Source organism: Sarcophilus harrisii, chromosome 2 (genome assembly GCF_902635505.1).
Source record: "Sarcophilus harrisii chromosome 2, mSarHar1.11, whole genome shotgun sequence".
NCBI classification, from domain to species: domain Eukaryota; kingdom Metazoa; phylum Chordata; class Mammalia; order Dasyuromorphia; family Dasyuridae; genus Sarcophilus; species Sarcophilus harrisii.
In genome coordinates, this window is record NC_045427.1 from 250,602,402 (window position 1) to 250,746,580 (window position 144,179).

Consider the following 144,179-nt stretch of genomic DNA (forward strand, 5'->3'; position numbering starts at 1 on the left):
TTTTGATTTTATTTGTACTATCACTCATATTTCTCCCTTAACACTCCCCTCCCTCAATTCATTGGTTATGTTATTAGAGTTGAAATATTCCTTGTTCTATGTCCAGTGACATGTTTTTGGATGGATATTTACAAATTGAATGACTATGGATAAATCATTTGGCCATTTTGAACCATTTTTATCATCTGCAAAATGGACATATATCTATGCCCACATAGTATCAGAATACTGAGTCAAATGAGATAATGTATGTAAAATGATTTGTAAATCTTAAAGTACTATACAAAATTTTGGCTTTATTTTTAATTGCATTGGAACAATAATTTAATATTATTTCTTAACTTCCTCATTTAAAAATAACAATAACACTTGGCAAACAGCCTTTTGAAGTTGTCATGTGAGTCAAATAAGGCAATATAATTAATATGCTTTTAAAACCTTAAACATTATGTAAAGTTGAATGTTATTATTGCATAAATATAAGTTCATTAATGGTATCATCAATAATAGCACCAATAGTATAAATAATAACAAAATAATAATTATTAAAGATATATTTTCCAAGCATTCTGATAGGGGTCACGAGAAAATGCAAAGCCATCTAAGATATATTCTTCCACTCAGATTCACAGTACTATTGGATTAAAAACATATGAAGTGATCATGAACAGCACAAATTCTTTATAACCATTCCTAACTTAGCAATGGGTTATACTTTGGAAGTCCTGAATTCCCCTTGAATGGCATTTTTAATTTTTTTAACTTTTATACCAGCAATGCCGGCCAGCCCACAAAATAGCATATGCTGCTAAAATCCAATATCATCACTAATATTTCTATTGAAAATATGCTTGGAATTCCTATGATCTCAGAGACAACTAAATCTAGGCCTGCTATACTAAGTTCTAAGATTCCTACTCCCTTATCTTATCTTATTAGTCAGGATTTGAGAGTGGGATCTCTTTCAATAAATAGTATAGTCTACATGAATTGGGGAAAAGGGCAAATAATGTGTCCCAGTAGGGTCATTTTATAGGAAAAAGAAAGTTGTACTCATGTACATCCAGTGATGATGTATCTTTCTCTATAGTAGATCAAAGTAAGATTTATTTGTATTTCAGAGGAAATCAGATTGTGCCTACTTTGACCATTACATTGCATGAGGAGAAATAGGACTCTCTCCTGTGAGACATAATGAGATAGAACTTTGGCTGGATTCCTGGCAAATAAATAGATCAGCTTTTGAAAGGGGTTAAAATCCCTGTTTGAGATTGAGGTTAAGAGTGGGAGAAGTGACCATAGATGGCAGTATTTTTCCTATCCTGTGAAGTTCGGTTTTATTTGGATGCTATGCTACATCTTGGATTGGGCCTGTCATGTATGAAAAAATTTAGATAGACTAGGAGTGACAGTGGAAGCAGAAAGATAGAAAGGAGACTGTGGAAGGAATCCCAAATATTACAGGTTTACATTTGAATGCTACATCTATGTGGAGTGTATGTATGTTAATAGTTACCAGAATGTCAAAAATATCAAATGAACAGTAAAGACTAAACGTTATGGGATTTCAGAGCAGAGATAGATTACCAAGGTCTGGGTTGGTTTAGGAAAAAAATTAAAATATTTCATGGAAATGATATTCACTTTAGTATATTCAAGAGAGTCAGTGAGGTAAAAGTGATACGAATGAATTATGGCTATTATCTTGTGACTTTAGTCACTGGAAACAACATCTCAACTTCCTCTTCAGTCACTTTTCAAGGTTCTGTACAAGATTTCCCATTACAATCACATTTATCTGGTATTTTCTTCTTTACAAGTTTTTCCTCATCTCAACTCTGTGAGATAGCCAGTATTTATTATATTATTTATACAATAAAATATGACATATAATAAAGTAAATCTTACATTATTAAATATAATATTCATTTTCCAGATGAGGAAACAAAGGCTCATGTAAAAACTTGAAATATCAGAACTGTGAATAAAAACTATGCTTCTTGATCTCAATCAATCATCAAATGTTTATTAAGTGCTTCCTATATGGCAAATAGTATGGTAAATTTTAGGGGTACATACAGGAAAAAGAAACAGTTCTTCATTTCAAGGAGCTTATAGTGTACCCAAGGAGCTTATAACGAAGAAACATATACACAGTAGAAACAAGATGGATTGATGATGGAGTGAGAAGTTGGGGAGGCAAGTCCCAAATAAATAGGGAATGATAGCTTAGTCTTAAAGGAAATTAGGGTTTCTTTGAAATGAAGACAAAGTTAGAATGAACTCCAGGCTTGGGGGATATTCAGGGGAAAGTCATTAAGAGAGGAGGTGAAGTGCCATGTATGGAAAATAGAAATGCAGTTTGTATATAGAATGTAAAAGGGATAAAATATACAGTAAGTCTGTAAGGGAAGTTGTGAAGGGCTTTAAATGCTTGGGGTAGTTTTTTTTGTACTAGAGGTAATAGAATTTATTTATTATTATAAAATAGAATTGATTATAAATTAATTATAAATTATTATAATCGAATTTATTTATTATTATAGGAGAGATAATGAGACTTGTGCTTTAAGAAAACCACTTTGGCATTTGAGTGAAAGATGGATTGGAGTGGGGAAATACTTAAGGTGAGGATGCTATTTAGAAAGTCATCACAATAGTCCAAACAAGAGATGTATTGACAGAGGATGATGACTGTGTGAATCAAGATAAGAGATCTGATAAAAGGGATGTTGTGACACAGAAATGATAGGAGTTGTATGAGTGGCAAAGGGGGAATTGAGAATGACAATGAAGTTGTGAGTTTGAGTATCAGATTAAAAAATACCAGAGTACTCTCAACAGAAATTAACAAATTTAAAGGGGAAATTTAGGGTAGATTGTTAATGAGTTATATTTTGAATGTGTTGAATTTTTGATATCTTCGTAACATAGTTTGAAATGTCCAGAGACCACTGAAAATGCAGAGTATAAAATATAAAATCCAATGTTAAGGATCTTAAATTTTTCACAAACTGTCCCCATCTATCTTTTCTAGCTTTCTCTCCTTCATCCTTGTCCCACATAACTCCCAAAACATATACATTATTCCATTATACTACTCTGGGAAATCCAGACAATCAGGATTGTTTCTGGTTGTTTGGGGATTTAGGACAACATATAGGGCTTTTCAGATCCCATTACTTACAAGGTTACTTTTTCGTTTTAAAGGCAGCTCTAACACAGGCTTCTACAATAAACCCTAGGAATTTGGTGGGCTGATAGACAATCTGGAGCAGTCAGCTGGTACAGTGGATACAATGTCAGGCCTAGAATCAGAAAGACTCATTTTTCTGACTTCAAGTCCTGCCTCAGTTACGTACTGACTGTGTGACACTGGGCAAGTAATTAAATCCTATTTGTCTCAGTTTTCTCATCTGTAAGAAGAACTTGAGAAGAAAATGGCAGACCATTCCAGTATTTTTGCCAATAATACCCTACACAGGGTTCATGACTGAAATGATTGAACATCAAGAAACAGAAAAATGGATCTTAGGGCTCTTGGAACAAAAGAAATATCAGAGGGAGGAATAAAAAGAGATAGAGAAAAAATATTGTAAATGGATGAGGTAGTGAGGGAATATTGATATAGTAAATAGAAACTGGTTTTGCAACCAAGAATACTGGGTTAGCCCTAGCAGTTTTTTTTATTCTTAATACCCCCATGAAGTAAAACATAATAAAAGGAATTTTCTCAACAGGAGTTCCCTACCCTGATAAAATTATATAAATGAGCTATGTTCTCCTTGTGCCCTTCCATGTAAATAATATTAAATGCTTAGAAAACAGGCTGATGTGTGTGTATGTGTCGTACTCACCAAGTTGTAATCTTTGCTGATTTGGATACTGTTCTTGTTAAATGGTTTGCCCACTATTCAACCACTGAGTCAGTTGTCCCTAAGAAGTACCAAGTCTTTCAGTTCCTTAGAACTTCAGTCCTTAATAGTTTTATTAGGTCTTTCTCAGAGGCTTATCTCCATCATCTCTTTGATCAAAAAGGGACCATTTCTTCAACTTGGAGGAATCTATGATGTATAAATAAGCAAAACTTATAGGATATTAGTCTCTTAAGTTGCTCACTCCTTCCTCCTAATTCTCATAAGCCTGTTCATTTTGCTCTATAAGATTAGTCTCTTTGGGAATCATCAAAGCATAAATCGTCATTTATATTTTTTCCACTTCCATAGTGAGACAGATACAGAAAGAAAAGATGAAACTAGGATCCACACTTTGACATGCTCTGAGATTCTTATGTATTCTGAGGACATTCCTTACAAATGGAAAAAGCATGTCTCCTGATTCCCAGGGGTATGGATTAAGAAACTCATTGAATATAAGAGCATATGATGTCCTGGGCAACCAGGAGTTTGAGACTTGAATGACAGGAAATGAAGAAATCATCTGGGATCACTGGAGTGTTTGCCCCAGTACTAAAAGTTACAATGTATATCTAGAAATATCATGGAAAAAACTTGATTTACATCACTTCGTCTAAAAGTTAGAGAATGTAAATCATATTCAATTATTTACTTTCTTCAGGAGTCAACTAACTTTTGGGACACAGTCTTGAATGATTAGTATAAATAGTCACACACTTCTCAGGATTAAAAAAGTTCTTTGAAAAAAATAGCTCATAATTCTTAATAAAGCTGATAGGAAAAGCCCTACCAGGAATTTTATATCTAGGGCAAGTATCACAAATAGCATGCAAATTATATCTTTATTAGTGGGAGGTGATATGTGCATAATGCTATCCTATTTTGAAGAGAGATAAAATCTGGGACATCAAATAAGAGGCAGATGATTTAGAAAACTACCACAGAGTGATGGGGAGGAAAAATCTGGTGATGGGGGCAGAGAGAAGATCTTATTTATCCTCTATTTATACTTTTCTAATTTAATTAATTATTCTTGCTGATAATAGCAAGAATATTCTTGCTAGGTTCTATTGTTCTTTATCATTTGGATGGGCTATAAATGCTCTTAGCACCCATAAAAATTGGCAAAAATCCAGCAACTATATCCTTGAAACAGATAATAGGTATTATGCAGGTAGAATGCCCATATAATTTAGGAAAAGCTATGACTCTTCCTGTTTTTTCATTCATATTCATTTCCTTTATTATAGTATTAATCCAAGTTTTGGACTCTCTATTATGATTTCACGGTAATTTGAATGACATAATATATAAAACAGTGGGTCTCAAGCCAAGAGCTTCTGGGTTCAAATCCTGTTTCAGACCTATACTAACAGTCAAACTTTGGTTAAGACATATCCTTCTTTATGAACAGGTTTTTTCATATATAAAATGGTGGGATTGAGCTTAATGGCTTTCAAGGTTCCTTTTAGTTCTAAATCTTTAATCATTCCTTTTAATGACTTCTTATGTAGCTTTGAGAAAGTCCTTTCCCCATTTCATGATTCAGTCATTGAGAATGATATCTAAGTATATCGAAATAAAATCATAGCTTTTATTTTTATTTAGAAAAATATCAGAAGCATTAATGAAAAAAATACAAAGGAGAGTGGCTAAGCAGTAGCAGACCTAAACTCTGTTATAAAGTAACAGTCATCAAAAACATATGGTACTAGATAAGAAATAAAGTGGTGATGTGCAAAAATGTTTGTGGCAGCCCTTTTTTGTGGCAAGAAATTGGAAACTGAGTAGATGCTCAATAGTTGGAGAATAAGTTATGGTATATAAATGTTATAGAATAATATTGTTCTATCAGAAATGACCACCAGGATGATTTCAGAGAGGCCTGGAGAGACATACATAAAATGATGCTAAGTGAAACGAGCAGAACCCAGAGATCATTATACACAGCAACAACAATACTCTTCAATGAACAATTCTAATGGACATGGCTCTCTTCAGTAATGAGGTGATTCAAACCAGTTCCAATTGTTTAGTGATGAGGAGAGCCATTTACATCCAGTGAAAGAACTGAGGATGGACACAACTTAGCATTTTCACTTCTTTGCTTGAATTTTATTTTTTCTCATTTTTTTCTTTTTTGATCTGATTCTTCTTGTGCAGCAAGATAATTGTATAAATATGTATGTTTATATTGGATTTGCATATGTTTTTATCATGTTTAACATATGCTGGATTACTTGCTATCTAGGAGAGGGGATGAGGGGAAAGGGGGAAATTGGAGCAAAAGATTTTTCAAGGGTCAATGGTGAAAAATTATCCTTGCATATGATTTGAAAATAAAAAGCTTCAATAAAAAAGAAATAGAAGGGCAACCAGGTGGCGCAGTGGATAGAGCACGAGCCCTGAAGTGAGAAAGACCTGAGTTCAAATCTGATCTCAGACACTTAACACTTCCTAGCTGTGTGATCCTGGGCAAGTATTTAACCCCAATTGCCTCAGCAAAAAGCAAAAAAAAGTGTGATGGATCAATGTAATAGATTAGATACACACAACAATAATCAAGGCCTATAGAAATCTCATATTTGGTAATCCCCAAAACTCCAACTTCTCTAATAAGAACTCACTATTTCATAAAAGTTGCTAGGAAACTGGAAAATGATATGCCAGAAACTCAGCATAGACCTCACACACCTCTGCCAAAATAAGATAAAAATGAGTACAAGTTTTGAGCTTAAAAAGTAATATCTAAGCAAATTAGGATAATTATGAGGAAAATGAATAAAGATAAAAATACCTATCAGTTCTGGGGGGAAGGGAGGACTTTATTTCAAAAGAAGAACTGAAATGCAAAATAGACAACTTTGAATACATTAAATTTAAAAGATTTTGCACAAAACCCCCAACACGGCCAATTAGAAGTAAACCACAAAGAGGGGAAAGTTTTTTCTTTTTCTTTTCTTTAATAGCCAGTGCTTATGATAATGGTGTCATTTCTAAATATATAAAACATTGTGTGAAATTTATAAAAATACAAGTCATACTCCAATTGACAAATGGTCAAAAGATTTGAACAGAAAAATTTTCAGTTGAAGAAATTAAAGCCACCTGAAAGTAAAGTCATATAAAAATGCATTAATTAAATCTAGTGTTTGACAAACCCAAAGACCCCAGCTTTGGGGATAAGAATTCACTATTTGACAAAAACTGCTGGGAAAATTGGAAACTAGTATGGCAGAAACTAGGCATTAACCCATACATAACACCATAAACCAAGATAAAGAAATGGGTTCATGATCTAGACATAAAGAATGATATTATAAACAAATACGAAGAAAATAGGATAGTTTACCTCTCAGATCTGTGGAGGAGGAAGGAATCTGTGACCAAATCAAAACTAGTGCTCATTATTGAACACCAAATAGACAATTTTGATTATATTAAGTTAAAAAGTTTTTGTACAAACAAAACCAATGCAGACACGATTAAAAGGGAAGCAATAAACTGGGAAAACATTTTTACATTCAAAGTTTCTGATAAAGGCCTCATTTCTAAAATATATAGAGAATTGACTCAAATTTATGAGAGCTCAATCCTTTATCAGATCCCTTGGTTATAAAAAATGTTTTCCTAGCTTATTGCTTCCCTTCTAATCTGTTTGCATTAGTTTTGTTTGTACAAACAATTTTTAACTTAATATAATCAAAATTATCTATTTTGTGATCAATAATAATCTCTAGTTCTTCTTTGGTCACAAATTCCTTCCTCCTCCACAGGTCTGAGAGGTAAACTATCCTATGTTCTTTTTATTTGTTTATAATATCATTCTTTATGTCTAGATCATGAACCCATTTTGACCTTATCTTGGTATATGGTGTTATGTATGGGTTAATGCCTAGTTTCTGTCATACTAGTTTCCAATTTTCCCAACAGTTTTTGTCAAATAGTAAATTCTTATCCCAAAAGCTGGGGCCTTTGCATTTGTCAAATACTAGATTGTTATAGTCATTAGCTATTCTGTGAACCTAACTTATTCCACTGATCAATTTCTCTATTTCTTAGCCAGTACCAAATGGTTTTGATGATTGCTGCTTTATAAGATAATTTTAGATCTGCTACAACTATGTCATCTTCATTTGCTTTTCTTTTAATTAATTCCCTTGAAATTCTTGACTTTTTGTTCTTCCAGATGAATTTTGTTGTTATTTTTTTAGGTCAGTAAAATAGTTTCTTGGGAGTTTGATTGAGATAGCAATAAATAAATAGATTAGTCTAGATAATATTGTCATATTTATCATATTTGTTATACCTATCCAAGAGCATTTAATATTTTCACACTTGTTGAGATCTGACTTTATTTGTGTGGAAAGTGTTTTGTAGTTTTGCTCATATAGTTCATGATTTTCCCTTGGCAGATAGATTCCCAATATTTTATACTATTGATAATTATTTCAAATGAAATTTCTCTTTGTATTTCTTGCTGTTAGATTTTGTTAGTGTTGTATAAAAATGCTGAGATGTATGTGGATTTATTTTGTATCTTGCAACTTTGCTAAAGTTGTGGATCATCTCTAATAGTTTTTTAGTTGATTCTCTAGAGTGATCTAAATATATTGTCATATCATCTGCAAAGAGTCATAATTTGGTTTCCTCATTACCTACTCCAATTGCTTTAATCTCTTTTTCTTTTCTTCTTGCCAAAGCTAGTATTTCTTATACAATATTGAACAATAATGGTGATAGTAGTCAACCTTATTTCACCCTTTATCTTATTGGGATTTATCCCCATTTCATATGATGCTTGCTGATGGTTTTTAAAGAGATGCTACTGATTAATTTAAAGAAAAGTCTGTTTATTTCTATACTCTGTATTGTTTTTAATAGGACTGGATGTTGGATTTTATCAAATGCTTTTTCTGCTTCTATTGAGATAATCATATGCTTTTTGTTAATTTGATTATTGATATAGTTCATTATGCTAACAGTTTTCCTAATATTGAACCAGCCCTGCCTTCTTGGTATAAATCCTACTTGGTCATGCTATATTATTTTGGGGATGACTCTGTAATTTCTTTGCTAATATTTTGTTTAAGCTTTTTCTTATTCATTAGAGGGAATGAATAAGAATATTTATTTTCTTTCTCTGTTTTCTTTCTATAATTTTCTTTCTCTGTTTTCATCCTACCTGGTTTAGGTATCAGTATCATGTCTGTGTTATAAAAGGAATTTGGTGGGAGTCATTTTCCCCCTATTTTTTCAAATTGTTTATACAGTATTGGAGCTAATTGTTCTATAAATGTTTGGTAGAATTCACATGTAAATCCATCTGGCCCTGGATACTTTTTCTTAGGGAGTTGATTAATAGCTTGTTCTATTTGGTTTTCTAAAATGAGACTATTTAAGTAATTTACTTCTTCTCTTAATCTGGGCAATATATATTTTTGTAGGTATTCTGCCATTTCATTTAGGTTATCGAATTTATTGGCATAAAGTTGGGCTAAGTAACTCATAATTATTGCTCTAATTTCCTCTTCATTGGTGAAAAGTTCTTCCTTTTCATTTTTTGAGACTAACAATTTGATTTTTCTTTTTCCTTTTTCTAATCAAATTGACTAAAGAATTTATCTATTTTGTTGGTTTGTTTATAAAACCAACTCTTAGTTTTATTTATTTATTCAATAGTTTTTTTTTTACTTTCAATTTTATTAATCTTTCCTTTTATTTTTAGAATTTCAAGTTTGGCATTTCATTGGAGGTTATTTATTTGTTCTTTTTCTGGCTTTTTAGTTGCAAGTCCAATTCATTTATCTTTTCTTTCTCTATTTTAAGAAAGGAAGCATCTAGAGATAAATTTTCCTCTTATTACTGCTTTGGCTGCATAGTACAAATTTTGGTATGTTGTCTCATTATTGTATTGTCTTGTGTCTATGATTTGTTGTTTCACCTATTCGTTCTTTAGAATGAGATTATTTAGGTTCCAATTACTTTTTGTTCTATTTTCCCCTGGCCTTTTATTGAATACATTTTTTAAAAATACTATTTCTTATTATTGATTCTGTACATAATCATTCTTATTCAGGTATAATCTCCACTGAGAGAGTTCTTTTACAAACATCCAAAGAAGACAACATCATGACTACAGGAGAAGAAAACATTGAAAAAATCCTATATGAAGTGGTGAGATTTGAAGATCACAATTGAGATGTATTCCTTTTATCTTTTTTCTCTATTTTATTGTTCCTTTGGTCATATTAAAACTTAAAAATATATAATCCTATTTTATAAATGAAAAATATTTAAATGCATGGAAGTTAAATGAATCTTAAATTAGCTAGTTAATGTGAGGGAGACAATACAAGATCCATATTTATATATTATGAGTTCAGTTTTATCCACTTCCTGCTCTACCAATGCTGGGATAATTTTTGTCCCCTTGCTTATGGAGCCGATGTGAGGATTTTACAAGAAAACTTTCTGAATCATGAAAAAAGAGAAATGAGAGGCATCATCCAACACTTGCCCAAGCTCTTTACCATCCAGATCACATCTATGATGGTAGTAGATTTTATCCTGAATAATACTTTATTGTCAATAGTCTCTTTAATAATCTGAGACCCTCAGAATTTCACAATTAATAAAGAGGTTTCTTTAGGAACATTACCAATGTTGATTAATATTTCACTATGAGACTTGTCGTTTAACCAAGCTATCCTCTACCCCTCTGTTTTATTTGGATTTTTTTATGTAAACTAAATGAAATGCAAAGATGTGAATATTTATTTGGATGCAAAATATTTCCAAGATCTGTGATTTCCACATTATAGTTACTTCTTCTATTAACACAAAACTTTTCCATACCTTGGTAGAGATTCTTAATGATTTTCAGAGTCTGGAAAAAATTATGCTCTCCATGTTCTTGCTGTTTCTCTTTGAAATTGTATTCAATAAGACTTTGAGGCTTAGTATCTTCATTCATACCTTAATTTTATTCATATCAGTTCTCTGTTCAAAATTCTTTAATGATTGATTCCCTATTTACTACTAAATACAAATCAGAGATAATACTTATTTTTCAGGTGACTCACAATCCAATGTTATTCTACCTTTCCATTTAAAAAAATCCTTTCATATAATCCTATCTCATTGGACTATTAAACATTGTCAAAATAGATCCTTTGTTTTCCTGATTCCTTCACTTTGCTTTAGCTTTTCTCTATGCTTGAATGCTCTTTTTCTTATTTATAGAATTCCTACCAGTTTTATTTGAGCAGGGAGTAGAGACCATTTGATGAATGAAGAGGGAAATTTTTGCTTCATATTTCTGTAGCCTGAGTGTTAAATTATACTTTTTTGGGGGCAGTATTATTCATGGGTACAATATCTGACATAGCAGTAACATGTGCAGATGATATTATATTCTTTTTTTCCTCTGATTTAGCTCATGCATTTTACATGAGAAAATCTGGAGTTTTTCCTGAGAGGGGTCAGTCATGGCCACAACCACACAGCTATGATTCATAAACTTTCCCTCAGCCCTCTAGAAGTAACTCTAATGCATGCATGCGTGTGTGTGTGTGTGTGTGTGTGTGTGTATGTGTGTGTGTGTGTGTTATAATGTAACACTGTGATACAATCCTACTACTCACGTACTTCCTGAGTCTTCACCATTGTGTTCACATTTATACAAAACAAATCATTAAAATAACAATAATTCTAAAATATAAAGTTTATGAAATTATGCAAAATAGTTATAAAATTTACTCAATAGAAGGCAAAAGCAGGAATAATCAAATACTACAATTACTTAATAATAAAGAAGCAGAAATAATCAAAATATCATAGTCTACTATAAACTTGATTCATACTCTCCCACAAATTCATGCAGTGTCCATGGCAAAGCATGGGTACATACCATTAGAAACTAAGGAGAGAGGTATGTGAGTAGGGAAACTCATGTGACCAGAGCTACCAATAACTCTGACTATAAGCCCTAATATTCATCATTTTAGGAATAATCTGCAAAGAATAAAACTACTATCTAGCTAGATACTTCCCTTCTGGTAATTATCAAAGAGTTTCTTCTCAATTGATTTGATTAATTTTTCTTACTTAAATCTTTTTCTTCCACTTACTGCAATCTTTTCATATATACAAAAGAATTTTATAGTTAAAACCTTATTAAAATTAGACCAGTTAAAATTGTAATTGATTATCATCAGAAACAATGACTTCTTAATAATTGAAGATATTAAATTGAAAGATAAATTACTATTTATTGAATATATTTCTGTTCAGTCAAATGACTTTGGAGAGCTCTTTAAATTTTGATAGTATAACTTCTCTTTGATTGCTAAAAGATGTTTATTTATGTGTATGCTTTATATGTCTTTAGTCTATAAATTCCATAGTAGTTAGGGCTATATTGTAGCTATACTTTGTATCTCTTCCAAGGAATAGTACATTGCTATTGACTTCACTGTTTACTTAATAGATTTTTGTTTGACTGAAGTGAAATTGAAAAGAGAAGATAAAATGCAATATGGCAGGAAGAAATAATTAAAATAGAAGGAATGATATGATCATAATAATGAGGAATGAATCATTTATTAAAAATAATTGGATAAATGACATTGTTCCAAGAACTTTTAATACTTAACCTATCAAGAATCCATTATTTTAAAGCTGATACTCTCTCCCTTAGCCTTCACTATATAAGCTTTTTCTTTTATGGCAAATAATTTATGCTGTTCTAGCTCACTCTTTCCTTTTCTCCCAATACATTCTTCTCTTATCCCTTAATTTAATTTTTTTAGATATTATCCCTTCATATTCAACTCACATCTGTGCCTTCTGTTTATATATCCTTCTTCTAACTGCCATAGTAATGAGACAGTTCTGAGTTGCAAGTATCATTCTCCCATTTAGGAATATAAAACAGATAAGCCTTATTAAGTCCCTTGTGATATCCCTTTCATGATTATTACCTCATGCTTTTCCTGAGCCCTATATTTGAAAATCAAAATTTCTATTCAGCTCTGCTTCTTTGTTCACACATGCTTGAAAGTCCTCTATTTCATTGAATATCCACCTTTTCCCCTGAGGATTGTACTGAATTTTGTTGGGTAGATGATTTTTGGTTGTTATCCTAGTTCCATTGCTCTCAGGAATATCATACTCAAAGCCTTTATAATTCATAACATTCTGAGGGATATTCAAACTCAGCTTCCAGAGGCATATTTATCTTCAAAGTCATTTGAAGAAATACTCAGAACATCATTTTTAAAAAGGTCATAGAAAAAATGTGCAAGACCAGGCATTTAATATTAGCTGTTTTTATGTTTACTAGTTCTTTTATTCTTGTCAAGTTTCTGAGGCTCAGATTCTTAACTTATAAAATAGGATGAATAATACTTCTTTACCTAGTTCATAGAGTTGTTATTGGTAGGAATAAAGAGAGGAGGAGGAATATGTTCTGCAAACTTTAATGTGTTAAATGAATGTGAAATGTTATTTCCTCCTACTTTCCTCCTCTCCTCTGCACCCCCCCAAAAAATTCTCTTAGGATGCTGTGTTAAAAGGGGTTTTACAGAAATTATTATAATAGAATTTTGTTAATTGAAGAGTACTTTCAATGGTCCCAATATACTCGACATTACTAAAGTTTATTTCATTGTCTTCATTTTTCTTTGTGATACTATATTCCTGTGAACCCAAAATCAATATAATCTCCAAAGGAAAGCAAATTGCAAGTGACTCCATGGACATGGCAAGACATTTGGTGGCAGAAGAGAGTTAATTGCCAGTGATTACTTGGAGGAAAAGTAATAAAATAATTAGAGGTCACATATATTTAGCAAAGGATAATGATAACTGACATTTATTAATTGATTTGAGTTTTATAAAGTATATGTGTATACTCTATTTGAGTTTCACATTAGCCCTGTGAAGGAGGTAATCTGGTATAATTAACTTCATTTTATAGATGAGGAAACTAAGACTCACAGAGATAAAATGATTTTTTCTATTGCACATAATTAGTAAGTGTCAGAGGTACATGTTAAAGCTGATCTCCCTGGCTCTAGGCTTAGCACTTACTCTAAAACTCCATGACTGATAGTCATATATTAGAAGAAACTGATTACACTGGTTCTGTTTGTCTGCTAAGCTACCATGCAGCAAATATTTTGAGAAGTAGAGGGAGACTTCAGAATGTTGGACAGCTCATTTACTGAGGGGCTTATGAAATGACTAGGATTGAGAATTGCATGGAAAGAGAACATGTAGAGAATGGAGTGCAGATTGTATGGAGTGTTGATTGTATGTATTGTATGGATGTATGGAGGAGTACAGATAATGAATAGATTATAGACTATACAATCACAATTAATGATGTTACATATAAGTTAATTGATAAGCTATTTATTTTGCTGAGGGAAGGCACTCTTATCATAAGGCAGCTAGGTGGCATCATAGGTAGAGTTGTAGATTTTGTATTAGGAAGACCTGAGATCAATTCCAGAGATTTACTAGCTAAGTCATTTTACTTTTACCTCCTCAGTTTACTCCTCTGTAATGTGCAAACTATAATAACATCCACTTCTTATGATTATTGTGTGTATAGAATGAGATATTTTATTTTATTTTATTTTTTTATTTAATAGCCTTTTATTTACAGGATATATGCATGGGTAACTTTACAGCATTAACAATTGCCAAACCTCTTGTTCCAATTTTTCACCTCTTACCCCCCCACTCCCTCCCCCAGATGGCAGGATGACCAGTAGATGTTAAGTACATTAAAATATAAATTAGATATACAATAAGTATACATGACCAAAACGTTGTTTTGCTGTACAAAAAGAATCAGACTCTGAAATATTGTACAATTAGCTTGTGAAGGAAATAAAAAATGCAGGTGGGCATAAATATAGGGATTGGGAATTCAATGTAATGGTTTTTAGTCATCTCCCAGAGTTCTTTCTCTGGGAATAGCTGGTTCAGTTCATTACTGCTCCACTGGAAATGATTTGGTTGATCTCGTTGCTGAGGATGGCCAGGTCCATCAGAACTGGTCATCATCTAGTATTGTTGTTGAAGTATATAATGATCTCCTGGTCCTGCTCATTTCACTCAGCATCAGTTCGTGTAAGTCTCTCCAGGCCTTTCTGAAATCATCCTGTTGGTCATTTCTTACAGAACAGTAATATTCCATAATATTCATATACCACAATTTATTCAGCCATTCTCCAACTGATGGACATCCATGGAATGAGATATTTTAAAAGCATATTATTATGTAAAATCTTTTTTCTTTATTATTTCTTCTAAGAGCATGGAATTTGCAACTGAATGGCACATGAAAGATTATCTAGTTCAGTCCCTTCTTCTTTTGTATGAGTAAAATCCCAGAGAAATAAGATGACTTGACTAGGTTTCAGAATTTGATCTCCAGTCCTGATCTTGTGAATTCTGGAGATCTTTTCATTATAATGTGCTCTCTGATCCCTACCAGTAGTGCCTAACTGTGAATTATTATACTACAGCAACCTTTCTAGAAATATTTGTATTTTTCAAAGAGAACTTTCAAGGTAAGAATTATCTCCCAAAAAATAAAACTCTGATTTTAGAATATTTTATTTTATAACATTTGGATTGGGGTAAAATTTTATTTGCAGACACTATTGAACATATCCCAAGTCAATTAACATGGGTGATTTCCATCTCTGCTTGCCATTTGGATTATTTTGGTTTCTAAAATTCCCTATATTGAGGAGTTCGATTGGACTTCATATATATATATATATATATATATGTTTCTGTATGTATGTATATTCATATAGCTGGACTGTTTTTCTGTGGCTCTTTGTGAGAAGTAGTCTTGTGTAGTGAAGAACTGATTTCCAAGTCCCATTGTATATATTTACTAGCGGTTAGACACTGGATAATCAGTCAACTTTCTTTCTTTCCTTTTTTTTATGATTCTGTTTCTTCATTTGGGACACAAAGCTAAAGAAGAGATTGTACTCTGAGCTCCTTTCTAACTCTTACTTTATGATCCCATGACGAACAATAGTGTGTCAACTTTTTCAACTCTCTGTTCTTCCAGAGAGTTTTGTGAATAAAAGAGAATCACATATATTCAACATTAAAAAAAAACATAACCTTAGGTCACAGACACTTAGGACACAGACACAGTTTCAATATGAGGATATATCTTTTAAGAACTATTTTTTCATGTTTTTTCACAAAAAATACATTTTTTCTCTTTCACTCTTTGATTAAAGTGAGTTTGATGTATTTTGATTGATGCTTTGTATTATGCTTTGGAGCTATATTCTTCATTTGTACTGTATGTATCATTTTAGTTTGATTCAATTAATTCTTTTCTATCCAATTGAATTTATGTGTATTGAGCACCTGCTATGTTTTAGACACTGGGTTGGGTATGGGGATACAAAGATAAAACTGTAACAGTTCCTATATTCAGAGTTTCAATTCTGCAATTAATATTGTGTAGATGTACAATGTACAAGTTGATTTCACTTTTAGTAAAATTTTCTATGAAGTTGTTGAGTCAGTACACTTGTTAATAAATAATGATACAATGATGAAACAATTTTGAAACAAGAAGGAAGGGTAGTACAAGGAAAAGATGCTTGGATTTGGAATCAGGAGGTGTTAAGGGACAGATCAATTCTCCCAGAGCCTCCAGAGCTGTGGATCAGGAGTTGCAGGGCAGCCTTTGTTGACACAGATATTGCTGGCTGGGAATGAGATAAATTGGAGGCAGAGGGAAGAGGAGAGAGGTCAGGCAATGCAATGGCCTCTCAGGCAGAGAAGTGAGGGAACAGCAACTGCCTCTCAGTCTCCTTGTATCATCCTCTCACATGAAGAACGAGGAGATTCAGTCTGCAGGTCTGGGTTGGAGCTCCACCAGCCACCGTCAGGTGGCTCCCGTGTATTCCAACAGCTCCTGTGTATTCCAACAATGAGGGCTTGTATTTGAATCCCATCTCAGTCACTTTTAGCTGCCTGATACCTGGAAGGTCACTTAGCCTCTCTGTTACTCAGTTTTCTCAGCTGTAAAAAGTAAGGAGTTGGACACAAAGACCTATAATGCATTTTCCAGTTGTAAATTCATGGTTCAGTGAAAAACATTATGTTAGTGATTTAGTCATCCTTTCAAGTCTTCAGAAGAGGTTGAGTATCAAAGAGGTTGAGTAAGATGAGGTAAGATCGCTCTATCTTCACTTTTCCATTCCTATTTGTCAGTGAGTAAGACATTTCATATTTCTTTGAAGAACTCAGAAGTTATGGATGATTTTCCTGATTCTAATTCTGCTAAGATGTATAGATTATGTGATATGAAATTACAAATAGGAGCAAAGCCAGGAAAGGTAAGATCCTTCCAAGATTAATGAAGTTTAGTAATAAAATTCAAATTTTTAGATACACATGCACAACAGTGTTAAGCATTAGGGATAGCAACATAAAAAATAGACTACATCCTTAATGATCTTGAATTATGATAGTGGGGATAAGATGTACATATAAATAAATATAAGATATATTATGATAAAATTACAAGAGAGTTCTAGGCAAAATGTTATTGGAACTTTGAGGAAGAGAATATTTCTTTATTTGGGGGCATCATGTAAGGTCTTTTAGAGGAAGCACCTAATCCCAGAGGAAAGGCAAGGATATTAGGAGGAAGAAATATATAGGAAATGTTATTATAGGCATGAGTTGGAGTGGTTGAAACATACAGAGTGGAAATTGGCATAAGGAGATTGTGGGACTAGATTGGAACCAAATTGCAGAAAAATTTAAAAGGCAAGCTTTTTTTAGAGGTAATTTCCTAAACCAATAAAAGTGTAACTCTTGTCCCAGAAATAGCTTATATTTTAGACTGAAGGAAATGGGAAGCCACTGAGTCCTTTTGATCAGAGAAGTAACATTATGATTCCTAAGTATTAGAAATAAGAAAAGGCAGAAGAATTGGAGTGATGATTCAAGAGAACCAGATAGGAATCAATTACAATAGTACAGTAATGATGTAGTAATGAATAATGAAAACGCAGTGAAAATTGTAGTGACATAAGTGTAGACATGGACAGATGTGAAAAATTTTGTAAACTTGTAACCTTGTAGAATAAACATGGTCTGAGGTAAAAAAGAGTAAAAGGAGATGAAAGTTTTGAGTCAGAGTGCTGTGATGATGGATGCACCATCAATACAATTACAGAATTTCCAAAGAGTTTTTTTTTTTTTGGAGAAAGAAGGATAAGTTCAGTTCTGAATAATTGAATTTGAGGTACTATTGAGATATCCAGGCAAAATTGTAGTTGGAGGGGTGGGATTGGAGCCAGGAGATATCCTGGATATTCTTGATATTTTACTCAGGAAGAGATTCAAAATTTATATGGTTCTCTAAGGGCTTTCCTCCCTTAAGAATTTAATTCTTATTATCCAGAAATTTTCTCAGGGCATCCTTCACCTCCTTATTCCTAAGGCTGTAGATCAAAGGGTTTAAGAATGGGGTTACCACAGAATAAAAAAGGGTCACAGTCTTCTGGGTTCCAGCTTCATGGCCTGATGTTGGTTTCACATACATCACCATCACAGAGCCATAGAATAGTGATACCACAGCCAAATGGGACCCACAGGTGGAGAAGGCTTTATACCTACCAGCTGCTGAAGGAACTTTAAATACAGCTCTCAGGACCAGAGCATACGTTCCCATGATGTAGATGAAGGGTACAAACAGGAGCAAAGAACTCAAAATAGAACAGGTAAACTCTATCAAAGATGCCCTGGTGCAGGTTAGAGCTAGCAGTGGGCCTGGGTCACATAAAAAATGGTCAATGACCTTGGAGCCACAGAAAGACAATTGGGAGATGAGGATAATGGGAATCAGGAACCAGAGGAAGCCAAACAACCAACAGTTGACCACCAGGCAGGTGCAGAGATGTCCTGTCATGATGGTAGGATAATGCAGAGGTCGGCAGATGGCCAGATACCGATCAAATGCCATAATGGCCAGAAAAAAGCATTCTGTAGTACCTAAAGAGAAGAAGAAATAGAACTGGAGGAAGCATCCAGAGAAGGAAATGGTCTTGGTCTTAGAGAGAAAGTTGACCAACATATTGGGGACAGTAGAAGTGACATACCAGATTTCCAGGAAAGAAAAGTTGGCCAAGAGGATGTACATGGGGCTGTGAAGACGTTGGTCCCAGTGCACAGCACATATGATAGAACCATTTCCTATAAGGGTCAGGATGTAGATGATGAGGAACAGTACAAAGAGGAAGATCTGAATCTCTCTGCTACAGGGGAATCCAAGGAGGATGAAACCAGCAGTATTATTGAAGCTGTTGGTGTTGGTGATATTCATTTTCCTGGATATGATTTAAAAAAATAGGGATGATTGAGTGAAGAAATGATCAACAATGGAATCTTTAAAAGTCTATATAACAAATTTACATACAACAAGCATTTATTAATCAGTCACTGAGTTTTTAGGGGTTGGGAAAAAATAAAAGTTCATTAACACAAGGTTCCTGTCCTTATGATTTTTTTTAGTGGAACTGCGATTTTCATTGGTGTATGAAAGTTTTTCTACTAGTTCAGACTGGAATTTGGTATGCAAATATGTTAGATAGTTGCCTGGGTAAAAGTGGAATTCGAAGAGAGATCTTCCTGACTCCCAGAAAGAAGGAGTTAAGCTCTGAGACCACCTAATCACAGCATTTATAATGAAAGCATTAAACTGGAAATCAAAAGCTCTGGGTTTTCAATTCCAGCTCTGTTATTTACTGGCTGTATATTCTTATACTTACACTTCTTAAGGATTCAGTTTCCTCATCAGTAAAATGATAGTATTTTATTAAGCAATCTCTGAGGTCTCTCTGAAGTTTTCTAATTTGCATTTCAATCTATTGTTAATAGACAATTAACAGTTAATTCTTAACTATTAATAATTAATAACAATTAATAGACAATAAGCCTATTGTTAATGGGAAAGTTAATTTAATTCTCAATTCTTTCTAATTTATGAAGACAACCTCCATAATAGCATTTATACACAATTGTATAAAGTTACATTTGGGATAACCTGTTAAATTTTTTTTAATATTCGGACTTTGTCTTATTTCTCAACCAATACATTATAAAGCTTTGAGGATGTAGATTGGATACATGCCTTTTTCTTTTCCATCTCTCCCTCAGTAGTTTCTACAAGAGATTCACAAATGATGCTCTGGGCAGGGACATACAAAATTTTGGAATTTTTAAAGTTAGCCTGCAGTGATCTACCATTTTTCTTCTCAGGTTCTACATGGTGATATGTATGTTGATACCTTTTTAGAATTTGTCATCTCTTCAGAGAAAGCCCATCTTCCACTTGTGTTGGAGAGGCTCTAGGTTTTATTGTAAAAAAAAAACAACATTTGATCTGTGGTCAGAGATGTTTGGATGGATTCCTAGATTGACTTTTGTGAATAATCTGTGTGACTTTCAATTGCTTGAGCTTTAGATTTCTTGCCTTAAGGAAATGAGGAAATTGGACTAGATGAACTCAAATCCCCTTTCCAGCTTTGAGTTCTGAGACCTTATAATCATGCTTCTGTTTCTTCCATTAAAAGAGAATACTGTGGAAGTATATGATAGAAATTTCCTCAAAGATAGTAATTGCTTGTGAAAAAGGGATCTCTAAAATTTTCTTTCTCTCTCTCTCTCTTAATCTACATTTGTAAATATATCTAATCTATAATTATAACTATATCTATATTTCTCATTTATAACCATATCTATATGACATGTATACATATATTTACTTCTTTACATATCTTTGTATCTTTCTTTCATATCTCTATCATCTCCATCTCTATCAGTCTATCATCTCTCTCTTTCTCACTTTCTTCCTTCTTCTTTCTCTTTCACTCTTTCCCTTTCCCTTCCTGTCTGTCTCTATGTCTCTCATTTCATTAGTACTGGAAACTTCTAATTTAGAAACCCTTTCTACTATTCCTGATCTGCAACACTAATTTGTAGTTTCAGAGAATTGTCTGGTGCATAGAAAAATTAAATGAATTGCTCATGGCCATACAGCTTGAATATATGAGAGGCAGTACTGAAATATATATGTAAAGTTTTATATTTTTTAAAGATATGTAAGATCCATAATTTCATTTTAACCCTTTAAATTGTCTTCTGAAAAATTCCATTTCTGTGTAATTCTTATTGTTTGAAGATATGACTCAGATGGTTCCCAGAAAACATGAGGAGGAAAGAAAAATACATTTACTGCCATGCCTGTGAAATTATCACAGGGCAATGACATTTAACCAGAGTACATATATTACAAAAATAGTCTAAAATAGCTTCAATGTCACATGCAAATTTATTATTATTATTTATTATCAGACGTCTAGGGTATAATATCTGGCTTATCTAGTTACTATTTGTTTAATCTTGATTAAAGCACTTAATTTCTTTGATTTTAGTAGAATTTGGCCTTTACAATTAAAAGATCTTTACAATTTTAAATTGATCATTTATTCAATTGTAATAATAATAATGGCTAACATTTAAACATGCTTGAAAGTTTGGAAAACACTTTATATATACTATCTAATTTTCCACTCATAATTATGTCCATCTTCATTTTACACAAAAAAAGAAACTGAAACTGAGAAAGATTAAAGATTTTTCCAGAATCACATAGCTAGTGAGCATCTGAGAGAAGATTCAAGCCCAAGTCTCCTTGATTCCAATTCTAACACTTTAATGATTTCTCAGCTCCTCAGAGAATCACTAACCTATCAACTTGACCTAAATTTAATGTTAGTGTCCTGGAAACAATTTGTTTAAGTATTAGTTTTACATAAGACAATGCTTCAGAAGTGGAGACTCAAGTAGAATCCTTCTTAAGTTATGTCTATACATACAAATAACCCAGACTGAATAAATTTAATAAACAAAAATTTTAATAAAAACTGATTCAATTGAGTCTGCTGTCACATCGTAGGTAAATTTATTGTTGAATTTGAAATCAGGAAAAGTTGGGTTCAAATCCTGACACTAATACTAGTTTTATGACTGTGGGTAAATCCCTTAACCTTTATGAATCTCAGTTTTCTCAATTGTATGCAAATATCTATTCTTTCAGCAACACATTAAGTTAAATCTAAAGCCATTTATCACTTATTGAAGAGTTTTAGGAAGTTGTGGTAAATAGATTGCTCCTCAGCAAGATTTGAACTCAGGCCTTCCTGAATTTAAGTCTAGTTCTCTGTTCTCTGTGACACACTGCTTCTATATTTCTCATTTGCAAAATGGAGATAGTATAAGGCATAGTATCTCTACCACAGGATCATTGTGAGACACATATGAAAAAAGCAAATAAAGGCCTTTTTCAAATTTTAATGTATTATATAAATATCAGCTATTACGGTTAGTGTGAGAACCAGTTCCTTGTTCACCATCTACCTTACTTGACTAAAGTGTCCTTTTTCAAGTTTGCCATTCTGTTAGCAAAATCTGAGCAAACTCCTCTTCTGGGTCATCAGCCTTATATCCAACTTGGGAGAGGGTGATAGGAAGGAAAAGTAACTGAGTGAACCTCAAGATGCAGGACCCAGAAATTTGTGGAAAGACTGTTTCATTGCAGATAGTCAGATGAAAACTGCTAATTGATTGGGTATATTTATGGTAGGGGTTGAAGGAACTGGTTCTATCATCAGTAGAACATTCATGGAACTCACACACACACACACACACACACACACACACACACACACAGATACAGACACATTGATACCCTGAATTTGCCTGATTCAAGCAGTCATTTCAGATAAGAAGCACTGTATCATGGTCCTTTATTCATTTGGCATGGACAGCTCTACAGTGGGTTTCAGGATATAGTTAAAATTCATTTCCCATTTCATGAATTCTATGTCCAAACTCCTTAAAAATAATGATTGTATCTTCCATTGTGATAAATGAAAATGCCCCCTGGAGGAAATAATTGCCATATACTCACATGGCAAGTTAGCAGACATAGAGGGAGTCTCAGACCTAGTCTGAAATCTTTTTATTTATGCAATTGTATTTGCTATGAGAGCTATATCACCTTCTTTGCTGGGTAACAACAGAGACATCTCAAGTCAAGAACTCCTTTTTCTTCTTTTCTCCTGAGGGCTTCAAATTTCATCAATGGAGTTCTTCAAGTAAAGGAAGGATGAACTCTTGTGGGGATGGTTAGAGAGGATTCATTGTTCAAAGAGGAGGTAGCAGTTGGTTAACTCAGAAATCCCTCATTGAGATCTATTGATCTGTTTTTTTCCTGAGTGAAAAACTTATGTTTAATCTAACTACATTACAGAAAGGAAGAGGCCATGGGGTTAGTGTGATGCTCCAGTGTTTGCTAGAGAAGTAAGGGGTTATAAATATTACCTGCTTTGTACTAAGTCCCTGATCTCTACTCTTTGAGGGATCAATTAGTTATCTGAAGAAGGAGAATAGTCCCTAGGGACAATTTTATTGCCATTTTTTGTTCCTCTTGAGAGCTTATCCCCCTTGAGTCATCACTGAAATTTCAAGCAGCAACTTTGGTTTCTTCTTACATTTTCTAATCTATAACATTTGGGAAACTATCCCAATTCTTTCTTTTTGACTTTTTTCAAGATGATGTGGATATCAGTCTGTAAGGGAGAATGGGCACACAGAAAAATATGAGTGTGGAGAATCATTTTCTCAGAATAAAATAGTTCTGAAATTGTAAAATCCATTAAACTCTATCTATTTCAGCATCTGTTTCTAGAAATTACTTCTATAATGAAGAAAACTCGTTTAGCTACTGACTTTCTCTAATTGTCTTTTTAAAAAATTTGTTCTCTACTCAGCTAGACTTGCTCATGATCACAACTTGATTCATTACAGAGTCAAGTTATTATTTTGTAAGAAAAGTCTATTATAGAACTCAAGCCAGCATCAGATGTTGGGGGCAACTGATGAAGCAGGAGCAGCTTCTAGAGCTCTCAGACCAAAGATGATAAGGAAATAAAAAAACTGGTCAGAAGGACATCCCAGGGGTCTCTTTGCTGGCACTGGATATAGTTGTATTGCCTATATGCAGATATGGGTCACAGTCTTGGATCACAATCCTAGGCAAAGAACACTAGTATAACAGAGCATGTGGCTGCAGGGGACCAGGGAGTCTGGTCATAGTTTAAAGATAAAAAATAGTGCTTATGGTCAGTAACAGGCTATAGCACAGGCCAAGAGAGTAGTAAACACACCTCTCCTTCCATCATACCACTTGGAAAAACCAAAAACTTACAGATCCCTAATATTTATTTTAAATATATCAGCAAAAAATATTAATTTTGTTGTAGTGTCCCCTACACCCAGGAAGAGAGCTCAATTTTAACATAAAGTTAAAAGCCAAAAAATAGGCTAGAAAAGTGGGCAAACTACAGAAAAATAATGTGATGACAAAAAGTTACTATGGTGACAAGGAAGATCAGAATAACACCTCAGAAGACCACAAAGTCAAAATTGGTACATCAAATGCCTCAAGAAAAATGTGAATTGGTCTCAGTTACAAAAAGAATGCCCAGAAAAACTCAAAAAGAATTTTCAAAATCAAATAAGAGAAGTAGAGAAAAAATTGCAAAAAAAATGAGAGTGATGAAGAAAACAGAAAAAGAGTTAATAATTTGATAGACAAAAAATATTGAATTAAACAGCCCTTTAAGAAACAGAATAAGCCAAATGGTAAAAAAAAGGCACAAAAATCCCTTAAAGGGAATAACTCTTTATAAAGCAGAATTGACCATATGAAAAAAAATTTACAAAAAGTTACTGAAGAAAAGAAGTACTTAAAAAATCTAATTGACCAAATCAAAAGGAGGTACAAAAGTTTACTGCAAAAAATAATTTTTTAAAAATAAGAATTGGACAAGTGGAAGCTAATGACTCCACAAGACATCAAGAAACAATATTAAGAGAATGAAAAAAATAGAAGAAAATGTGAAATATCTTGTAGAAAAGGCAATTGACAAGGAAAATAGATCTGAGAGATAATTTAAAAATTATTAGACTACTTGAAAGTCACGATAAAAAATGAGTCTAGACATCATATTTCAAGATATTATGAAGGAAAACCACTTTGATATTTTAGAACTTAAGGTTAAAATAGAATTTAGTAGTTTTAAATATCTATTTTTTAAAAATCTCATATACTGACATTATTTACACATTTCTAGGCTTTTCATTTCTTTAATTTTTCTTTTTAATTTGTGGAGTAAAACAAGCATTTCCATAACAAAATACAATTAAAAAACACAATTGTGAAGGCAGAGCCAAGATGATGGAGAGGACACGTGTCATTCTAAGCTTCCCTTCTACCCTCACTACTAATTATCAAATTCAGCCTCAGAAATAGTGCTTGATTGGTAAAATTCACGAATATTGGGAGTACAACAAATTACCAGATGAAGATAATCTGGAAGATTGCTAGAAAAGGTTTGTCCTGATTGGCAGGAGGAGTCCAGCACAGCAGGGAGGCAGAACATGGAGGCTAGCACACTGAGCAGACAGGGGTCAGGGTGGTCTCCACAGGTAGAGAATTTGCAGGGAGGACTCTACCACAGGTTGGCCACTCTGCTTTGGTTGCAAAGCAGTAGATCAGCAGAGAAGTTACACAAATGCCAAAAGTAGAGTGTACTCCAAAAAAGGCCAGAATTTAATAGGACCTTGCCATACCTACCCAGCACTGGAAGTGACTCAGCAGGAACCACAGCACAGCTGTGCAGCCGCATTTTGCAGCACGGGGCTTTTGCCCAGGGCAGCCACACTTCTACACAGCAGAAGGGCTTTGCCCGGGGAAGCCACAATTTTGCATTGGAGGGGGGGAGTCTTCCCAGGGCAGTGGAACTTCCATGACATGGTAGTGCTTCCCAGAGCACTTCCACTGAGGGGCTCTTCACAGCTTGGCAGCTTGTTTGCAAAAAACAAAAAAAAATACTGTCCATCTATCTATCCCTGTTCTGTAGAGGAAGCTGGTAACCTCCTTGCACTGAAAGCAGACCTTAAGGACTTTTAAAAAAATGAGTAAAAAAGCCAAGTGAATTCTAACTATTGATAGCTTCTATACAGAAAGAGATTAGGTTTTCAACTCTGAGGAGTCTAATAGCAGACAATCTCCAAACAAAACCCCAGAGGGGGAATGTAACCTGGTCCCATTACATAAGGCTCTCCTAAAAGAAATTATAAAATATCTTAAAAAGAGAGTTCAAAGAAAAATGGGGAAAGGAAAGAGAAGCTCCACAAGGCAGTACAGAAAAGGCATATAACTCACTAAAATAAAAATTTGATAAAGTGGAAAAAGAAAACAACTTCCTGATATGTGAATTGGAAAAGATAAAGAACTCCAAGGGAAATAGAATTTGTGAATTGGAAAAGATAAAGAACTCCCAGGAAAGGAGGATTTGTGAATTGGAAAAAGAAAATAACTCAGTAAAAAAAAATTGTGAAATGGAAAAAAAAAATTCCATAGAGCAAAACAACTCATTTAAAAACTCAATTGGACATATACAAAAAGAAGTTAAAAAAAGTTAATGAAGGAAATAACTCATTAAAAATCAGAACTGAACAAATAGAAATGAATGATTCATTGAGACATCAATAATCAGTCAAGCAAAACCAAAAAAATGAAAAAATAGAAAAAATGTTAAATATCTATTTCAAGAAACAACAGACCTAGAAAATAGATCTAGGAGAGACAATCTGAGGATTATTGGACTTCCTGAAAATTATGATAAAAAAAAGAGCCTTGACACTATTTTACAGGAAATCATCAAAGAGAACTGCCCAGATGTAATAGAATCAGAAGATAAACTAGGCATTGAAAGAATTCATTGAACACTTTCTGAAAGAGACCCTAAAATGAAAACTCCAAGTAATATTGTGGCTAAATTTCAGAACTATAAGACTAAGGAAAAAATATTACAAGCAGCCAGAAAAAAACAATTCAAATACTGAGGAGCCACAATAAGGATTACTTAGGATCTAGCTGCTTCCACATTAAAGGATCAAAGGGCCTGGAATCTGATATTCTGAAAGGCAAAGAACTTGGAATGCAGCCAGAAATAAACTACCCAGCTAAGCTGAGCATTTTCTTCCAGGGAAGAAGATGGACATTTAATGAACCAGGTGAATTCCATTTGTTTCCAATGAAAAAACCAGAGCTAAACAAAAAAATTGGCCTCCAACTATAGGACTCAAGAGAAGAAGAAAAAGGTAAAAAGAATTCTTGAGAACTATATGTCTGTTATGGGCATACATAAAGAATGCATATATAGTTTGATTTTACTGATATAATATAAAAAGGGAAATAGAAGTGGAAAGGGGATAGTATCAGAAAAAGGGAAAAGTGGAGATAAAAAGAGGGAAATTATATCCCATGAAGAGGCAAAGGAAACCTATCATATCTGGGGGAATTTAGGGAGGGGGAGGAATACTGTATGAATCTTACTCTCATCAGATTTGGCTCAAAGAGAAAATAATAGACATATTTGGTTTACAGAGAAACTTCTCTCACCACATTAAAAAGTGTGAGAGAAAAAGGGAAAAGGAAAAGAATAATAAGGGAAAGGTATAAAAAAGGGGAAGGGACTCAAAGGAAGTGGGAGGGATTCTAAAGAAGGAGAGGTGCATGAGGCAAGTGGTGCCCATAAGTATTAATACTTGGGAGAGGGGTAATGGGGAAAAGAAAAAAAACATAATCTGGGAATAATAAAATGGAGGGAAATACAGAATTAGTAGTTTTAACTGTAAATGTGAATGGGATGAACTCTCCTATAAAGCGAAGTCTGGATAGCAAATTGGATCAAAAGCCAGAATCCTACAATATGCTGTTTACAGGAATCACATTTAAAGCAGGGTAATACATACAGAGTAAAGGTAAAAGACTGGAGCAGAATTCATTATGCTTTAGGTAAAGTCAAAAAAGCAGGGGTAGCCATCCTGATCTCAGATCAAGCAAAAGCAAAAATTGATATAATTAAAAGAGATAAGGAAGGAAACAATATATATCTTGCTAAAGGGTAGGATAGACAATGAAGCAATATCAATACTAAATATATATGCACCAAGTGGTAAAGCAACTAACTTCCTAAAGGAGAAATTAAGAGAGTTGCAAGAAGAAATAGACAGCAAAACTATAATAGTGGGAGATCTCAACTTTGCACTCTCAGAATTAGATAAATCAAACCATAAAACAAATAAGAAAGATGTTAAAGAGGTAAATAGAATATTAGAAAAGTTAGGTATGATAGATCTTTGGAGAAAACTGAATGGAGACAGAAAGGAGTACACTTTCTTCTCAGCAATTCATGGAACCTATACAAAAATTGACCATATATTAAGACATAAAGACCTCAAAATTAAATGCAGAAAGGTAGAAATAGTAAATGCATTCTTTTCAGATCACAATGCAATAAAAACTGCATTCAACAAAAAGCTAGGAGTAGATAGACCAAAAAGTACTTGGAAACTAAATAATCTCATCCTAAAGAATGAATGGGTGAAACAGCAAATCATAGACACAATTAATAATTTCACCCAAGAAAATCACAACAATGAGACAACATACCAAAATTTGTGGGATACAGAAAAAGTGGTAATAATGGGAAATTTATATCTTTAGAGGCTTACTTGAATAAAATAAAGAGATCAATGAATTAGGCTTGCAACTTAAAAAGGTAGAAAAGTAGCAAATTAAAAACCTCCAATCAAATACTAAACTTGAAATTCTAAAATTAAAAGGAGAAATTAATAATATTAAAAGTAAAAAAAAACTATTGAATTAAGAAATAAAACTAAGAGTTGGTTTTATGAAAAAAACAACAACAAAATAGATAAACCTTTTGTAAATCTGATTAGGAAAAGAAAAGAGGAAAATCAAATTGTTAGTCTTAAAAATGAAAAGGGAGAACTTTCCACCAGTGAAGAGGAAATTAGAGCAATAATTAGGAGTTACTTTGCCCAATTTTATGTCAATAAATTTGATAACCTAATTGAAATGGATGACTACCTTCAAAAATATAGGCTGCCCAGATTAACAGAGGAGGAAGTAAATTGCTTAAATAGTCCCATTTCAGAAAAAGAAATAGAACAAGCTATAAATCAACTCCCTAAGAAAAATCCCCAGGACCCAATGGATTTACATGTGAATTCTACCAACATTTAAAGAACAATTAACTCCAATGTTATATAGACTATTTGAAAACATAGGGAATGAAGGACTCCTACCACATTCCTTTTATAACACAGACATGGTACTGATAACTAAACCAGGTAGGTTGAAAACAAAGAAAGAAAATTATAGACCAATCTTTCTAATGAATATTGATGCTAAAATCTTAAAAAACATTAGCAAAAAGACTACAGAAAATTGTCCCCAGGATAATACACCATGACCAAGTAGGATTTATAGCAGGAATGCAGGGCTGGTTCAATATTAGGAAAACTATTAGTATAATTGACCATATCAATAACCAAATTAACAAAAACCATATGATCATCTCAATAAATGCAGAAAAAGCATTTGATAAAATCCAACATCCATTCCTATTAAAAACACGTGAGAGTATAGGAATACATAGATTTTTCCTTAAAATAATCAGTAGCATCTATAGTAAGCGGCATATGTAATGGGGATAAACTGGAACCATTCCCAATAAGATCAGGAGTGAAAATTCCCACCATCATCATTAATATTCAATATTGTATTAGAAACGCTAGCTTTGGCAATAAGAATTGAGAAAGAGATTAAAGGAATTAGAGTAGGCAATAAAGAAACCAAATTATCACTCTTTGCTGATGATATGATGGTATACTTAGGGAACCCCAGAAATTCTACTAAAGCTATTAGAAATAATCCACACCTTTAGCAAAGTTGCAGGATACAAAATAAACCCACATAAGTCATCAGCATTCTTATATATCACTAATGAAATCCAACAGTTAGAATTACAAAGAGAAATTCCATTTAAAGTAACTACTGATAGTATAAAATATTTGGGAATCTTTCTGCCAAGGGAAAATCAGGAACTGTATGAGCAAAACTACAAAACACTTTCTACACAAATAAAGTCAGATCTAACCAATTGGGAAAATATTAAATGCTCTTGGATAGGTCAAGCAAATATAATAAAGATTACAATACTTCCTAAATTAATCTATTTAGCACTATACTAGACTCCCAAAAAACTATTTTAATGACCTAGAAAAAATAACAACAAACATATGGAAAAACAAAAGGTCAAGAATTTCAAGGGAACTAATGAAAAAAAATCAAATGAAGGTGGCCTAACTGTCCCAGATCTAAAATTATATTATAAAGTAGCTGTTACTAAAACCATTTGGTATTAGCTAAGAAATAGACTAGTTGAACAGTGGAATATGTTAGGTTCAAAGAACAAAATAGTCAATAATTTTAAATTTCAACATGGACAAATTGTTTATGTTTTTATTTATTTATTTTTGTTGAGGCAATTGGGGTTAAATGACAGGGTCACACAGCTAGGAAGTGTTAAGTGTCTGAGACCTGATTTGAACTCAGGTCCTTCTGACTTCAGGGCTAGTGCTCTATCCACTGACCTACCTAACTAAGACCTCATTTCTTAAATATATAGAGAATCAATTCAAATTATAAGAATTCAAACCATTCTCCAATTGATTAATGGTCAAAGGATATGAACAATTTTCAGATGAAGTTTAAACTATTTTTTGTCACATGTAAGGGTGCTCCAAATCACTATTGATCAGAGAAATGCAAATTAAGACAACTCTGAGAGACCACTACACATCTGTAAGAGTGACTAAGATGACAGGAAAAGATAATGATGAATGTTGGAGGAGATGTGAGAAAACTTAGACACTGATACATTGTGGGTGGAACTGTGAATGGATACAACCATTCTGGAGTGCAATTTGGAACTATGTTCAAAAAGTTATCAAACTGTGCATACCCTTTGACCCAGCAATGTTTCTACTGGGCCTATATCCCAAAGAGATCTTAAAGGAGGGAAAGGGACCCACATATGCAAAAATGTTTGTAGCAGCCCTTTTTGTAGTGGCTAGAAACTAGAAATTGACTGGATACCCATCAGTTGGAGAAAGGCTGAATAAATTATGATATATGACTGTTATGAAGTATTATTGCTTTGTAAGAAATGACCAACAGGATGATTTCAGAGAGGCTTGGAAAGACCTACATGAACTAATGCTAAGTGAAATGAGCAGAACCAGGAGATCATTATGCACAGCAACAAAAAGACTATGATGATCAATTCTAATGGACATGACTCTCTTCAACAATGAGATGATGCAAACCAGTTCCAATTGTTCAGTGATGAAGAAAGCCATCTATACCCAGAAAGAGGACTGGGGGAACTGAATGTGGACCACAGCATAGCATTTTCATGCTTTCTGTTGATGTTTGCTTGTATTTTGTTTTACTTCTCAGGTTTTTTTTTCTCTAGATCCAATTTTTCTTGTGCAGCAAAATAACTGTATAATTATGTATACATATATTGGATTTAACATATATTTTAACATATTTAATATGTATTGCACTACCTGCCAGCTAGGGGAGGGGGTGGGGGGAAGGAGGGAAAAATTTGGAACAGAAAGTTTTGCAAGGTTCAATGTTGAAAAATTACCCATGGATGTGTTTTGTAAATAAAAAGTTTTAATAAAAAAAGAAAGCAATTAATAGCTTGCACTACACATGCTTTAAATGATTTGCCACATAATTATGAAGCCCCAAGTCAACTTCCTCTTTGTTCTTTCTATAGTAATAAAAAAAATTTGGTAACTTTTCTAAAGTATATGGAATCATCAACTGTTGCATTAGGGTCCTTTAATAAATTACATGACAAATTTAAGCAAGCTCTCTATATTATTCTGAAGACTCACATCACAATCAAATCCTTAATTTGGCGGGAACCTGGAAGTCCTTGTTTAAATATGAAAAAAATCTAGTTTAGACTTAGGCAAATGTCCATCTACGTGATACAATACTCACAAAGTCATAAAATTTAAAGCTGGCAGGAACCTTGGTGAACACGATTGAACTTTATTATCTAATAGATAAAGAATCTGAAGTACTGAAAAATTAATGTATAAATTTATGGTCTGATAGGTGTAGTCAGTGACAGAGCTAAGGCTTGAACCTAGGGCCCCTGAATCCAAATTAAGTGTTTTTATGTGGTGGTGAAAAAATGAAATAATTAAGGAAACAAAGATTCAAACTTTTGAATATATGAATTTATTAAGCAATGCATGCCAATTACATAACAAATTGAGATCAGATATTTCAGCTTTGGCACTGAACCCTGAATACAGGGGAGATCAATTTTTATGCATTAAAAACCATTAATCATTTAGGACAAAATAATTAAAAGAAATAATAAAAAAGATAAAAAAATGAAGCAAATGAGGTAATCTGGTCTATAATTGAAGGAAAGATTAGGGATTTTCCAACTTCAGTGGGATAAAGCAAATGAGTACAATTCTCTGAATTCAAAAAAAGTGTGTCCCATTCTCTCCAAGAAGAGTATGGAGCCAGTTTTCAGAAAAAAAAAGTATATGGGTTTCTTGAGATGTATAATTGTGAGAAAATTCTATACATCAAACTTTGGATCTGATTGGATTTCTGGTCACATAACTTAGGTCCTTAGTGAAAAGTCCCTAAACAGCAAGTTAGATATAGTTCAGCTTCTCAGTCATACAGGGCTAGGTTCAAACAATACAATTAAGTTTTCTCACAATTACAACAATTGAATAAAGTTTTCTCAGAAGACAAAAATTTGAATAGAGCAATTATTGAATAGTAAGAGAACTGAGCTAAATTGAGTCACAAGGTAGAAGGAAGAAAAGAAGGAAGGAAGGAAAGAAGGAAGAGAAGGAGGGGAAAAAACCCACACAAATAAAGAAAAAAAGGAATGAAGGAGCAGAGGGAGGAAGAGATAGAAAGATGGAGAGAAGAAAAACAAAAAATAAGAATGACTCATTGATCTATTTGCCTTCTAATCTCATAAATATTGTTTGCTATATTTATAACAGCTAAATTTATGTTGCTTTAAATTTGCAAGTCATTTTACATTTGTTATTTCATTTGATTTTCACAAAAACCCCATGGGTTAACATGGTAGTATGGGACAAAGCTAAGGAGAATTTAATGCTCCATACTCCTTAAAGTAATAGATTGAAGATTTGGGGAAATGTGGAAATGTTGCTGAGATAAAAATTTAGAAGAAATGTAAAGAAAAATTGACTAACCATGATAGTTATGATTATCTTGGGAGACAGTGGATCTCAGGAACCATTAAAGCAAAGGATAGCTGGCCACTTTAAAGGTTAATTAGAGAGAATTTTTTTTCAGGTGCTTTCAAACTCTGTAATTTTGTGATATTCAGTAAATCCCAGTCTTGGCCACAGAGGTTTATAGCCTCAATTCACCATATTATTGTTGGGCTAATTCTATTGGGATGATGGTTATGTCTGCTTACCTGGCATGATCACTGCTCAGTTTTAAATTCTCAGATGTGCATAATAATTAGAAAGAAGAAGAGATATATAACCACCATAGAAGTGAGATTTTATGCCTCTCCTTTGCCCAGGAACAAGTAGTAAAAGCAAATACTTTCAGAGCTGTTATTCTGCCCAAATATATATGGGAAGATAGATTGTTAATAAGAAAAGTAAATAAAATTACTTCTTTTTTCCATTAGCATGGGCAGTGTACAAAAGAAACAAAGCAATTGTAAAAAATAAATAATTACTTTAATAACAATTGCAGAAGCAAAATGTGCTTGGCACAATTCAGAAGAAATATACTGATGATCAAGTTTCCAGAATCACTGACTGGGTTGTCTATTAGTCATCTCACTATATGGAATTGTACTATTGCAGCAATTGTCATCCTATATGAAATCCTAAGAAATTTTTTTCTAACAAGTATGGTGACTCAAATATTTGTATTGATATTATAATGAATAACACACATGAACAAGGTTGACTCTTTTTGTCATACTGTACAAATAAAAACACTGGGAACAGTAACAATTACACACTTCTCCATCACTCATTCCACAATGTTGTTGTTGTTGTTTTTTTTTTTTTTTTTGGGCAAAAAAAAAACATGCTTGGTCCTCTGATGGTAGGTTTTACTCTATTCTACTAATCATATTTGTGGGCAGAAAACTGAGTCAAGTATAAAATCAACTTAACAAATTTAGAGTAGAAACAGATTGAAACTTTATTCTCCCTTACTTTTCCTTTTTCAAAGCACATGAAAATCTATGAGTGGGACTCAATATTATTTTAATATTCATTTTCTCTCTCCATGTTACAGTTCCTTCTGGAACTATTCTTTATTCTCCACTTGAAGAGCAAATACCTTCCACATTTCCAATTGTGCAAAAGGGAGGAACTTGGTAATTTATCATAATCAATATATTCTATTTTAGATTAAGTTCTTATTAGTCAAGATCATATCATCATAATTAATCCTCATTATCAGATGAAATGAGGAACAAATTTCATCCAACTTATTTTCACATTTTAGGGACAATAATAAAGAAAACAAACTAATTCAGTAGCTAAGTTCTATGATTTTCTAGGGAATGTGTCTCAGGAAGCTTCTCTGTCATGGTGGTCATCTAATATTTCCAGGAATTGAGATACCGACTCTGTAATTTCCTCATGGCAGACTTAACATCTTCATTCCTAAAGGAATAGATAATGGGATTCAAGAGAGGAGTACAAACAGTATAAAAGACAGAAAGAAATTTATCTAAAGAGAGTCTGCTAAATGGCCAGATATAGAAGTAGATGCATGGCCCAAAGAAAAGAATTACAACTGTGATATGAGCTGTTAAGGTGGAGAGGGCCTTGGAGGAACCACTTGAGGAACGGCTCCGGACAGTGACTAATATAACAGTATAAGAAATAATCAAGGCCAGAAAACAGCTTAGAGAGATCAGGCCACTGTTGATTAGTGTCATAATCTCCATTTCATAAGTATCCATGCAGGCTAATTCAATTACCATGGGAAGGTCACAAAAAAAACTGTCTACCTCATTAGGCCCACAAAATGGTAGGTCTACTGTAAAGGCCAAATGGCTCACAGAATGAAGAATCCCCACAGTCCAAGATAAAGCCACAAAAATTATGCAGAGTCTCCGATTCATAATAGTACTATAGTGGAGAGGTTTACAGATGGCTATAAATCTATCATAGGCCATTGCTACCAATAAAATCATCTCACTTCCAACAAAACTATGAAGAAGGAAGATCTGGGCCATGCAGCCCTCAAAGGAGATAGTCTTGTGCTCAACAAGAAAGTCAGCAATCATCTTGGGTGTGGCAAAACTGGACTGACAGATGTCAATGAAAGAAAGATTGCTAAGCAGGAAGTACATGGGAGAGTTCAAATGGGAATCAGAGGCAATGGTGAGGATGATGATAATGTTGCCCAGTACAGATGCCACATAGACTATGGTGAAGATCACAAAGAAAAAAAACTGAACTTCCCGAGAATTAGAGAGGCCCAGTAGTACAAATTCAGACACCATGGACTGATTTCCTCCAGCCATTTATTCAGTCTATAAGTTGTGACCACCTAAAGGGAAGAAAATCAGAAAAGAAAGAATTAACTGACTGTGTAATGATTTCCATTACAAACAACCTGATTCTTTTATACAGGTAAATAGTTACTTTGCAATTTTATGCATTTATAATAAAACTATTTGTAATAATAAATAAGCATTTTGAGCTTTCTATTACATATAGAGGACAATACTCTATTATATTCTATAATACCCTAATAGACACTCTGCATGCTCCAGTATACACAATATAATAGTAGATGATTATTTCCTTTATTTTACTCTTCCCAATCCTAAGTGCACTCTAGTAGACATATTAAAGTGGAATTGAAATATATACATTAGAAAGATAAATCATATGGGATATATATATATATATATATGACAAATGAATGGTAGATAAATTAAAAATCTAAAAGAACTCATTTTAGGGTACAATGGTAAAAATGCTTCACAGAAGAAATAAAACTTGACCTGGCTGTAGAACAATAAAGAGGTTTGAATAGGCAGTAAAGAAGGATTAAGCATTTCAGAAATAGGAAATTATATGAATGAGGGTAAAAACAAGGAACTGTGGAAAAGTATGTTTAGTAGACCAGTCTGATTAGAATAGAAAGGGTCAATCCAGGGAGTACTAAGAGTAAGATTTAGAGGATTGGAGTCATATTGTGAAAGGTTTTGAAATCCAGTCTGAATAAATGAAGTTTTATTCACTTGGAACATGGATTATTGTGAGGAGAGCAATTTTTAGGACAATTAGTTAACACAATAGCTTTTAAAAATAATCCTTTACCTCTTATAATGATCATTTCAATATAACTTTAAAAAATCCTGCTAGGGGGTTGATAGCAAGTATTTTCAGGAATGAATGAATAAATAATTAAAAAGCATTTATTAAGCATCAAGTATATTCCAGGAGTGGTGCTAGGCACTAAGGTACTAGGCAATGCAGATGGAATAGTATCTGCCCTGAAAGACCTTAAGAAAACAAAGAATAACTGATTTAGCCTAAGCTACTCACAAAGTAAATGTCTAAGCCATAACACAAGCCTAAATCTTCAAATTCTAAATGTAGGGGAGTACCATACTACCATAGACAAGGTGGAACAAAGGAGAAAGAGACTATATGCTGGGGAGATAGTCTAACTTTTCTAAAATGGGTTTCTTTTTCATTTTATTCATGAGGATTAAGCAAAATTCACCCTAGTATCCTCCTTGACAAGTTGACTTTAGCATACACTTATAGCCATTCCCTTTTCCCCACATTCTCTTTTGATTTCAGAAACACTAACTTTTTCTACCTTCCTCCAATGTCTGTAAAAGCATTCTTGTTCTTCGTCTCATTTGCTGACTTGCTCTCTTCCTGATTCTTTAACACCAGTGTTCACTAAAATTCTTTTTTGATCCTTTTTCTCATCTCTCTTTCTCTTTTCAGTTTAATTAAATTCTTAGCTTTAATTATTATCTTTAAACCAGAATTCCACATCTATATGTTAGACCTTGAACTTTACTTTAAGAAACTGTCATCTCACACTGCCCATATGAGAGCTTTACTTGCAAGTCCCATCAGCACCTCAAATGACATATCCTAAAGTGAACTTAATATTTTCCTCCGCCTAAGATTTTTCTTCTTTCTGATTTCATTATTTCTGTCCCTATCACTTATTTTGATTTATTCCTTTCTTTTCATTTCTCATATCCAATAAATAATCCATTTCTATCAATTTTACCTCCATACTATTTCTTGTATCTTATCATCTGTATTTCTACTTATTTCATTAAGCATAGTTCTTCATTAACAACTAGTTCCATCATTGTTATAGCTTCTAGACAGCAATTTTTGCCTCCACTTTATCACCCTCCAAACCTTCATATCACTGCCAGAATAATTTCCTATAGATCTCATTATATCATCCCTCTGCTTGATATTTTCAGTAGCTCCCTATTATTTTTCAAGTAAAGTTCAAGGTCTTTTGTCCATCAATCAAGACCTTTTCACAATCTGACATTACTATTCAGCTTTGTCATATAATTCTCCCTTGCACACTATATCCTCCAGTCCAAAAGACTACTTGTGGAATCCCAAACAAATCCATGCTTTTCCACCTTTATGCATTTTCTTATATTGTTCTTTGTGACTGAAACATCTTCCCTCTTTTTCATCACCTGTTGAATTTCCACCCAAGCTTTAAATCCAAATTTAAATGCCTGTTTTCCCAAATCACCCTTTCCATAAAAGCCTTCTATTTTGACCTCCCCTGGCACTTTTAAAATATCTCTCTAATGAACCTATCATGCATTCTTATTTAAATAGTTTTTAAAAATTTTCTAAATACATACAAAGATAGTTTTCAACATTGACCTTTGCAAAACTTTGTATTGAATATGTTTCTCCTTTCTTCTCTCCCTCCCATCCCCTGGATAACATGAAATATGATAGAGGTTAGACCTGTGCAATTATTCTGAACATCAATATATGTTTTGTTAAATACTTTTTATTTATATGACTTTATAAAAAATCAGCCTATTCTCTCCCAATTACAACACACATTTTAGAGACCAGAAAACTAAAGTCATCATTTAACTTCATATTGAAAAAATCTGGGTGTATAAAATCCTATCTAGTAACTTCCTTATCCATGAAGATATCTTGACAAGGAAGCTCCTAAACTCTAAAGAAAACCAAGAAATACTTCATGATTCTTAAAAAGTATATGCTCCTATCACAAAACTACATGTCTGTTGTAAGAAAGATATTTTGAAAGAGATGAAAGTAATCATCACTTAATTCCTAATATTAAATGGGTTCTCCAAGGTCCCATAGCCAATTAATGACCAAGTTGGGATTTAAACCCAGGCATTCTGATTCCCTGAGCAGGACTCTTTCAGCTATCCATGCTCCCCCACTCATCAATTTTCATCTGTTTTCTCACTTTATTTTTCTCTTTCTCACATCCTTTCTCTATAAACATGCCTAGAGCATGTACCCATATTGAAATATTAATATAAATTAAAACCCAGTTAAAGACAGCCCTTTTCAGGCATATACATGTTAAATTTGAAAGTGCTGAGATGAAATATAACACTAATATTCAGAGATTCCTGTCTAACATCAGTATGGTGGTTGACAATATTTTATCACTGTGAAGGGAAAATGCTGATTTAAAAAAAAAAAGGTGTCCTGGGTCCAGTCATTTAAGTGAGTTTCTATTTCTGATCTTCAAGATGAGGGGAATGGAAGAGATGACCTAAAGTCACTTTTAGTTCTAAATTAATGATGCCATAAAATCTGTTAAATATAATGAGAGTTTAATGAGATAATAGTGATACCACTCCAAAAGATGGAGTTCAGACCTTTGGGAGTCAGATCAAATTCTATTCACTGAATTCTGAAGTTAATCTAGGAGAGTATTTCATCTCCAAAGGCAAAGTACTAGCAATGATGAGAAGGAAGAAATCCCTAGAATGAAAGATTTTTGTTTTAATTTTTGAAAGAAATATGAAAGATTTAACTTTGGAAATCATGAAACAAGTGGAATTTCTTATATCATGTTTGTACCAATATCAGAGCAACAATGAGAAGGAAAGGGGGGGGCGAATTTGAAACAAGAATAAAAGGAAAGAGAAATGGAAGAAAAGGATAGGGACAATAAAAGGGAGTTGTTACAGGAAAGTGAAATTGTTGATAGCATTAGTGCATGATCTTTTATATACCTCAGCTTTAATAGCTCTAGTATCTCCCATACTAGAAATTTTGAATGTCTTCTAGCTTCCATTTTCCTTTTTGCAGCAAATTTCTGTTTACTTTACACTAATATGCTGAAGAGTTTCACAAATGACTGTCAACTACTAATGGTGGGCAATCAGCCCAGTAGATCTGACTGTACTGATGTGATTCTAACAGAGCATTGTTGATGAGCAAATTGTCTGATTTTGAGTCAGAAAAACCTGAGTTTAGATTCTGCCACTGACACATATTTACAATGTGACAATAACTAAGTCTTTGAGCCTTAGTTGCTTCAACTATAAAGTAAGGTAAGAAGTATGGGCTATTTAACTTACAAGATTTCGGATGTACAAAGAAAATAATGTATATTAAATAATTTTAAAAATTATTTTAATTACCATAGTAGTTATATGCTAATGATTACATATAAGAGGCTTTGCCACTGATTTTTTTGCAATTATCCTGAAGTTATTTAACCTTTCTATTAATTTCCTTATCTTAAATAAGAAAAATTCAGTGATGGTTATTTCCATTGCTTTCACAACATTTTTCTAAGAAAAAGAATATTGTTGTATGATAGTAGTATATAAATATTGAAAAACTCATGTAGGGCACCTTGATTTTCTTTAAAATGAAATAGTTTCCTAGACATCATAGCTTATTATTTTTTAGAACACTTTAGGGATAAGGAAATTAAAATACTCAGAGTCTTTCAATCTGAAGTGAATTGTTGCTTCACTGTGATATTGAGACTAAATCTAACCTAAAAGAAGTGAAGATCGCAGTGTGGTCCAGTAGAATATATATTGGAGGTGGAGTCAAAGGATTTGACTTTGACTTCTTTTGACCTATGTGACCTAGGGTAAGTAACAATCTCATTGTTCCTCCATGTAAAATGGGCTTTAAGGTAACTTTTCAGCTTGACTTTCCAACTCCCATTGGATTCTCCAATTGAGTTGTATTCATAAAGGGATGGGGAAACTTATTATATAAGAATTTTTTCCTTGACTTGAATTACAATTATCCTTTGATGTTGGGATGGTTAAAAAATAGAAACTTCACCTTCTTCAGCAATAATAGCTTTACATTTCCATAGTGCTTATTAATTTACAAAGAACTTTACATGCATAACGTGATGCTTTTCATTCTCACAATAATCTGGGAAGGAAGCACAAGCATTATTCTAATGTTTATTCTCCAGCACTTGGCACAGTGCCTAGCACACAGTAAGTACCTAATAAAAATTTACTGGTTTTATGATAATTTTTTATAAATAAGGTTTACAGAGAAGAAGCAACTTGTCTAAATATCAGAGCAAAAATTCAATGCAAAATACTCAAGCCTTTTGTTCTGCTCATCACACAATTCTTCCTCACCTAAGCCAGTCTTTGCATTTGCACAGTGTCCCCTCTAAAATTCCAGATGTCTAGTCATTAATGAAATTCTGAAATAAAAATCCAGGCAATGGAATGGGAGGAAAGAAGCAAAATGGCTTTAATTCTCTTTCCCTTTGGTCTCAGTATACCAGCATGTTTTGCTTTTTTTCTTACCAAGGATATCATGATTTATTCAAAGAGGGAGAATAGGGCCACAGGAAAAGGAAAGTGTCATTAATGGTGTCAAGGAGACAGAGAACCCCTACCAGCACTCTTCAAACGGAACTCAAATCTCAAGCCTCATGACTACCAAATTGCCCCTTAAGAGAAAGGAGTTCAGGGTTTGAAGACTATTGGCACATTCTTAAATCAGGCACATAAACAGACATAGAATTCTAACATATGTACTTACGTTTTCAAAAATCTTGCCTTTCAGTCCTTTGGTTTTGCTTTCTTTCTGAACGATGTCTTTTAATTTGATTCTAAATATCTGTGTTTAATATAAGTATTTCCACACTGGAAATTATGCAATATTCTATTGGTTTAAGCATTTTAAAATCTATTTCCTATAGTTCATTCTCCTATACTATAAGCCCCTTGGGAGTAAGAATTTCAGTTACTGAAGTAGCAACACACTACACTCTATCAAGTAACTACACAATTTTTATACTATGGACATATATAGCCTCCTCCTTTGGAGAATCATCCTGCAGTGGGAATTATTAAATTATGCAAAGTAACTTTCTAGGGGACAAAAAAGGTAAGGGTTATTTTTGTCAGTTAGTGTTAGCACTATGTTGGAAATAAAGAAAAAAATTAAAGTCAGAATAATTATTATTATTCTGCTAACTCCTGACTTACTTTCTTCCAGATAAATAATTACAGAATCACACACACACACACACACACACACACACACACACACACACACAATATTGCTCTTTGGGGGGGGGTGTCAAAATATCTCTAAACCAAAAAATGAAGAATGAATATTTCCATTTAAAAAACACGTCCACTGATCAATTGAAAAATATAAGGATAAAAATAATAGTACTTTATAATTTGTCAAATGCTTTCCTTAAAAAAATTTGTGAGTTAAGTAGAATTATCCTCATTTAACAGATGAGGAAACTAAGGCTCAGAAACATCAACTGATTTTTCCAGGATTTATAATTCTAATCTAGTTCCCTTGATTCCTAGCCCAGAATTCTTTCTACTATATCGCAACATTTCTATAGAAAAAGATGAAAGCCCTGTAACAATATAGTGCTATTTTCTAAGCAGATGTTAATAGTTTTCTGTTTAAAGGTAACTTTATCCTTCTAGATCCAATTTTTAGCAAGGACAAAAAGGACAACACAAATATGAGAAGAATAAAATATCAACCCATTTTTACTATTCTGTTTATTAATCAAGACCTCTGGGGTACAATTTTCCAACCAACTATGAATATAATAAGATATATATGAATCAGATTACATTTCTATATTTTCATCTTTATTTTTGATTAATCACTTGAAGAGAAGTAATGAAAGGACAAAGATGGGCATTACAAACAATGGACAGGCATGGATGGGTTGCAATCTGCATCTTTGGAGGGGAGATATACACTAATGAAACCAGTGGAGTATTTTATCACAATATGGTTTTGTCACCATTCCCCATTCTAATTACATTCTTCTTAATGTATTCCAGTTTATAAATTGTTGTTCACTTGTTCAGTTACATCAAATTACTTGTGACATCATGGACCGTATATATTATCCATGAGTTTTACTTGGTAAAATTTTTGGAATGATTTCCCATTTTCTTCTCTAGTAGATTAAGGCAAAAATGGGTAAGTGACTTATCCAGGATCATACAGCTACTAGATGTCTGAAATCACATTTGAACTCAGGTCTTTCTGAATCCAAATCCAGTACTCTATCCACTATATAATAAAAAAGAAAAATGATAGAAATGCATTATATTTGCAAAACACCACTTTTTATAAAGCTTTTTTTCTCATGTAAATACATATAGTATTTTGCTTAATCATCATGAGTTTTGAAAGGTAACATGAAAATTTTTTGTATCTGTTACAAATGAGAAAACTGAGGCTCAAGGGAAATCCAATTACTTGATTGTTAACATAGGTTATCAGACGTTGAATTCAAATCCAGATCTCTCTGAATCCAGGTTTAGTAATTGTTTTTAATTACCCAACAATAAGTCCATGGGAGATATAAATAATCAATGTATAGCCAGGCCAACAGACCATCATTTTCTTTGTATACTCCCTCGAACAGGGGAAAAAATAAATTTACTTCTAACAGCTAACATTGGAGCAGCTAGGTGTCACAGTGGCACAAGTCCTTCATTGGGTTTGAAGTCAGAAGGACCTAAATTCAAATCCAGACTCAGACACTTGACACATACTAGCTGTATGACCCTGGACAAGTCACTTAATCCCAATTATCTTGCCAATAATAATAATAATAACAGCTAACATTTGTACAATTTTTTTTGGTTAGTAAAGAGCATAAAATATATCCATTCATTTCATCCTCACAAAAACTTGTCAGATAAGTTTGATTATTACACCACCAATAAAAAACCGAACCTGAGAAACATTAAATAAACAAAGCCAGAGTTCTTAAGCTAGTAAGTGTTAGAGGTTGGATTTAAATTTAGTCTTCTCTGGACATTATAGTACTTAGCTTATTTCTGTCTGCTTGTGTATATAAAAAAAGAAAAATTGATGCGTATGACTATAGTATTATAAAGAAGAAGAAAACTAAATTTAGTCATGAGAAAATTTGAATTTCAGATGTACCATTTCCTTGCCATATAATCCAAAACTTTCCTTAATTTTGTCTCTCATTGCCTTTTCTAGTCTAATTTCTTATCATCTTCCTCTATTAATTCTCTATAACTGTCATCATAGCCTTTTGCTGTTTCTAGTGAGTAGAGACTGCTTTATTTTTTAATTTATATCTTTTGAACAGGGATTTTTAATCTGTAATATAATTAAAAATCTAAGATTTTTAATCTTAGAACAGGGATTTAATCTAGTCATAGATCTGTTCAACTGTTTGGTGAAGTCTATGGACCACTTCTGAGAATAATATTTTTAAATGCATAAAATAAAATATAAAAGATCACAAAAATATAGGATTATAGCCAGTTATATTGAATTATAGTTATCAAAGTATATTTTTACATTAATGAATGCCATGTTAAGAAATCTTTCCCAGAGTTTAACTTAGTGCTTGTTTATTGTTTTGTTGCTGAAGTCACTTTTCCTTTGTTGACTTTCATTTCCTTATCTGTAAACTTAGGGCATTAAAATAGATGTTTATGGTTCCTTTAAATTTCAACATTCCATGAGTTATGATACTGCCTCCTCCCCGACACATATCTATCTTTTAAGGGTGAAAAGTAATAATAATAATTGAAAAATATAGTAAGGGTTGCACAGAGCTAATTTTAGATGATGTATGTTTTAATATAGAGAAGGTCTCATCATGATGGATATCTCAGAAATCTTCTTGGACTTCAGTTTTCCAGTCACAAGTTTCTTCATGGCAGCCTTCATATCTTTGGTCCTTAATGTGCAAATAAAGGGGTTCAAGATAGGGGTGAAAATGGTGTAAAATATGGCAAGGACTTTATCTACTGGGTAGGTGGTGAAAGGCCACACATAAATAAAGATACAGGGCCCACAGAATAAGACCACAATGATTATGTGAGCACTCAATGTGGAAAATGCCTTAGTCATTGCAGCAGAAGACTTATCCCAAACAGTGACCAGAATGACTACCTATGAAATGGACAAAAGGAAGAAGGAGCTTAAGGAAAGAATCCCACTATTGGCCACAATTAATACCTCTATGGTATAGGAGTCAAGGCAGGCAAGCTTGGTCACTCTGGGAAGGTCACAGAAAAAGCTGTCCACCACATTAGGTTCATAAAAAGGCAAATTCACAGTAAATGACAATTGGCTTATGGTGTGCACAAACCCAACAGTCCAGGAGGCTAATACTAAGGTAATACAGACCTGCTAGTTCATGATGGTCACATAATATAGAGGTTTACAGATGGTCATATATCTATCCTAGGCCATGGAGACCAGCAGCACCATCTCACCACCAGTGAAGAGATGAATAAAGAAAAGTCTGGGTTATACAGCCATTGAAGGATATAGTTTTGTGTTCATTCAGAAAGTCTGCAATCATCTTTGGGGTAGCAAAAGAGGACTGACTTTTTCCTTCTTCCTTCTTCCTGTCCAATAAAGGACAGATTTCTCAGCAGGAAGTACATGGGAGAGTGCAGGCAAGCATCAGAGGTCACTGTAACCATAATGAGAAGATCGCCCAGGATAATCATCCCATACAACAAGGAGAAGAAAACAAAAAAGAAAAGCTGAAGTTCTCGAGAACTGGAGAGCCCCAGTAGCACAAATGCAGACACAAAAGACGAATTAGCTCCATCCATGGACACAGGTGCCAGAGCTGCTTAGAGATAACCTTAAGAGAGGAGGAATACATGACCAAAACGTTATTTTGCTGTACAAAAAGAATCAGACTCTGAAATATTGTACAATTAGCTTGTGAAGGAAATCAAAAATGCAGGTGGGCATAAATATAGGGATTGGGAATTCAATGTAATGGTTTTTAGTCATCTCCCAGAGTTCTTTTTCTGGGCATAGCTAGTTCAGTTCATTAGTGCTCCATTAGAAATGATTTGGTTGATCTCGTTGCTGAGGATGGCCTGGTCCATCAGAACTGGTCATCATATAGTATTGTTGTTGAAGTATATAATGATCTCCTGGTCCTGCTCATTTCACTCAGCATCAGTTTGTGTAAGTCTTATATTTTAATATATTTAACATCTACTGGTCATCCTGCCATCTAGGGGAGGGGGTGGGGGAGTAAGAGGTGAAAAAATTGGAACAAGAGGTTTGGCAATTGTTAATGCTGTAAAGTTACCCATGTATATATCCTGTAAATAAAAGGCTATTAAATAATAAAAAAAAAGAGAGGAGGAATAAGAGAGAATCAAAATGAATGAAAACAATATATTCCTCTCATTCTCTCTTCCCTCCAATATCTTCATACAGTTTTAAGATTAATACTAATTATGCACAGATATATTTATCACTATTTAGTATAATTTAATTCATTTTATGAAACATTTTATTAGATGCCTATTACATATAATACAATATATATATCCTGCCTCTGTAGGGTATAGTATTGATTTTAGAGCCAAGAAGACTGATGTTCAAGTCCCACTATTGAGAGATGCTAATTGTTTGAACATTGGGAAATCCGTCAATTTTTTTTTAAAGAGTATCTTTAATGTTATACCTTTAAATAATGTGAATTGATAAAAGGAATTTTCACAATGGAAATTCTCTTGAACAAAAAAAAAAATTATAGATTTGTGCAAACATGCACACACATACATGCATATGTATGAATATCTGTAAATTCATATATATGCGCATATCATGCATGTATACACAAACAAACACTCGTGGAAAACAACAAAGAAACCCCTAATTTCAAGGAGTTTATGTTCTTCTTGAGTGAAGTTCATATTTTCTACACAAAAACCTTCACTAGCTTTCTAATTTTTTTCTAAAGTTTGGAATCCTCCATAATCTTTACCACCCTATATTTTAACTTTATTTTATATCATCTTTCCACATATACTTACAGTACAATTACATTAGAGTAGGCACTATTTAGAAATTCCCTCTGGTGATTTCCATATCCATATTCCATATGCATGATAGTACATTTTTTACTTTTCTAATGTGGTTCTAGGGATAAAATCACATAGAATTAATAATTCTATGTTAGTCATCCAAACTAGACATTTACAACAATTACTCAAATAATGAAGTCTTCCAAGATTTTCAGAAGGTGAGCCACAGAATAGAAAGGGATGGCATGATATCTTTTTTTCCATTTAAATGACTAAATTGTTCAAATCTGATGCCTATCATGTGCTGACAGTCAGATCTATACAACATCAGCAGGAAGATGAATATGAATAGGTAGGTCTATCCTATTTGACCTTCTTGTTCAGTTATGTTTATGGAGGAGTGGGAAGGAGGGAGATGGAGATGGAAAGAGAAAGAGAGAAGGAGAAAGAGAGATGGAGAGAGGGAAATGAAAGAATGATGAGGGAAGGAAGAAAGAAGTGAAGAAGGGAAGGAGGAAAGAAGAAAGAAAGAGAGAGAGAGAGAGAGAGAGAGAGAGAGAGAGAGAGAGAGAGAGAAGAAAAGACGAGGAGAGGAGAGGAGAGAGGAAAGGAGATGAAAGAAAAGGAGAGGAGAAGAGGGGGAAAAAGGGGAGAGGTGGGGAGGGGAGAGGAGGAGACAGACAGAGGAGAGAAAGAGGAGAAAAAGAGAGGGGGAGACAGGAGACAGAAGAAGAGCGTGGGAGGGAGAAAGAGAGACTTATAGAGAGACACAGAGAGAGGGAGAAAAAGAGAGACAGAGAGAGGGACAGTGGGGGAAAAAGAGATACACAGACAGATATGGGGAGACAGAGAGTGGAGGAAAGAGGGGAAAAGGGAAAAGAAGAAGGAAAGGGAGGAGAGAGAGAGGAAGGAGGAAAGAAGAGAGAGGAAGGAGGAAAGAAGAAAGAGGAAGAGGAGGAATGAAGGAGACAGAGATAAAAAGAAAGTGAAATGACTATAATTGAACCACAGGACTCAGGTCCTATGACTCATGAAAAATACCTGCTTTTGTCCCAAAATACAGGGGACAACAAGAAGGTTTGTCTCAAATATCACTTCTCTCATCATTTTCAGGAAGTTAAATTAATCTCTTTTCTACTTACTTTTTTTGTCAGAAACACAATCTAAGGACATGGAATATTTAGGAGAAAGAGAATTGTTTGGAGGGATTTTTTTCTTCATGAAAAGAAGCCTAAAAAATGTAGCTCAAGAGTGAGGATGCACATCCAACTTCTCATTCTAATGCTTACTCCCCTAGATGATTTTGGGAAAATTACTTAATCTTTTGGGGTCTCAATGTCTTATTTACAACATTTAGGGGATAGGATGTAGGAGTCTTTAATCTTTTTTATATCATGGATCTTTGGTTGTCTGATTTTATCAGACTTTTTTTTTTCAGTTGCATCCAACTGTTTGTGACAATGTTTTTGATTGCATTAAAAATATATTGGATTATCAAGGAAGTTAATTATAGTGAAATAGCCTTTTAAAAATGTTTTAAGTATTTTGAAAAGGCAAGTCTCTGAATCCCAAGTAAAAAAGCTTTATTCTATCTACCGATTCTAAAGAACAATTCAGTTTTAATCATGAAATATAGTCATTTTCCTATCCCACTTACATACTTGCTCCCACCAACACGCTATTTGTGGGATCAGTTATCTGTTCATTTATCTCAGTTCCATATAGTATAGACATATGTAAAGGCTCCAAATCCAAAACATAACTTCCTCTAGATGGAAGGATTCAGTCATGTTCCAGTCCAGAAGAAATCTCCACATATACCCCAAAAAATAGTGCTAGTACTAATATATCAGTGATAGTCATTAAATATAATCCATTATTTAACTTCACAGAATTAATGTAAAAATCAAATGTTACTGTGTGTACTTTGTAAATCATACAAATAAATTCTATTATTATTCGGTATTAGTGAAAAGTAACAGAAGTGAGCACCTTTCAATTCAACATCCCAGTCTTGCAAGCATTTATTTCTCTATTTCTGTCCCACAGAATAAAACAAGACACTACAAATACACTAAATTCTTCCATTCCAACATTTTACCACACTTTTGATGTCAGTATAAGAGAATGAGGCAGATTAATCATACACAAAGAATAAGGGAGACATAAAATCATTGAATAAAGAACTTGAAAAGCCCTTGGCAGCCAATTTGTTTCAACTTCATCATATAACTGATGAGGAAAATGAATCACAGAGAGATGAAATTACTTAAACAAAGTCACATGTCATCAATAATAGAACCAGAATTTTTGAACTCAGACTACCTGACTCCAATTCCAGTGAACTTTTGAAAATAAAAAAAGAAAATCCCTCTGTCAATTGAAGCAACCCTTACCCGCGTTAACCCCCTTCCCTCCCCCACACACTTTAGAGGAAAGCGAGGTGGTACAATGAGAGTACAATGAGAGAGGGCACCTTCCTGAGTTTACCTACTACTGGGTGACTATGTGCAAGTCACTTTACCCTGTTTGGCTTAGTTTCCTCATTTGTAAAATGAGCTGGAGAAGGAAATGGCAACTCACTTTAGTGTCTAACAAGAAAACCCCCAATGAGGTCATGAACAGTCAGACATGCTGGAAGCAACTCAAAAACAATAAAAACAACCCCCTTGTATAAAAGAAGGCAGTAGAAGAGGATCTCCTTTATTAACTTCAGATAGTGTATATTATACACTCTGAGATGAAATAAGAGAATAATTCTGTTCAACAATATTATGACTATTAATGTCAATCTTTCCACATTAGAATATTATTCTCCTTTGGGAAGTAAACAAACATTATTTAAGTGCCTATTATGTGCCAAGCACTGTGCTCTTACAAGTATTATCTCAATTGATTTTCAGAACCTGGGAGGTGACTGCTATTGTTATCTCCATTTTACAATTAAATAAATTGAAGCAGAGAGAGGTTAGATGATTCTCCTAAGACCACATAGATAATAAGTGCCTCAATCTAGATTTGAACTCAGTCCCAGTGCTCTCTCCTCTTGACATCTATTTATTTATACATCCATAAGGGTAGGGATTAATTTTGTTCTTCCTTTTATGGCCTGATATATAGTAAATACTTAATAAATGCTTTTTAATTACATCATCATAATAATATTATTAATGTTTATGTATATGTGTGTGTATCTCATAAATTTCTGAATTCTATAGCTAAGAAACTAGGATAAATATTTCCTTTTAGACCTTCAAATCTCATTCCTTTCCTTGATTTACTTATAATTTGCTCAGGTATTCTGGAGCTATATGAATGTTTTTCTTCTTTCCTTCCTTCCTTCCTTCTTTCTTTCCTTCTCTCCTTCCTTCCTTCCTTTTCCTTTCTTTTTTTCCTCTTTTCCTTCCTTAATGAAAAAAAGTAACAATGTCATCTCTTTGAAACTGTTCTCCATTATTTGGACTACACAGTGAGAAAGTTAACTAGAGTAGAGCCCAGTTTGGGAAGAACTTTGATGGCAGTTGAGTACAAACAGCAGACAACTACATCATGATCCAACTGATTTGTTTGCCTTGAATGTCCATGTGATTCTTTTTTTGCCAAATCAAGTTGCCTCCTGGTGTCCAGTGATTATACTGACATTCCAAATAAGCATTCAGCCATTTCTTTCACTATTGGGTGATGCAATGAATAGAGTACTGAGCCTGGAGATAAGAAGACCTCAGCTCAAATATAACATTAGACACTCACTAGCTGGGTAATCACAGCCAAGTCATGTAATTTCTGTTTAATCAATTTCTTCAGCTATAAAGTGAGAATAATCATAGCACCTACTTCCCAAACTTGTTAGTAGGATAAAAAGAGATAATGTTCATAAAGTTCAGTGCAAACCTAAAAGAAGGATATAATGTTTATCTAAGTTATTATTTGCATGTTTAGACACAACCCTAAGTGGACTCTAGACTATGATTTTTCCCTTTTCTTATGCTGAGATTCTTGCCCATCTCAGACATTTCAGTCTATGATTGTACAATGATAATATCTGGCACTAAGTTTACAACCAAATGCTGGTTTTGTCCAAGTGATAAAGTACGATAAAATTTTTTAAAGCTATGGAACTAAATTTTTAACTTATTTGAATGAATCTTATTGTGTGGGTGCCAGATCTCTCAATCTACCTTGTAAATGCACATATACATACATAAACACACACACACACACACACACACACGTGCATGCTTTCTCCTAAACTCAATAATTGTTCATTTTTCCAAGTATAATTCATGACTCTGACTATTCAATGGAGAAAGATCTAAATGAAATTAAATTTGCTGCAGTTTAAAAGAGAAAAAAAGCATTTAGAGCTAGAAAAAACTCAATTCATCCTTTGCATTTTTTTTGCAGATGAGGAAACTAAAGTTTAAAGTTATGAAATGACTTCCCAAAATTATTGTCACATATTTCCAAAAATATAATAACTGAATAGAAAATTTAGTGACAAATATCAAGAATTTAGAGAAACAAGGCAGGATTTTTACGAATTCTATCAGTTAAAATTAACTTCTAGACTGGACAATAAAGAGAATCAGAAGTGCAATATACAAAAATGCTACCATTTTATAAATGAAATTAACACCAAAAAAGGGAGGAGAGGGAATGATATTATCTATAGTGTCTAACTGTACTTCCAGAAGTGAAATTACAAAATATTCCTCCCTCTTCTCAGTGAAGGGGTGGGAAAGATTATTAGAGTAGGATGTTACATACACTGCCTGGCAAGGGCATGTTGTTAACTGTTTTTCTCTTCTATGAGGGAAAATATAAGTGAAGGTAAAATGTATAAGAAAATATATTAGAAGGTGATATAAAAAGGCACCAGTGAAACTTCAAAAAAAACCCCTCCATTTTTGATTACTAATTTAATTAATTTTCAACAATGAAAATAAGAAAGGAAATTAGAAATCATTTGACCATTCTGAATCACAGACTTCCTTGCATAAAGGCTATTTCTACAGGGTATCAAAGAAATCCATTAGCTCAGAGGAAAATATTCAAATTATTAAGAATTCAACAAATTCATCAATTTAGAGGAAAAAATAAATCAAGCAAATTGTTTCATATATATATATATATGTATGTACATATATACATAAATACCCTTATATATACATATATGTGTGTATAAACCCATATACATGAAACACATTGATTAATATTTTCCTTTTTAGCCTGATTTTTGTATATTATGCAGATGTAACTAGAGAATGTCAAAAAGAATAAATAAATCAGTGATTAAACATAAAGAAACAAACCAATGTCATATATAGCACATCATTTCTTTGGGCAATACTTTAGAATATTTTGTAGAGACACATACTTTTTCAAAGTAAAAAATAATCATACTAGTAATTTCTTCTGATTTTCAATTTAATCTTTAGTTCATAGGATGAATTCTCTTTGGAGAATGTATGGGAAAGCATGAACAAGAATTAAACAGGATAAGAAGGCATATGTGTGTATGAGTGTGTATGTGTGGGGAGGGGGAAAAGAGTAAAGAGGAGAATTAATTTGCATTAGTAAAAAAAAAGCATTCAAGCCAATAAGATGACAGATTCTTTTACTAGCTCAGTAAAGAGAAAAAAAGGGAAGAAAAAGAGACACACAGAGAGAGAGAGAGAGAGAGAGAGAGACAGAAAGAGAGAGAGAAAGAGGGAAGGAGGGAGGAAGAGAAAGAGAGAAGGAGGGAGGAAGAGAAAGAGAGAGAGGAGAAAAAGAGAAAATGAAAAATTTTCTCATTCTATTTATAACTACAACAGTTCATCATTGACCTTAGTGAAGAACTATAGACTTTTTGCACACGTTCCTTAAAAATCATGTTACATGCTAAAAAAGCAAAAATCCCAGTTTTTATCCAGTCCCCCTCCTAAGTCTCTCAGCACTTACTTACTCCCATGTGAAACCTGATGTCCTCTCAGAAAGCATTTAGTAATAAACAAAATAAGACCGGTCAGAATCTATTATTAATGCAATTCGTTGCAGTCTTGTTTTCTCACCTACCAGTAATATATATATATATATATATATATATATATATAATATATATATGTCATGTCAGAGAAGTTCTTTCTGAAGTTTGAGATATTAAATTCTTCTCGTTTTCTAATATAGGTTTATTTACTTTAAAATATAGATCTTTATAAATTCCTACTTTTTTAGTGAAACTGGAAGACTGTCAACATTTTATGAGTGACCTGTAAACAGACAATAGTCCATCATTCAATGGGGATTATTAAAAACTTTAACTAGATTTTCCCAAAGATGTGAAATGGGCAACCTCTTAAACAGGACTTGGTTATTAACAGGGATTGTAAAGACAATAGGAAGGAAAGGGAGATTCATCTCTCCCTTTGTCAGGACATGATGTATGATATGTGGGTTCTGTGTAATTTTAGTTACCGTTGTAGGGGAAAATATAACAAAGGATTTTTTTTAATTTAAAAAAATTTTTATTATAGCTTTTTATTTACAAATATATGCATGGATAATTTTTCAGCACTGACAACTGCAAAACCTTTTGTTCCAATTTTTCCCCTCCTTCCCCCTCCCCCTCCCCCAGAAGGCAGGTTGACCAATACATGTTAAATATGTTAAAGTATATGTTAAATACAATATATACACATGTCCATACAGTTATTTTGCTGTACAAAAAGAATCGGACTTTGAAATAGTGTACAATTAACCTGTAAAGGAAATAAAAAATGCAGGCAGACAAAAATAGAGGGATTGGGAATTTTATGTAGTGGTTCACACTCATTTCCTTGAGTTCTTTTGCTGGGTGTAGCTGGTTCAATTCATTACTGCTCTATTGGAACTGATTTGATTCTTCTCATTGTTGAAGAGGGCCACGTCCATCAGAATTGATCATCATATAGTATTGTTGTTGAAGTATATAATGATCTCCTGGTTCTGCTCATTTCACTCAGCATCAGTTCACATAAGTCTCTCCAGGCCTTTCTGAAATCATCCTGCTGGTCATTTCTTACAGAACAATAATATTCCATAATATTCATATACAACAATTTATTTAGCCATTCTCCAACTGATAGGCATCCACTCAGTTTCAAGTTTCTGGCCACTACAAAGAGGGCTGCCACAAACATTCTTGCACATACAGGCCCCTTTCCCTTTTTTAAGATCTCTTTGGGATATAAGCCCAGTAGTAACAGTGCTGGGTCAAAGGGTATGTACAGTTTGATAACTTTTTGAGCATAGTTCTAAATCCCTCTCCAGAATGGCTGTATGTATTCACAAATCCCAAGAATTCTCTCCTACAATCTTAAAATGATTCATCTCTAAACTCCTAGAATCTGTTAAGGAGTTTTTAGTACTATTCTTAAAAACAAAACAAAACACCCCCCCCCAAAAAAAAAACTCCCTATTCTTCCACTGAGGCCCTAAAATGGGAGTACTGGGACAATTGCTTCAAATATGATACTTCATTAATCTTTCCTAGCATACTAAGTTTTTGGTGGTAACTTTTTAGGAGTTTTTCTGGCTGGCTGAATCTGAATCTGGCTGGCTGCACTTTCAAGGTAACAGAATTCATCAGCAACACTAAATATGTCACAAGGCAAAGATATTCCAATATTTTACAAAAAAAGACAAATGATAAGATAAACATAGCTGCTATCCTAAATTCACAATAATGAAAAAAAAGCTGATTTTTTGGGGGAAAGGTTATTTGAAAAACTAGTTGCCATTTGAATATGTTGCAAATTTATGCCAGATATTACATGATTCAATAGCATGTTGTTAAATCATTTCCCTAGCTTTTGGGAATATTCCTTAGTCTCTGGCTACCAAAATGTAAGAAAGTGGAGATATGGGATGATAGTCAGTGGAGATAGAAGGATCTAGTGAGGCTTTTTAAGGATGGCATGAAAGGAACATGGAAGGAATGAGTATATTAGGAGAGATTAAAAATTAGAGAAAGACAGGATGATAGTGGGAGAAATCTTCTGGATAAAACCAGATATGGCAGGATCAAGGATATATTAAGAGATATTGCAATTTTTTTTCTCATATACTTTGAGCTTATGCTCCCACAAACACATACATTTAATAGAAAGTGTAGAGAAGCCATGAGTATCCACTTGTGAGAGATGCATGTACACACACACATAAATACACTTGTACAAGACATAAGCACATGTATAGAGGGAAAGCTTATACTTTCAATTCTGAAAATTTGTGGATGTCTTCTAAAAGTCCTAGAATAGATTTAGAACCTTTATAAAATTACTTTTTAGAGCCTCATTGGAATTTGATCTGTAAACTCTAGCATGTAATTCAGCTCTTAGAATTTGGTGTTTACTGACCTTTTAGAGCTCACAAGATTATAAATATCACTATTCATTAATCTAAAATCATGAAGAATAGACACAACAAGGGTAGAAGCAATAGCAGAGAAATAAACGGACCACTTTCAATCTACCAGTGGCTTATTTTAGTCCTTACTTGTCATTTTTCTGTTTTCTTTTGAACCTTTTTTTTTTCAAATCAGGCCTGAATCCCTCACCAAGCTTTGCTCTTCATTGTTCCCTGCTAGTGCTATGATCCATTGTTCCTTGCACAAGGTATATATATGTATATAGTGTATACATGCATATATATATATATATATATAATATAAATGCATTATATGTATGATCTCTTTCTCTCTCTAGCTCTTTCTTTCTCCCTCTTTCTCTTTCTTTCTTATCCTTATGAACTCTGGGAATATTTATTTCAATCCTGACTCTAATGGATAATATGGAACATATTCAATGCTATATCTTCTTAACAGAATTTTAAGGGTATTCTTGAAGGGTGAAGAGGCTTTTCTCTAATTATTTTGGTGTAAGTCCCCATTCTGATATGTTCTCATCAATGTTAACCAATAGCAATTAGTACCCTAGGTTCTTTTAACCAATTAACATTGATTAGCTTTTGCAAAGGGACTTTTTTTTTGCAAATATATAGCAAGAATAGAAATAAAAAATTCCACCTTATACTGGCTTTCTCCCACCTTTCTGGGCTTAGATGGGGGTGATATATACTTTCTTACTTACTACCTTGGAAAGGATGTCCCCCTACCTTATTTACAAATTTGATGTGGTCAATGGGTAGTTACTGCTAGAATAGATTTAGAACCTTTAGAAAATTACTTTTTAAAGCCTCACCGGAATTTGATCTGTAAACTCTAGCATGTGATTCAGCTCTTAGAATTTGGTGTTTACTGACCTTTTAGACTCACAAGATTATAAATATCACTATTCATTAATCTAAAATCATGAAGAATAGACATAACAAGGGTAGAAGCAATAGCAGAGAAATAAACAGACCACTTTCAACCTATCAGTGGCTTATTTTAGTCCTTACCTATTCATTTGAACACAGCCACACAGGAAAGGCCAATGAAAAAAATTTTTTTAATATGTCCCAGTTCTATACTTAAAATTTTCCTGGTGGCTTCACTTAGATTTTTGAATACCACAGCAACTAATACTAAGTCCATCTCTTCACCATGTGGTTATGAGAATGGCAACTAGGCCCATAATGTCTGTTCATGCTACAAAATCCACATTTTGCATGAAACTATACATGTTATTCATTCTCATAAGGTTTGGTCTTGACCAATCCTCATTACACATTCCTAACACATAAACATACACTTATGTATGTATCTCTCTCTATATATGTACAATATCTATTTCTACCTTCATTTATTTCTATTTCATCATTTATAGTAATATCTATTTATCATCTCTCTATATGAAATGCATGTATATATCCCAGGATAGCTTTGATTTATGGAAGTTACATGTAGGATAACTTTATGAATTGTCTGGAGTTAAGATAAGGAATCTAATCTACAACATATATTTTCTGATATTGAAATAAATATCACAAATCATATTACACCAAGACAGAGACTAGAGGTATGAAAAACATTTTAAGTGGAGGGATAGTTTATCCCTCATTAATCAATAAGGTTGTGTTGAGAAGGGACAATATATAAATTCAATGTTATTTTGTAATTTTTATTTTGTTTAGTTATTTTCAAAAGTACTTAAAATAGTATTTCTATTTTCTGTTTATAAAAACAAAGATGTTAATATAAAAAATGGTAATTTTGCAGGCTTCCCTTTTCTTCTATTTATTAATGAACGGAAGAGATAATAATTATGAGACAATTCATAGTTAAGAAATCTCTATATGGGAATTCTCTATATGAATTTCAAAAAACTACAGATAAGTGAAAGTTTTGAACTTATAAATGTTAATAGTGTCAAGAAAGCTAAGTGATTCCATAGATCACTAAGGGTGAGTAAGAGGATGACCCATTTTTCTCACATATATTAGTTATTCTCAGGTTTTCACCTCAGAAGGATGTTAAAACTCAAGCTGGATCTTGAAGGATAGCTTTTACAAAGATTTTCCTACTCATTTCCTAGCACTTTTCTTAGAGCATTCTTCATCTCCTTATTCCTAAGACTATAGATGATAGGGTTTAAGAAAGGGGTCACCATGGTATAAAATAGGGTCATAAATTTATGGGTCTCTGCTTCACGCCCAGATCTTGGAGTCATATAGATCACCATTGCAGATCCATAGAAGAGGGAAACTACAACAAGATGGGAACCACAGGTAGAGAAGGCCTTTCTTCTACCTCTTCCTGAAGGTATTCTCAGCACAGCTTTCAGGACCAGAGTATAGGTCCCAATGATAAAGAAGAAGGGGATAACCAGAACCATAGAACTCAAGAAGGAACAGATAAATTCCATCATAGGTGCTGGTGTGCAGGTGAGTACTAGAATTGGGGATGAGTCACATAGAATATGGTCAATAATTTTGGGGCCACAAAAAGACAACTGGGAGATGATGATAATGGGGACAGGGAACCAGAGAAATCCAATTATCCAACAGCTGATAACCAGGCTAATTCGGAGATATCTTGTCATGATAATGTGATAGTGTAGAGGCCGGCATATAGCAAGATATCGATCAAATGCCATGATAGCCAGAAAAAAACATTCTACTGCACCTAAAGAGAAGAAGAAATAGAACTGGAGGAAGCATCCAGAAAAGGAGATGACTTTGGTCTCAGAGAAGAAGTTGGCCAACATATTGGGAACAGTAGTATTGACATAACAGATCTCTAGAAAGGAGAAGTTGGCCAGTAGTATGTACATGGGGGTATGAATTCTCGCATCCCTGAACACAGCACAGATGATAGATCCATTCCCCAGGAGGGTGAGAATGTAAATTGTCAGTAGTAGCATGAAGAGAAGTTTCTCTGTCTCTCCAGTATAGGTGAATCCTAGGAGGATGAAACCAATAATTCTATTGGAGCTGTTGTAGGTGTTGAAGCTGTAAACTACACAAAACACCAAAAGTTATTACTTGACAATGGTTTGGTCATTGTGGAAGTTCTTAAAAGTTTGAACAAACAGAATCCTCTGATTCTTTGGCATATTACAATGTGGGACTACGTTGTAATTTCTGCTTTTCAACCCATTAACTAATTTTTTGGTGGGTAAATTTATAAATTTAATTTATAAATAATTATTTATAAAAATAAATTTTATTTATTTACATAAATAAAATAATGTTTTATTTATGTAAGTTCTCCTTGACACGCAACTTAATTTTTCTCTTTTAAAAAATATTTATTTATTTAAAATTTAAAAATAAAATATGAAGGCAGAAATAAAATGCTGCCATGTGCATAGTAGAGCATGAGAAGATTCAAAATATAATGCATTAAATTTCCATTTCAAGAAACCTATGTAATAAGTGCTATACATTGTGTTCATAGCTGTTCATCTTTTATTCCCTTTCCTATATGTTTTATTATTGTTCTATACACTTTTAAACTTTATTTTTCCTGCCTTCCTCACTTTCCCATATGTATGCATATATAATACATAACATATAGGTATATATACTTACACATCCATTCATACACTATATATATATATGTATATACATATACACAAACATTTATACAATACATATGTACACAATATATACATACATACACATTTTCTTTTTTTGATTAAATCTATCTTAGCTTTAACTTTGAGATGATGATTTCTATCCCTGATTTTTTACCTAATCAATTCTTTGCTCTTTATTTTATTTTTGTGTGTATTTCTTATTTTGTATCCCTCCTGACTTCTCTGCTTTATTTCTACCCACTTGCCCTTGTATTAATTAACCTACCCCCTCTCTAAAGATCCCCCCTTTATCCTTTCCTCCTACCATATTCTCTCTTGCTTTTATCTGAATTTAGAAGACTTTTATAGCCTTCCAAATATATGTTGTTCCTTTTTTATATTATATTCCAGTTGATTTATATACTCTTCTATAATGTCCTCCCCAGTTCTATTCCCTCACCTTCTTATTTCTTTATGAATTTAGAAAACCCTTATTTCCTTCTAATGGCATGTATTGTTGTATCTTTGACTCAGATCTGATGTGAATAGAGTTCCCTCTAAAAAATCTATCCCACCCTTATCATCTCTCCCTCCCTATCTTACCCTTGCCTCATTTTCCCCTCTGTCTTGGAACTGGACCAAGAACACTGCCCTTCTTGTAAGTGTCTACAGCTAAAAACATGCTGCTCCACTGCTTCTGCTCTCACTTGATATTTGCTGGTTCCTTCTAGTCCAAGGTCAAGTCTGAGCAGAGGACTTCTCGCTTTTCTGTGTTCAAATACCAACTCTCCACACCAGAGAGATGAAAATTTCTGTGGCTGGGTTGAGACTACTTCCAACCTAACTAGTCCCAAGGTTTGTCTGCTTGCTCAGAAGGTATATATACTTCACATGGGCCAAACCTTTATCCTGGGATTTTTCTTTGGAGTTTCTCTGATTGCTTCATGGGGACTGCTCTTCTGCCTCAACTTTTGATAATTTTTACTGCTTGATGTTTCCCTGAGGTGCAATTTTATCTTTTTTTGTGTGGAAAATCTGAAGAGCTTGGAATTTTTAGACCTATTCTACCATTTCCCCCAGCATCCTATTTCTTATTTCCCCCCAAAGATGACTCCCTTTTCTTAGAAATGGTTTTGTCTTTGAAATATACCTCATTTTAAAGCACCAAAGTTACTATTTATAGATTTTCACTTAGTAGAAACATCCTTAGATTATGAAATGATGGAGAACTAGGAATATGCTGGAATAACAAGTTTCTCTATTGATTATTTTTGGGTCTGCATGTCTTACAAATAATTGTTTGACTTAGCTAACAGTTAATTCTATGAGTAAATCACTCCAATCAAGGTTGAAATGATAGATAATTTCAGTGAAATTCAGTGGAATATAGTTAGCAGAGGGTGAGGGAAGACAGAATCCTAGAACTGCATTAATATCCAACTGACTAAATTGGAGCTGGGTCAGGAATTAAATAACCCTGCAGAAGTCCTTGTAATATAATTATAGAAACTGGTTATATAATTCTTCTCCAAAATAGAAATCTCCATTTTCTGTCTTAATTTCCATTATCTGCTTTTCTAACTCTCTGTGTTAGGTGGCAACTATTGTCCAGGAGTTTCTCAAACACAGGACTTGGGCTTACTGCAACACATGGGAAATTAATAAATAAAAATAGAAATAAAAAAATAAAGAGTAAGATTAATTTAAGTGAATGCAAATGAATAAATGAGTGTACCTCTCTGTGTGCCTGTATATATGTGTTTGTGTATGCATGCATGTATAAGTGTGTATAGATACCCATGGGTATGAGCATGCAATTCTAAATCAAGCCATAGCAGATAGAGTAGTTTCCTAGAAGGATGGAAATATGTCTAAGGTAGTGACAAGGGAATCCAGATCCTTCACTGTCCAATTCAACTGGTTGACTGAAAAGTCTTTCTTCTGAAACTGATTTTTCTAAAAAGCATAACTAAGTAGGTGAAGTTTCTCCTGATAACTCAATAAAATATTCTAAAATGATAGTGACTCATTAAATTAGTAGAGTGTAAATTATTCTGTAAAAAGAATTTGTTTTAGCAAAATCTTTGCTGCTCTGATGATAAATAGATGAGCAAGACAATGTTGCAATTAGATGGATGTGAAACAGGTTTAATATTTAATTTTAAAGAGAAGTTATTTATGGTTCTATGTCAATTCATAAGAAAATGAGTCTTCAAGATCTGTTCTTGACTTTTTTCACATCATTTTTATTAATGCTTTGGATAAGGATATAGATGGTAGATGTATCAAATTTACACATTATACAAACCTGAAAGGGTTAGCAAACACTGATAATAGAATCAGAATTGCAAAAGATTTTGACAAGCTAGATCATGGGGCTGAATCAAGTTGAAATTGAATAGGAATAAATTAGAGTACAGTTCAGAAAGTTAATTTCACATGTATAAAATGGAGAGGGATGTTCCTATTTCAGTACTTCATTGGAACTGTGGTGAGGTGGCCATTCCTTCTATCACTATGGATCATATATAAAACTGTGTAGTCTATTTAAATTCTATTTAGTTCTTTCAATTTTCTTTGCTCAATATTACTTTTTAAACGTTCCTCTTCTTTTCTTATCTCATTTGATCTCTGTAAGGCAAGTGCTATTTTTATCTTTATTTTATAGATAAGGAAATTGAGACTGAGAAAGGTAGTAAGTAAAAACACATTTATTAAGTACTTGTGTGCCAGGCATTATGCTAAACATAGGATATGTCCAGGGTCATATAGCTGGCCAGAGGCAAGTTTTGAACATAGCTCTTTCTGGTTCTAAGTCAGTACTCTTTTCAATATGACACTTTGTGCCTAATATGCCTAATAAGACTTACTGCTAATGCTCAGGATGCTTATTTTAATTGTCAGAGCTCCAAATATTATTCTTCTTCTTTTTTTTTTTTGCAATGCCATTCAATGAATAAAAATGCATTTAGGACCAAATCAAAAGATGACTTCTGAGAATGCATTATTACTCACCTGTGTTCATTTTCCTGCTGGTCTTCCTGACTGCAGAAAGTTGATGTCCAATTGGTTTTCTCTAAATGCAGTGGCCAGAAAAAGCAGGTAGCTTCTTTTAGTTTTCAGTGGTTTATGTGATATGGGTTAAATGATCTTGGAGCTAGGTTTATGTAAACAAGCTGTTTTGAAAGACATTGTTTTATTTTATGAATCAAATGATAATTAGTTGAATTTGGACCTCCATATATTTATTTATTGTAGTCAACTCTTTTAACTTTGGTAACTTTAAAAGTCTGATATCAGACAAAATAATCCAAATAAGCCAGAGAGCCTTACCAGGAAAGAAAAGGATTTTCTTTAATATTTATTTTTTCTTCAAAATTAGTTCCCAATAGCCACAACAAATTGCACGCTTGGAAATTGCTCATTCAGTGGGAATTGTCCGGATAACGAGGCAAGACCTGAATTCTCATTTTATTTGGTCCTCTTAGTTGTTACAGAAAGAAAACTTCTCCGAGATGACAGTTGCATCTTTCACTCATGTCACATGCTTTGTATCTAAAGTTTACAAATGTAAGGACTGTGTTCTCAGTTGTGACAAATGGCAAACTTCTCTGGCAAGGATAAAATTCTCTGTCTCTGTCTTTGTCTCTCTCTCTCTCTCTCTCTCTCTCTCTCTCCCTCCCCTCCCCCCCCCCCATCCCGTTACTGCATAGAAACAAGCAAGGCTTAGCAATGACATTTGTTTCCTTTATTATGACTTTTAAAATAACAATTACCTTGACTATTTTCTTTGAGCACGATAGGGAACCCTTAAGTCATATTTTTCCTTGTTTTGTCTCCTTAATGTTTTACTAAAGAGAAAACCTACTGTTCTATCTGGTATCTGAGAAACACTAATATCCTACCTGATATCTCTCCTTCTAGAGAAAGGGTGGAAAAATGGAGTTGGTATTACTAATAAGCTAGGCTTGTTAGAAAAATGAGGAATGGATCATAAGTGCAATCTGGTTGAGTCCACAAACACAGCTCTTTGAAGGATTAATTTGTTGTCTATAGGAGAACAGTGCCATGGGAAAACTCAGTGCCAGAGATTTCCCTCTCTTCAAGACCTCCCTTCTCTGGGGAGGTAGTCTCTAAGTATTCTTTCAGAAAGATCTCCATAAGCTGCCCAATGCACTATATTGTGATTTCTCTGCTTTGCTTCTCAGAGTCCTAGGAAAAAGAAGAAAAACTAATTCTATCTTTGTACAGTGCCCCTCTGGGGACTTTTTTTTTTTAACTATGTCAGATAAATATATATCTATATCTATATCTATATATCTATATCTTGTAACGTCTTTCCTCAACCATATTAGTAAAAATGTTTCTCCTTTGTTTTGGTTCAGTAAGAGCCTGGTTGGAGATTAGGCATGAAGACACATTAAGTCTTGTTATGAATGCCTACATGTTAATGTGGTGAGTCAAAAGAAAAAAAATTGCTCAGTTATCCCTATGAGCCAGTTTTTCTAGTTGGGAATATCCCTCAGGGACTGTCATTATTCCAATAACAAAAGAAACTAAATTTAACTTGGTTGGTAATTTAAAAAAAATCACAAGTCCTGTTTCGATCTTCTTTCCTTCCTGACCTTTTAAAATAAAGGAACTGGGAGTTTGTTCTAATATTTACTGAGTTATATTTACTTTTACAAAAGTTCATTTTTCTATATTAGTTGTTGTTAGTAGACTTGGAAATTAAATTATGCCACACAGTAGTCATCAGAAATCGCAAGGCACACCAGAAAGGAGGAAGTTCCTTGATTTTTAAGAGACTGACAAGTATGTCCTACTGTGTATTTTAGAAACTGCTCTGTTCTGTGAAAGTGAAATATCTCCAGATCATGTAAAAATTTGTCTTTCTATGTCCCATTTCCGTTCTTTATCATATAGAATATGCTACCTGGACTATTTGAGTCTTCTTGTCAATTTTAGTATGCCTTTTGATTTTTTTCACAATAATAAATGAGTAATAAGCAATAAAAAGGAGAATGGGAATAACATAAGGACAATTTGCTGGAGAAGATGGTGTGACCCAGTGATGGGATTAGAGGGTTTGCCTTTCAATAAGAAGGAATGAATCTTACTACAAAGAAGGGATGAAAGAGAAGGTAGTAGAAGATGTTTGGGTGATAGGGGATGAAGAAAAGAAAAAAACTCTTGGCCATATTTTTTTGAAGTATAAGGTGAAGTCCTGTGGTGAGGGGGTAATCTGGAATAGCTGTTGTGGTGAATGAAAGAATGAATTGATTAGGAAAGTATAAAAGGATTACTTTGCTGCAGTGGGAGCATAGTAGTGATTTTGTTTTATAGTGTTCCCTCTGGCAGCGTGATTTTGTGATTTCCTCCATTTCCATCCAGCAACATGTGAATAGATGAGAGATGAAAGATGGTAGGTATAATCAGAAGTTGAGGTTTGATAATGCATAATTAGTATTAGGATAAAGAAGTTAAAAGTTTGGGAAGATAGTGTAGAATTGAACTGATTCATCACAATGTCAAAATAAGGGAGAAAAGGGAGTGTAATCAATGCAGTGATGACAGGATGAGAAAGAACTGAAGGATGGGGAAATTCAAAGTCATAGGGTAAAAAATAAGGGATAGGAGATATAATCCAGAAAGAAAGATAAAATGATAAAAAAGTTATGAAGAAAAAATGCATTTCAGGAGTCAGTCAATATTATCAACTCCAAGTGTTTGGAGAGCATGGCAAAGTCAAGAGTATGGCATTCCTGTGCATAACTGAAGCAATGGTGTGGAGGAGTATACCTTGAGAGTTGAATAGATCTAATCCAACACTTGTCCAAGCTCTTTACCATATAGATCATTTCTACAATATTAGCAGATTTTATCCTGAATAATACTTTATTGTCAATAGCCCCTTTAATGATCTGAGAACCTGAAGATTTCGTAGTTCATAAAATTCATGAAGTTTTCTTTAAGAACATTACCAGTGTTAAGGATTATTCCATTGTGAGACTTGTCATTGCACCAATCTATTTTTTACCACTTTGCTTTGTTTTTTGCTGTATCAGTAAACTAAGTAAAACACGAAGATGTGTACTCATTTGGATGCAAAATATATTCATGATCTGTTATTTACAGATTGTGGCTATTCTTCCATTAATAAAAAACACAATTTTCCTATACCTCAGTAGACATTCTTTTTTTTCTCTTTTATGTATTTTTTGAATTTTAAATTTTTTCAAAAACATAATTTTTTCAACATTTAGCTTCAAAAAACCTTGCATTTCCCTCCCTTTCCCTCCATCCCTTCTCCTAGATGATATATAATACAATACATGTTAAACATTGTAAAAACATGTGTTAAATCCAAATTAGAAATATATATTTATATAACTATCTTGCTGCACAAGAAAAATCAGATCAAATAGTAAATATAAACGAGAAAGAAAATAAAATTCAAGCAAATCACAACAAAAAGAGTGAAATGCTATGTTGTAATCCACCTTCAATTCCCATAGTCCTCTTTCTGGTGTAGATGGCTCTCTTCATCACAAGATCATTGGAATAGGCCTGAATCATCTCATTGTTGAAAAGAGCCACATCCATCAGAATTGATCATCATGTAATCTTGTTATTGAAATGTACAATGATTTCCTGCGTCTTCTCACTTCATTTAACATCAGTTCATGTAAGTCTTTCCAGGCCTCTCTGAAATCATCCTGCTGATCATTTCTTATAGAATAATAATATTCCATAACATTCATATACCATAATTTATTCAGCCATTCTCCAATTGATGGGCATCCATTCAGTTTCCAATTTCTTGCCACTACAAAAGGGCTGTTATAGACATTTTGCACATGTGGGTCTCTTTTCCTCCTTTAAGACTTTTTGGAATATAATCCCAGTAGAAATACTGCTAAATCAAAGGGTATGCAGTTTGATAGCCCTTTGGGCATAGTTCCAAATTGTTCTTCAGAATGGTTGGATCCATTCACAATTCCACCAACAATGTATTAGTATTTCAGTTTTCCCACATCCACTCCAACATTCATCTTTATTTTTTTCTGCCATGTTAACCAATCTGAGAAGTGCATAGTGATATCTTGGAGTTGTCTTAATTTGCATTTCTCTGATCAATAGTGATTTAGAGCATCTTTTCATATGACTAGAAATCGTTTCAATTTCTTCATCTGAAAATTGTTTGTTTATATCCTTTGACCATTTGTCAATTGGAGAATGGCTTGAATTCTTATAAATTTGAGTCAATTCTCTATTTTAGAAATGAAGCCTTTATCAGAACCCTTAAATGTAAAAAATGTTTCCCAATTTATTGCTTTCTTTCTGATCTTGTCTGCATTAGTTTTGTTTGTACAAAAACTTTTTAATGTAATATGATCAAAATTATCTATTTGGTGTTCAATTATGAGTTCCTGTTTTTCTTTGGACACAAATTCCTTCCTTCTCTGCAGATCTGAGAGGTAAACTATCACATATTCTTCTAATTTGCTTATAATATTCTTTATGTCTAAATCATAAACCCATTTTGGCCTTATCTTGGTATATGGTGTTAGGTGTAGGACGTTGCCTAGTTTCTGCCATACTAGTTTCCAATTTTTCCAGCAATTTTTGTCAAATAGTGAGTTTTTATCCCCAAAACTGGGGTCTTTGTGTTTGTCAAACACTATTCCATTGAACCAAACCTATTCCATTGATCAACTACTTTATTTCTTAGCTACTATCAAATTGTTTTGATAACTACTGCTTTGTAATTTTGTTTTAGGTCTGGCTGCCTTCATTTGCATTTTTTTTTTATTAATTCACTTGAAATTCTTGACTTTTTATTCTTCCAGATGAACTTTCTTATTATTTTTTCTAGATTTGTAAAATAATTTCTTAGGAATTTGATTGGTATGACACTAAATAAATAGATTAATTTAGATAGTATTGTCATTTTTATTATATTCACTGGGCTTACCCATGAGCACTTCATATTTTTCCAATTAATTAGATCTGACTTTGTGTGGAAAGTGTTTTATAGTTGTGTTCATATAGTCCCTGACTTTGCCTTGGCAGATAAATTTTCTTTCTTTTTTTTTTTTTTTAATTAACAAAACATGTGTTGGTAATTTTTCCAACATTGACCCTTGCAAAACCTTTTGTTCCAATTTTTTTCCCTCCTTCCCCCAAATCTCAGCTAGCTGGCAGGTAGTCCAATACATGTTAAATATGTTGAAATACATGTTAAATCCAACATATGTATACATATTTATACAGTTATTTTGCTGCACAAGAAAAATCAGATCAAGAAGGAAGGAAAAGAAAGACTGAGAAAGAAAATAAAATGCTAGCAAATAACAACAGAGAGAATGAGAATGCTATGTTGTTTCCCCACACTCTGTTCCCAGGTTCTCTTTCTGGGTGTAGATGGCTCTTCACTGAACAAGTGGAACTGGTTTGAATCCTCTCATTGTTGAAGAGAGCCACGTCCATCATAGGATGGACTTGATCGTCATATAGTCTTGTTGTGTCTGTGTATAATGATCTCCTGGTTCTGCTCATTTCACTTAGCATCAGTTCATGTTGGTCTCTCCAAGACTCTCTGAAATCATCTTGCTGGTAGTTTCTTATAGAACAATACTGAGGGGTTTATGTAACAACTAGGATTGAGAATTTCATGGAATTGAGAACATGTAGAAGATGGAGTGCAGATTTTATGGAGTTTTGATTGTATAGAATGTATGGAGGAGTACAGACAATGGATAGGATATAAATTATATAACCATAATTAATGATGTTACATACAAATTAATTGATATACTCTTTTGCTGAGGCACTGAAGGTACTATTATTATAAGGCATCAAGGTGACACAGCAGATAGAGTTGTTGATTTTGTGTTAGGAAGACTTGAGCTCAAACCCAGAGACTTACTGGAGTGAGTCACTTCACTTTTATCTGCCTCAGTTTACTTATTTGTAAAGTGGGAACTATAATAACATCTATTTCTTATGATTATTATGAAGAAAGAATGAGATATTTTAAAAACACATTACTATATAAAATCTCTTATCTTTATTACTTATTCTAAAAGCATAGAATTTTCACCTAAAAGGGACATTAAAGACTATTTAATCCAATGCAACTGAGGAAACCAAGGTCTAGAGATATAAGATGATTTGCCTAGATTTCAGAGTTTGAGATCCAATCTTGATTTTCTGAATTCTGGAAATTTTTCCATTGCAATATTTTTCCTGATTCCCACCTTTAGTGACTAAGTGTGAATTATTATAGTACAGCAACTTTTCTAGAAATACTTGTATTTTTCAAAGACAACTTTCAAGTTAAAAATCCTCCCAATAGAATAAAACTCTAATTTTAGAATATTTTATATATTGTAACATTTGAATTGGGTTTAAATTTTAGTTGCAGAGATCATTAAACATATCCCAAGTCAATCAACATAAATGATTCCCATCTTTGCTTATTAGGATTATTTTGGTTTCTAAAGTTACCTATACTGAGGGGCTTGTTTCGGCTTCAAAATTATTTATATAGCTGCTCTATTTTTCTGGGGTTCCTCTGTGAGAAGTAGCCTTGGGTAGTGGAGGACTGGTTTTCAAGTCTCATTATATATATTTATTAGCTATTAGATCCTGGACAATCAGTCAATCTTTTTTTTTTTTATGATTCTGTTTCTTCATTTGGGTCACAGAATATTAAAGAAGAATTTGGACTTTACCTCTGAGCTCCTTTCTAATTCTTACTCTATTATCCTATGCTGAACAACAGTATGTCAACTGATTCAGCTCTCCATTCTTCCAGGGAGTTGTGTGAATATATTCACATATATTCAACATTTTGACAAGCATCATCTTAAGACAATGACAATTATGGGTTTATGAGTCTGTAGAAGAATCTTTTATTTATTAATTTTTGTCCAACTTTCTGATGATTGTATGTATACATGAATGTGTAATAGTATGGATGGATGCGTACATATTTCCTTTTTCATTTTCATGTCCCAGTTTTTTAGCTATGAGTTTCTTTCTTTTTTTTGACTATATGTTTCTTTTAGAATTTCTCTATTTAAATATATCAGTCTTCTGATTTTCTTTTTGCTAGTGCATATATTCAGGTTAGGACTTCAGTTTTATGAAATAAAGCCAAAACTTTATTTTAAAGCACTATTTTATCATCACAATTTTATTAAGCAGTTAAAATATAATTAATTACTAACCAAAGATTCTTTTATAAAATATGAAGGAATTGGAGGTCAATTTAAAAATAGAAATTGACAAAATAAAATTTTTTTATAGTTTTCTTATCCTACAAAATCCTAGATATAAGTAAAATGATGATTTGAGTCAACATTGTTATCATATTATTATGTTATTATATTGATATCATATTGAAAAACTAATTAGTACTCCAAATGCCAGAGAATCTGAGTCTACAGTTAAGTAATCCTGTTTAGATGGTGCCTTTTCCTCCCTCTGTGTCCAGAAGATTAGAGGAATGGAACGAAATTCTTGCTGAACTGCATCTATGGAATTGGTTAGTTGTGGCCATTAAAAAGGATTCAGCACCTAGAGAATGAGACATCAGTGTCAGATCTTGCTATTAGAGGGTCATGAATCTCAGGACTCCAGATTGAAATGAAGTATGAAATTAACAAAAGTCAATAATAGATGAATGTCACGAATCCAAATAGTTTAGGAGGCAAGAAGGTATCAGAGATCATTTTAGGGGAAAGAGTCTGAAGTCTATAAATCTTATAAGTCACTCCCTTAAAAAAAACATCAACTTAAAAACTAGATCAAGGAATCAACTACAGTAGAATCAATGTCAAAATTAGCCAAGATATGCTAGGGACCTATGGTGGAGAACTGGTAGGTTTAAATCTATAGTAAATAAATAGCTGATTATTATTGGGGCATGAGATGAAAAGCAGTAGAAGACTCTGAATCTGGTTACCTAGAGATTTCCTACGTGCTCTTGCCAATTTTCATCCTCATTTGGATTTTTCTCAGGGCAGTCTTCATATCTTTATTGTGTAAGCTATAAATCAAGGAATTTATAAATGGAGTCACAGATGAATAAAACAAGATCACAATTTTTTAACATACCAGCTGGATTTCCAGTGGTTAGACTGATATACACAAGTCTGAGTGTTTCATAGAACAGAGATGTAATGTTCTCTTCTCTAAAGTATATGTTCTGTGGGAGCAAGTTTATTGGGGGACTTCTGGAGGCAGCCTTAGTTTCAGTTCAGTTCAAATGCAGCCAGTTGTTAAAGTCTAGATCCTTTATTTTCTCTCTCCTTCACTTGGAGCTCGGCTAGCTTTTTGGAGGCCTTCCGAATCTTGGTTTCAGTGTCCTCCACAGGATAGCCTGCCACCTCTTCTCTGTCTTCCTTTGTTCTGCCCAACTGAATCCTGGTTTCTCAATCTCCTAGAGTGCTCTTTGGCCCTGAGAACTTCTTGCTACACTGAGTATATTACAGTCATTACATCACTAGGAAATCATTATTTTTTGTAGGATTAAATCAATGCTAAATTAGATTTAACCATTGTCTCCTCAATTCCACTGACTTAGCACCTTGTAAGAATTCTAACACAGAGATACCACAAGTAAGTGGGAACTACAAGTGAAGGAAAACCTAATCCTTCCAGTTGTTGAAGGCACTCACAGTTCAGCTTTGAGCACCAGAAAGTAAGATCCAAGCATTAACAGGAAAGTGATGATGAGGAACTCAAAATTGAATTGGAAATTCCAATTTCTAAAGCAGGGGTATATCCACAAGACCCAATATTGAGGTCTGAGCCACAAAGTGATCAAGTATTTTTAGGCCATAGAAGGACAATTACATATTAAAGTAAATTGGAACTTGATAATAAAGAAAGGAACTCATTCAATTGAGTAACACTAGTTTGATGCAGAGGCATCTTGTTAAGAGAGTAAGGTGATGTGTCTAGCAAATTGTCAAAAACTACAAAATAGCCACAGGGATAATAAAAAGGTAAGCTGGTGCCAATAGAGAAAAAAAGTAAAATAAGGGAAGCAGAAAACGAAGGAGATGATTTTGGTCTAGGAGAGGAAATTGGGTTTTGTACTGTTATATTTATATTTATATAGCAGATTTCCAAGAAGTTGTACATAAGTATATGGAGCCATTAGTTGAATTTCACTGCATAGATGCATACCCATTCTCCACTATGATCAGATGTAGGTAAGAAAGAACATTTCAAAAAGAAGGATCTGAATTTTCTGGTGCAAAAGAAGCTCAGAAATTTGAACTTGATCACTCAATTTTTTTCTGACTCCTAAATTTGTGATGCAGACAGATATGACCAAGACATGGATTACTTTGCTCCTTTTCCCTCACACATTCTCAACTTTTAGGAATTTCTAATGTTCTTCCCTGCTTTGAAATTCTAAGATTCCATGACTTTATGAAATCAATAATTACCTATCATAGGTAAACATAAATGAACAGTTTAAAATAATTTTTCACATTTCTTGTCCAAAATATGAATTCTGTGCCTTTGCTTTTTTCTTCTTCTAGTTGTCCTCTCCCTTAAAGATAAAATCATATAAGTGACCAGCTTGGGTCAACAATAGATAACATTGCAGAAGACTATTTGAGAGCTTATGATTTTCTCATATCATAAGAGTGTTTGTGATATAAAATAAAATCTGTGAAATTAATGTTTTTATATATGTACTATCAAATAATCATACAACTATAATTATATTTAGTGAAAGGGGGAGAGAGAAGAAAAAAAGATGAGTAAACTTGTAGAGGAGTGGATTTCTTTGTCTTTTACTTTCATATGACTCACATGGATATAGTTAGAAGGAAAGTACTCTCTCCTTACTAAAGATTTTGAGTTCTTAAATTTGTTGTTGAATAATGTAGAGGTAATGACACAAATACTTTTGATGAAGTTAAAATATTAGTTAACCTGGTATACAAAAGGTTGTGTAGAGAACATATTTTCATAATTTTGTTGCAAATATGCTTTTCAATCTTAGATTATTTTATACTAATCCCTATAAGATAAGGTATAGGTTAAAAGTTGATTTCTTGCAATTGACAAAAAATTTCCTAAGCTTTCCTACCTAGGTGTCTTCATTTATGTGATTCCATACAAATAAATTAGCTATTCATTTCTGTAAATAAAAACCATTTGAAGCTCAGCTCAAAACCCACCTTCTCCATGAAATCCAAGCTATAAGTATTTCCCTCCTATTATGAACTTTCTTAGCACATTTATTTGTGTCTCCCACATTGCCAATAAATTGACTTGTGCAGAATATGAATTTAATGAGCATTTGTTAAATGAATGAATAGATGATCCTCAATTCTTATATCAATAAATTGTTGAATCTTTTCTCGTTTCATTAATTGATAGTTTCTTTCATGTAATGAACAAATATTAGTTTTGGGGTGATTTTTTGGGTATCCTCCATTCATCCGCAAATAGGCAGAGCTACTGATATTAATGAATTTCCAATCTGTACTTAGAATGACCTCTCCAGTGAATCAGAATTTAGAGAGGTTACTAATGAAAATTTCAGAGACAGTGTGGCCTTATTATAATTTCTCAGTGCTCAAGGAGATCTTTTGAAATTTTTCAGTGATTACCTTCATTATAGGTTTTCTATAGGTTTAGATTTCTATAAGTTTAGATTTGGGGAACCAAATGAAATTAAGGTTTCCGGTGGTCAAGGAGTTAAATGAGGTCTAGTGGCAGGTTTGGAATTCAGGGAATCAAATGGAGGGGTTTGGCTCCCCTACAACCCCTCAGGATTCGGCACAAGGGTAAGGAATTTTGGGGAACTCCCTTCTGGCAGCACAGAGGCTCCCTGTAAAGAAATTTACAGACCCAAAAACCTAGATTGAAAAAAGAGGTTTATTATGGGGATTGGAAGTAAGGTTAAAGTCTGGTTAGGGAAAATAGGTGAGGGTAAAGAGAGGATAGCACTGGAAAGAGTATTCCAGTGGATAGAGGCTCCTTGGGATGCCAAGCATGGTATAGCTAGCATGTTTGGAACCTCTGCAAAGAGAGGATTTTAGTTTGGCTCTTTTTATAATGAGAGATTTAGCTAAAAAGGGCCCATGGGTGGAATCCCAAGTTGGCTCCTTGCTGGGTTTCAGCTAGGGCTAGAATTTGAATTGAATTCAATGAGTTTCAGGACTGAGCCGACCCCAACCAGATAACAAAGATGAAACTGTTTGTCCTTGGGACAGGGTCCTTCACTAAGGCAGAGTTGAAGGAGATTTTCTCCTTTAAGGATTTTCAGGATTTCAGGGTCCCCTCTTTAGTAGAACCTAAATATCAGAGGCAATATGTTTCAGTGGCAAATTATTATTTGGAGTTATGACTTGGATTTTTTGAACACATTCATATAGAAGGAAAAGCACTGAACTATAAGTCGTAGGACCTCTGTTTAAATTCAGATTATCCTCTATTTCTTTTGTGAAAGTCAAGTGAATTTCATTGGCTTCAGTTTTCTTATCTTTGGATCGTAAAAGGTTAGATTCAATAATATCTAAAGTTCTTTTCAATTTTAAATCTGTTTGAGAACATATGAACATAGTATTATCCTAGATCTTCCCTTCCTATCCTACCTCCTGAGGATACCCACTTTATTGATGCTTCATAGTGAAAGGAATTTCAAAAGGCCTGTGGATGGTTGGTGTATATGGTAGAAATGGGAAATAATGAAATAGTAAAGGGTAAATGGAAAAACCAGAGGCTTCAATCATTCAGGGAGGTAAGAAAAAAACAGAATCTTCTTCCAGCAACCTCTCCCCCCGCCCCCCCAGGAATAGTTCTTTGTCCTATTGTTGACTTTATTGCTATAGGTCTCAAAGATTGATCTGTTTGCTTTATGCTCTGAAAACACCTGATGATTTTAATTAGGGTTTTCTCTTCAGAAGAGGGCAGATTTGAATTTGTTTTCCCAAAATTTCCTCTAAGTACTTGACTCTAAAGCATACATATAATCCATTGGGAATTTCCTAAAGTGTTATTTAAGTTGCTAAGAACAAAGGGGACATAGAAGATAAAAAGAATCCCTTCTAGGCTAACTCTCTCTCCCTCCATTTTTTCTTTTTTCTATTTAGTCTTGTCAGGAAAGACAAATTGAGTCTTTATACACAAAGATGAAATTACAATTTAATAATATTTCAGGAAAAAAACAGATTTTGGTTAATAAGTACTTGTTCTTTGGATCTGAGATGAGGATAGAAGCTCTGAAAGGTAGAACAAGATGGCTGAGTGTAAAAAAAATGATATGGATATTGCTTTGTAGTTTGGAAAATCAATGGCAGTGGTAGAAGTTAAATGGACTTGGGTATTTAAGATTTTTTCTTTACTCCATTTTCCTTTATCAATCCTACTATTGTATACCAAACTTAGATGGAATGAGATGTAGGAATGGAATAGGAGTGAGAGTTAGTCCTAGACCACAGATAAAAAGAGTATGAAAAGAGAGAAGGAAATATCAAAAGACACCAACAAGTTTATATGTAAGAAATGAGAGTAGGTGAGCATATATATACATGGAGAATCCCAGTTTTGGAAGAAGGTTCAGAAATCTTCTGGTCCAACCCTTGCTTGAGTGGAAAAGACCATTAACACTTACCCAATAAAGATCACCTAGCCTATGCCAAATGTCTTAAGAATAGCAAATGCCTTAGGAGTTCAGAGTAGGGACTAACAATCAGGTCTTGAGGTAGATGAAGAGCAGTTTGAAAAAGCAATCAGAGAGTAATTAGCTCAAGAAAATTAGTCCCAAAAATCTGGGATTACTCAACGTGGGTTGAATGGCCAGCAACTATGAACAAAGGTCCAAAGTTGCAGCATGAAAGTTGCATAAAGTCACCATTCCCAACAATTAATAATAATCCTTAAAATTTATGACACCAGGAACTGAGGTAGAGATATATTTGGGGGGCAAGGGAGACTACCTGGGCCCCTGAAATGCCTCTTAATGATCTGCTTATTTAAATTATTGGTAATGTATACCATATGCTTTTAATAGAATACAAGTATTCCTTAGTGTATTAGAAAAGGTAAATAGAAATCAGGATTTCCAGGTTGCAAAAAAAAAAAGCAGGAACAATAGGACAAATAGAAATAATAAATATGAATAATATATGAATGAAAAATACTTATAAGACTGATTCAATTAAATTCAACAAACATTTATTATGCATGTACCATATATAAGGTTCTTTGCTAGGCTTCCATATATACAAAGAAAATATACAATAATCCTTCCAGGAGCTATCAAGAATTCTACTTGTTTGGGATTTTTTTCCCTGACATCTGGTTGCTCTTTTTTCTCTCAGCATCTGATTTACTATTGTATCATTGACATATTTATTGACCATAAGAAATGATAACATTTTTAACCCTTAGAACCCCTGTCATTACTCCTCTTTTCTTAGTTCCTTCTTAGAATCCATATCTCTAGCATCTGTGTTCTCAAGAACATGTCCATTTTCCTATCTTGAGAAAACTTTAAGTGCATAAGAAAGCAAAAATTCAGAGTCTAAACATTCCATCTTGCTCATGTCTCTATAATTGGTATGGTTCTCTATAATTGGTATGGTTCACTCTATTCTTGCAAAGGTGATTTTTATTTTGTTTACTGAATCATGTCCACATTTCATGAACTCACTTCATGAACTTTTGCAGAGTGAAAAGCCAGAGAAAGAAAGAAAATTCAGAGTCCCTTGTTTGTCCATCTATGTTCTAAATCCATTTCCTCTAAGAAAGAGTTGGAAATTGCTTTCTGATTCCACAAAACTTTTGCTTCTTACAATGAAATATTGATTGAACTCTAGAGCACATGAAATTCCAAGCAACTGACAAATGAAGAAGAGAATAAAAAGAGACACAGATATGATCTAAGAAACTATTTGGTATATTTGTCCCAGGATTGAATTTCAGATATATGTCATAAAAGACTGAAGAACTTCATGAAAACATTTGAGTATTTCTCTACTCAAGAATCAAATATATTAGGGGCTCAAAATGCAGGATTGTGTCAGGGGAGATTTTTCCATCTTGTTGCAACTGGTTCTCCTCTTCCAGATTCAGTGTCCTCTTGGGGTTCAGTCTTCTAAGTGATTATTGTAATACTTTCATTCCATTGTCATAACAAATTATCTTGATTCCATTGATCCCTCAATTCACTATCTTCTATGGGTCAGGCACAATCACATCACCAATTTGGGTGACTGGATCCTAATTTGGGACTCTTTAAAACAGGGTTTCTGTTCTCTGATTTGTAACACCAGAACTCTTAGATTTTGTGGGGAAAATCCCCCCTCTTTTCCATGTATAAAAACATAACAGTTGTCATATGGAATAATTAATGGTCCATCTAAATTAGCCAACTTGTGTCTCATTTTGCACCTTTCTGATGAGAGATAACTCATGCTTCATCACCAGTATTCTGAAGTAATCATTGGTTACTTCATTGACTATAATTCTGTCTTTTTTCTAATCTTTGAGAATTCCTCTAGTTCTTATACATTAGAATTCTAACATCAGTTTCTCTGCACATCTAGGGTTAGTATTTGATAAAAAAAATATAAAATTTATTTGTAAAATAATTTGTAAACTCTTGCTTTTTGTTTTCATTAATCTAATATGCTCATTTCTCTTATATTTTTTCTTCCCTTTTTATTTTGCCTATTTGCTTTGATTAATGTAAATTGACGAATTTATTTTAGAAAGCATATTTTAAGTTATTTAAATAGATTTTCTAAACTTTGTCTTTTGTAACTATAATTTGAATATTAAGTATGCCTCCATTTAGCAATTCTTCTCCCTTGTCGCTCTCTTTCCCCTAGTCATTTGTGATCATTTTGTGTTGTTTTCTCAAAATGTCATACCATGTTTTTTGGGGTTTTTTTTGGGTTTTTTTGGCTGAAAAAATTGGGGTTAAGTGACCTGCCCAAAGTCATGCAGCTAGGAAGTGTTAAGTGTCTGGGACTAGATTTGAACTCAGGTCCTCCTGAATTCAAGGATGGTGCTCTATCCACTGTGCCACCTAGCTGCCCCATACCACTTTTTTAAAGCATGGAGAGCATAATCACACTTTATGTACTAATTTAGACATACCCATACTTTTGCTGAAAATGCTGAGTGTTTTATGTCTGTGTTATCTCAGAAACACAATTGATTGCTGTAGCCAGAAGATTCTAAAAGGTGGTCTATTGCATGAATATTTGGCCTCAAAGCCAGGAAGACCTGGATGGATTCAGGTCTCTCTTCTGAGATATGCTTATGCAATCCTGGGCAAATTATATCAAGGTTAGAAAAATAATGAGATTCCATGGTTATTGAAATTTAATAACTGGGTATGGAAAGGAGTCAAATTTTCCTGTCCTTTATCTTGAGAAGAATGTTAAAGGCTTAGATGGGTCCCTCAAGGATCTCTTATATTAAGATTTTAATTCTCTTTTTCCTAGAACTTTCTTGAGTGCTTCCTTCATTTCTCTGTTTCTAAGACTGTAGATCAAAGGGTTTAAGAATGGGGTGACAACAGAATAAAAGAGGGTCACAATTTTCTGGGTCCCAGAATCATGTCCTGAATTTGGCTTTACATACATCACCATCACAGATCCATAGAACAGCAAAACTACAGCTAAGTGAGAACCACAAGTGGAAAAGGCTTTTCGCCGACCCGCTACAGAAGGAACTTTCAGCACTGCTCTCAGGACAAGGGCATAAGACCACATGATGAATCCAAAAGGGGCAAAGAGGTTCAGAGAACTCAAGGTGGAACAAGTGAGCTCCATCATAGGAACTCGGGTGCATGTAAGAGCTAACAGTGGCCCAGGGTCACAGACAAAGTGATCAATAACCTTAGGATCACAGAAGGACATCTGAGAAATGATAATGATGGGGATCAGGAACCAAAGGAAGCCAAGTGCCCAGCAGCTAATCATCAGGTTGGTGCAGAGACGTCCTGTCATGAGAGTTGGATAGTGCAGAGGTTGGCAGATGGCTAAGTATCTGTCAAATGCCATAATTGCTAGAAAAAAACATTCTGTGATACCCAAAGAGAAGAAGAAGTAGAATTGGAGGAAGCATCCAGAGAAGGAGATAATCTTGGTTTCAGAGAGGAAGTTAGTCAACATATTAGGGATGATAGTAGTAACATACCAAATTTCTAAAAAGGAGAAGTTGGCCAGGAGCATGTACATTGGTGTTTGGAGTCTCTGATCCCAGATTACTGCACAAATGATGGCCCCATTCCCCAATAGAGTTAGAATGTAGATGACCAATAACAGTGAGAAAAAGATGAGCTGGGTCTCTCTACAACAAGGGAAACCAAGAAGGATGAAACCAGCAATATGATTGGAGATGTTGTGAATGCTATAAATATTCATTTTCCCATAAGCTAAAACAAAACAAAAGACAAAATTTGTCTTATTGACAAATACAATGATTTATTGATAAATAGCTTAGTAGATTGGGAGTACAGTTTTAGTGTCTATAGTGGCAATGTATTATAGTGCGTATTCTGTTGGATGTGGAGCCAGGAAGATTTGGGTTCAGATTCCACCTCTGACATTTACTAGCTATGTAGCAATGAGCAGATTATTTAGATTTTCTGAACCTCTGTTTCCTCATCGGTAAGATGGGGATAATACTAACTTTAGTCTCCAGGTTGTTGGGAGGTCCAATGAAATAATTTTTCAAACTTCAAATTGCTAGACAGATTGTCCTGAAAGACAATACAATTTTCAGCAATTAAAGCTCAAAACAATACTAAGATTTTTGGGACAACCTGTACAAACTGATTATTCATTTATTATATGTCAAGTTACAGACATCTATTTCTTGCAAGTTGGGAAAAAAGATTTTGCTAGGCTCCTTTCTGTGACCAGTGACATATATTTCAATGACTCCTCTTTTTTATTCTAAATTATTATTATTAATTTTAACTCTCTTTGTTGCAAGCTGATTTTCCCAGAATCAGAAGCAGTGAAACATAATTTTCACATCCATATTCACTTAATTTGAGTTGCTCTGATATTATAAAATTATCCTTACTAAAATGAGGTCTCAATACACCTCATCTGCCAATCTTCTACAGGTACAGAACTTAGCACAACTCCTGACAGATAGTAGACATTTAATTCATGCTAATTGGCTGATGATAAATATGAGAATGTTGAGCTGGTATAATTTAGACATGCAGTGGTAGTCTGTGTTTGATCCAACTTTCATTCTATTATTCTGATGTATGCTGAATGTATACTTTAGAACAAGAATCATGAAATCATCTTAGCACAGACAATTATGAACCTCTGCATATATCCCAGCAAAAAAGGCTAAATGTGAGAGGCTGATGTAGCTATACTATTCTTCCTCATTTCAAATGTTTCTTGCCTTGTATGTATTCACTTTACTCTTAGCACATATATCATTTCCAGGTATGAGCCCTAAATACTGGATACACTAGGTCTCTTTTCATGACTGTCTTCTTTAAATACCTAATCAAAAGTACTTCCCTTACTCCAGTGTCCTCAGGGAACCTCTTTTGAGCTGTGGAAGATATATCTTGTGCTCTCTTCCACTTATATAATACACAGGGCTTTATATTCATTATTAAACTGACATTTTGCACATTCCAGGTGCATTTTAGAAGCTCTTTGTTTAAAGATATTTTATATGAGGAAATTTCCTGGGTACAAAAATCATCAAATATCAGAAAGAATACAAGATTTAGAGTAAGGTGATTCTTTATTATTAATTTTGTCTGTATTGCCATAAATAAATAACCAATAAACCTCAATTTCTTCCTCTCTAAAATGGGAATAATGACAATACCTACCTCACAGTGATATTGTAGGGATCAAATGAGATAACATGTTTAAAGTACTTAGCAAACCTAGAAATGTTATACAAATACAAGTCATTTTTGTCATAGAAATTGTTGCCATCAACAGAAAAAGAAACAATCAGATTTAGCAAGAGTTGAGATATTTGTCCATTCTTTTTTATATATTTCCTAAATAGAGCATATATATGGGGCTTGGTGGATAATGTACAAATATAACATGAAAAATAGCAATTAATTTGGAGATATAAAGATCTGAGTTTAAATTCCACCTCAGATACATACAGTGCAACTTTGGACAAGTCCTATTAACCTCTCTGTGTTTCATTTTCCTCATCTGTAAAATGAGAGGGTTGTATTCGTTGATGTTTAAGATAATTTCCAGCTTCAAACTTATGAACTATTATTCTGTGCAACCTCGAAGTATTTCATTCTAGGCAAAGAAAAAGATTCCAGAATGCAACAGAAAGATATTCTGGGACTGAATCTCTAGTCAAGGACTGCTATCATTTATCTCCTGAGAACCTACTGCTAAAAGATGAAAAGATGGCTTTTGCTTTATAAGAAATCCTAATTTTTATCCTGCCCTAATCACCTAATGGTGTCCACCAGAATCTCTAAATAGGGGAGTTTGCTCCTTACCTTGTAAAATAAACTGTTGTACTTGAAATTCCTTGATTATTTCCATTCTGCATCTCTAAAGATTATTACCCCTACAATGTACTCCCTCCAAAGCTGATGATGATATCCTTTGAAATCCATCTTTTTTTCTAAGATTCAGGTCTGCAGTGATTTCTTCTATCTTTTCATTAGTATTTCAGGGGAATAGCTAAAGGAGCTGATGATCAGGGAAGAGGCTGAATGAATTTGGTTCTAGGAATTCTAAAAGAATTAGTAATGAAGAAGGGAAAGAACAAAGGGCGATGATGAAGAGAAAATGAAAAGGAAATTGTAGAGGAGGAAGAATTAAAAAAAAGAAAAAAAGGGAGTTTTGGAGGGTTACTAGGGATTATCAAATTCAGCTCTCTAATTTTATATCTGAGGGAACCAAGGACTCAGAGAGATGAGGTACTCCTTGCCCAAATATTGAGAAGTACATATAAGATAAAAATCCATGTTTTTGAAATGAAAGCTATTGTTCTTTCATTTGGGAAGAGGAGGAAAAAGAAGAAGAGGAAGAATAAAGAGAGAAAATTTTCATTGTACAGAAAAAGACATTGAAGGCATTTTGGTCTTTGGATCTTGGAGATAGAGAATAGAGCCAGGTGGTTCTAACATATATTGTTGGAACAGATCAAGAGAAGCCCACATACCTGATATCACAAGCTGGTCATTAAGAAAGCTTGGAGTAAAAGGTTGGAGAGGAAGATGCATTTTTTTTGACAGGTTCAATCACTGGTTATGTGCTTTATTTCCTGTGTCAAGGTAGGGAGTCTGATAATCCTCATTCCCAATCCTCTGTTTTCCTTGTATCATTGAGATTCTGAAGGGAAGTAAGCAAAGGGCCAAGAGTAGAATTATATTAGTGTGAAGATCTCCCAATATATTTGCCAAAGGATAAAGACAATATAAGCTGTTTTCCATCTTAAACTCCCCCACTCCCATCAATCTATCTCCCTGAGGGATTAATTTGTTAATTCAAGAAGAAGAGTGCCAAGGGGAAATTTTTTGTCAATTATTTCCTTTCCTTGAGTTCCTGTGTTCCTTAGGGATGATTTTTAATGTGATTTTAATTAGTGAAGCATCTATTGAACACCTACTATATGTAATGCTTTCATATACTAATGAATCTTTTTATTTTTGGTAACATATAATAATTTTCTTTAATTTTTTGGATATGTGATGCTAATCAGTTCTGGTCATATCCAGTATCTCCCAATTATTTTCTTGGATAAATTCTTCATGATGTATGAGAATAAGGCTTCTGCATCATGCACAGATCTTATTCTTTATTTTTGAACCATATTTTTCATTGCATTAAAACAAATTTTCCTTTCCTTTGTCTGCTTTGCACTAAAGTCTTGGCAGTGAACTTGGAGTCAATAAGACTTGAATTTGGCCTCAGATAATTTCTAGATATGTGGGCAAGTAACATAAGCTCTGATAACTTCTGTCTTATTATCTGTAAAATGAGGATAACCCTTCACAATGTAGTTGTGAGAATCAAATGAGATAATATGTGTAAAATGTTTCTAAGCCATTAAGTGCTATATAAATGTGAACTCATAATTATGTTGACTTAATTTTGTCATTAATTTTCAATATCTTTTATAAATGTTATCTTCTCAACTGTCAGTGAAAACAAGTACCTAATTTAGATCCCCAATACCTCTCCTCGATTTTATTGTTTTAACCTACTAATTGCCCCACATCATTCCTTTCTTCACTTAGTTGCCTATTGTGATTTTTCTAAAGCTAAGATCTGGACATATCACTTCCTTTTCTCCAAAACTCATCTTCAACTGAGGTCTAGTGGCTCCCTATTACTCCTATTATCAAATATCAAGTCCTTTGTTAGGTCATTTATAGTTTTTTAAATAACCTTTTATTTTCTATCTTTCCACATTTCTAAATGTTTCACTCCCTTCAATGTATTTTATGATCAAACTACACAAATCCACTTATACTTTCTCAGACACTAAATTTTATCTCATCTTGTACTGACTGTTCCTATACCCAGAATGCACTGCTACATCACTGCCCTCTCTTAGTATTCCTGTTTTTCTTCAAATCTGTTTTCTGTAGGAGGCCTTTCATAGTCTGCCCAGTCGATAATGCCTTCCCCTTTCTGACTGTCTTTGTCTACTTTGGATATATATTTTATATGCCTAGTTGTTTACCAACTGTCTCTGTATTAGAATGTAAGCTCATTGAAGGCAAAATTTGTGCTGTTATTGCTTTTAAAAAAATCTTCAGCACTTAACATTCTGCCTGGTACATAGCACTTAACAAATGTTTGTTGAACAGTTGGTTAACTTATTTGGAGGGTCTTATGGAAGTGATCATAGAATTTCTCTTCATTCTCTGCAATAACATCCTCTGCAGCATAAACTACAATTCTTTCCATAGGTTTTTCCTTTTTAATAATAGTCACAATATAATAAATACAATATTATATTTAATACATTATATATAATATATGTAATATAAATATAATATGATAGTTTAATAATACTTATAATTCACACAATATGAGGATACTGAATATTTTATGAAATTATGTTTCTTATTTTTGGATTCATCATAAATCCATCTCCACCAATTTGTCTACTGGAATGTCTAAGTCTGGTGAGTGAGTCATCCTTCCATTTAGATACAACTTCTGGAACATCTCAGATTCTTTTAAATTAATTCAACAATCATTTAAAAGCATTTGATCACATTCCAGGGAAAACGAAGTAGATGCAAAATGCCTGTTTTTGTTTTTAGAAAATTGGATGGACAACATCAGCAAGTGTGTGCATGTGTGTGTGTGTGTGTGTGTGTGTGTACATGTGTGCATGCATATGGATGCATCTTCTACAATGCACCTGTTAATCCTGTTTAGAACTGAATTGTGGGGGAAGAAGGAATTATGTCAACTTTGTTCTTTTAATAACCTGAGGATTCTCCCTGAAACAAAGGTCCATTAAAAAAATAGAATAATAAAAGGTCCAAAAATTTTTTAGAAAAGTTTCTCTTCTTTCTTCCTCTCCTTCCTCACTCCTGATAAAAGAACAAAAAGCAAAACCATGGTAAAAATATGCATAATAAAGCAAATGAAATTCTCATAGTGAAAATATTGGTCTTTTTTTTCATAATTATAACTTTTTATTGACAGAACCCATGCCTGGGTAATTTTTTACAATGTTATCCCTTGCACTCACTTCTGTTCCGACTTTTCCCCTCCCTCCCTCCACCCCCTCCCTTAGATGACAAGCAGTCTTATACATGTTATAAGTGTCACAGTATATCCTAGATACAATATATGTGTGCAGAACCGAACAGTTCTCTTGTTGCACAGGAAGAATTGGATTCAGAAGGTAAAAATAACCCGGGAAGAAAAACAAAAACACAGACAGTTTACATTCATTTCCCAGGGTTCTTTTTTTGGGTGTAGCTGCTTCTGTCCATCATTGATTAATTGAAACTGAGTTAGATCTCTTTGTTGAAGAAATCCACTTCCATCAGAATACATCCTTATACAGTATGTACAAAAACTTTTTAACTAAATATAATTACAATTATCAATTTTGTGTTCAATAATGAGGTCTAGGTCTTCACAATTTTAAATATTTTAAATAGATGCTACTGACTATTTTAAGGAAAAGTCCATTTATTCCTATACTCTCTATTGTTTTTAATAGGAATGGATGTTGGATTTTATCAAATGCTTTTTCTGCATCTATTAAGATAACCATATGATTTTTATTAGTTTGGTTATTGATATAGTTAATTATGCTGATAGTTTCCCTAATATTGAACCAGCCCTTAATTCCTGGTATAAATCCTACTTGGTCATTGTGTGTTATCCTGGAAATGACTTTGTGTATTCTTGCTGGTAACCCTTTATTTAAGATTTTTGCATCAATAATCATTAGGGAAATTGACCTATAATTTTCTTTCTCTGTTTTCATCCTATTTGGTTTAGGTATCAGTGCCATGTCTGTGGTATAAAAGAATTCGGTTGGAGTCCTTCTTTCCCTGTTTTTTCAAATAATTTATATAGTATTGCAGTTCTTTAAATGTTTGGTAGAATTCACATGTAAATCCATCTGACCCTGGAGATTTTTTCTTAGGGAGTTGATTAATAGCTTGTTCTATTTCTTTTGAAGAAGAAACAATTTTCACAAAATTATAGCTTGTGAAAGTGGTAAACCCACCACAATAATCGTAGGTTTTAATCTGCATTCAGGCTCCATCAGATGTTTGTCTGGATGTGGATAGAATTTTCCATCATGAATCCATAAAAACAATGTAAAAAGGAAAATAGTCTCAATTTGAGCTTCATCATATCATCTCCCCTAAATTAGCACTATCCTCAAAGCATCTAAAAATATCCAATTTATAGCTTTTTTATATGTCTCGATTGTGACTGTATCTAGACTTTTTTTTTGATGCTAATTATATTTTCAGCTTTGATCACCTTTTCAATTTTGTTCTAGAAGTCAATTATGAGCAGTTTTAAATAATATTTCTTATTATCGATTCTGTATACAATCATTCCTATTCAGGTATTATCTCCATTGAGAGAGTTCTTTTATAAACAGCCAAAGAGGACAACACCATGACTACAGGGAAGAAAACATTGAAAAAAATCCTATTTGAAGTGGTGGGATTTGAAGATTACAATTGAGATATATTCCTTTATCTCTTTTCTCTATTTTATTGTTCTTTTGGTCATGTTAAAACTTAAAATTGTATAATCCTATTTTTTAATTGAGGCCTATGGAAGTTAAATGAATCATTAAATTAACTAATTAATGTTAGGGAGACAATACTAGGCCTATATTTACATATTACGAGTTCAATTTTATTATCTGTATAGATAATAAAATATATAGATAATAGATATAGATATAGATAATATAGATATATAGATCAGGATTACTAGAGATGACCCTCAATGAAGACCATGGCCTTTTTAAGCTAAGGTCTTCAACAGGTCTCATTTTGTTTGAAGTGACAACCATTTACTGATTAAGGCTAGGTAATGATAGAGGCAAAGAATCTTTTATTTCACCTAGACCCCCCCAAAAAAAAATCTAAATAAATAAATAAATCTGGGAGGGGAAGATTCTCAAGGTTTTCGGTCAAAACTAAAATGATTGCTATTTACATTCAATTTGAGTCATTCAGGACCAATGACCAAATGGGGCTTGACCAGGGACCTATTGGTGGTCAATTAATGAGAATCAGTTTGATTTTGGTTTAAGTTATGATCCTTAAAAATCTAGCCAATAAACCCCAAGATATCTTGGGAGAGTTCAGAGATTAAAAAAAAGAAAAGAAAAAATTCTTTTAAGAGCATCTGTAGGCAAGGATATGATACCCTATGTGAATAGAAGGAGGAAAGAGAAGGAAGGAAGGAAAAAAGGAAGGAAGGAAGGAAGGAAGGAAGGAAGGAAGGAAGGAAGGAAGGAAGGAAGAAAAGAAGGAAAGAAGGAAGGAAGGAAAGAAGGAAAGAAGGAAGAAAAGAAGGAAGGAAAGAAGAGAAGAGAGTTTTCCAACTGACCAATTCCAGTGTGTAGGTCAGCCATCTACTGAATGAAGAATAAGTTTAGAAATAAAGAATAGATATGTAACTACTCTCAGGAACAGAAAAATTCTCAGCTCTAGCCTCAACCACAAGCACGGAAGCCTTCAGAGTAATAATCAGGCCAGGAATCTCATAGCAAGGGGAAGAATGAGGCTCCATTGCTTTGAACTAATAGTGTTTATAGCAGGCTAATAGTGTTTGAATCCATCACAGTCTACTTTAGGTTCTAGCCAGAAACAACCCAAAAAACACAAGTATGACACTAGGAATGGCATCAGAGCAGGAGACCACTAAGCACATTTTGTTCTGGATCACATGACTTTGAAAATGTTGAAAACTTATGGGTCCCCATCCTGAGCTGTTAAAGCAGCAGAAGGACAAAAGAGCTTATCATAGCTATTCCCCTCAGAAGTATGCAGAGCCCATGTTTTATATAAAGTTCAGATTAAGAATAGTCTGGAAAACTTGCTAAACAATAAAAGAACCCTACCATAAAGAGCTATTATAAATAGCAATTATATAGTACCTGTTATATGCCAGGCACTGCACTAAGCATTTTATAAATATGATCTCATTCAATCCTCTCAGAAAACCTAGAAGGTAAGTTCTACTAATAGTATTATTTTACATTTGAGGAAACTGAGGTAGACAGTGGTTAAATTACTTTTCCAGGATCATATAACTAGTAAGAATCTGAGAGATCTATTTATTATGCCACATAGTCGCTTATTATGTAACATGGAAGCTTAAGATAAAAAGCTAAAAGAAGAGATTGACTTCAAAACATATGCAAGCAAATCTCAGAGAAAAATTTATTTTGGATACACATACAATCAGAATTCCTTTTTAAAAAGGAAGCTTTATATATCCAAAACATATGCATAGATAGTTTTCAGCATTCACTCTTACAAAACCTTGTGTTCCAAATATTTTTCTCCCTCCCTTCCTCCCACTCCCTCCCCAGACAGCAAACAATCTAATATGTGTTAAACTTATCCAATTCCTCTATACATATTTCCACAATTATCATGCTGTGCAAGAAAAAGCATATCAAAAAGGAAAACAATGAGAAAGAAAAAAAATGCAAGCAAACAACAACAAAAAAGTGAAAATATGATGTTGTATTCCACATTTGGTTCCCCACAATCTTCTCTGTGGGTGCAAATGGCTCTCTCCATTACAAGACCATTGGTACTTGCTTGAATTAGCTTGGTGGCAGCCTAAAGCTGCTTTTGCCTGTAGAGGAAGCTTGAGACAAAATACCCTTTGCCCTAAGAGCAGATATCGACCTATAAGAAAATGAGCAAAAAAGCAAAAAGAACTCTGATCATAGATAGCTTTTATGGAGAAAGAGAACAGACTTCAAATCCTAAAGATCCTAAAGGCAAATAATCTCTTCTTATTCTTTTCTTACTCTACCATTCTCCAACTGATGGGAATCTACTCAGTTTCCAGTTTCTTGCCACTACAGAAAGGACTGCTACAAACATTTTTGTACATGTGTGTCCCTTTCTCTCATTTATGATCTCATTAAGATACAAACCCAGGAGAAACACTGCTGGATCAAAGTGTATGCACAATTTGATAGCCTTTTGGCTTAGTTCCAAATTGCTACCTAGAATGGTTGAATCAGTTCACAACTCCACTAACAATTAGTATTGCTGTCCTAGTCCCCCTCTCCCCCCCACATTTGTCATTATCTTTTCCTGTCATTTTACCCAATCTGAGAGATGTACTGTGATACCTCAGAGTTGTCTTAATTTGCTTTTCTCTGATCAATAGTAATTTAGAACACTTTTTTATATGATTAAAAATGGTTTTAATTTCATCATTTGAAAATTATCTGTTCATATCTTTTGACCATTTATCATTTGGAGAATGGCTTGAATTCTTATAAATTTGCATCAATTATCTTTATGTTTTAGAAATTAGGTCTTTATCAGAATCCTTGAATGTAAATTTTTTTCTCAGTTTATTGCTTCCCTTCTAATCTTGTCTGTATTATTTTGTTTATACAAAAATTTTTAGCTTAATGTAATTAAAATTATTCATTTTGCATTCAATAATGTATTAAAGTTCTTTGGTCACAAATTCCTTTCTTCTCCACACATCTGAGAGGTAAACTATCTTTTGTTCTTCTAATTTGCTTAGAATACCACTCTTTATGTCTAAATCATGAAACCATTTCAATCTTATCTTGATATGGGATGTTTCAGTGTGGGTCAATGCCTAGTTTCTGCCATACTAGTTTCCAATTTTCCCAGCAGTTTTTTGTCAAATAGTGAGTTCTTATCCTTTCTGTTTCCATTCAATTTTTCTCCAAAGATCTGTCATATTTGACTTCTGAAATTCTATTTATCTCATTAACTTTTCTTATTTATTTTGTGTTTTGATTTATCTAGTTCTGAAAGAGAAAGGTTGAGATCCCCCACTAGTATAGTTTTGCTGTCTATTTCTTCTTGCAGCTCTCTTAACTTCTCCTATAGAAATTTGGATGCCCTACCATGATATATGTTTAATATTGATCTTACTTCATTATCTATGGTGCCCTTTAGCAAGATAATTTCCATTCTATTGAGATCCTTTTACTCAATAATCACTAATCTCACCTTATTCCTAAACCCTATCAGAAGGATCTCTGGTAAATATAATATTTAATCTTACCTCGGTTTTGAGGTCCTCCGGCTGCTATCTCATATGGATGCAGTTTGAGCATAACAGAGCACCCTGGATTTTATAGAAAACAAGTTTAGACTTTATTCACGTGGTTTACACATGACCTCCTACACTATCTTAGTATCTCTCCCCAAGGCTGAGCTCCAGGTGGAAAAGAGCAAGAGAAAAAAGGTGGAGTCCTTTCTCCTCCAAGCTTATGTGGGGTTTATGAGGTCACAGGCACAAGGCAATCGATGATGAAGATTACCTCCTGGACTTGCCGAGATCTCAGAGTGAGATTTTGGGATTCCCGCCATGGCTGGAGGTCCCACCAACGAAGGAAGTCCCTAAGTACTCAACTCCAATAACATTCAGGGACCTTGAGACCATTGGTCTACTCCATCTCAATTGCACTTGCCTGACCTTTCCAAAGGATCCTTACACCATTCCTTATTTCTTTTAGTTAGATTTATTTTTGCTTTTGCTTGATCTGAGATCAGAATTACTACCCCTGCTTTTTTTTTTTTTACTTCACCTGAAGCATAATAGATTCTGCTCTTGCCTTTTACCTTTACTCTGACTATATCTTTCTGCCTTAAATGTGTTTCTTGTATGTTAAATCCAAACTAGCTCTCTGGAGACCTCAGGATCAGCCAGAGTCAGTATAAGTAAAAGTCCTTGGTCTTTAGGGGGAGGAGTGAAAGAGGCAGGCAAACTGCCAGGAGTTTTGATCTTTGGCAAAATTCTCAATTCTGCAGTCTAAAATCTCTACCTTTCTCCTTCACATCCTGCCACCAAGTGAAGTCTCACCTCTCTCACCCTACCTAATAGAGTCATTGTCTCATATTGAATAAGTAATTAGTCTTAAGTGCTCAGTTGTCTGATTCAAATACACCTTTTCATAGTTTCAGCCCTTTACACTTGTAAGCAACATATTGTAGGATTCTGGCTTTTAATCCCAGTCTGCTATTCACTTTTGTTTTAAGGGAGAGTTCACCCTATTCACATTCACAGTTAAAATGACTAACTCTGTATTTCCTGTCATCTTATTTACTGCAAGTTATACTTTTCTCTTTCCTTTCCCCTTTCCCTTCTTCCCAGTAATTTTGTTTCTGACCCCTACCTCTTTCGAACAGGCCTCCCCTTTTACAGCCCCTCTCCTTTTTACATTTCCCCCACTACATATGTTTTCACTTCTCTTAGCCTCCCCCTTTCCTTTCTTCTTTCTCTTCCCACTTCACTATAATATAAGGTGAGACAAATTTCTCTGCAAAGTCAAATATTTTCTCTTTTTGATTTTCTCTCTTTGAGCCAAATCTGATGAGAGTAAGATTCACCACCCCCTCCCTTTTCCCCCTCAACTGGAATAGATCTTATTTGTCTCTTCCTGAGATGTAATTTCCATCATTTTAACTCCATTTTCCTCTTCTTCCTGTACAATCCTTTTTCCACCTCTATTTTCTTTTTTATATGATAACAATAAAATCAGATGATACCTGTATCCTCTAAGTATACCCATAACAGATATATAGTTCTCTAGACTTCTTTTCTTTTTACCCTTTTATGCTTCTCTTGAGTTCTATGTTTGGAGTTCAAAATTTCTGTTTGTCTTTGGTCTTTTTATAAGAAATAAATGAAATTCACCTGAATCACTAAATGTCCATCTTCTTCTCTGAAAGATAATGCCCACTTTTGCTGGATAGTTGATTCTTTGCCTTTTGGAATGTCAGCTTCCAGGCCCTTTGATTCTTTAAAATAGAAGCTGCAAAGTCTTTGGTAATCCTGATTGTGGCTCCTGAATACTTTCTGGCTATTTGAAATATTTTCTTCTTGATCTAATAGTTCTGAAATTTACCTATGATATTTTTTGAAGTTATCATTTTGAAGTCTCTTTCAGGTGGTGATTGGTGAATTCTTTCAATGACTATTTTACCATAAGCTCCTAAGATATCAGGGCAGTTTTCCTTGATGACTTCTTGAAAGACAATGTCTAGGCTCTTTTTTTTTCCCATCATGGTTTTCAGAAAGTCCAATAATCCTTAGATTGTCTCTCCTAGATCTATTTTCCAGGTCAGTTGTTTTTCCAATAAAGTATTTTGCATTGTCTTCCACTTTTAAATTATTATTTTTTTGACTGATCTTGATGTCTCATTGAATCATTCATTTCCATTTGTTTAATTTTAATTTTTAATTAATTATTTTCTTCAATTACCTTTTTTAGCTCCTTTTGTAATTGGTCAATTGAATTTGTAAATGAGTTGTTTTGTTCAATGGATTTTTTTCCCCATTTCACAAATTCTGTTTTTCAAATCTATTTCGTCAAATCTATTTTGTAAGAAGTTTATATGCTTTTTCCATTTCACTAAATCTAAGGAGTTTTCTTCAGATAATTTCTGTATCCTTTTCCAAATTCTCCTGCAATGTTCTCATTTCCCTTCCCCATTTCCCTCTAACCCTCTTTTAAGATCCGTTTTGAATTCTTCCAAGACAGCCTTGTGATATGGAACCAACTGACATCACCTTTTTGAAGCTTCATCTGGAGATTATTTGCTTTTAGTGTCCTCAGGGTTTGAGATCTGTTCTTCCCTTTCTCCATAAAAACTATCTATGGTCAGAGTTCTTTTTGCTTTTTTTTTTTAAGGTTGAGGTTTGCTTTTAGGGCAAAGGAGAGATTGTCTAAACTTCCTCTAAACATGACAGTAGCTGTGCTGGGTCATTTCTGTCTAACTTCTGTTGTTGGATAGGTGTGGCCAGGTCCCATGTTATTCTGGAGTTCAAACTCACTATTTACCTTTTGTATTTGTATTGCTTATATCACAGCTAATCTGCTAAAGCCAATTGTAATCAAGAATCTACAGATTGCTGAAAATTTCTCCCCTTATATTCCCTCACAGTCTCTGGGCTGTGCCTGTGTTTGTCTGCCTCCCTATGTGCTCAATTGGAACAAAATTTTCTGAAGTTGTTCCAAAATGTCTTCTGCTGGAAATGTGTTGTACTTCAAATATTTGTGGATTCTGTCACTCCAAAACTAGTTCACAGGCTTGATTTGATGTTGGTCTGAGGGACATCAGGGAAAGCTCAGATAAAGATAGGTTTCCTTGCCAGTATCTTGGCTCTGACCCCAAGAATTCCTAAAAGAGAAAAAGCAAGAGTCTAAAAAAAAGAACTAAAATAATTTTACAAATGAAATGGGTCATAGAGAAAAAAATGAGCAAAGAAACAAGATTTGAAGAAGAAATGTATGAAAAAAGAATTAACAGCTTGGAGCAACGAATAAAAGATTTTACCCAAGAAAACAACTTGCTAAAATTTAGAACCAATCAAATAAAAGTTAGTGGCTTCATGAGACATTAGAAATATTACAACAGTCAAAAGAAATAATAGAAGGAAACATGAATTATCTCACAGTAAAAACAAGTAACATAAAACAAATCAAGTAAAGACAATTTAAAAATCATTGTACTATCTAAAATTATGATAAAAAAGTTCATTTTATTGATTAGACTGCTGGTGTATTTGACTGTAATTAATTGATTTTGAATTGGAAGGGAACTTAGATGTTGTTAAGAGTATCACTCATTTTGATTGATAAAGAAACAGGACCAGGAAAGTTAAAAGCCTTTCCAAGGGTCACAAAGCTAGTACATTTTAGATAAGGTATTTAAATTTAGGTATTTCTTACTCCAGGTGTGGTTTATAAATCACTATCCATTTATATGCTCTACCACCCTAGCCTGATGGGACAAAGTATGATAATATGGAAGACTAAATACTGTGTTCATAGCTATATGCAAGAAAATGGCAGCAGCTGCTTGGGGACAGAGCGAGATATTAGATAAAGTCTCTAAGAAAATCAGGTAAATACTCCAGGGAAATACACTAAAGATGTTTCTGTGGATGGTTTTTATTCTCATCTGGATTTTCTGAGAGCAGTCTTGATTTCCTTGTTACTCAGACTGTAGATTAGGAGATTACTAATGGAGTCACTACTGAATCAAATGAAGTGATAATTTTATGTGAACCAGCTGTATTTCCAGAGTTGGGACTGATGTATATAACCATGAGGATCCTATAGAACAGGGAGAGCCATAAGTAGAGAGGACCTTCTTCCAGCCAGCTTCTGAAGGAACTTTCAAGATAGATCTGAATACTAGAGTATAGGATCCTGTGATCAAAAGAAAGGTCATAAAGATGAGGAGACAATTTAAGATAGAATAAGAAAGTTCAATCCTTGGAATAGGGACACAAGACAGAGCTGATAGGCATCCTGGGTCACAGAGAAAGTGAGCAATAATATTTGGATCATAAAAAGTAATTGACTCATGAAGCAAATAGGGACTAGAAAGTAGAGGAAGCTATTCAACCAGCAAAGGAATACTAGTTTGATGCAAAAATGCCCCGTCATGATTGTAGGGTAGTGCAGAAGCTGATAAATAGCCAGGTATCTATCAAAAGCAATGAGGGATAGAAAGATTTCTGTGGCACCCGTGGAAAAGAAGTAGAACTGCAGAAAACATGCAATGAAAAAATGGTCTTGGTCTTAGAGAGAAAGTTCACTAACATGTTAGGGACTGGGGTTTTGATTTATAAAAAAGAAAAGTTGGCCAGCAGGATCTATATGGGGCTGATTCAAACCTACTGCAAGATAATAGACCTATTCCTCAGGAGAGTCAAGATATAGGTCAGAGAGAATACCTTAGAGAAAAAGATCTGTATTTCCCTGGGGCAAGGAAAACTCAGGAGGATGAACTCAGTCACTCTGTTTCCTCCTGTTACACTCACAGCTTCAGACCCTATGGAAAACATAGAAATGACCATGAAACAGGTTACCCTATTCCTTTTCTCTTACAGAGCTCCCAATTTTGAAGAATTATTAAGGGTTCTTCCATTTTTAAAACTCTTATGACTACCGTTTCATATAATACAATGCAGATGGTCCAAAAAAAAAAAAGACAACAAAACACTACAACAAAGAAAAAAGTATTATGGGCATATTTTTCAATTATTTAGATAGAATATGTTATAATAGAGAACTGAAATAATAGATTTTCATAATCTAGCTTCTGTTTCCCATTCCAGTCAAAACTCATGCTGATGCTGCTGTCAAAGTAGACTATACATTATCCTCCAATAAAATTCGGTGCCACTTTCCTCCCCCAAATCTAGATTGTTACCTCCAACAGAAGTTCCCTTCCCTCCTGTCTTTTTGTTAATGTTTTTATTATAAAGTTAACATCAACAACCAAAAATGTAACAAATAATTCTGACCTGAAACATCCTATTTTTGACAGAGAACAGTATTATTCAAATTTATATTTCACTTAAAAGGTTTGCAAAGTGCTTTACAAATATTCTCTTATTTTTAGCGAAATATATATAAGCACAATAGGAGTTTTTCAAGGTCACATAGCAAATATGTCTCAGATGTAAGATTTGAACACTTCAAGTAGCACTTAATATCCGCCCTGCCAAGATGGATCCCTAATAATTATAGACATTTGTGCTATTGCTCACATATAATATTCCATTTCCCCTCTATATTTGCAGCGGCTCTCTCCTTTACTTGGAAAACACTACTTCCTCATGTTCACCTTTAAAAATTGCTAGCTTTTTTCAAAGCTCAGCTGAAATATTACTTGTCTCACCCGAGATCTCTTCTCATCCCCCTGATTTCCCAGTGTCTCCCTCCCCCAAATTACATGCTACTTATTATTTAACCAGTTTTCATGTGCTTGTTTTCTCCTTGATAGAATACAAAATTCTAATGGAAATGTGTTTAGAAGAATTGCACATGATTAACTTGTTATTGAATTGTTTGCTGATTTGGGTGGGTGTTTATTAACAGTGATTAATAAACCAGACCTGGAATAAGAAATACCTCCCTGTTGGGAGGAAGGGAGAAAAATTTGCAACACAAGGTTTTGTAAAGGTGGATGTTGAAAACCATCTTTTCATGTATTAAAAAATAACATACTAGTAAAAATTAAAAAAAAAAAACAAAAGATCCTAGAGGGCAGAGACGCTTATTTTTGTTTTTAGAGGCATGGTGCTTAGTGTAGTAGTTGGCATATAGTAGGTATATATATATGTATATATATACATATATATATGTATATATATACTTTTTGTTGTTGTTGTTATTTTGTTTTTGTTTTGCAAGGCATTTGGGGTTAAGTGCCTTGCCCAATGTCATACAACTAGGAAATGTTAAGTGTGGTTTTTGATTTAACTCAAATCCTCTTCACTTGAAACCAGTACATTGTAGACTATGCTACCTACTTGCCCCCAAAAACTTGATGATTGATTGACTGATTGATTGACATTAAAGAAGGAAATATGAATAGCTAGTGGAAAGCAGGCCTTTGAGTCAGAAGGAACTGAGTTCAAATAAGACATATGATATTTTCTAACTGAAGGATCTTGGGCAAATTGTTTGAACTCTGTCCTACAGCCCAGGCACCAGGTCTGTGGCTTCTGCTTTCATTCTAAGGCAATCCCTGATGCTTTGGAAGTCAGTCTCACATAAGAGGCTACTTCTACTCTCCTGATTTTCTTCAGCTGGCCCTGGCCAAAATGTCACTGATTATATGCCCCCAGGCCATAATTTCCCCTCTTTTTGCTTATTGTGAGTCAGATTTTACTCAAATGCTTAGCCACAAAATTACATATTGTTTTTGCCTCTAATCATCTTCTTACTCCCCCTTAAATTCCAGGAATTAATACAGAGTTTATAACATAGAGCCTGGAACATGACCTTTGATTAGCACTATATTTGTGTCATTAAAGAACTTTTAGAGAGTCTTGGAATTAAATGTTGTTTTAATGGTTAGTCTTGTTTTGACTTGTAAGTCAAACTAGTCCTAGAGATTTTTTTCTTAGGGAGTTCACTGATAAATTGTTTAATTTGTTTTTTCTTCTTCTTCCTAAAATGGAGTTATTTACATATTTTATTTCCTCTTCTGTTAATCTGGTAATTTATATTTTTGTAAATATTCATTCATTTAACTTAGATTGTCAGATTTATTGGAATACACTTGGACAAAATAGATACTAACTGTTGCTTTAATTTTTTTCTTCATTGGTGGTGAATTTACACTTTTCATTTTTTGTTATAGGTAATTTGTCTTTCTTCTTTCTTTTAACTAAATTAACCCAAACTATCTATTTTATTGTTCCCCCTCTTCCCTCATAAACACAGTTATTAATTTCATTTATTAGGTTAATAGTTTTCTTACTTTCAGTTTTCTTATTCTCTCTGCTTTTCAGAATTTTTTAATTTGGTGTTTACTTGGGGATTTTAATTTGTTCTTTTTTAGTTGCATGCCCAGTTCATTGATCTGCTCTTTCTCTGTTTTATTCATGTAAACATTTAGAGATATATAATTTTTTCTAAGTTCTGCTTTGATTGTATCCTATAAATTTTAGTATCTTGTCTTATTGTTGTTATCTTTGATAAAATTACTGGTTGTTTCTATGATTTGTTTGGCGCACATTTTTAAGTGTAAATGATTTATTTTTCAATTAATTTTTGTTCTTTCAATGGCTTTATATTACTTGTAATTTTTATTGTATCATGATTTGAAAAAGATGCATTTAATATTTCTGCCTCTCTACATTTGATAATGAAGTTTTTATTCCTAATGCATGGTCAAATTTTGGGTGGGTGTCATGTACCATTGAGAAAAGGATATGTTCCTTTTTATTTCCATTCAGAGGTTTATCGTAGCTAACTTTTCCCAGATCCTATTCATTTCCTTCAGTTCTTTTTTTTTATTATTAATTTTCTGGTTAAATACTTCTGAGATGGAGAGGTTGAGGTCCAGTAGTATAGTTTTGCTGTCTATTTCTTTTTTAAATTTACTTAACATTTTTATGAATTTTGATGCTACAGTACTTGGTACTTATTTGTTTAGTATTTGTATTATTTCATTGTTTGTGGTACTTTTTAGCAAGATGTAGCTTCTTTCCTTATCTCTTTTAATTAAACCTATTTTTGTTTTTGCCTTGTCTGAGATCAGGATTACTATCCCTATCTTTTTTTTTTTTTTTTTTTTTTTTACTTTGGCTGAAGTAAAAATATATATTCTATTCTACTCTTTTACTTTTACTATGTGTGCATTTCTTTGTTTCAAATGTTTGTTGTAAACAACATATGGTAGGATTCTAGTTTTTAATCCATTCTGTTATCCACTTCTGTTTTGTAGGAAAGTTCATCCCTTTCACAGTTATGATTATTTTATGTTCCTCCATTCTATATTCCCCTTGTTTATACTTTTATGTCTCTTTCCTTCAGTCTTTTCTGTTTTAATATTTTTATTTTCCTCAATTAAACAATTTTTTACATTTATAAAATAATTTCTTACTTTTGTTTTTAGAATTTAAAAATTTTGAATTCCAGATTCTCTTTCTCCCTCCCTAAATCCTGTCTCATAGAGAAGGAACATGTGAAGTTATGCAAAACATTTCCATAAAAGTAACATTGTGAAAGAAAATATAGATCTCCCACCCCAAAGTATGTAGACAAAATCAATTTTTTTTCTCGATAAAGATAGCATTTTTTCATCATAAGTCCTTTAGGATAGTATTCGTTCATTGTATTGTTGAGAATAGCAAAGTCATTCACAGTTGATCATCCCACAACTTTGCTATTACTTTGTAAACTTTATACATAGTCCATTTTACTTTGCTTGAGCTTATGGAAAACTTTTCAGGTTTTTCTGAAAAGATCATGCTTATCATTTCTTATAGAACAATAATTATAATCACATACTACATTTATTCAGCCATTCTCGACTTGATGGACACACCCTCAATTGCCAGTTCTTTGTCCTGAGAAAAGAGCTGCTATACATATATTTGCACAAAAAGGTCCTTTTCTCTTTACCATCTCTTTTGGGATACATGCCTAATTGTGGTATTATTAAGTCTAAGGATATGTATGATTTTATGTCCTTTCAGGCATAGCTTATATTTTTTGATCATTTATCAGTTGGGAAATGGCTCTTTTTTAAAAAATTAAATTCAACTCAGTTCCCTATACATTTGAGAAATAAGGCCTTCATCAAAAAAACTTGCTTCAAAATTCTTTTCATAATTACTATAGCTAACTGTCCCCCCTCTCCATTTATTCTATTTTCTCTCTCCTTTCACCCTTTCCCTCCTCAAAGGTATTTGCTTCTGATTACCCCTCCCCCCAACATAACCCTCCTTTCTATCAACCTCACCCCTTCTCAAAAATCCCCTTCCTCTCCCATTTTCCTGCAGGGTTTGATAGATTTCTATATCCATATTAGACTTTACAGAGTTGCCATCTCCTTGTTTTGTAGATTATAAAAAAAGGGGTCCCATAGAACAGAGAAATCAAAATCAAGTGGAAGTCATATGTAGATAAAATCTTATTATAACTACTATGGACTACTATGAGCACCAAAGCGTAGGATCCAAAAATGAAAGGGAAAGTGAGGAAGATGAGAGAGAGAATATGAATTGAAATGATCAATCTTGGTGGTAGGAATGCAGGAGAGAGCTTTTCTAGTGTCTGGGTCACAAAGTGGTCAGTGAAATTTTGGGCAAAGAATGATAACTGAGATATGAAAGAGATTGGATAGCAGAGGAAGTCAATCACCCAGAAGATGAGTACTAGTTTGATGTGGAAATTTCCTGCAATAATTGTGGAGAAAGCAGATGCTGCTATATATCCCCAAATAAATGAACAGCACGCTCATGTCAATTTTATTGTCACTTCCAGAAAAGTGTATCATCATGGTGTATATTCTCATCATGAATGAAATCTTGGATGAAATCAAAGAAAAATTCTATGAAGACCTGGAGACCTTCATTATCAATGTGCCAAAACATGACAAACTTGTAATTTTGGATGACTTTAATGCCAAAGTAAGCATAGATTAGCAGAAATGGATATGATCAACCACAGCCTGACATAACTACACATTGACCCCTAATATAAAAATGTCATTTTGTTCATTTTTGAATATGAAGACAACAACCAACCAATATTCAAAGACTGAGGACAAGAGGAACTGATCTTCTTTGTTCAACAGATTGTCTTTTTCCTTCTCCAAACATTGCATCTAGATCTCCAATATTTCCTCCACCTAGTTCATCAGAAATGGAATCAGAATCTCTCAATTTAATGTACTTCACAGAAACTTTTCTAAATGTGGTTGTTAATCACTGGTATGCCTCCTGATTCCTGGCAGTAGGGAATTATTTTATCTGCTCTAATTGCTGACAGCAGTCACTTTTACTATGGTGCTTTTTAAAAAGACTGACTGTTATACCCCACAACTAAGATTCATTAACATTCATCCAGAACTTTTCTTCAGGAGCATACTATTAATTAAAGGTAAATAAGAATCCTTTAACTTTTTAGCTCTTTGGTAGAAGTAAACTGGCCTGCAGGGACCTAGGAGTTTCTGACACTGGTGACTAAACATACTTATTATAGTGAAAATTGTATTTCTAAAGATACTTTGTGATCCAGAATCTTCTCTCTTTTTACTAGTATTTGGGTGAATAATTGATGATCAATGAAGAAGCTAAAAGGATGATATTCTGGGATCTAACATAGGGGAATTAGGAAAGGAGAAGGGAAAAGAACAAAAGATGAAGAACAGAATACAAAAAAAACAAGTGAAGAGGAGGAAACAGAAAAGAAGAAAAGAGGAATTTTGGATGTTCTTAGTGACTCTCTCATTTTGTATCTTAGGGAACCAAGGACTCAGAAAGATCATGTATACCTTGCCCAAAGATAGCAAGAAATATAGCCAGGATACAAATCCATGTGTTTGAAACAAAAGCTATGGTTCTTTCCCTTAAGAAGAGGATGAAAAAAAGAGAAAGAGGAAAGGGAGATATTTATTGTATTAGAAAAAGAAATTGAAGGCATTTTGATCTTTTGATGTTCAGATTAAGGGACAAGCCAATAAACAATAGTGCCAACAAATAGCAGGGAGGGGAAAATAGTAAGAAATTGGCATGGTAGTATTGATGATGGTGTATATCTCTTTCAATCTTGGTAAGTTTCTTGCCAGGGGACTGAAGGGGTTGTGTAAAAACTAAGTAAAGTATGTTTTGAGGGATTTGACTAATTAATATTGGAAGGGCACCCCTTATCTGGAATAGTAAGCTGGCTTATAAAGAAGGTAGGAGTGAAAGACTGGAAAGGAGGAAGTGTCTTTGTTATTTTTTGTCATGTTAAATTACTGGCTATGGCTATAACCCTTTCTATCCTGGAATGCTGTAGGGAATCCCATAGGCCTCATTTACAGTCTACTAATCTTATTTCATTGCTTTTCTGAAAGGGAGATACAAAGAGTAAGAAGTGTAATGATATTGATGTGAAGATCTCCCAATGTGTTTGATAGAGGAAGAAACCAATATAAGAGTAAGTTCATTTTAAAGTTCTTCTTCCAATGCTTTTTCTTGAAGGATGCCAAGGGATAAATTGTGCCATATTTCCTTTTCATTAGTACCTGTCATTCTTGGAATCCTTCTTCAGAATGATTGTAATATATTTTTATTTAGGCTAACACCTATTGAATATCTACTCTGTGCAAGGTTCCCATAATACTAGAGTCCTTTTGTATCTGTTAATATATAATTATTTTTCCTTTACTTTTTAAAAATAATAATAATAATAATCAATTCTGATCATATTCAGGGCTTCCCAAATCTTTTCTCAAATAAATCTTAATATTATTAAAGACAACCTTTTAAACATAAATTCCCCTCTGTGATTCTATCTCTATGTGTGTGTGTTGTTTTGTGCTCTTCTTCTCACCTACTACCTCTAGATATTAAATGCTAGAGGGAAGACACTATTTCCTTTGTGTTTTTCTATTGTCAGATCCCAGCACAATGCCTTGCACATTGCTGCACTTGAACATTTGTTAAACTGAAATTAAATTGAAATAAGAATTAGAGATGTCCCCAAAATAGAAGGAATTGCTTTAAGTGATAGTCAATTTATTATAACAAAAATATCTTAGTGGAAGTTGGATGGACACTTAGTTGGAAATATATAGCAGATTTCTTTTCAGGCATAATGATCTGTGGGGGGCACTTCTAAGTTTGATATCATGTAATGCTTTAAGTAGAGAGACTGGAGTTAGAAGAGTCCTAAAGTTCTTGCCTCTGTCATTTACAACACTCATAACAATGAATTTGGGCAAACCATTTAATTTCTCTGCCCTTCATTTTCCTCATCTATAATATGAAGGACTTGGACAAAATAATTTCTAAAGTTTCATACACCTCTAAATCTATGGAAAACCCAAATAGAGAGAGTTGGGAAGAAAAGAAAGGATATCAATTAAAAGAAGACAATAAGATGTGGGACTAGCAGTCAGAAGGTTAAAATTTAAAAAAAAAATAAATCCAGAAAGGAATTTAGAGAGTGAATCCAGTTTATTCATTTTTTTTTGCAGAGGGAAATAAAGCCCAGAACTATTAGTTTACTTATTCAATATCACATAAATAAGTTTTGAGTGAAATAGGATTGTGGTTTAGTAATTATGTGGGGGGAGAACAAAAGGACAATTCTTTTGCCTTATCAACAATATTTTTTCATGTCACTAATTAATTACTGTATTATATACAATATAGTATTGTTTTTAGTGCTGTTCTTCCCCCCTCTCCACTGAGTTTCTCATCTAAGGCAATAATTCTGCTTTGAGGTCTGCTATCTTGATTGGTGAGTCGTTGTATGAGATGTGCCATTTTTTCAGAAACTCCAACCCTGTTGCTTACTCCATTTACAACTTGTCTCACTCTGGACAAATCCTCTTCCCTACCTTTGTCTTATCCTACATGGGTATTCTCCTTCTACCTGACTTCTTTTCCAACTTTCCTTTATATTTTGTCTTCTGCTATTAAAATGTAAACTTTTTGAAGTTAGGGGCCATCTTGTTTTCTTCTATTTGTATTCTTCTATTCTTGGCATTTAGCACATCACCTATCATATAGTGCGCACTTAAATGTTCTATCTATCTACCTACCTATCTATCTATTTCTTCATTGAATTGAATTCGGATCAACATATTGCTCTGTGCTGAACATTGATAAACATAAATGAGAGAGGGCCTTAAACATAGTTAAACTTCTGCAAAAACTGTTTTTCCCCCTAAAAAAATCTTCTCTAGAAGATAAGAGAGGGATTAGTGGGAAAGCATATCTCTGCTTAAGAATTTGAAAGGTAGGTACATAAAACAAAGATTTGAGTTGCTCTGCTTAGCCCCAGAGAACAGAACTAAAAACAAAGAGTCAATACTGTAAAGTGGCAGATTTTGACTTAATACAAGGAAAAACTTCAGAACAATATGGGACTCCCTTCTCATTGGATTTCATTGGCTCAAACATTAACCTGTATCAGATTGCTTGCTGTCTTGGGAAAAGTAAGGAAGGAAAGGAGAAAAATTTGGCACACAAAAATCTTACAAAAATGAATGTTGGAAACTATTTCCATGTATATTTAGAAAAATAATATACTATTGAGAAAAAAGTAAAGTTAAAAAAAGAAGTGGTTCAGTGAAACTAACCAACATGTCAATTGAATTCAACATTATATGCAGTTTTCACATTCATAATTCTACATAATTGTAAAGAAAGGAGGGATGTACATTCTCATATTTCTTTTGGGGATGCTAATCTTGTTCATTAAAATTATAATGGTATTTCTATATAACATAATCTTACCAGCAAAGGGATTATTATTTTTATTTTATTTTTGGTGAGATTAAATGTGCTTTATGCCAGACAATTCCATTTCAGTAGGTTAGTTGAATACAAAGTGGGGTCTCTTTCATATTGTTGATCTGTCCTATCTTCCTAAAGAGTAGATGAAAAGATCAGTAATACATAACTTTAGAGAGAATATTTTTAATGGTTCTGCTATTGTTAAGTCACTTTGGTGTGACCAACAACAGATGAGATAAATTGGTTGACCTAATGTTGTTTACAAGGAAAATAATATTTTTCTTATTCTTAGATTGCCTTCAGACAACATATTAAAAATAAGGAAATCCAGAATCTGGATTGGTTTCTCAATGGGCCTTTACATTGTCACTATAGATCTGATTATTTTGACAGGATGGAGAAAAAGATTCGATTCTCTTCATAGAAGAGTGATGTGTCCCTTTGGCCTTTACTTGCATTCTCTTATGCTAGGTAAAACTCTGAAGAAGCCTTGTACTCCAAACTCAGTGAGGATTCAGGTGCAGAGAATGATTGAAAGCTAGTCAATGATGACTATATTATAAAGTCAATGTCAGCTACACATTTGTCAATACCTAGAGACTCCTTACTCATTCACTTAGATAAGTCTGTTAGAAGTCAAGGATGTAAGCAATTAAAGGTTTCAGGACTCATATTTGAAAAGAATGTTTTTGAAGGTGATTAAAATGATTTTCTATTATTCATGGATAAGATTTAACGACTATTTTTCAGCTTTTAAATGTTTGGAGGTTTTTATTTTTGCATTTTGGAAGCTGTTTCTGGCATTTCAGGTGAAAAACCACACCTGTTTTATTTATTTTATAAGGTTCAAATGAGCTTGCCTCCTGGAGTTTTCTGGGTATTCTTTCAACATGCATTGATTAAGAGCCTAGCATGGGCTAGTCTTTGTTAGAGATACATAGTCAGAAATAAAATAGTCTAAGCCCTCAAGGAATTTTTTAGGAAGCAACATGTATATAGCTAAGCAAATACAAAGTAATTTCTTGAGAATAGGGATATGCAAAAAAGTTTCTTTTGAACTGCTTTGTAACTAAAGTATGATCTGGTCCTTCCTCCTATAGGTGCCATCTTTTTCTATAACATCTTTTTCCTCACTATGAATGTCCACAGGAAAAATGAAGATAAGACATCATGTAGTTTACTTAGACCTCCCAGAAGAAATGTACATTATTTAAATGAAATGTCAAAATGCATATGGAGAGACTAATGTGAACATGTGAGCCAAATGCTACTAACCTGGTTCAATTCTATCACAACATATGGGTATAGTTAGTACCTCAGGGAAATCATCTTCCCCTAGGCAGAAGATTATCAGTGATGCATACATGGAATCTCAAGTTATATTGCTTACAGTTTTTTTGCTATCATGAATCACATTTGGTCATAAATCCTCTTACCCTTCACCTAACAGATAAACTGTTTCAATTTATCTTGGAGTTGAGATATAGGGACACAAAAAAGAGACAACTAGGTGGTGTCATAGTATATAGAGTACTGATGACTGAAGTTTAAATCTGGCCTCAAATATTTTCTAGATGCTTGACACCAGCCAAATTACTTATTAACCCCTCTTTGTCTCCATTTTCTTATGAGAGTAACAATAAGTACCTATATTCTAAAGTTGTGAGGATCAAAGAAAATAGTAATTGTGCTTAATACAGTGTCTGACAAAGAATAAATGTTATATAAATATTTGTTATTCTTATAATTACTAAATAGCTCTAGCCCTGAAGTCAGTATCCCCAAAGTTCAAAGTTTATCTGTGGCAAATGTTAGTTATGTAACAATGGACAAGCCACTTAGCTCTCAATGTTCCCAGACAACTCTCTAAAACCCTAAGTTATAAATGATATGTATCTGAGACCAATATGTATCTGAGAAGGGATATTTTCATACCAGGGAACTTCCCACAGAGATGAAATCCCAGGTCCTGATGAAAGAATAAAAATGGCCTTGGGATTGCCTCTTAATTGTAATGGGAAGTTCTTAAATTCTACCTAGAACTTTTTTCAAGGCTTCCTTCATTTCCTTATTCCGGAGGCTATAAATAAGGGGATTGAAAAGAGGGGTCATCACAGAGTAGAACAATGTAGTGAATTTCTGCATCCCCTCTGCTTGTCCTGAGCCTGGACTCACATATGTCATCATGACAGATCCATAGAATAGAAGAACCACAGCTAGATGTGAAGAGCAGGTGGAGAAAGCCTTCCGCCGGCCTGAGACTGAGGGTACTTGTAGCACAGCTCTCAGCACTACTGTGTAGGATCCAATGATGTAGAAGAAGGTGGCAAAGATAAGGAGGGAGCTCATTGTGCCACATATGAGAACTGTCCCTGGGATAGGGACACAATCGGAAGCCAGGGCCAGCAATGGACCCAAGTCGCATAAGAAATCATCAATAACATTTGGACCACAGAATGGTAGCTGAGTAACAAGGACTACTGGGGCTAAGAACCAGAGGAAACCATATACCCAACAAAAGATGACTAGGTTACTGCAGAATTTAGTGGTCATGATGGTGGGGTAGTACAATGGGCGACAAATAGCTAGGAAACGATCATATGCCATGATGGAAAGAAATAAGCACTCTGTGGTACCCAGGGAGAAGAAGAAATATAACTGAAGAAGGCATCTAGTAAAGGTAACAGCTTTGGTTTTAGATAAGAAATTGGCCAGCATGTTGGGCACATCAGAGTTGACATAACAGATCTCTAGGAAGGAGAAGTTAGCCAGCAGCAGGTACATGGGAGTATGGAGCCGGAGGTCCCAGTAAACAGCACAGACAATGGCCATGTTTCCAAGTATAGTCAGAATGTAAGTCACAGAGAATAGACAAAAAAGTAACACCTGAATTTCCCAGCGACTGGGAAAACCCAGGAGGATGAATTCAGTTACTGTGCCGGAAGTGTTCCTGGTATCTGAAGGCATTTCTTCCTATCCTGTGAAGGTGACAAGAATGATTAGCTCCCCCATCACCTTACATTTGTTGCCTCTTAAACATTAAATTAGAGACATCTAGTGTAATTCTTAGTGGGAAAGAATAGAACTGGGTAAAAAACTTGATAGCTCTTCTGAGCTTTGAGGGCAGTTAGCATAGGATCTACTTTGAATTAGGAAGCAAAATGGTTCCTATACTACTGTGAACAAAAGTAAAAGAATTATTCTTTGAGAATTCTCATTCACTGAAATCATAGAATTTAGTACTGGAAGAGACCACTGAGACTATCTAGTCTTATTTCCTGTAGTAATTAGGGAATTTTCTAAATTCTTTATAAGAAAAGAGAACACAAGTTCTCCATCTGTTTTAGTTTGCACCCAATCAAGAGAAGTATTGACACCTTTCCATACAAATAGTGAAAAGAGGATTGTGATAATAATAACTAGCATTTATATGGGGTTTGCTTATTTACAATTCATTTGATCCTAACAATAGTTCAGTGAGGTAGAAGCTGTTTACAAATTAGAAAACTGAAGTTAAGTGATTTGTTCAAGGTCACAATATTACTTAAGTAAATACACAGGTCTTCCTAAATCTAGGTCTATCACTCGATCCTTTGAACAAACTTATTCTGACTATAAATTTACCTAGAAACAAACATGCTCCCTAGGTTGCAGGCTCAGAGGCTCTCTAAATCCAACATCATTTTAGTTAAGTACTTTGAAATCTTTTTCATATAGAACTGGTGATGATAATGGGATTTCCCTACCAACTCCAGTTTGGTAGGACCTCTCTTGAAATCTTCTATGTGTTAAATGTAAACATATTATTCCTCATTCAATAAAAGGGCTTTCTTTCTTCATGCTGTGGTTCTTGGTGCTATGATTGAAACCCTTCTTGAGTTACAAAAGGTATAATAGTGACAGGATCTTAATGTCTGCAGGCCTTGGCTATTCTGCTTTTCAGAAGAGAAAAAGGAAAAAGAAGAAAGAAAAATCCTTATACATGAAAAGGAAGGTGATATACAAAAGACTATTTGGCAATAATGTTTGTCTATTTGTGGGTAAATATGTAATCCCTTTGTAATATGACAGGGAGATCCTTGCATAGTCTTAACTAAAGGAATCTGCAACTCTGCAAGGCAATAGCTGAGTCAGGGCAGAGTAAGGATTGGGAAATAGAGACCAGGAAGAATTGAAAGCAGAAAAGTATCTGGCACGAGTCTATTTCTTTCTGCCACATCAGTTATCACTTGCCTCAAGCAGAGGCTAAGAACAGTTGGTCATTGGTTAGTTACAGGGCCCAAAGTAGAGGGATTGGAAAATGAAAGTGGCTAGAGCATATTGTAGAGAAATATGTGGTCTACATTTGCCACTGGAATGAATATTTGCCCCAAGTAGGAGGTTTTTTGTTGTTCAGTTATTTCAGTTTTTTCCAACTCTTCTTGACCCCACTTGGGATTTTCTTGGCATAAATACTGATGTGATTTGCCATTTCCTTCTTTAGCATATTTTACAGATGAGAAAACTGAGGCAAACAGGATTCATTGACTTGCCCCGGGTCACCCAGCTAATAAGTATCTGATGCCAGATTTTAATTCAGGAAAGTGAGTTTTTCTGATTCCAGGCTCAGCACTCTATATACTATGCCATCTAGTTGCCCCGGGCAGGAAGTGGGAACAGGTAATTTTAGGGAGATATTGAGGTTTGTGAGAAAAAGTACAAACATGAAGAAATAGCAGAGAATGCTATGGGGGCATGGGAAAAGTTGAGCAATGGGGGTAGTGCTGGGAATGAAAAGGATAAAAATGTAACTTTTAAGAAAAGGGGACCCTGGTGAGATCATCTTCAGACCACTTTCTAGGACTGTCTGAGATTATACCGAAGCTGAAGTGTCACTAGCATATGTAGGGGACAGGAGTGAAAGTTTGATGTTCCTAGTTTCATAGGAAATATTTCTGGAGGAGAAAATAGAGAGAAATAGAAGCATCTTTGAAGAAGCCCTCTTAGAATATTCTTGACCACTGAGAAGCTTCTATTCAGTCTTTGCAGGGTTTTGTTTTAAGAATCCCTAAGAATCTAAGACTAAGGATTAGAATTAGGATAGGGGACTGCTAGTGTACTTATCTGGGAAGAGATCTAATGACACTGTCTAATTGAGTTTCCCTAGAATAAACTTAAATCCTAGCAAACTTGGGATGGAGGATAGATGCTTACTACATCCTGCTGGAGACACCTGGCAGAGTTTAGATTGGAAGCCATGCTACAAAACTATCTGCCTAAAGACCAACTGAATCTCTCATATCTCAAAAGAGGAGACAAAAATTTGCAAATTTTACATAAGATATCATGAATAAAAAGGACATTACTCAGGTTCATATATAGTGGTAATTGCTGTTTGCAAATTGTTAAAAGAACTATCAATATCTACTTAGTAAGGAAGTGATAGAAGCTTGAGCCTAGGGCACAAGTGACACCCATTTATCTGGAATAATTGCCTGGTGACATATGTGACTGTCTAAGTTGCATATCCAGGGATGATCTAAATAAAAAGACCTACCATAAATAGACTTTTTGCAGCCAATGATGCTGGAAACATTCCTCTCTAGACTCCCCTACAGACTTATCCTCATTCCATAAAAATTTGTTTTTGGTACTATTGTGATTATCCTGTTGTTTCTACCCCAATGGGGTAGCCCAAGCTTTCATGTTCTGTGTCTCATGGAAAATTAAGATTATAAGAGGTAAAATCACATAGGTAGTGATTTGCAGAGACAGGATTAGAACTCAGGTCTCCTTTCTCTTCATTTAGTACTCTTTTTAATATTCTATGATGTAGATGTCTGGATAATAGACAGATAGACATTATTAGAGGGAAAAATGATTTAACAGGTTTCTTTGAGACTGTGATATTAATCATATCTGTGCTGAGAACAATGGTCTACAAACAGTTGAAATTAAAAAGTTATTGTTGAATTTGATTGGATTAAACAGGTTCATTTCACATTGTGGATTATTGTATGATAACCAAGCATTTTGAATGTGAAAAGCCCTTTGGTAGATTATTCTTTGCTAATTTGCTAATGTGATTTATCCCTCTTCTGTTCCTATAGATGTAAGAAGATTCCAGAACTAGATGTTGTGCTTAGGGAATCAAATCAGATGTCAAAATCAGCATAGAACATCCTTGTAAGACCCATATAATGAGAACATGCATTTTTGCCACTATGGGTTTCACTTATGGCTTTTCCATTTTCACCATTCAATATGAGAATTAAAGGAATCTACTTAGGAATTAGCCATCAGCTTGATTCTTAACCCACCAGGATTTCTAAGGCTTTCTTGAAGCTTTGTTGAAATTCATTCTACCCAGTTCCTGGAAGGGGTTATGGGAGACAAAGAGAGGCAAATGGAAAAGTGTGTGAGTGCTTGTCCTCAGTCCCTAAAAGAATCAACAAATGCTTACTCCATGGGGATCACACTGCTTGTGTCTTGAGGTAGGCAAAAGATTAATAAAATCAAATTACTGTACCTTAGGAATCAGAACCAGGAACCTTTGGGTGAGAAGGATGAGTGAAATGTCTTCACATCAGTCTAAGAAACTCTTCTGCATTTAGGGAACAGCTGTGAGTCCTAAGGAAAAAAAATAAAGGTAAAAAGGTAGAAAGGGCATCTAGGTGATGCAGTTGATGAGGCCCAGATCTGGTCAGTTAGACACATTTTCCCCAGTTCAAATCTGGGCTCAGACTCTTACTAACTGGATAACTCTGAGTAAGTCACTTCACTCTGTTTGCTCCAGTTTCCTTATCTGTAAAATGAGCGGGAGAAGGAAATGGCAAACCACTCCAGCTCTTTGCCAAGAAAACCCTAAAAGCGATTATAGAGTCAGACATGACTAGAAATGACTGAACAATGATTCCAAATCTGGGCCTTACTGAAAGAGCTAAAAATGTATCGGAATACATAGACATGATAACCTGTGCTGTTTCATCCTAAAAGGACTGTAATACTTTCTTGAGGAAGAGGGTAGACATTGGGAGACAGTGACAGTAATGATAACAAATGATAGAGATAATGATAAATGGGTGCTATAGGAATCCAGAAGTAGATGTTAGTGTCAAAAGGTGGCAGCAACAATGAGGAAAGAGCCCAAACAAGTAGGGTTGGACATTGGAAAAGGGGAAGTCAACACTCCAAGACTTGGTTATCTTTTCTAAGAAATGGGGATAATAATCTTTTCTTTACAAATTATTTCAGAATGATTGCTGAGAAGATCAAAGTAGTTAGTGCATATGAAGTTCTGCATAAATGAAATTAATTACTCATAGTTTAAATTCCTGCACTAGTTTCAATCAGAAGATTCAAATGATCTTTTATGACCCAAAGTCAATTCCCTCGGCTTACCATACTGGTTATAGTTTTCCCTGAATTCCAGTCAAAGCTGCTATAGATGGTCCATGCATCTGCATTGGCTTCTGAAGAAGAGAACAAGATCACCATGATAATTCTAGAAGTAATTCTCTTTTTCTTTTAGGCACCAATTCTATTTCATTTTATAAAACCTGGTCCAGGATTTGAAGTGAATTTTAGAAGATTGTAATCAAAGTTTTGAAGAATAAAAGACATCAGCTCTCTGAGAGGATCTGCATTGATTCTCATCTTTTGTTAGTCCAAAGCAGAGTCCTTCCCCTGTGTCATTCTTTACCCTGAAAGTAACAAAAAAGGAAAAGGTATGAATCTGAATTTGAATGGAGGTAGAATGTTGTTTTCTATAGCAGCATTTTGATTTATTTTTCCCCTGGATTCATAGGAGATGTTTTTACAGGAATTTTACAGGAAGCTAGTGAAAACCTATCTACAAAGAATATGGAAATAATAGATTACAATAATGAATTAAAAACACTATAACTGATATTCCCTTTTAATTCAAAGGAGGCAGAAAAGTTCCCTCACCAAATTCATATTCTTAGAATAGAAACTATTACTTCAGATCAAATTCTGTTTTCCCTATCTGATCTTCTGGGAAGAAAGGGTAAGTTCAAGCTGTGATTCACAAAGAGAAGCATGTCAGACATATATGTCTTTCTTCTGTTAGTTATTGCCTATGGTCTACAAGACTATGTCTCTGGGGTTTCCATCCTGGGAGCACTTGGGAAAAACTGAAAGCAATATTAGAAATGTGATGTTCAGGGAGGATTTTTTTCTTCAGTGATGAAAATAGGAATTTGTACCCTTTCTTTATCCCCTATGAGGTTGTTACTCTGTTTACCCTGAGGGATTCCTATTTTGATCCAAGTATTATATTTTGCCAAATCTAAGTATAATATCATCTCAAAACATTTACTGCACTCAATCTTGGGGCAAAGCTGTGTCAGTCTAATCCTAGATATCTTGAGATGGAATGGTGAATGTACATTGACCAATGATCTTTTGCTTTATTTATCATTTTAGTTGTGCATTTTCCTGGGGTCAGCAACAGGTACCCTGGTTAGGGTTTTGCCTTTTTGTTTTCTTCACTTTACCTATTTTTATATTCTCTGATTTTAGATATGAGAAATAAAATATATACTACAAGCTTCTTCTGGATCATGGAATGATAGTGACCCCCCCAAACAAATCATCTTTAAATTCTGCAAATCACTACCTACTACAGAAAAATTTAATTAGTATTAATGACTGAATAATTAATTTTATGCCTACAACTAAGTTTCTTTTGTTTATTATTAACAATATTTTTGTCATCCTTAACTAGATCTCTATCTCAAAGCCTATCCATGATCTGATCTCTTCTTTGTTTTCCTTTCCCTTTTCATCTTCTACATTCATCTATTTCCCCCTTTATTTCTTACTTCCTTTCTTTTTGAACTTGCCTCTTTATATTCTCTTTTCCATCAGTTTCTTCTTATATTAGGAGTAAGAAATCTTCAGGCTTTTTTTTCATCCAGCTTAAGAGACTAGAGAAATATTGGTAAAAGCAAGATTCATGAATTACTGAACAACTAATTGTATTTCAAAAGGCAGTGACAAATAGAATTAACTTAATCAGAGTATGGAATGACAAAGTACTGGGTCAATCTTGAAGTATTATATAAAGAGTAATTATTAATTACTATTCTATGTTGTTTATATTTTTGACCCCTTCAATTTCTATCTCTTTATAATACCTCCCTCTATAAAATTTAACAAGACTTAAAAATATATATATAAATATTTATGTATATACATATAAATGCATTCATATACAAATATTTGTGTATATATGTATGCATGCATATGTTTCATGTAAATATGTATTTCCAAAAATCTGACTGAAATTCATGCAATTAAACTGATAGAGATTATAATATAATGACTGTAGAGAAAACATATAAATGATTTTAAGAAGAGAGTTGAAAGAGAAATTATAGCCCACTCAATGCTCTTTTCCTAATACCTAAAAACCTTAAAATATCATAGTAGAGATGAAAAAGACCTTATTTCAATTTCCTTGATTTTATAGGAAAGGAAACTAAGGGAAAGAAGGAAGGGGAAAAAAAGAAGGAGAAAAGGAAGAAGATAAGAAAAGGGAGGAATAGAATTTTTTTTAGTCTTTTTTCATAAAAAATAAAAAATAAAGAATAAAAGGGAAAAGGAGGCTGAAAAAAAGGAAATTCTTAGAGCAACAGAATAACAAAGAAAGAGACAGAGTGAAAAAAAACCTCTCTCAATGTAGTCTTTTATAGTGTTCTCTTCTCTAAAGTATAATCGTTCTCTGGGAGCAGATTTCTTGGGGAACTTCTGGAGGCAGCTTTAGTTTTAGCTCTGTGTAATGATCACCTCAAACGCAGTCAGGAGCTAAAAGTTCAGATTCTTTATTGTCTCTTCCAAAATAGCCTAGTTAGCTTTCTTAGAGGCCTATCTCTCTCCTTTGTTCCAAGAGCTCTTGCTGCTAGTCCTTTGCCTCTGCCAGCTTCAGCCTCTAGCTTTCTCCGCATCCTTTCTTCTGCCCAACTGAATCCTGGCTTCTCAATCTCCCCATGCTCCCAGTGAGCTAGTCCTTTTATATGCTTTTATAGAGATGTGAATTCAAAGATTGACTGCTCCTCCAAGAGTGGGATTGTGGGAGCTGTGACTTGTGAATCTCCTCCACTGAAGTTGTGAATCTCTTGGACTTGTGAGTCTCTTGACTCAATCCTGACTTGTGAATCTCCTGGAGTGCCTATCAATTCCAATGACTTAGCACCTTGTAAGAATCCTAACAGTCTTTCTCTTTAGAATCAAAAGGGGGAAGAGAAAAGAGAAAAAGAAACCAATAATGAAAGAAGTGACAAAAAGAAAAGGTTAAAAAGTAAAAGAGAAATAGAAAAAAGTAAAGGAAATTGAGAAACAAAGAAGCCTAAAAATAAAATGAATCTTTTCATTTATCTTTTGTTTCCCTCAACAGATTTAAAGAAAAATTTAAAAAAGGAATAAAAGAAAAAAAAAACAAAAATTAACTGACAGAAAAAAGGGGGGAAAGTGAAGTAAAGAAATTCATTATTTTTTCTCTATTTCATTTTTTCTTTCTTTGTTTTTTTCTTTTTTTCTTTCATTTCTCTTTTACTCTTTTCTCAAGGAATGTAGGAAAGCAAGAATCATTCAGGTTAGTTATATGAAATAAATCTCGTTTTAAACACCAAACTGAGAGGTAGGTGTGTGTGTGCGTGCGTGCGTGCATGTGTGTGTGTGTGTGTGTGTGTGTGTGTGTATGTGTGTGTTTCATCCTATAACAGGAAACTATTGAAGGTTTTTCATTAGATGAATAATGTGATCAGACTACACTTTGGGCATGACCCTAGATGTGGACCCAAGAAAATTCAGAAAAAACCCAATTCATTATGATTATGAAGTTACTTGGAGAGCTTATAGAATAGGAGAAGAGACTGAAGAAAAATTAAGCGAAAGAACAGTACTTTTAAAAATTCTTTATTCATAGAAAATATTGAAAATACTTTAATGTCTTTGGTAATCAAGACTATAATGTGTAGAGGACTGCAGATAATGGGAACTCTGGGAAAAGTATACTTGAAGCAAGGATACTTACAGCAGGGTGTTTACTCAGTGTGATTGATGAGATAATGGATCTTTAGTTCACATATACTTAGTGTGATATAATGATGTAATCACTCTAGTTGGCATATATTTAGTGTGATATGGTGATGTAATAGTTCTACAGTTGGCACATGCTCAGTGTGTTGTAGTGATATAATTGTACTAAGGTATTTAAGGACTGAGAGGATGGAGACATGAGTGTGTGCTCCAGCTTGATCTCAGACTTAGAGACTCAGACACAAACACAGAGGAGATTCCAGACTCCAAACTCCATCTTTGACCATCCTTGTGGCATGCTTTCATCACTTCTCCCCCTAAGACCAAGGCCCATCCAGAAATCCTCCAGAAAGCTTGTCAGGACACTACAACAATGGAAATATGGACCAATTTTAAAAATTAGATGTTTTATTCATGTAAAGTTTGTGATGACACATATTAGGCAAAGTTAAAGTTGAAATAAAACCCAAAAATTTTTGAAAAAGTAAAGTACTGGAAGTACACTTCTTCAAATCCATTGGAAAAAAGCATGTATTTGTTTATCTTTATGATGTAGATATACACATACATATTCACCTATACATATATGTACATGTATGTATGTATACATATAATTTCACATTCCTTCTCTGTGATACTTTAAGTACTATATTCTTGTTTGAAAACAAGAGAAGATATTCATCACACCACTTTCCCTCTCATGTCTAATTGTTAATTTGATAATTTTGACACTTATACATTGTTCTGCACATATTATTTCTTTTTTATTTTTAATTATATATTTTAAAATTATATATAAATAATTTTAGCATTCATTTAAAAAATAAGTTCCAAATTCTGTCTTTCATTCCCTTTTCCCTTCCCCTTTCCTGAGATGGCAAACAATTTGATATATGTTAACTATGTGCAATCATGAAAAACATAATTCCATATGAGACATATCGTGAAATAAAACACAGGCCAAAAATAAACCTCACAAAATAAAGAAAGTAAAAAACAGCATGTTTCAATCTGCATTTAAACTCCATGAATTCTTTCTCTGGAAGTAGATAGCATTTTTCATCTTGAGTCTTTTGAAATTATGTTATATTCATGTCCCATAACTTGTTTAGCAATTCCTCAATTGATGGGGATGCCTTCAATTTTCAATGCTTAGCCACCACAAAAAATAGTGCTGTATTTCTCAACAAATATGTCCTTTGTCTCTTTTAAAAAATTTTTTTGGACACAGACCTAGTAGTGTTATTGATGGGAAAGGGTTTGCATGATTACATAGCTCTTTGGGTTTAGCTCCAAATTGCTCTCCAGAATGGTTGGATCAATTCATTTTTCCACTAACAATGCATTTGAATCCCAGTTTTACCACATCTCTTCCAACATTTATCATTTTCCTTTACTATTATATTAACTCAGAATTGTTTTAATTGAATTTCTTTAATGAATAGTGATTCAGAGCATTTTTTCACATGACTATAGAAAGTGATTTCATCTGAAAACTGCTTGTTTATATTCTTTGGCCATTTATCTATCAGAGAATGACCAGTATTCATGTAAATTTGACTCAATTCTCTCTATATCTGAGAAATGAGAGCTTTGTTGCAGAAACTTGCTGTTGTTAAAAGTTCCCTCAGCTTTTTACTTTCCTTCTAAACTTGTCTGCATTGGTTTTGTTTGTGAAAACTTTTTTTATTTCAATATTATTAAAGCCATTCATTATATATTTTATAATATTTTTATCTCTTAAGTGATTAAATTCTTTCATTTTCCATAGATTCTTATATTTTCCATAAATCCTGACAGGTAAACTATTCCATGCTCTCCTACTTTGCTTATGGAGTCACCCTTTATGTCTAAATCAAGCACCCATTTTGACCTTTTCTTGGCATATTATTGAAATGTTGGTCTATAGCTAGTTTCTGACAAAAGGTTTTTTAGTTTCCCAAAAATTTTTGTCAAATACTGACTTCTTCCAAAATTATTTCAACTATTTTTAGTTAATTCTCTAGGATTCTTTAAGTATACTCATATCATCTGCAAAAAATGATTGGTTTGCTTCTCTTGCCTACTTTAATTTCTTCAATTTCTTTTCCTTCTCTTATCTCTAAAATTAACATTTCTAATATTAAATAATTGTGGTGATAATGGACATCTTTGTTTCATTCCACCTCACTGAAGAGTTTCCAGCTTATTCTTATTATAGATAATGTTTGTGATAATTTTAAATAAATAGTACTTATTATTTTAAGGAAAGCTCCATTTATTCCTATACTTTTCAGTGTTTATTTTTATTTTTAGAAGATTTTATTTCTCCTCAATTACATATTAAGACATTTTTTATTTAAACAAGGTTTGAGTTTCAAATTACATCATTTCTTCCCTTTTTCTCTTCTCCTATCCCTGAGAATATAAGCAATCTGATATAGGTCATGCATGTACTTTATGTAAAGCATTTCTATATTAGTCATTTTTTGCACAAGAAGACTTGAATAGAAAACAAAGAAAGAAACAAAGCAAACAAGCAAAAAACTAGACATTTTCCAGACAATATTAGGTATTTCTCTGGAAGTGGATAGAATACTTCTTCACTGGTGCTTTGAGAAAGTCTTGTATCATTGCATTGCTAAGAGCTAAATCATTCACAGCTCTTCATTTTATAATATTGCTGTTACTATGTACAATGTTCTTCTACTTCTATTTGCATCAGTTCATGTAAATCTTTCCAGATTTTTTCTGAGAGCTTCTTGCTAGTCATTTCTTATATCAAAATAACATTCCATTTCAGTCATGTACCACAGCTTTTTTTTTGTCCATTTCTCTATTGATGGGCATCTTTTTAAATTTCATTTATTTGTCACCCAAAAAAAGGGCCACTATAAATATTTTTTGTACAAATTCATTGTCTCCTCCCCCTTTTAAAAATGTTTTTGGGTATAAATCCAGCAATACCACTATAGGATAAAAGGGTATGCATAGTTTTATGAAATTTGGGGCATAATTCCAAATTGTTATTTGGAATGGTTGAATCAGTTTACAAATCCAACAGCACTGTGTTAATGTCCCAGTTTTCCCATGCCCCCTTCAACACATCATTTTCCTTCTTTTTTTAGTCATATTGGCCATTTTGATAGGTATGAAGTCATACTTCACTCTTATTTAAATTTGCATTTTTTAATCATTTCTAATTTAGTGAATTTTTCATATGGTTACAGATAGTTTTGATTTTTGTGTCTGAAAATGCCTTCATAGTATTTGAACATTTATCAGTAGAAGATTGTCTTGTATCTTTTATAAATTCAGTTCAATTCTTTATATGTTTGAGAAATGAGATCTTTAGAAGAGTTACTTGTTGCAAATTTCTCCCCAGTTTTTTTTTCTTTCCTTTTAATGTTGGTTGCATGGGTTTTGTTTGTGCAAAACTTTTAAAATTTTACATAATTGAAATTATCTATTTTACATTTTGTAATGCTCTTGATATTTTCTTTAGTTCTAAATTCTTTCCTTATTTATAGATTAACTATTAACTATTCCCTGTTTACCTACTTTTCCTCTGGTATCACAGTTTATGTTTAAATTATGTTTCCATTTTGACTTTATCTTAGAATACCATATAAAATGTTGGTTTGTACCTAGTTTCTGCCATTGTTTTCCAGTTTCCTCAGCAGTTTTTGTTAAATAATAAGTAATTGTTCCAAAAGCTTGGATCTTTGGTTTTACTATAAACTTGAAAATTATGATTATTTACTATAATATAATGTGCATCTGATTTATTCCACTCATCTACCACTCTGATTCTTAGTACAAGATTGTTTTTGATAGTTACTACTTTTTAATACAGTTTGAGATCTGATACTGCTAGCTCATGTTGCTTCACCATTTTTTTCATTGATTCCATTGATATCTTTGAATTTATTTTTCTAGATGAATTTTGTTTTTATTATTTCTAAATCTATAAAATATTTTTGGAAGTTTGATTGGCATAGCACTGAATAAATAGATTAATTTAGGTAGAATTGTCATTTTCATTATATTGGCTTAGTCCCTTCATGAGCAATGGATATTTTTCTAATTGTTCACAGCTTTTGTGAGAAAAGTATTTCATAATTGTTTTCATATAGTTCCTGTGATTGTCCTGTCAGGTAGACTCCTGAGTTATTTTAAATAGAATTTCTGTTTCTAAATCTTGCTGTTAGATTTTGTCAGTAATATATAGAAATAGCATTTATTTTTGTGGGTTTGTGAGTTTTGTGGTTATATCCTGTAACTTTGGTAAAGTTGTTAATTATTTCAAGTAGTTTTTTAGTTGATTCTCTGAGTATACCATCATATTATTGAGAAAGGGTGACAGTTTTTTTTCCTCATCTAATTCCCTTAATTTTCTTTTCTTCTCTATTGCTACAATTAAGATGGCTGAATCCCATAAACTTTGATATGTTGTTTCATTGTTGTAATTCTCTTTAGCTATTATTTATTCTTTTACCATCCTAATTCTTTAGTATTAGATTATTTTAAATTAGTCTTCTTCTATGTTTCCACCATCCTTTTTTATTGCAGTGTGATCTGAAAAGAATGCATTTAACATTTTTGATTGTCTGTATCTGGTTGTGAGATTTTTATGCATTGATAAATTACCAAATTTTGTATAGGTGTTATGTATTGCTGAGAAAAAGAGTATATTCCTTTTCCTTCTTATTTAATTTTCTTCAGAAGTCTCTCATTTTAAGCTTTTAGAAATTCCATTAATCTATTTTACTTCTTTCTTATTTATTTGTTAGATTTATCTGATTCTAAAAGGAGCAAGTCAAAATCCCCCCCACTTGTATGATTTTTACTGTTTCCTAATGTCACTCCTTTTTCCCTTTAAGAGCTTGGATGCATATATGTTTAATACTGATAACACTTTTATCATCTATAGTATCTTTTAGCAAAATAAATTTTCATATACATCTTTTCTAATTAGGTCTATTTTTTTCTTTTGCTTTTTTTGAAATCATAGTTGCCACCCTACTTTTGTCTTTAATTCAGCCGAACTATAATAGATTTCTTCACGTTCCTCTATTTTATAGAATTCTGGTTTTTAGTGTATGCTACTATACATTTCCATTTTATGGGTGAGCTCATCCCATTCATATTCACAATTATGATTACTATTTATTTCCCTCCATCTCTCCTTTCATTCTGTTTTTTAAATATTTATTTTACTTCTGATCACTGCCTCCCCCACTCTGTTCTCCCTTCAAGCAATCTCCTCTTATCATCCTTTACTCTAACTTCTTAATAGGGCATGACAGATTTCCATACCCAATTGTGTTTCTATGTTATTCCCTCTTTGAAACGATTTTTTTGAGTGTAAAGTTTAAGTAATTCCCATGCTTTCATTTTCTTTTCCATTCTAAAAGCTTTTTTATACTTCTTTTATGTTAGATAATTTAACCCATTGCACCGCTCCTTTCCCTCTTCTCTTAGTTTATCCCTTTTCTCATCCTTTAATTGTATATTTTTTATATCAGTGCTAGTCAACAGACATCCATGCTCTCTTTCTAAGTACACTCCTTTTAACTGCCCTAATAAAGAAAAAAATTGTTAAGATTCTTTCCATATGGAATGTAAATAGTTTAACCATATTGAAATTCTTATGAGTTATTTTTCCTGTTTATCTTTTTGTATTTCTCTTGAGTCTTCTATTTGAAAGTCAGGTTTTCTATTCAGCTGTGCTATTAATGATTAGAAATGACATTAAATAAGAGGTTTTATCATTTACTTTGCTGCTGCATCCTAAGGAGTATTAAAACTTTATACGCGACTAATAGTTGCAACTTTACATGTATTGTCTCCCATGTTAAATGTGAGCTTCTTGAGAGCTAGATTGTTTTCTATTTATATTCCTAGCTCCTTTCACAGTGCTTTGTACATAATGAGCATTTTCATTCATTTGTACATTATTAAAATTATCAAAGATATAAGATATACTTTGGAGTGTAGAATACTATTCCAATCAAAAGAGATATAAAAGAAAAAGACAATATAGTTTGATCTGAAAGGGGCTGAGAGTTTAAAGGCACAATGCACATAAAGAGATTTTTATTTTGTTATCAGGGAGCACTCATAACACCAGAAGTGAAGAAACATGAACCCAGACTTAAATAAACATGGTATTAGAGCAGGAACTCCTTGTGCAATGTCAACATTAAAACAAGACAATTAAACACTGCAGTTGAGTGATAGTTGCCCTGTCATAGTCACTCAGGTTCAATCCCAAGGCTCACAAATTTTTTTTTGAAGGAAACGGTCTAATAAAAAAAATCAAAGCTCTTTATACAGTTATATTTCTTTTCAACAATGTCCATTCTGCAGGAAGATCTCCCCTGAGGAGTCAGCTTGGAGGAGCTCAAATAAGTGACTTTAGTAGTGAATTTTGATAATATACATTTGATGTAAATACAGCATTATGACCCTTAAAAGATTTCAATTGAAGATGAAATGTTGAAAATTAAATAGTATTCATACATATTCAGGGAGATAAAGGTAATATTATGACACTTTTGCTTGCTTGCTGTACTTGTGAATTTTACAATTTCTACAAAGTTCCCACCATATAGAATGATGTATATGTATTGGACCAGGGCTCTTAACCTTTTTTCATATCTTGGAACCCATTGACAGTCTGTGTCATATTCTTTCTCAGGAAAATATTTTTAAATAATTGAGGGAAATGCTAAATTTCAGTTAGAGGTTAAGTGAAAATAAACTGTAATTCCCCATACAAGTTGAAATCTATCCATCTATCTCTTTGGGGATTCTTGAATCCAAGTTTAAGGACATCTATATTAGATGAAGCCAGCTGAAAGGTTTATATGTAATCCTTGATATATGTATTTTGTGAGAAAACTTACAAGGACAGGTACAGAATTAGACTCTATTACTTCTTTAACCAATTAATACATTAGTATTAGTAAGTAAAGTAAAGTATTAGAAGTAAAGAAAAAGAGATAGCGTCTCTTAAAAAGTTAAGGTTCAAGGAAATCCAAGGTGGAGGCGAAGTGTAAGGAAGCAGAGAAAGCAACCCAGAAAGAAGGTTTTAAAAATAGGAAGGCAGGAAGATTAAATCCCTGTGGGTATCATCTTTCCTTATAGCTACATCATGCTTTATGTCAGTGTGGTAATACATACTCACAGAAGACATGTACACCACTCTTTCTACACTGTTCCCCCTAGTCTTAAAGTGTAACATTTCCCTCTCCAATGTAAGAAGTATATATGAGGGAAGAAGGATAAAAACAGCTATGTGTTCCTCTAATAAAGGTCCAGTCAGCAGTGGAGTCTGTCTGTCTGTCTTTCTATCTATTATCTATCTATCTATCTATCTATCTATCTACCTACCTTAAATCTCCTTGATGTGTTGCTAAATTGAAATCAGCCTGGTGTGTATTTACATGGTGAGAGGGATCAAAATGTTTCAGCTAAGTTTGGAGATGGGAAGACTAAACAGCCTAGTTACTTTGGAAAAAGCTGAGAATAGAAGCGAAAACAGGAACAATGACTATATTAGTTAGAATGCCATTTTTCAGAGGAACCTCTCTATATTTGATTCCTGACTCTGGAGCAGGTAACATTTTTACTCAAACCTGACCATGTAGTTTCTTCGTGTTTCACTGGCAATAGCCAGTGAGTTATAAATTGAACTCTTCTCATAAGATGTAGAGGCAGCCAGGTAGTATAGTGGATAGATTCTGGATCTGGCAGCAAGACCTGAACTTAAATTTAACTTCTGACTACTTTCTTCAACTGTAGAACAGGAACAATAATAGGGTCTATGTCTCAAGTTTGTTGTGAGGATTAAATGTGATAATAATTATAAAGCTAAATTGGTACAGTACCTGGCACATAATAGACACTAAAATTCATGTTCCTTTTCCCGCTTCCTTCCTTTTCATTTAAATCCAGAATCCTAGTAATGGCAGGGAACTCAGTGGCCATTCTCTTTAACTCAGATACAAAAGCAATCCCCACTATAACATGTCCTGCAAAATGGGATTGAGGAATGAAGATCTAAGGATCTGGAAAGGCAATTCAAATTCTCCCCAGGACTTTTCTTAAAGTAGCCTTAATTTCCTTATTACGAAAGCTGTAGATTATGGGATTGAAGAACGGAGTGGCAACTGAGTAAAATAAGGTAATGAATTTTTGCATTTCAGGTTGGCTGGCTGACCCTGGGCTCACATACATCATCATGATTGAACCATAAAATAGTGAGACCACAGCTAGATGGGAAGCACAAGTAGAGAAGGCTTTTTGTCTTCCTGAGCCCTTTGGCACACGTAGCACAGCTCTTAGCACTTGGGTATAGGACACAAGGATATAAATTAAGGTAATAAAGGTAATGAGGGTACTTACAGCACCACAGATTAGAGTAGTTTTGGGGACAGGTATACATGATAAAGCAAGCATTGCTCCTAATTCACATAAATAGTGATCAATGATATTTGAACCACATAAGGGCACCTGGGAGAGGAGAGTAACAGGAGTCAGTAACCAAAGGAAGCCACCTACCCAGCAGGTAGACACAAGGGTGGCACATAGCTGCCTAGTCATAATGGTGGGATAGTGGAGTGGATAGCAGATAGCAACATACCGATCAAATGCCATGAGGGCCAGGAAGAAGAGTTCTGTTGCACATAGAGAAGAAAAGATGTAGAATTGAAGGATGCAGCCATTATAGGAAATGGTCTTGACTTTGGAGAGAAGATTTGCTAGCATGTTGGGCACACTGGAGTTGATGTAGCAGATCTCAAGGAAAGAAAAATTGGCCAGTAAAATGTATATGGGAGTGTGGAGCTGCTGGTCCCACCACACAGCACAGACAATTGTCCCATTCCCCATCAGAGTCAGTGCATACACAATAGAGAACAATACAAAGAGAAGGATTTTTATTTCCTGATTGCATGGAAAGCCCAGAAGGATGAACTCGCTTACAGTCCAAGAGATGTTATGATTGCCTAAGATGGTCATTTCTTCATCACCTTTGAAATGCACATAGATTAGACTTGATTATCTTTATTATTCATATATATATGTATATATTTGTCAATATATTTCTATCATTCATTTATCTATCATCTGTCTATCATCTATTTCTGTCTCTGTCCTTCCTCTTTTTCTCTCTCCCTCATTCTTTCTTCTGTCCTACCCAGAGTTTTGAGAAATAAATATTTTATATTTCAAGAAATGTGTCCTCAGATGAGCAATATGACATGTATTTTTGTGTATACACATAATACATATGTGTATATGTATGTGTGGGTATATATATGTGTGTATATATATATATATGTGTGTGTGCATATATATATATGTGTGTGTGCATATAGGTTTATTGTGTGTGTGTATGTGTGTATGTGAGTGTGCAGAGAAAGAACATTTTCAGATAGGTGGGAATAACGAATGCTGCTATTGCTCTGCTTCTTTCAGAATTTAGGATTACTTCCATGTTACAATGTTCAGATGACTGGCTTCACTGGAACTCTGATTCCATTACTTCAAGTGCTCCATCTTTCAAAAGAGTACACAATAAATGAGAATCAAAGTATTTTGAAGTGAAAGAGCTCATTCTCTTGAATAGCTAACATATTAAAGAAGATCAGCTACAATGATTTAGAAGAGACTTATCTCTATACTATTATTATTAATAAAAGTTAGGTTTCAGGGTAAAATAGAAAAACTGATAACCACAGATCAAGAGTCAGAAAAGACCTTGGAGATTCCCAATCCCTATGTTTTATAGATGAAAAAAATGAAGCCTAGAAAAATTGAGATTTGCCTAAAATTACACAGATATTAAAAAGTCAAATGCAAATTTGAACCTATTCCCCTGCCATTAGAGCCTTACTTCTTTCTATTTTTTTATGTGTCTTCTTCATGTACATCTTCCAAAATTATCCCATTTCCCAAAGTTGTCTTTCTCTTTCTTAAGGTGACTAATTTCATCTAGTTGTTAGGCCAGCTAATTCATACTGAAGTATGGATAAGAATAAAGAAGAGAGACTGATTTTCAATTTCATTGACATAGGCAATTCCCAGAGGCAATTTACTATCTCTATTTCCTTTAGCAATGCAGACAAGTAACTTCCTGGCCATCCTTGAACTCAAGCTTTGTTGCCTTAAGGCAGGATCTCTATCCACTATGCCACATTCTGCCTCTTTATAACCTTCCTTTATTTTTTATCAATGTGTTTTCTGTAGCCACGCAGAGAATGTCTTACCCCTCTTTCATATAGTAGTACTTTGTGTATATGAAATCATTTTTCTCAATATCTGGCATAACAGAAGCTGAGATGTGCAAAGATTAAGGATGGATAATCTGTAATTTCAACTCTGTTCCTGTTCATTTTGGGCAATTGACTTAACCTCTTTGGGCCTCAGTTATCTTATCTGAAAGATGAAAAGGTAAAAATGAATCATTTCTGAGGTTTCTTCTACCCTAAGTTTTGATCTTAGGAATTTCCCAAGGTTTTAAGCCTTGTGCCTGCTCAGGGTGACCATAAGTAGATGCAATGAACACATGAGAGAAGGTAGGCTTTATACAATGGAATCTGATAAAGAGAACAGTCCTTAAGAGCACAAGTAGTTTCATGTTTGGTAGACTAACTGAGAACCAAGAATATGGGCACATTCAAGTAGAGTGGGTGTTTGATGATGGAATGAATAGCTTGGAGAGATAGAGCTGAAGTTCAGGAAAATATAAGTGCCTGGAGAAAAGTAAGATTCCTTGTTTGAATGGAATATTTATGAGAATAAGGAAATCTCAGTTTCCATGAAAACTTTACCCAAGTGAGACTATAGTGAGAACAAAGGAAATTGCTTCATTCATATGCAACCTGGAATGAAATGCTTGTCCTGTTGTGACTTTTAATATTTTATAAGGCTCATCATTAATTCTATTGTAGAATTCAAAGTTTTATTTATTTTGGAAAACCCCAGTGATAACACATGAGGATTGAATAGTACAGGAATCACACTTTTTTTTTTTTGGTATGGGGACAGATATCATGCCATTTTTTGTTACCATTCTAGTCTGAAGAGATTTTCCAATCCCTTTTTCTAATATGAAATAAAAACTTAATTTCCCTAATGGGTATGATTAAATAATTATATGAAAATAATAAGCACCACATTTTTATAGATAGGATTATTTAGTCCAGCTCCCATCAGTTTCAGATGTGGTCACTAAGACCCAGAGAAGTAATGTCACACCCGGGATCACACAGATGCTTAATGGCAGAACAGGAACTTTAAACTAGGTCCTTGGAATCTACATTTAGTTAAGTAGTTTCTCCCATCCTTTTTCTCCAAAGTAATGTAGTCCTTTCCCACTGCTCTTGCATTTTACAGAATTTGGCATTAAGCTATAAAGCCCATTGCCACTTACCTCATGATCTATATTCTGTGTTAGACCTTAACTTCCATTCTCCAGCCACCTAAAGGAGTATCAGCATTTGACTTTTGCTAGAAGAAGCACCATTGATTACTGAAAGAAGACTGTGTTCTATGAAGTTATTGCTTTCTTCCAATGATTATTTCTTTTTATTCCTACTTGCTTTTACTCTTTTGGGACGTCTCCAGAGAAACACCAGGAGAAGTTACTGATTATTTATTCTCTTGGGTAGGCAGATTTTACTAACAGTGAGTAGTGATAAAAAAAAAATAGTAGAACTTAAATCAATATTGCAAGCAACCTCTTCCTTCCCTTTTTTCTTCATCATCTTATTCCTCCAGTATAGAATCACAGGGGACCAGAGAATATTAAAGCTGGGAGGAACACTAAAGGTTATCTTGTCTAATTCCCTCATTTTATTTATTGATGACAAAATTAAGACCCAAAGAATGAAAATAATTTGCTTGAGGTCAAATATCTAGTAAATGGCAGAGCTGGGATTTACATGCGAGTCTTCTGTTTTTCTTGCCTCTTAAAACCCATGCTATTTCTGCTTCCAAACAAGTAATATGGAGTTAAAATGCATCTGACAAATTAAGGGGCCGGTAAATGAACTAATATGGTTGGGGTAGATGCATAGTAGGCAATCATGTTTCAATTCTTTGCAGCTCCTTTTTGGAGGATTTATCAATTCCCATGAAGAAATAAACCAACAAACAGTGCTAAAAAGCCTTAGAATTATAAAAATTATAGATATATTTTACTTCACACAAGGGAAAATACACCACCTAGGGGATATTATTAAGAGGCTAGGTGGGAGGTAGGGGAGGACACTTAGGGACTCAGCCTGAGTTACAACAATCCTCAAACAGAAGAGGAAGGAAATTGATGATCCAGGTGAAAAATGGTCCATTCCTTTAGCACCAAAATATGCCAGGTTCTAGGTGATTCCTCCATGTCTTTGCTGAAAGACATGTCTTATATAACACGATTAAATAATAGTTTGGACGAGGGCCAAGAACTTTATAAGGAAGGATGGAATGTGATTCAGGTGCATCTTAATGATTTTCTATCTAGGCTGGGAAGTACTAATCAAATAGGAATTCAGAAATTTTTAGCTTGATTATTTTTAAGCGTAGGAACATGTTTGATGGGATGGAGGTGAAGATTCCAAAAAAAGGGGCAGAGGAGAGATTCTAAGCAGGAGGATTATCTCTAGAACAGCTAAAAAAAAAAAAAAAAAAAAAAAAAAAAAAAAAGCCAGTGTAATAAATGGGCCAGAGCATCTAAACCTGAGGGTTTTTCCCCCTAAACTAATACAGGTAGAAAAAGAGATTAAGGGCATTTGAGGAAGGCCTTAATGCCATTATTAGAAATTATATATTTATCTTGAAAACAATGGGAAATCAGTGAAGGATTTTGATCTAGTAGTGATAGATTAAAATGGTATTTTAGAGAAAGTGTGTGTAATAGAGGTGGTACAGAAGGGGACTGGTTAAGAATAAGAGGATAATTGGGAAATGGTTGCAATAATGCTACAAAGTAATATGATCTTGACCTAGATTGGAAGAAAGAATGAGAGAAAAAGAATTATTTGTTAGCCCACAAGAGGTAAACAACAGTAAGATTGGTCGTTATGTTGAATTTGGCAAATAAGTAATATCATGTTATAAAAGATAACTGGAATTTCAAGCCTCAGTTGATGTTAGAATGAAGTTAATTCTACAGACAAGAAATAAAAAAAGTAAAGTAAAATATGTTTTGCATGACGACATTAATTAAAATATTAGATATATGTTAATTTTTGACATACCAAGGGAATTTCAAGTAGGGCAATGTGTGATAGCTCAAGATCACAGATGAAAAGATGGGAGGATCATCTTTTTTTGTCACATTTAATCATAAAGAGTTTTATGTAATAGAAACAAAATCTCAGAATGGGAAAGGATCTCATTGTTGTTCAGTCATTTTGGTCATGTCTTCATGACCTTATTTGGGGTTTTCTCGACAAAGATATGGAAGTGATTTGTCATCTCCTTTTCTAGTTCATTTTCCAAATAAGAAAACTGAGTCAAACAAGGTTAAATGAGTTGTGCAGAGTCACACAGTCAGTAAAACATAAAAGGGGTGCGGGAGGGAGAGAGAAAGAGAGAGGGAGAGAAGAAGGAAGGGGGGGAGGGAAGAAGGAAGGCAGAGGGAAGGAAACACAGAGAGACAGAGACTGAGAGTCAAAAAAAGAAGAGAGGACAGAAGGGAAGGGAGAATGGAGAGAGAAGACAGTATAGGGTAAAGGGGAAGGAGAGACAGGCAAGAGAGAAAACAGTAGGAAAATAGAGTTTTTGTAGGGAAAATGGGGGATTTTAGGATGAAAGGAGGAGGAGGAAGAATAGAATAATTCTATAGTTGAAATAATTTTGGTTCAAATATCAGTTCTGTCAGTATTAGACTTTATAACTTGGAAAAGATAATTTTTGCCTTTTCTAGATTTCAGTTTACTCATCATGTGAAGGTTGGATTAGGTGATCTTTATGTCTGTTACAGCTCTTAGTTTCTTCAATTCCATGATTATATGAGGAAAAGTATGTATGTAGTCATGGACACATTATGTGTCAAGAATATTGGGCATCTATCATGGAGTGAACTCTGAAAGAGGCTAACTGAGTAAAGGCCAATTCTTTCTGCATCTTCTATCTTTGATCTATTCCCTAAAGTTTACATTAAGGGGAGCAGGCTGAATAATCTGATAGTTAAAATTTGAGAAAGTGGTAATGGAGCAATAGAAAAAGCACAAAATTTGGAGGCAGAGGAATTTGGTTTGATCAAACCATTTAACTTTTCTGGGCCTCAGTTTTTTCATTTACAAAAAAATAAGAGTGACTTCTCATTTACCTTTCAACCCTATTTATGATCCTATGAATGCACCACTTCCTGGCTGAACCTCCCCTCTTCTGTCTTCCTTTCACATATGAGACTATATGGTGGACATCTTGAATTCCAGTTGTAAACTCTTGAAAGCACAAAGATTCATCTGAGATAGAATCTTTTCAGTATTCCATGCCCTAAACCAGCAGAATAAGAAGGGACCTGCAGCATTTTGCAGCAGACAAATAGGCATTTTACAGTAGGCAGTTAGGTAGCACCAAAATGCACAGAATTCCAGGCCTGAAGTTAAGGATGCTTCATCTTGAGTTCAAATCATATCTCAGACACTTACAAGCTATGGGACACTGGGCAAGCCTCAGTTTCCTCATTTGTAAAATGAGCTGAAGTAGGAAATGGCAAAGTAAAAAATAATTCTCACCATGTATTGTGAATTGGGGAGGGGAGAGAGATGAAAAAGATTAAGGTTACTATCTTTGACTAGTATTTTTAAAAATCTTGCTGGCTTAACTAATTTCCATGATTATTCATGATAATTGCTCATTGTCCCTACCAATATATTTCTTCTTAATTTGTTAATATAATATAGATGTAGGTAATATTTGACTATGTTAGTGTAAATTCCCTAAATGGGTACATGGGCTATATTCATTAAGTCTAAGGAAGCTACTACTTTACTGATTATACAAACAAGAAATGCAATATTTGAGTTATTCATTGGGGCAGTTCAATTCCCAAACCACTTACCAAATAGTTCCACCAAAGTTTCTTAGGTTACTTGTATGGATTAACTTTCCTTTAAGAACCTGCATTATTCCCAATGGCCATCAGAGAGAGATGAACATACATAAATTCAGACTATTTTTCCTACTGCTGAGCTACAGCTTCTTTACCCATTGGGACTAGACTCTAAATATGTCTTCAAATACATATTTTAAAATAGTGTTTAAATTCATGGTTTCACCTTTACCCTACATATGAACTTGCTCTATCAGTCAAACAAATCTCAAAATTTTAACACCATAGCTAACATTTTGTGACTATTTAGAAATAGAGAAAGTTTGGGGAGGGATTGCTCCTTCTCTATGATCCTTCTTTATGGATCACCCAACTCATTCATTTTCCCAAATTCCTCCAAGATACCCTCTAACTCTTCCTGTATTGTCCATATAAGTGCAAGTCATAAAGCATAAAGAAAAAGGTAATGGATTCATTAAGCTTTGGAGCTTAACAAAGGAAGGGAAAGTAAGAAGAGAGAGATTAGACTTCTGTCTTTGGTGTGCTGTTCTTTGAAGTTTTATGACAGATGACAGTATTAAGCATGTGTGAACCTGTCTTAATCAAAAATATCTCACTATAGAGAAAATCTGTCTTATTTCTTGGTTCCTTTAAAAGCTTTTGGTGATAACCTATTTAGACTTTCCTTAGAGCAAGGTCTCTTCACCTAATTTGTATCATGGAACCCTTTTGAAATCAGGTGAAATCAAAATTATATAGCGCTTTTCAGAATAATGTTTTAAACATATAAAACATTTAAAATTATAAAGAAAAATAATGACATTGAAATATATTTAAAATATTTTAAGAAAAACACATAATTTCATGGGCTCAACTTAAAAACTTAGCTCAAAAATCTTCAGTAACTATTGCCTACAAATTTAAATTCCTTTTTCTGGCATTTAAGTCTCCATGCATCTAGCCACAAATCTTACAGTCCATATTATATCTATCCAGACATTTAATTCTCCAGCCAAGTTGCACTGCCCTTTAACATATAAAACATGTTCTATGTTGCCCTACATTCATAACTCTCTTCCCATTTTTCTCTATGCTAGAAAAGCTTTCTTTCCTATCTCTTTGTATGTCAAATTCCAACCTGTTTTTAAGATCCAATGCAAACATTACCTCCTCCAGGAAGCATTTCTTAATCTCTGGTTATTCATCAACTTATCTCTCAGACAGCAATTTGTTTTGTAACTTTTAAAATGTAGTTACCCAATATACTACATATACAATCATCTTACTAGTATCTTATTGCACTAAAATACTTTAACAGTCTTGAGAATAATAATGCAGAAAGAGCTCCCTGGATTTAGAATTACTAGGTCCTTTTAAAAAATTTGTTGCTTATAAGACTTTGTTCATTTAAATACTTCAGGTTCCTCATCAGTAAAATGAGAGGATTGGACTCAAATGGACTGTAAGACCCTTCTAGTTCTCAATTTTCTTATGATCTTATCTTTGGAGAATTATAATATAGACCCATATTGGGTTAACTATGATAAAAGAAGGAAACGTTTACCTCTTAGAATAAATATTAATTGCTACAGCATTCCATTTACTCATTCACTTCTCAGTCCCTTGTAACTTTGACTCTTATTCAACCACTCTAATGAAGCTATTTTCTTCAAAGTCACCAAAAACTCCTTAATTGATAAATTGGATAGTCTTTTCTCGGTCTCAGGCCTCTCTGCAGTATGTCATTGGTGATTTTACTCTTCCTCTTGGACAATGTCCCTTTAGTTTTTGAGATTGTATTTTTTCTGTCTTTCCACTCATCTTTCTTGGTTTCCTTTGTCAATTCTTCATCTTCCTCACAACTGCTAAGTATGGGTGTAACCCAATGTTCTGTTTTAGGTTTTTTCATCATTGTCTTGATCTCATTCGTATCTATGCACACACACGTATATACATAAGTGATATATCTCAGATGCCTAACTCTTATCAGAAAAATTTGATACAAAGATTTTTTTCTCCATTCAATCACTTCTCTTCTTTTTCTAGGTGCATCAATTTTGTCTTTGCAAATACTTTTCAATTTCATATAAAGTTACCTATTCATCATTGGTAATTGCTTTTACCTTGTGTTTGGTTAAGAATACATCTATCTATAGCTGTGAGAGGTATATGATATTCTTTTCCTCTAATTTTTTAATAGTATGATTTTTAATCTTATAGTCAAAGATCTATTTAGAGGGTATGATGTTATATGGAGTAAAGTGTTAGTCCACAGCTAAATTTTATCAGTCTATTTTTCTTTCTTCTCAGCAGTTTTTAATAAAAAAGAGAATTTTATCAAATAATAGTGAGAAGAATAATTATCCTTGCTTTAACTTCTGTGTTTATTGGCAAAGGTTCCAGTGTCCTACTGATTCATTCTAACTAATATCCCTTGCATCTCTCTTCTTTCTGGGCAGAACCATCATCCCATTCAGGTCTTTAACAATTATTTATCAGACTATTATAAGTCCAGTATCCCTATTTTTTGAGGTCTACTTTCTCAAATATCCTTCCCACAGTTGATAAAATAATATTCTTTGCTAAAAAAACCTTCATTGATTTCCTATTGATTCTAGAAGAAAGCATAAACATCTTAAACTTTTGTTTTAGCTCTCTCTCTAAGCCTGAATCCCAAGTGTACCCTTCTAGATTTATTTCATGTTAATTACATTAGTATTACTTGTAAATGTGGATTTTTAATATAGCTAATATATGTAAAGTCCATTGAAAGTCTTAAAAGATTTTTTTTTTTTACTCTCCATGTTATCTACATTTCAGCTAACCTATATTTAAAGCTTTTTCAAAATTTCTACTTTGTCACATAATTCTCTATTATACTAAAAACTTGTGGAATAAAATATTCTCACTTCTTGTGTCCTTTAGGGAATCTCTGGAACAACTTACTCAAGAGTTTCTTTAGAGCTTTCTTCATATCTTTGTTTCGGAGACTGTAGATCAGGGGATTAAAGAATGGAGTTGCCATGGAGTAGAACAAGGTTACAAACTTCTGCATTCCAGACTGGTTTCCTGATCCTGGGCTGACATACATCACCATGACTGAGCCATAGAATAGAGACACCACAGTGAAATGAGAGGCACATGTTGAGAAAGCCTTGTTTCTTCCAGAACCTGATGGCACATGTAGTACAGCTCTCAGGACATGGAAATAGGAACCCAGTATGTAGAGGAAGGTGATGAAGATGATGAGAGAGCTGATGGCACCACAGGCCAAAGTAGTCCTGGGCACTGGGGCACAGGAAAGCGCCAATAATGGCCCCAAGTCACACAAAAAGTGGTCAATGATGTTTGGGCCACAGAAGGGGACCTGTGAGATTAGGATCACTGGAGTCAGTAACCACAGGAAACCACCTATCCAGCAGAATAATGCCAAGGTAATACAGCGGTTGTGGGTCATGATGATAGAATAGTGTAGAGGCTGGCAGATTGCAAGGTATCTATCAAATGCCATCACAGAGAGAAACAAACATTCAGAGGCACATGTTGAGAAAAAGAAATAGAATTGAAGCAAGCAGCCAGTAAAAGATATGGTTTTGGATTCAGAGAGCATTATGGCCAACATTTTGGGAACATCAGAGTTAATATAGCAAATTTCTAAAAAGGAGAAATTGGCCAAGAGAGTGTACATGGGAGTTTGAAGTTGCTGACTTGACCATACAGCACAGATGATGGATGTATTCCCCATGATAGTGAGGATGTAAATAATAGAGAACACCATACAGAGGATGATTTGAGTTTCTTTTTGACAAGGGAAACCCAAGAGGATAAACTCACTTATAGTCTCAGAGATATTAATGATTCCTGAGATCCTCATTTCTCTCTTAACTGTGAAAGAAAAAGAAACAGTAAATATCTGAAGACTTGTTTGGCATTTCACTTTCACTTCCCTTTTCACCGTCCCCTCATTTCTGCCCAATAATCTGTTTTTAACTTCTCTCCCTAGTCTATTAGTCATGATACTGAAGTTGTGCTATTTGATAAAAATAACCATAAGAAACTTTACACTTTACACTTCTCACTTTAATGTATCTTCTACTATTTTTCTGATCTACTCCAAGGAGCAAATTAAGCTCTGAGAGAAAGTAGTTTGACAAGAATTTCTAACAGCTACTGTGGTACATGTCCATTCTTCAGAACAAAACCATCACCATAATAGGTATGTAACTACCTTTTGAAACACAGGTGAGGGCTATTCTCCATCTGTACCTGATTCTTCTCAGGGTACTTTTTCATTCCATATAAAGATACACATATAGGGGGACATGAACCAAGCCAGAGGGTTTCTTTGCTTCCTACTACAGTGTCCCATTTCTACAAATACCATGAGGTCAAGATTTCAAGTGATGAATCTGAAATGGACTTGTATTATGTCATTGCCATGATTAAATTGTTGCATCATTCAATAACTGGTGCTATTTAGGTCTGCTGAATAAAACATATTGGGGTTATGTCAAGGTCAGAAATTCTACTTTTAAATAGCACAGTTCTTTCATGGAAAGAAATGAAATGGTTCTATGATCACAAGGTATATTGCTATCTCTCACCAACCAGCTCCCAAGTCTTTACCTTTGTTTATAACGGAGACCAGTTGAGAGAGAGAGAAAGTTCATAGATGACTATAAACAGAATTCAGAGCTGCTGTAGTTCTGATGGTAGGTGCCTCAAAAACATTTTTTCTTATACAAAAAGAAAACAGTGTCCCAAGAGAGGAAAATTCAAGCATCTCCTATGCATTTTTGGCAGTGTGCTGGGATTCCTAATCCTGACATTGCCATCTTCAAGATTATGATGTTTAAAGGCAACTTAAGTATTTTCATTTAGAAAGTTTTGATAAGGTACTTCAAGGCTTATCTTAACTAGTCTTTATCTTTATGGTTCTTCTAAGAACCATCTTTATGGTTCTAGTACTCACAATCTTCCAATGTCTTGGTAGCTCATATTTATAGAACACTTTAAAGTTTATAAAACATTATATACATTATCTCATTTGATTCTTATAATAGCTCTATAGGTAGAAAGAAATATGGTAAGTGTTGGGCTTATGACTCTTAGCAAATCAAACTCTTAGCCTTGGTTTTATCAATAAAATATTAGTAATAATAACCCAACACTCTACCATTGTCATGCTTGCTCTAATTTATGCAAAACTGCTAAATGAAAATCAGTGTCAATCAATAAGCAAATGAAAAAGAGATATAGAAAGAGATATAGGAAGATAAAGATTTGAAAAAAAATTAAAAAAGAAAACCTCTCACTTTCTTGATCCTGGTACCTCTCACAGTCTGGATTGTATCATTTCAGGATGCTGAAGAATCAGTTACAGAATTCACAGGAAAGAACTACTAGAATTGGCTCCTTTAGTATCTTAGCTCTTTTATATTCCTTTTTTCTTTATCTCCCATTTACCCTCTGATTAGTACCGTGGGGAATATCTCTCTTGATTTTTCCTTGAGTATTCTAGATTTTGTTAACTCAGTTTACCCTTTATTTTTATTACTCTTTCATTGTCATATTTCTAATCTCCTTCAGAAAAATTTAATTTAAATTACATGGAATGAGAACAATTACCTAAAATCTTAGAAAAGATTAATCTCTCTTCATGCTTGATTGTTTGTCACAGAGAGTTTGTGGATGGCCAGCAGTTCATTGTCTCTGTAGAAGATAATAAAACAAATAAACAAAAACAAAAACAAAGAAGTAAGTAATTTTGCTCAAGTTTTTAATCTTTAAGGATACATTTCTTTTAAGGATATCCTATAGGGAAGAATAGTATAGAGAAAATGGTAAACTCATTTTTAGTTATCTTATTAATTATGGATGTAAGAATCTATATAATCTGAAATACCAATGTAATTAATAGGAATAATAATTAGCAAACAAGAAAACTTGTTCTACTTCATCATAACAAAACAGACATTTAGATAAGAACAGGAAAATGATTTGTCCACATATTTATAGTTACATATCCTGAAATAGAACATACTGTCTGGCTTCTTAGAGAAATAGTAATTTTTGACCCTTTATACAAAATATGATTTGGTCCTTTTACTCAAAAAGAATGAGAAGAATATTTGTGTGGTTAATGATTTATTTCCTTCATTATTTATCCAATTTCCAGTCATACCTCATTGTCTCTAGAGGATTTCCTTCTGAAGTAGTGAGAGAAATCACTGTGTATCATGCTATGCCTGAGGGGAATTTGCTTTAGTTATTTTTATGGCAATCATTTATTCTTTGAATAACATTTATCATGTCTACAATGTTGATAAAAGACTAAAGTTTTTTCTCCCTTTTCCATCTCACCTTGTTTATTTCAATCACTGATCATTTATTAAGCACTTACTGTAAGTATGACCATATGCTAGATGCTAGGCATACAAAGGCATCAAATTAATTAATTGAAATAAAACAAGCAATCCTTGCCATGAAGGAATTTACATTTTACTTATTATCATAATAATCAGCAGTTTCTTTATGTCATGACCTTCTGATAGATATGGACTGTCTTTTGAAATAAAGACTAAAATAAATTAAAAATTAAATAAAAAGGGGCAGCTAGGTGGCACAGTGAGTGGAGCACCAGCCCTGAAGTCAGAAGGACCTGAGTTTGATGTGGGAAAGATTCCAATCTTTGATTCCCAACCCCCCCCCCCCCAGTTAATGTAAATTACCCTTTGACTCACAAATCCTGGTCCCTTTGAATTCCAATAGAAGATTTGGACCTGTCCCAGCCCCACCTGGATCTGAGCCAACTTTGGGGCTACACCCAAAAGCCCCTCGAGCTAAGTCTCCTATTATAAAAGGGCCACACTGGGAACCCCTCTTTGCAGAGATTCCAAACATGGCAGCCATATGAGGACTCTCTGTCCACTGGACCCTCTGTCCAGTGCCCTCCTTATCTCTACTTTCACCTATCTCCTACTTCTAAACTCAATAATAAACCTCTTTTACCAATCTAGCTCTCCGGGCCAATAAATTCCTTTATTGGGGACTCACACCGCTACTAGACCTCATTTACCACCATATCCTTGCGCCGAATTCAAGGGGGTTGCAGGGGAACTCTTGACTCCCTGTACCCCAAACCTGCCACTAGACCTCAACTAAATCCTAATTTCATTTAGGCACCCCAAATCTAGACCTCAACAAGTTCAAATCTGATCTCAGACATTGAACGCATCCTTGTTGAAATCTTTACAAAGTGTTAAGCCATTAGAGTTGATAGAGACAATAATTATCTAATTTAGCATGGTTCAATATGATTGATTTGATCTTAGAAGGAGATATTTTGGGCCAGAATTTGAAACAAGGTGCTAAGTACAACTGATAGAAACGATGCTTGTGTTCACACCTTTAGAGAGCTCATAGAAGCAAGAAATATTTAAGTACTCGTTGGAGTTCACATGTTTGGGAGATTTCAGGGTTTAGAAAGAGATATCTGAATTCACACCTCCCTTAATCCCGGCCTCCAGAAGATGGAGTCAGCCTTTTACCCTCAGCATAAATATAGCTCCAGTGAGCCACTTGAAAGAATTTCTCCAGAACACTGACTGGGGTCGGAGAGGAGCACTCTGAGAGGAAGCCCACAAGCCCTCTCTTAGAGGCAAGAGAGATTCATTACAACTTTTATCTTGGTGCTCGCTGGAGGCTGAAGAAAGCAGAGGCAAGAGCAAAGGACAAAGCTGCAAGAGCTCTTAGAACCAAGCAGAGAGATAGGCTTCTGAGCTAACCGGGCTATATTGAAGGACACAATAAAAGATCTGAACTTTTATCAGCTGGCTGCAATTTTGGGTGATTATTTACTTGTAACTGAAATTAAATCTGCCTCCAGAAAACCTCCCCGAGAAATCTGCTTTCTCCCAGAGAGAACCATCTTATTTTTTTAAAGAAGAAAAATACCAACACTTCCTAGCTGCTTGACTCTTGGCAAGTCACTTAACCCCAATTGCCCCAGCAAACAAACAAACAAATAAATGAATTCTATGTAGATTTTTTTTTTTTTTTTTGTAAAGAGTTTATAATGACCTCAAATCCTGGAGGCTTTCCTATTATTTTGTGTTGTCTATTGTAGTGGTTATAGGCATAATTATCTTGAATTCAAGCTAACCCTAACCCTAAAATCGCTGAGAGAAGTTTTTTGAATAAGGAATTATACTGTTCAACACAAATAGATAATTGCTTTTCTCAAAACTATAGCTAAAACACAAAAAGAGATTTAGAAAAGGAAGAATACAATCCTTTTGACATGGTATAAAGCAGTTATCTGTTATCTATTCAGGTCATCATATTTATCCTGCAATGTTGGGACAGCCTTGAATTTATGATTAGCAAGGAGATCAGAAATCCTTATCTTGAATTCAGAGTTTCTGATCTCCTGGCTAATATAGTATAATTCCTTATTCAAAAAACTTCTCTCAGGACATCATTTTCCTATGTGTACTGTAGTCTTCTATTAAGTATAAGCTTCGTGAAGTCAGTGAATTTTTGCTTGCTTGTACTTATATCCTAAATGCTTAGTATAGCGGCTACAACTTAGTAAGTGCTGGATAAACTTACTCCCTTCCTTCCTTCCTTCCTTCCTTCCTTCCTTCCTTCCTTCCTTCCTTCCTTCCTTCCTTCCTTCCTTCCTTCCTTCCTTCCTTCCTTCCTTCCTTCCTTCCTTTCTTCCTTCCTTTTGCTACAGGCCAATCAGATAACCAGATACCAGTTAAGGAGTATACTAAAACAAGATAATGTGTCTGTCTAATCTTTGTTCTTTTCCATTAACTAGATTACTGCATCTACCTAGCCACATAACAGAGCATGCCTCATTTCTAATAAAGCCATTCACTCCAATCAGTAAGAGACATTTTAATTTTATGGAATCAATCATCTAAAGCTAGAGCTCTTAATTATATTATTTTTTGTTGTCAATTTCTTTGCTTGCTTCTGAGACCTATGAATTTCTTCTCAGCTGAATGTTTTTAAAAAATTCATAATTTAAGGAAATGCTAAATTTAAGTTGGAGGTTAAGTTGTAATTTTTCCCCACCAAAATTCAGAGACTCCTTGAAATCTGCCTATTAATCCCTTGCAGAAAGTCCATGGACCTCATTTTAAGAACTTCTGATCTAAAGAAAGACTATGCTGACCAAATGTCCAAAATATGGACCTGGAAGATGTCACTGTACATCATTGAAAACGGTTGCATTCTCCAGAAATATGGTTTAACATGTATGTACTGAAGGAAAATTAGTAATAAATAAATTTGTCAGAAATCCAATTCTATAACAAAAGAATTCTTATTGAAAAAATATGAAAGAGAATGGTATTAGTGTTACATTAAAATTCTATGCCATAAAATGTCTAGATTGCTGAAATTTTTTCATGGGATTAAATACAAACATGAGAAAGGCATGCAGAAATATTTATTACATGTGATTGTGTTTTCAGTTCATTGGGTCTATAACAAATGTAGCCATGTACCAGGCACTGTGCTAAGTGCTGGTGATGCAAAGAAAGAGCAAAAGAGTCATGCTTTCATGTCATGCTTTCAAAAAGCTCACAGTCTAATGGTGGGTACATTATACAAATGACTATGTGCAAACAAACTATATAAAAGATAAACTGGAAAAAAATCAAAGAGAGACTAGCATTGAATGAAAGACTTCTTGCAAAGGTAAGATTTTAATTGAACCTTGAAAGCAGTCAGGAAAGTCAGAGTGCAGATACCAGGTTAAGGGGCATACTAAAGCAGGATTATGTGTCTGTCCAATCTTTGTTCTTTTCCGTTAATTAGATTATTGCATCTAGCTGGCCACATAACAGACCATGCCTTGTTTCTCATAAAGCCATTCACTCTCCGCTCCCCACCTTCCCCTCCCCTCTCTGTCCCTTTCCTTCTTTCCTCTCTCTTCCTTCCTCTTTCTTTCTCTCTCCCCCTTTGCTTTTCTCTTTCCCCCTTTCTCCTCTCCTTCCCCTTCCTTCTCTTGCTCTTTCCTTTTCCCCTCTCCTTCTTCCTTTTCCCTCCCCTTTGTCTGCCTGTTTCTGCCTCTCTGCCTTTGTCTCTGTCTCTCTCCTTTTCTATCTCTCTCTCTGTCTCTCTCTCTATCTCATTACCCTCCCTCTTTTGTCTTTTATATGAAAACAAGGAAAAAGATGTCATTAAGACATTGAGGTGTCATTAAGAAAGGAAATGTGACTATTCTTAGATAGCTTCTTTGGGCCAGTTTTGTAATTCAAATGTAAGGATTATAAACCTCACAAATGATGAGAACATCTCTCCAAGGAGCAATAAATATGAAAGGATCTCCATAAGAATGCAATGGCCTAGTTTATAACTCACAAGGAATTTTAAAAAGTGAATCTCAAAGGAGTTCCTTTTTCCAGATTTAGACACCATGTTCACACATCAGCAGGGAAACCTCAGAGTCAGAAAGGGTGCATGTTAGTTTTCTCACATAGTAGTTATTTGTTTTTTTTTTTTCTTATTTTATGATTTTTTTAATTATAGCTTTGTGTTTACAAGTTATATGCATGGGTAATTTTACAGCATTGACAATTGCCAAACCTTTTGTTCCAATTTTTCCCCTCCTTCCCCCACCCCCTCCCCCAGATGGTAGGTTGACCAATACATGTTAAATGTTAAAGTATAAATTAAATACAATATAAATATACATGTCCTAACAGTTATTTTGCTGTATAAAAAGAATCGGACTTTGAAATAATGCAATATTAGCCTGTGAAGGAAATCAAAAATTCAGGCGGACAAAAATAGAGGGATTGGGAATTCTATGTAATGGTTCATAGTCATCTCCCAGAGTTCTTTTGCTGGGTGTAGTTGGTTCAGTTCATTACTGTTCTATTGGAACTGATTTGGTTATCAGAGAGTATTTTTTATTTTTTATTTATTTTTATTTTTTAAATAATTTGTTTTTTATTATTTTAACAACAAAACAGAAACAAATAACTATGTTCTCAGCAAAACAAAACGAAACAAAAAAATCATAGCAGTTTCCAAAATTTTACTAAACAGCACTGCAATGTAAGGCTTTTGAAAGATTTATTGAAATAAATTACCTTTGCCTACATATTTACTATTCGACCCTTTCCCCAATTACCTTTAAACAGCCTAAAAACTTGCCTTTTAAAACCAAAAACCCCAAAACATTTAACTTTGCCAATAATTCTAGATAATACTGGATACTTCTCAAAAGGATTGTGATAAAGATTGTTTAATTTTTAAAAGTTACTCCAATAGGACAAAGTGAAGTATGTAACCTATGATTGTGTTTCAGCTCAACATTAAATGTGTGAAAAGGTTAGGGAATGGGACCTCCTTGGAAGGCAGGTCTTATCTTTTTAAGTATAATTAAGTTAACTAAAGTAGTTACAAAATTAAGGGCTTAAGACACCAAAGTTTTCTTTATTTCTTCAACAAAACCCTTTGATAATGACTGTCTCATTTACTACACCTATGTTTTTTGTCACTCCAAGGAACAAACCCACAGACTTTCCAATTGACAAACATACTTTAACACTGTCAAAAATCCAAAGTAGTGCTCACTGTTTAACCCTTTTGGTGCTGACTTTCCCAACATCTAAAGATGGCAACGAAATGAACAGAAGGAAAATTAAAGGACACACGGATGTATACATGAGGGATGCAGCACCAGAGTTAACGGAAATAAAACCAGCTTAGGACAAGGAGGTGTATAAAGGTTAAGCCCACTGATGGTCTAGATCAAATAGAGGGTTACTTTCCTGCACAAAGCAAGCTATTTATTTTCATCTTTCAATCACATAGCCAAACAACCCTTGTTTCTGCTGCTATATTAAGGACTCATTTTTCATGATTCCTCATACGCTTCTCCTCCTTTCTTAAGAGGAAGAAGTGTTGTTGGGGTTGTCTTTGTAACATAATGAATGCCTCCGTGGTAAGTAGAGGCTTGCTAGCTGAACGAGTAAGTATTCTATGAATTTTTCTGTGCATGTCCCTTGCCATATTTTGAACTAAGATACTAGTACCTTCAATGACCTATGTATAAAGCAAGTAATTTAAGCTGCCTGATCACCTGGCCTCTGGCTATCTTCTCAAGCCATCCCTTGCTACTCCAACCCAACTTGGCAGTTTAGTCAGTGCCAGCAAAGATAACGCTTAAAATTAAAATTGGCTTTTTTCCCCCCCAGAGTGGGCAAGGGAACTGAAGAAGTGTCACATAGAAAATGTTACAAAAAAAATTAAATTCGTCAGCTGTCCAAGACCACATGCTTTATACAGCGGCAATGCAGTCAAGCCCACTCCTCCACATGGCTGGCAGAACAGGGAAAGGCCTCTTCCTGCTGGGATGAAGTACAGCAGCTCAGCACACTGCTCATGAGGAGGTGGCAGAGGAGGGCAAAAGAGAACGCTAGGAGTTCTGCTGCATCTGAAGTCTTCGTTCAGCAGCAGCAGCCAACATCCTAAGGCGTTGGGTCACAGGATCAGAGGATGGACTCTCTGAGAGTAGACAGCTCTCAGAGAGTATTTTTTAAAGAAAAATGTCACAAAGATGGTGATAAGAGTCAAAAGCTATGAATGAATGAAGGAACAAATGTTTATTAACCATTTACTAAGTTCCAATCACTGTGCTAAGCAATGGGGTTACAAGTACAAGAAAATAAAATAATCCCTGACCTCAGGAAGTTTACAATTAATAGAAGAAGACAGTGAAAAACAGTGACCAGAGAGTTTTTTTGAACAAGGAAGTCATTAAAATAGTGATAGGAATTGTACCAATCAGCACACTAGGCAGAGACTTTCCAGAAACAGTGGTGTTAATTCAATTACTTTATGAGGCTGAAGGAGATCTGGGAAGAGAAGGATAAAAATATTGTGGAATGGTGTAAAGTGGTTATCCATTCAGGTCAACGTTTTCATCATGCAGTGTTGGGGCAACCTTGAATTTATGATTATCAAGGAGATCAGAAACTCTGAATTCAAGATAATTATGCCTATAACCACTATATTGGACAACAAAAAATGGTGGGAAAGCTTCCAAGATTTGAGATAATTATAACTTTTTAAAACATTGCTTGCTATACTATGTAGAAATCATGTCTTTATTTCAAGAAATCAATCCATAACTGTCAGAAGGTCATGATATAAAAAGGCTAGTGATTACTGTGATAATACATAAAATGTAAAGTCCTTAATGGCAGGGACTATTTTATTTATTCCTTTCTCCTTTTACTTATTTCTATTTTATTTATTGCCTTTCTATGTTCAGCATTTAACATAGGACCACACTTTCAGTAAGTATTTACTAAATAGTTTCTGAATGGTAGATACAGTATCACTAAAGGTGAGATGAAAAAGATTTTCTTGTTTAATCATCTTATATTTGAGAAATGATACAATTTATTTTAAAAAATGATTGCCATAACAAACCAAAGTGAATTTCCCTCAGGCACTAGATGATACACAATGATTTCTTCCATTGCTTCAGAACAAAAATCTCTGGAGACAGTGAACTATAATTAGGAATAAGATATATTTTGGAAAAGATATATTATTAACAAGATAGATCTTCTACTTGAATAAGAAGAAGAAGTCACCCTTTGTGATAATGGTCAAACATCAGTATTTCACCAAAGAGTCAGATAATATATTCTATTTCAAGTAATGTGGCTATGTATTGGGAACAAATAATTTTTCTACTGTTATCTCAATACTTATTTTGTTATGATGAGATAGTTCAAATTTCCCTTGTTATTTCTAGATTATGTCAGTATGTCATATTATATGCATTCTTATTGCCATCATAAGTGATGATGAGTTTATCATTTGCTCTAAGCCATTTTTCCTGATAGGGTATCCTTCAGAGAACTGCATCCTTAAAGACATGAATTTGGGCAAAAAAAAAAAAGATCTGAGGACATATTTCTTTGTTTTGATTTACTTGTTTTGTTATCTTCTAGAGAGACAATGAGATATTAATCATCCATGAACTCTGTAGCAAGCAAACAGTCAAGCATGAGAAATTAATTTTTTATAAATTTGTAGGTAATTTTTCTCATTACACATAATTCAAATTAAATGGTTCTAAAAAAAATCAGAAATAGGGCAATGAAAGAGTAATGAAAAACAGAGAGCAAATGGAGTTGATAAAAACTAGAATAATCAGGGAAATGTTAAGAGGGGGATTCCTTAGAGTACTAAGCAGAGGATAAATGGAAAATAAAAGAAAGGAAAGATAGTGGATCTATAATGTTGGAGGACTCAAGTCCAGTAGTTCTTTTCTATGAATGCTACAACTGAGTTTTCACCCTTCTAAAGTGACACGTCCAGGCTTGAAAACAGTAAGTAGAGCCATGATCAAGAAATTGAGAGACTTCTTCCTTTTGTGTTTTTTTTTCCCTCTGAATTTTCATTTTTTTCACATTTCTTTCTATGCCATTTTTATTTGTTCCTTGGGGAGTACTGATTCTAATTTAGTGATTTTGCATAAATCAGGGGTAGGATGGTATAAAAGATAGAATGTTGGGCTTATGAGCCTTAGAAAATAATTTAACTTCTCTGAGTCTTGGTTTTTATTATCAATGAAAAAGGAGTAATAGTAATTCTTAATTTCAGAATTGTTGTGAGGATCAAATGAGATAATGTATGTAATTAAAATTTTTTTATTCATTTTAAAATTAAGTACATAAACAAAAAAGATCTTAAATATGTAGTCAAGAAAGAACATTTTCACATACACAGCAAAACATAAAACATTTCACTATAAAACCATGAATTTACATTTCTGTTACATTATTGTTTAATTTTCTGAAAAACTATAAAATAAATACTATATACCACTTTCAAAGCTACTCTGCATTCTATATTTCCTTCTAAAATTACTTTATTTTCTACTATACACATTTTATATTTTTCTATCCTTCTCTCCCACTCTTAAGATGGCTATCATTAGGCACAAATATGCATGTATGTGAAATCACATTATATGGTTATTTATCAGTTATTTCTCTGGAGATAGATAACATTCATACATAAGTCCTTTGTAGTTAATTTATATATTTATAATATTCAAAATTACTTAATGATGAAAAGTTGCTCTTAGAATAATATTGCTGGTACTATGTATAATTTTTCCTTGTTTCTTCATTTTAATTTTGCTCTTCATTATTTCATTCATGTTTATGTTTTTCTAAAATAATCAGATCACCATTTCTTCTAATACAGTAATCAAATAGGACCATATGCCCCAACTTGTTTAACCATTCCCCAATTGATGGCCATCCTCAAAATTTCCAGTTCTTTGCTACCATAAAGAGAGTTTCTATAACTATTTTAGAAATATAGGTTCTTTTCTTTTTTCCTAATCATCTTGGGAAATAGACCTAATAGAGATATCACTGAGTCAAAAAATATAGGCAGTATAGTAATGCTTTGGGCATAATTCCTGATTATTCTTCAAAATGGTTGAATTAGTTCACAATTCCATCAATACTGACTTAGTACTCCATTTTTTCCCCATTTCTCTTCAACACTTGCTGCTTTCCCTTTCTGTCATTTTAGCCACTCTGATAAGCATAAAATGGTATCACAAGATTTTTTTTTGATATGTATTTCTCTAATCAATAATGATTTACAGCATGTTTTCATATGACTATAAATTGTTTTGATTTTTTCATCAGAAAACTACCTGTTCATATCCTATGATCATTTATTAATTAAGAAATGAATTGTTTTCTTATAGGTTTGACAAAGTTCTTTATATATTTGAGATATGAGACATTTATCTGAGAACTGTCAGCAAAATTTCCCCAATTTTCTGCTTTCCTTCTGATATTGGCAATTTTGGTTTTATTTGTGCAATTTTTAAAAATTTAATGTAATTGACATGATCCATTTTACATCTCACACTTCTTCACAAATTGCCTATACACAAGTCTTATAGATAATATATTCTGTTTTTATAACTTTCATGCCTTATTTCCCTTTGTATCTATGATACGTATGTATTTGACCTTATCTTGGTAAATAGAGTAAGATAATGGTTTGTGCCCAATTTCTGCCAGACTACTTTCCAGCTTTCTCTGTAATTATTACCAAGTAATGAATTTTAATTTGTGAAATTTAAGTCTTGAAACCTGTCAAACTTAAGGTTAATATATATATATATATATATATTTGTTGCTATGTTTTGT

At 33.8% G+C, this 144,179-nt stretch overlaps 7 protein-coding genes, 1 long non-coding RNA gene and 2 pseudogenes across 8 annotated transcripts; all 10 read right to left on the bottom strand.

Annotated features, from left to right (window-relative positions):
• Window positions 1-18,372: 18,372 nt before the first annotated feature.
• On the bottom strand, window positions 18,373-19,311 carry LOC100933087 (olfactory receptor 11G2-like). The gene has a single exon (XM_003755785.1). The coding sequence runs from the start codon at window positions 19,309-19,311 to the stop codon at window positions 18,373-18,375; it is 939 nt and encodes a 312-aa protein (XP_003755833.1).
• Window positions 19,312-34,651: 15,340 nt separating this feature from the next.
• On the bottom strand, window positions 34,652-35,587 carry LOC100932823 (olfactory receptor 4K1-like). The gene has a single exon (XM_023498937.2). The coding sequence runs from the start codon at window positions 35,585-35,587 to the stop codon at window positions 34,652-34,654; it is 936 nt and encodes a 311-aa protein (XP_023354705.2).
• An 8,599-nt stretch (window positions 35,588-44,186) lies between these two features.
• On the bottom strand, window positions 44,187-45,178 carry LOC100932560 (annotated as a pseudogene).
• Window positions 45,179-56,877: 11,699 nt separating this feature from the next.
• Window positions 56,878-58,398, bottom strand: LOC100932301 (olfactory receptor 11G2-like). Its single transcript, XM_023498930.1, has 2 exons — window positions 58,391-58,398; window positions 56,878-57,808 (listed from the first exon to the last, which is right to left on the bottom strand). The coding sequence occupies exons 1-2, from the start codon at window positions 58,396-58,398 to the stop codon at window positions 56,878-56,880; spliced, it is 939 nt and encodes a 312-aa protein (XP_023354698.1).
• Window positions 58,399-68,742: 10,344 nt separating this feature from the next.
• LOC116421117 lies at window positions 68,743-88,758 on the bottom strand. The gene is made up of 4 exons (XR_004231433.1): window positions 88,718-88,758; window positions 88,158-88,220; window positions 80,569-80,738; window positions 68,743-68,964 (listed from the first exon to the last, which is right to left on the bottom strand). It is a non-coding gene; the product is annotated as an uncharacterized LOC116421117 (long non-coding RNA).
• LOC100923027 (olfactory receptor 11G2-like) lies at window positions 76,848-77,798 on the bottom strand. Its single transcript, XM_003755753.1, has one exon. It carries the CDS (start codon window positions 77,796-77,798, stop codon window positions 76,848-76,850), a length of 951 nt encoding a protein of 316 aa, XP_003755801.1.
• Window positions 88,759-92,058: 3,300 nt separating the features above from the next.
• LOC100932048 lies at window positions 92,059-92,966 on the bottom strand (annotated as a pseudogene).
• A 10,923-nt stretch (window positions 92,967-103,889) lies between these two features.
• Window positions 103,890-107,549, bottom strand: LOC100931789 (olfactory receptor 11G2-like). The gene is made up of 2 exons (XM_012544257.2): window positions 107,524-107,549; window positions 103,890-104,814 (listed from the first exon to the last, which is right to left on the bottom strand). The coding sequence occupies exons 1-2, from the start codon at window positions 107,547-107,549 to the stop codon at window positions 103,890-103,892; spliced, it is 951 nt and encodes a 316-aa protein (XP_012399711.2).
• A 13,425-nt stretch (window positions 107,550-120,974) lies between these two features.
• LOC100931528 (olfactory receptor 11G2-like) lies at window positions 120,975-121,913 on the bottom strand. Its single transcript, XM_003755780.1, has one exon. It carries the CDS (start codon window positions 121,911-121,913, stop codon window positions 120,975-120,977), a length of 939 nt encoding a protein of 312 aa, XP_003755828.1.
• Window positions 121,914-130,858: 8,945 nt separating this feature from the next.
• Window positions 130,859-131,851, bottom strand: LOC100931265 (olfactory receptor 11G2-like). Its single transcript, XM_003755779.3, has one exon. The coding sequence runs from the start codon at window positions 131,825-131,827 to the stop codon at window positions 130,859-130,861; it is 969 nt and encodes a 322-aa protein (XP_003755827.2). The 5' UTR covers window positions 131,828-131,851.
• Between the last annotated feature and the right edge of the window lie 12,328 nt (window positions 131,852-144,179).

What these genes read in the sequence shown, in the direction of transcription:
- LOC100923027 (XM_003755753.1), bottom strand. Translation starts at nt 77,798, where the DNA reads ATGAATATTTATAGCATTCACAACATCTCCAATCATATTGCTGGTTTC.
- LOC100933087 (XM_003755785.1), bottom strand. Translation starts at nt 19,311, where the DNA reads ATGAATATCACCAACACCAACAGCTTCAATAATACTGCTGGTTTCATC.
- LOC100931265 (XM_003755779.3), bottom strand. Translation starts at nt 131,827, where the DNA reads ATGAGGATCTCAGGAATCATTAATATCTCTGAGACTATAAGTGAGTTT.
- LOC100932823 (XM_023498937.2), bottom strand. Translation starts at nt 35,587, where the DNA reads ATGGCTGGAGGAAATCAGTCCATGGTGTCTGAATTTGTACTACTGGGC.
- LOC100931528 (XM_003755780.1), bottom strand. Translation starts at nt 121,913, where the DNA reads ATGACCATCTTAGGCAATCATAACATCTCTTGGACTGTAAGCGAGTTC.
- LOC100931789 (XM_012544257.2), bottom strand. Translation starts at nt 107,549, where the DNA reads ATGAAAGCTTGGGCTACCCCATTGGG. An exon ending in GCTTGGGCTACCCCATTGGG is followed by an intron (nt 104,815 to 107,523) that starts GTAGAAACAACA and finishes TTCAGATACCAG; the next exon opens with GAACACTTCCGGCACAGTAA.